Source organism: Saccopteryx leptura, chromosome 5 (assembly GCF_036850995.1).
Source record: "Saccopteryx leptura isolate mSacLep1 chromosome 5, mSacLep1_pri_phased_curated, whole genome shotgun sequence".
Taxonomy (NCBI): Eukaryota; Metazoa; Chordata; class Mammalia; order Chiroptera; family Emballonuridae; genus Saccopteryx; species Saccopteryx leptura.
The window spans coordinates 25,920,813-26,064,991 of NC_089507.1; positions in this window are offsets into that span (position 1 = coordinate 25,920,813).

A 144,179-nucleotide genomic window follows, 5' to 3' on the forward strand; every position below is an offset into this window, starting at 1 on the left:
GTCAGTGGCTTTGTGAGCACTGAGTGTGACTGGGTTTTGGAGCCCAGTGTGTATTTTTACTTGCCCGCCAGGTGCAAGCTAGGATTAAAGACTATGGCCCACCAGTTTTTGGCTCCATGGTTTCTTTACCGACTGTCCGAATCCAATGCGAACCTGCATGGGCCGGGCGGCTGTGATAGTGGCCCTGGCCCCGGCTCCTGGCCTTACATTTGGCGTAGTCTGTGGCAGGATTCGATACAGATCGGCAAGGAGCCTTTGAGTGGTGGAGTAGAGGACTGGCTAGTGTTAGGGTTCCCCATGGCTGTCCTCTTGGGGATCGTAGGCTGGCTGACTTTTACAGCCATGCGTGAGAAAACCGAGCAGCGGGAGGAGCTGGAGCAAACACAGGAGAAACCGATGCTGACCCTGGAGCTGGAGGAAATGCTGGAGGAGGAGGCCAACCAGGTGTTCGAGATTCGCCTGGAAATGGAGCAAATGCTGGAGGAGGATTCAGAGGTTCGTGAGTTGCAGCTTGCCCTGGATGTTGCGGAGAGCCAGCAGCGGCAGGAGGCCGGGGCTGAGGCTGAGGCTGAAGCTGAGGCCGGGTCCGGAGCTGCAAGTTCTGCGGAGCAGAAGGCGGCAGCAGCCCGGGGCTTGAGCCTGGCAGCGGGAGCTGGTGTTTTCAGTTCCTCTTTGGAGGATGAGGAGAATTGGGCTGGAGTTGTGATCTGCAGTCTCCAGAAGATGGAAGCCCAGCTGGAAGGAGCACCTACTGCGGCCCCGGTAGGTCTGCGATTTTGGGACACAGGGCTGGACACGCTCTCCGGAGCAGAGATGGAAATGCTGACTGCCATTGCCATGTGCTCCTCTTTGGGACAATGTAAGACCTGCGAGGACGGCAGGGATGAGGGGGGTGGCTGATGCCCCATGTGCGTGGACTGATTTCCTGGACTACGACCAGAGTGGGCATTGGCTCTTTTGTTGGATGGATTTACGGATTACGGATTTTGGACAATGTGAAATACCCTGATGGGGGTGGGGAGTGGCTTTTCTGGAAGCACTCCCCTTCCCTGGGAAGCTTTTCCCATAGGCCGAGGACATTTTGCGCTTTGGGCAAAGTGCTCAAAGACTGGTGAAGTACCTTTGTAATTGTTGAAACTGTATGATTTTTGCTGTTGTAATTTGTGTAATGTTCTAATTTCCTTGCATAGGGATGCCGGTTATGTAAATTGTGGGTAGTAAAGTGAGCATAGGGGTGGATTGTTGGGCGGATAAAATGTATTATGCTCACTTTGTTAAAGATGCCATCGCCCAGGTGATATTAATGTGTGTTGAGAATCATTGTAGCCTGAGGCTTGGTTTTGGGATTAAGCCTTTCCCACCCTTTTTGCTGTGGGGCGGTACAATCCTATCATGCCTCAGAGGGTGACTTTGTATTAGAGACTTCCCTGTTTTGTATATTGGATTAAGGGTTTGGATTTCTACACTATAAAATGGGGACGGAATGAGAGTTTGGGCTCTTGGTTCCTGAGGTTAGCATGAGAGAGCGGAGAGAGTAGAGCCAGCAGCTAAAGGAGGCCACGTGGAGGAGGCCAGGAGAAGCAGCCAAGATGGCGGAGTGCTGAGTGAGATGCCAGTTTGTGTAGAGTTTGTATCTGGGATAAGGAAGGAGATGGGGAACTGAGGAGAAGAAGGCTGGTGAGCTAGAAACCTTTGATTCTAGGAAACTCGGATAAGTCAGTGGCTTTGTGAGCACTGAGTGTGACTGGGTTTTGGAGCCCAGTGTGTATTTTTACTTGCCCGCCGGGTGCAAGCTAGATTAAAGACTATGGCCCACCAGTTTTTGGCTCCATGGTTTCTTTACCGACTGTCCGAATCCAATGCGAACCTGCATGGGCCGGGCGGCTGTGATAGTGGCCCTGGCCCCGGCTCCTGGCCTTACACCACCAGTTCCAGAGTAATGGTGATTTATAAAGTAGGGAAGTAACTTTACTTTATAAAATTTATAAAGCAGATCATCGGATCACTTACAACAAAATGGTGGGATCTTGATAACATTATACGGAGTGAGATAAGTAAATCAGAAAAAAACAAGAACTGCAGGATTCCATACGTTGGTGAGACATAAAAACGAGACTAAGAGACATGGACAAGAGTGTGGTGGTTGGGGGGGGGGGAAGGAGGGAGAGGGGGAGGGGAGGGGGAGGGGCATAAAGAAAACTAGATAGAAGGTGACGGAGGACAATCTCTCTTTGGGTGATGGATATGCAACAAAATTGAAAGACAAGATAACCTGGACATGTTTTCTTTCAATATATGTACCCTGATTTATTGATGTCACCCCATTAAACTAAAAATTTATTTATAAAAAAAATTAATAAAGCAGAGTTACAGTATGTTAAAGCATATAATAAAAATTACTTACTAAGTACTTATGTCAGATTTTTACTAAGTTTGGCAGGATAAATCTTTATAAAACAACTTACTATAGGTAAATATATCTCTTTATTTATACTTTGGTTGCTCTGTTACCGCCCACCATGAAAGCTGGAATGCCCACAAGTGGGTGGTAGGGACCAGGTTGACTACCACTGTTCTATAGTTCTCCCTGGCCGGATGGCTCAGTGGATAAAGCCTCTACATGACATGCCAGTGATCGTGGGTTCAACCCCCTGCCCCCATTAGAGCACGTATGAGAAACGATCAATGAGTACACAACTAAATGGTACAACTAAGTGGAATGAATTGATGCTTCTCTCTCTCTCTCACTCCCTTCCTCTCTCAAATCAGTGGAAATATATTATGTAGCTCAACAATATAACGTTCCCTCTGGTTGGAAGCTTCAGGAGTGCAGAGCATATGCCTTTCTTCAAAGCCCTTGGAGTCCTGTATGATGGTGTCCAAAGTGGATATAGTAAAGCGTTTATTCACCAGATCAAGTTGTACGATGATGAATATGTCTTTGTACTTTTCTTTAATTTTTTGTCAATCATTTCTCTCAAGTAGAGTTGCGAAGTCCAGATTATTGCTATATTTTCTGAGTGACTCTAACATTTTGATCCTTGATAATCCCAAAATTATCTCAGGCATTTTTTATTGTGATCACTTAGATTACCTTATATTGAGGTCAAGGTGGGTGAACCTCTTGATCTCTGCCAGTTCTCAACAAATCTGCTTAGAGCTGAGAGAGCAAATAGGCAGCATTTTACAGGCCAGTTCCTATCCATCTGCGGTGATGCCCAGATCTGTCCGGAGGATTCTGAGGCATTGAGTGCCACGACCAGTTTGACCAGTTTAAGGGTGAAGGAGAGAGAAGGATGATGCCACGGTGGCTCAGGGTCCGCGCATCTGGCAAATTTAATTTGAAGCCAACTGTTTGACACTAATAAGTGTTACCACTCTCATACGGGGCCTCTAAAAGCCTGAAAGAAATTGCATATTGAAGTATATAGATTTCTATGAGCAAATCCTGGCATTTTGGCAGCTTCCGGCTGGCAGGTGGAAGGGTGGGCAAGAGGCATTACTGGCTTCTTTCAGTTCTTGCCAAAAAGAAGGTTATTAAATTTACCTAATTGTGAGGCTGCTTTTTTATTTTTGGGCAGTTTTCCATATATTTTCACTAAAATCTTTTCTAAAACATGCATGAAACGCCATTTTAAGACAAAAGTTGTGAGTGTATTATATTACTATTATTTTACTACTTAAAGAAAAGGACAATAAATTCAGATGATCATAGAGGTAAAAAGTTTGGTTTTATAACATAAGATTTGTTGTTGTTGTTGTTGTTGGAAGAAAAAAGACCAAAAGGCAATCTATCAAATTTAAAATGTTTCTCATTTAGCTTGGCAATTATCCCCAGCCTGATTCTCTGGAGAGCTCAAACTCATCATACAAGCCAGTTTAAACATGGTTCATCTCAACTGAGGCCAGAAGCAGTCAATCACCGTCCTGTTTCACCTCACCTGCCACCTGCTTATTCCTGGCTGAGAAAGATGCTGCTGTGACCACCGACCAGGTGCGACTTTCTGAAGGGTTTTTAGAATTTTCACATATAGGAAGTGTTTCCAGAATGTTAATTAAAGAAGCAAACTCTCCATTGCATCACTTAGCAGCTAGATTATAAAGTCTTTGAGAATTGGAGAAATACTTTATTTATCTTTACATCTCTGGGATCTAAATCAAATGAGATTGTTCCCCTGTTGAGGGCTACTTGGCCCTGGTATATGCAAGTACCTTCCACCCGTTCATCTCTCTCTCCATCTATCCACCCATCACATTAATCAACAGACATTTATTGAGCATCTATTATTAACAGGCTTCAAGAAAAGAACACATCACTTTTTGTCCTCAGGATGATCACACTCTAGTGTGGAAGAATTATAATATAAATCCTCTATTTCAGTTTTCTATAGATAGATCAGAAGTGCAATTTGTGCCCACCCACTGTTCAAGGGAAAAATTTATTTCAGTATTAAAAATAATATATTTATCTGATTCTAAGACTCACATTTCAGCATTTCTAAAATTAACATATTACTTGAATTGATTTTTTACTTTCTATTTTAAAAGCTTATTTTCAATTATACTTGACATATAATATTATATTAGTTCCAGGTAAACAACAGAGTGATTAGACACATATACTTTACCAAGTGACCCTCTGTTCGGTCGGGTACCCATCTGACACCACACAGTTATTACAATGTTAACTATATTCCTCGGATGTACTTTCCATCCCCACACCTATTTTCTTTTGAAGAGTAAAAAAATCTAAATGTCATTGCTTTATAAAAAAACGTCATTTCAGAGCAGGCTTATCCTGTAAGTTGGTAGTCAAAGTACAAGTAATTTACGGCTGACTCTACAGGGTCCTGCGGTTGAATGATGATTGCCGCGCCATAGGAAGCGCCGAAATCAATGCGAAGGCGAGGCCGGTAAGGAAAGGAGAGCGCGTGCCCTGAGATCAGCTGAAGCGTGAGACTGATGGATGTGCTTCTTGCTTTGGAGAAGGACACCCATTCTATCATTTTCTTTTTCTTAGTAGAAATATCTGTTCCATTCATTAATCTGACAACTGAACACCAGAGACATACTTGAAGATACATCCATCTTTCTCTGGACTCTGCAGAGATACTTTCCCTGGCAGCTGAGAAGTCAGCAATTGTACACTGGTGACATTGGGCCATGAGCAACGACAGTAACAGGGGCAAAGCCAAGCCTGCTGCGCACAGCTTGCAAGCGTCCCCCGGAAAGTACCGGGCTTCATTCACCGGCTGCAGCCTGGGCTCCCAGGGCACTCTGTTCGCCCGCAACCCAGGAAGTCCTCACCTGGATGTGTTGGCATAATAGAGTTGGTAGATAGATGAAAGATTTGGGATATTTTTTTCTCTCTGAGAAAAACATCAAAAGAAAATATGAGGGCCCTAGCCGGTTGGATCAGTGGTAGAGCGTCGACCTGGCATGCAGGAGACCTGGGTTCGATTCCCGGTCAGGGCATACAGGAGAGGTGCCCATCTGCTTCTCCACCCCTCCCCCTCTCCTTCCTCTCTGTCTCTCTCTTCCCCTCCTGCAGCCAAGGCTCCATGGAAGCAAAGTTGGCCTGGTTGCTGAGGATGGCTCCGTGGCCTCTGCCTCAGGCACTAGAATGGTTCTGGTTGCAACAGAGCGACGCCCCGGAGGGGCAGAGCATCGCCCCCTGGTGGGCGTGCCAGGTGGATCCTGGTCAGGCACATGCGGGAGTCTGTCTGACTGCCTCCCCGTTTCCAACTTCAGGAAAAAGAAAGAAAAGAAAATATGAGGTAGTGGCCATCCCTTTTGAGCAGCTGTGTGTTTTTTCCAATGGAGATCATTTCAGTCGTTTATTCATGATTGTTTTTCATTAAATTCATTGTTGGCTACCAACCAGCTCAGAGTCAGCTATATGCTAGATGCTGTGGCTGCAACAACTTGAACAAGTTCCTTTTTCGTGAGAAGCTCTCATTCATTACTTCTTTTATTTATTATTTATATATTTTATTTGAATGTCTACTCAGTGTTAAATACTATGCTAGGGTCTGAGGACATAATTGTAAACAAAAGCAGACAAGGCCAGGTACCTTGTTGTTTTGGAGTTTTTCTTCTAATACGGCTCTGAGAATACTAATAAAATCCACTGGGTTCTCTGTCGGTGGCCTGGGGGTGGCGGAGCAGGACAGCACATTCTATCTGAACCAAAGAGTCAGGGGGAGAAGGAAGGGAGAAGCCTGTGGACCCCAGGGAAGAGGAACTGGAGTTCATCTTTGCCTTACAATACAGGCTGGTAAATAAACTGACTAATCTGATGTATGTTTAAAGCAAAATGAGTCTTAGAAGGTACAATTACAGATTTAACTGATGAAAAATTTACAGAAATAGTAATGAATAGTTTACCCTTCTTTGTCAGTTTAATGTTTTCAAGACACTTTTCCATGTTGAAATGACATAACACAGGACAGAACCAGACAGACTAAAGGGGAAGACAACAGTGACACAGCTGGCTGGGGTTTTTGACATGGAAACCCCCGTCCTACAGACTGTCTTGTTCTCTGACATGTGGCATCCCGAAAAATCTGGGCAGAAGGTTAAAACTTAGGTCCCTTTATTATACCATGCTAGTAGAGGATAAGATATTTTTTTAAAAGAAATTTTTAAAATAGGTTTTAAATAGAAGACACACCAAGAAATTGACATGAGGAAAACCAAACAATGGCTTATTTTCATGGTTGTTTTTCTGATTATTTTTTTCTATCTTAAGAAAAACTGGAAAGTGTGGTGTAAAGTGACTGAAATGAAAACCTTGTATGGGGTTGAAAGGGCAAAATTTGAAATAGGAGGAAAGGCTAGTCCAAGGGCTTTCCTCACTCTCCCCCAAATGCCATCTACAGCGCTGGCCTGTTGCACACGCTAATTATTTCTACCTGGAATAAACCCTTCCCTTCAGACCGCTAGCCAAACGAAATATTTCTCCAGTCTCCCCTTCTTCATGGCTTTTCCAACCATGGTGCTCTTCTCTGAACTCAGTAAGTGTGCCTCGGTCACCCATTTCTCTGTTCAACCACATGCTGCCTTGTGAGTCTGTTCAAGCGTCCAGATAAGCCCAAGATATAGTCACTTATGCTAAGCCCCATATAACTTAAACCAGAATTTAACTCAATTTCCGTGTTTGCCTCTCCCAGGAAAGAAAGACCTGGCCCAACCAATCAGTGCTTGTTTGCTCAGCCCAAATTACCTGGCCCAGATCCGAGACTTGTCATTGCTCCACCCAAGGAAAGTCAGCCCGCTGGACCCCAGCAGCATGAGCCCAGGGGAACTTCCTTGTTCCTGCCCACTTTGGTCTGTAACATTCCCTTGCTTTGTACACCCCTTTGAAGCTCTGTTTTATTTTCTAGACTGGGTGCTTCCTGATTCATGAATTATTGAATAACACCAATCAGATCTTTTAAAATTGTATGATGGTTAGACATTTCCTTTAACATTCCTTAGCCTTTCCAGTTGTTTCTATCTCATATTTTCCCCACTTTATTCGTAAACTTGGGGAATCAGGGATGCCTCTTCCACATACTTCTCTATCCATCATGGGGACTGGGCAGAGAATTAACATCCGAGGCACCCGATGGCCTCAGGGGCTCAGGAAGTACTCCGACATTTGGATCCAGTGGAGTTTGGGGTCAGCTGGAGCAGCAAGCCAACTCGCAGATCCCATCGGGGACTCACACATCTTTTGTCTCATCCTGGCTTCTTTTTTGAATCATTTTTTTTTATTTTGTAATTATTTGTTGAACAATTAAATAAGTGATTGAGTGAATTGTGTGTCTTAACTGGCGGTCTTGTTCTGGCAGATAGGGAATAGTTTGGGTACTTGAGATGAGAAAAATCTCTGGGGAATCTTAGGTCTGAAGGCTTGGAGACATCAAGTAACTTCTCTCGCCTCTTGAGGAGCACACAAAATGTTGTAACTTAGTCTTCGCTCTAGATAATACTTTGTCAGAACAGAGAAGAGTATTGTCTTTCAGTTCCTGCAGCCCCTCCGTCATGTTCCACTCATGTCTTTATTGAGAGGAATATACTCCAAATGAACTAGTTTATTTTCTCTCCTCCAAGGCTATCCTGCATGACCTTTCACTCCAACTTCACTGTCTTAAGCTTTATAATCTTGTAGTTACTAGAAAATTCTAATAACAGTATATCCCCAAACTCGGTTGGTACAAAGTAGAAGTAGCACAGGCACTGCCAAGTTGATAGTATCTTTCTTTAAAATTTCAGAAGGCTTATGAGCCCCTTGATGCCTTTTAGAATAAATATTATGAACATAGCTACATGTCGCTCGGGAAGAAACCTAGTGCTCTAAACCTTTAAATAAAAGCTGAATGCATGGGGATTTGCATTGATCACAGTGTACATGGAAATCTAATGCTTCAGTTTACTGAGATAAGGAATATTTTTTCTCCCAAGATTAATGGAAAAGATACAAACATGAAAACAATGGTTAATGTTTATCAAGTACTTGCATTTTCTAACCCCTTTACATATTTTATCTCTGTTGATTCTCACAAATACCCCAATGAATACTACTTTTTGTTGCCATTATATGGGTAAGAATTGAGATATATAGAAGTTAAGTATGTTCCTGAAAGTCACATAATTAGTAAATTGCAGAGTCAGGACTCAAATCCAATATTCTGACTCTGGAATTCCTGCTCTAAATTCTGGCAGCAGAAACTTTTTCTTTTTTTCTGGCTCGTAAGAGCTGATTACTAAATTTTCAGGAATTTTGTAATACACTTGATATTGTGCTGCTAGCTTGAAATTGGCCATAGTGAGTATATCCATAGAATAATGACTTCCCAAAGTTGTCAATGTCCTAATACCTGGGATTTGTAAATATAGTACTTTACAACGCAAAAGGGACTCGGTAGGTATAATTATGATTAAGGACTTTGGGAGGATTATCCAGGATTATCCAGGTGTATCAATCTAATCACAGGAATCCTTAACAGTGAAGAACCTTCCCCCAACTGTAGTCAGAGAAGTACATGTAAACATAAGACAGAGTCAGAGACACAGTGTGAGAAGGAAGTTGTATGGCAGAGACAGAAATCTAGAGTTTAGTGGGAATCTTTACACTACAGAAAACAGCAAATGGTATAAATTGGCTTTTATATTTTATTTCCTGGAAAGACAGTTTATAACCAGAACATCTCTGTTCTTAAGCAGTATACTATGCAGTATTCTATTTAATAGATGAAGAAATAGAAATATAGAGAAGTTAAGTAATTTATCCAAAAGATAGAATAGAGATTCAATTGTCTTTATAAAAATGCTTGTTGTAGTTGATATATAAGCTTGTTTTTAATGTTTGCAATAACCAGGAAGTTTAATTTACTACTTTAGTGATGTACCATGTATTTAGGATAAATATATTTAAGTAAAATTCTCTATCACAGCACATCTCTTTAGGGTCTCCTGTTTTTCCTGACTACACCTAAGTGCATATCACCATGTTTCTGAGAAATAAGATTACATCTAAGAATATATAGGCCAGGGGTCCCCAAACTACAGCCCACGGGCTGCATGCAGCCCCCTGAGGCCATTTATCCTGCCCCCACTGCACTTCTGGAAGGGGCACCTCTTTCATTGGTGGTCAGTGAGAGGAGCATAGGATGCAGACACAAAGCGTGGCATCGCTCACGTACAGTACTACTTCCGGTGATGTGGGACGCATGCATCATGGCTCTGGAAGTACATCATATCACTTGTTACGGCTAGCAGTGACAAATATGAAACCGGACATTGACCATCTCATTGGACAAAAGAAAGCCCATAGTTCCCATTGAAATACTGGTCAGTTTGTTGATTTAAATTTACTTGTTCTTTATTTTAAATATTGTATTTGTTCCCATTTTGTTTTTTTACTTTAAAATAAGATATGTGCAGTGTGCATAGGAATTTGTTCATAGTTTTTTTTATAGTCCTGCCCTCCAGTGGTCTGAGGGACAGTGAACTGTCCCCTGTGTGAAACGTTTGGGGACCCCTGATATAGGCCATTTAAATAAAATAAAGAATCAATGATTATTCATTCATCTACCCATCCATCCATCTTTCAAACAATAATCCAGTTAACTTCTTCAATTTAACAAGTCCTTATTGATGAGCTACTATAGATATGCTCTGTTCTACATATTCAGTTATTAGTGGAAAAAACAGCAAAAAAAAGAAAACCAAAAACCCCAAAACTACCATGATCTCATAGAGCTCAAGTTCTAATGGAGCAATACACAACAATAACCCCAGGAGCAAAATATTGATAGGGAGGGTAGGGACTTTCACACAACTAGATATTGTCATTTTGGGAGAGTCCATGCCCTTGTAGACTCCTGGCATTTCATTCTGTTCTTACCTCTCATGCTACCCATGCCCCTCTTTTACTTCTTCTCCTGTATACAAAGTGGGTCTCCTTTGGAAAGATATCTTTAAAGGTCCTAGCAAATAACAATAGAGTTCAATAAAGAGCCATTATTGAAGCCACCACTTCAAGAAGCAAGATTAAAGCTATGGGAAAGGCAAAGGATGGTGGGAACATTCAGAAACTAATAATGAAAAGTTTCTGAACCCCAAAAGGAGAGCCCCTAGATAGGAATTGTGCTCATGGGGAGACAGGTCCTGTCAAACGTACAGCGTCCAAACAGGGAGGAAGGAAGCAGAAACACTGTATCTCATACCTTCTGTCATCTGTTTTGCTTGCGACCCCCATCAGCCAGTCCAACCAGAAGCCAACCAGAGCCAGGTATGCAATCTGTGATGGTCAACGCCAGGGTGCAGAGATGGTCATGGACTGGATGTGGATAGCAGGTAAATGGAGAGTTATCAGCATAAAAATAATTCAAATTAGGATGCAAATGAAGAACATATTATTTGTATATTAATAAAGGACTAGCACATAAACTAATCATATAATCACCTAATAGTAAAACTTAAAGTTAAAAAATATTTTTGGCTGATGATGGCTACCCCTTGACCCTGAGATTACTATTGATCTTTTTTTTTTTAAAATTAAATGTATTTGGATGACAATGGTTGATAAGATTATATAGATTCAATTGTACAGTTCTGTGATTCATCATCGGTATATTGCATTGTGTACCTACCACCCAAAGTCATTTTTCATCGTGGTGTCAACCCTGCCACAGACTTTCTGTGTTATTAAAACTCACTGCTGCCTTCAGTCCTTCCCTAACTTCAAGAATTATTCACGTTGGCTCATTTGCTGATTCGAAGTTGCCCTAGTGCTCAGGGAAATAATCAGCTGTACAAGATGAGGAGGTTAGGTTCTCCCAAGTAGACTGGCATTTATCCTCTAATTTATTAGTGCTTATTTGTGTAAAATGAAACCTTGTGATTTAAAGAATGGATCTTTTGAAACACTTTGGGTGAAAGGAAGCCTTCCAGTCCTGTGAACATCGGGTAGCCTTTGGAAAGTCATCCACTGATGTATTTGGTAAAAGAAAAAAAAAAAAAAGGAGTTTTTCCATCATGTACACCTTTAGCCAGCAGATGTCATGCAAAGTCCTGTGCATGTGTTTTTCTTCTTATTGCTGCCAGGAGATGAACAACAGTGGAAGAAGTTCAAGGAAAAATTCTAGTAACACCAAGAATTATTTCTGTCTTCTTTGAGAAAAAAATAGCAAGCTTTTTTTTTTAAATAAAAAAAAATAGCTTATATTTTGATATGTTTGAGGGAAAGGGAAGAATCATATATTTAATATATTGGGGAGGAAAAAAAACACTCAGAGAAGTAATCAGATATTCTCATATTTGGAACATAATCTTAAGAAATAATTATTTTAATTATTTTCCACTGGTTTTCTAGCCCTCGTAGTTTAGAGATTGTTCTGTTTCTTAATGTATGGAGGTCAGATCAGATTAAGAAAGCCTTTCGGATGTGAGGGCAATCTGGCTGTGACATCTGTCACCCCACTGATCACCAGGGTTGATTTGGCTGATCTGGCTGGCTGGGTGGGTGTCCCCTTCCTCCCTCACTGCTCCATGTGCATCCCTCCCGAGGCTGCGCGCTCAGCTCGGTCTAGGAGGACGACCTTCCCCGCTAGAGGAGAGGACCATTCTTTCGGTCAAGGGTATAGGAGTAGCTGCGCTCTCCTGCTAGAACCTCCAAACAAGTCTCAAGAAGGCCCTTCACTGGCATTGATTTTGTTTCTTTGATCAATGGTCTGGGGTGTTTTAAAACTAAATCATATAAATTTATGACACAGTACTCCATCCAGACTGAAGAAATGCTATTATTTTGGTCTAAACCTTCTTATATCTTACTGCAATACATTTTTCATTTCCTGCTGCATGAACACGGGGATGTTTTGATACTGGATCCTACTTTGTTCATTCTGAATAAATAAGACCCCCTGCAGGTATGTTTTGTACATTTTTTTCCCTTTCCTGTCAGCTGCATCATTCACAATCTTTTCATTACCCAGATATTTTCATCAATTTACTATTGTGCACCGTAAATGGCAAAAAGCCTTTGTAGATTCGAGGCTTAGCAAAAGGCTAAGTTGTCCCCCCACCACCTCCATGTTGGCTATGATGCTGAGTATTTGCACCCACTTCACTTGTTTCCTTAAGTTGCTGGAAGCAATTTACACGCCCTTCCTCTTACTCTTTGTTTGTTCAGATGTTGGTTGATTTCGCTTATGCATGGTAGGGGGATTCCTGTTTATGCCTTGGAAGAGTTCCTGTTGTTTGCCTCAGATGTGTAATTTTGTAACAAGGACTTCCTTGATTTGCATACGATTATATAATAAAGCAAACTGGGGCTATGAGGCACTCAGATACTGCCATCAGCATTGAAGAGTCCTCCCAACCCCATCCTTTTTTCTTAATAAGTCTGTTTTCTTTATTTTTTTTTTCATTTTTCCAAAGCTGGAAACAGGGAGGCAGTCAGACAGACTCCCACATGCACCCGACTGGGATCCACCTGGCATGCCCACCAGGGGGCGGTGTTCTGCCCCTCTGGGGCATTGCTCTGTTGCATCCAGAGCCATTCTAGCGCCTGAGGCAGAGGCGACAGAGCCATCCCCAGCGCCCAGGCCACCTTTGCTCCAATGGAGCCTCGGCTGTGGGAGGGGAAGAGAGAGACAGAGAGGAAGGAGAGGGGGAGGGGTGGAGAAGCAGATCAGTGCTTCTCCTGTGTGCCCTGGCTGGGAATCGAACCCGGGACTCCTGCACGCCAGGCGACGCTCTACCGCTGAGCCAACCAGCTAGGGCAGTTTGTTTTCTTAATTCCACACCGTTCTCACTCAAAACCCAGAATTAGGAGCCACGCTGGTTTGCAGCAATTTATTATTATCTTTCTCTTCCAGATCCCTAACAATTTAGTAGACTCACTGGGCTAAATATTGAGTATTGTGGTGCCCCATTCGCCATCTCTTAAATATTTGGGAAAAACACAATGCATCACTATAATCTCATATATGTGATTATGTTTTCACTCAAGCTAATTTGGAACACACAATTTATACCTGGTGGGTTAATAAACCAATTATGGAAGAACAAAGGTTTCATGCTAAGCTGGTAGCAATTGTTGATGTCAAATGTTTAGGATGATAAGTTTTATTTATTTATTTTTTTGCATTATCCAGAACATCAGAGTTACAGACCATTTATGAGTCAGGATTCCTCACAGAAATAGAACCAATAGGATGTATATACAGAGAGATGTATTATAATACTTGACCATGCATTTTTGGAGACTGTTATATCCTAATATCTACATTCACATGGAGGAGACCAGGAGAGTGATGGTATACTTTCAGTCCCGGTACAGAGGACTGACAACTGGAAGACCCAATGGTGTAGGCATGGCCCAAAGGGCTTCAGGCTTGAGACTCAGGAAATGGTGATGTTTCGTTCCAGTCTGAAGGCAGGAAAAAGCCAATGTCCTAGCTAGAAGGCCTTTATACAGGAGGAACTTGCCATTAATCAAAGGTAGCTTTTTTTGTTCTTTTCAGGCCTGAATAGAACAACTGATTGGGTGGGACACAGCCATACTGAGGGCAATCTGCTTTACTCGGTCTTTCAATTTCAATATTAAGCTCATTCTTAAACATCACAGGAACACCCGAATAATGTTTAATCAAATATATGGGCATCCCATGGGTCAGTCAACTTGACACATAAAATAAACTATTTTAGATCATAAGACACTTCATGGCCCTTTGTTCTGTTTCCTCATTGCAAAATAAAGCATTTCTTCTAGAACAGTGGTTTCGCAACTTCAAAATGAACTAGATATCTAAAACATAGATTTATGTTGTATAACTTGAGATGCACTGAATCAGACTTTCTCTTGATGAACTGGGCCCAGGAATGAAGTCATTCTGCAAATTGATGGCTGGGATTCTGCAAGCTATATTTCTCCATCGTCCACTGGTTTCTTACCATTCCATCTAATACTGTACAGTTTACTAGAAGGAGGCTGGAATGTAGAAGGAAGATAGAGGGATTTCTTTGCCATTTGCTTTCTGTTTCTGTCAGCATCTCTCTAGTAATGACCCTTTTTCCCTGAAAGAAATAGTTGATTCTAGCCTTCAGTTTTTGCTGGTTCTTTCAGAACCAGCCTCATTCTGACTCCTGAGAGCCCCTACCTCAGAGTTCTGGGTCCCAGATCTCTGGGCCCTTCATTTGCTCTTCTGAAGCATCCAGGCTGATGAGCAATGGCCCTTCTTCTGAGCAATGAGACCAACCGTTCTGGGACTTCTCTGAACTCCGGAGGTCCCAACACCAGATGAGCAGTGCTCCGTCTTCAGATGTCTGAGCCACAGTTCCATGGCCACTCCTCTCAGCTCCTAGGTTCTGATCATCCCAAGCCCCATTGCATTTGTTTCTCCCAGTGGCAGATGTGGTAGCTGCTTCCTGCTACTACTACTATCCTACTATTTTGCTTGTTGGTTTGTTTTTAAGTGAGAGACAGAGACAGACAGACAAACAGGAAGGAAGAGATATGAGAAGTATCAACTCCTAGTTGCATCACTTTAGTTGTTTATTCATTGTTTTTATTTTTATTTGTTTATTTATTTTATTCATTGTTTTTATATATGTGCCTTGGCCAGAGAGCTCCAACTGAGCCAGTGACCTCTTGTTCAAGCCAGCAACCTTGGGCTCAAGCCAATGAACTTGGGCTTAAGTCAGAGAACATGAGGTAATATCTATGATCTCATGCTCAAGCCAGCGACCCCATGCACAAGCTGGTGAGTCCCCATTCAAGCCAGATGAGCCCACGCTCAAACTGGGGACCTCAGGGTTTCAAACCTGGGTCCTCAGCATCCAAGGTCGATGCTCTATCCATTGAGCCACCTCCTGGTCAGGCTCTATGGATTACTTTTTTTTTTTTTTTGGATTTTTCTGAAGTGAGAAGCTGGGCAGTAGAGAGACAGACTCCTGCATGTACTCAATGGGGATTCACCCGGCATGTCCACCAGGGGGCGATGCTCTGCTCATCTGGGGCGTTGCTCCTCTGCAACTGGAGCCATTCTAACACCTAATGCAGAGGCCATGGAGCCATCCTCAGCATCCTGGCCAACTTTGCTCCAGTGGAGCCTTGGCTATAGGAGGGGAAGAGAGAGATAGAGAGAAAGGAGAGGGAGAAGGGTGGAGAAGCAGATGGGCACTTCTCCTGTGTGCCCTGGCTGGAAATCGAACTTGGGACTTTCACATGCTGGGCTGATGCTCTACCACTGAGCCAACTGGCCAAGGCCTCTACTAGCTAATTTTAACCTTAACATTGCCTTTCTCTGATCTTCAGCACCTGCTTCACCAATTCCACACCAAATGTTCTCTCTCGAACAACTCAGTGCAGTCTGTGTCTCCTGACTGATACCCTCCTGCAGCAATTCCGAGAATGTCTACGTGACGAGCTGTCCATCGCAGAAAGAGCAGGCACAAAGCCCTCAGAGCAGAAACATGCCTGCAATGCTTGAGGGCAAGGAACAGCGAGGAAATGAGAGGCAAGTAGTTAGAGATATCAAAAAGACCAGATTATATATGGCCTTAAAATTTATAGGAAAAAAAAACCAACTTTGGCTTTTGAGTGCTGAAGGAAGCCACTAAAGCCACTCTTCTTTAAGGAGAGGGGTGATCTGATGAGAATTTTGTTTGAAAAGTATTCTTTTTGCTGCTATATTTAAAACATATTTGGAGAAACAAAAACAAAAACAGGGATATCAGTTAGGAGTCAGCTGTAAACCTCTGGTAAGAGATGATTTTTTTTTATCAGGGTAGTGGAGCTGTTATTAACTACAGACTATGAATAAATTTTTATTGTAGAATCAACAAGATTTGCCATAAATTAGATGAAGGAAGTAAAAATTCATCAAAAATGACCTCATGGTTTTGGCCTGTGCAACTGGAGTAATGAAGTGACTATTAACAGACATGGAGATGTCACCGTTCTATTGGTGTCAGGGACAGCCAGCAGGGATTGTTTTCGATATGTTAAACTTCACCAGTGTTTTTTTTTTTAAAAGATTTTAAATATTTATTTTAGAGAATAGAGAGAGAGAGAGAGAGAGAGAGAGGGAGGAGAGGAGAGGGTGGAGGAGCAGGAAGCATCAACCCCCATATGTGCCTTGACCAGGCAAGCCCAGGGTTTTGAACTGGCGACCTCAGCATTCCAGGTCGACGCTTTATCCACTGCGCCACCACAGGTCAGGCCAGTTTCAGGTGTTTATTAGACACCTGAGGTGTTAAGTAGACAGGGTATATGTGGGTCTGAAGTTCAAAGAAGAGGTCCAAGATAGAAATATAAATGTGAGAAACCTTAGAATATAGGTGATATTTAAAAGCCACGCATGTGACTGGATAAAATAATCTAAGGGGTACAGGTAGGATAGAGAAGAGGTGTAGGAATGGTGACACTCAGAGACAGAGTGGATGAGAAGGAACTGTTAAAAAGGACTGAGGACCCAGAAAGGCAGAAGGGTTACTAGGAGAAGGGTTCTCTGGAAGCCAGTGATGGAAAGGTTTCCAGGTGGAGATAGCACAAACTGGCAGAGGTTGCTGAGATGAAGACTGAACAAACACAGTGGCTTTCACAACAAGAAGGTCATTGAGAACAATGATAAAGAACAATTTCTGTGGATGTACAGCTGAAAGTCCATTCAGAGTGAGATGAAGGAAGAACAGAAGTAGATAAATCGTAGTGTAGACAACTTTTTCAAGTTATTTTCTTCCTCCTTTTTTCTTTCTTTTCTCTTTCTCTTTCTTTCTTTCTTTCTTTCTTTCTTTCTTTCTTTCTTTCTTTCTTTCTTTCTTTCTTTCTTTCTTTCTCTCTTTCTCTCTCTCTTTCTTTCTCTTTTCTTTTCTCCTTCCCTTCCTCCCTATTCCCCTCCCTCCTTAATCTGTAATATAAATTGATGAGAGAAATAAGATGGTAACTAAAGTGAAAAGGACGATTGAGAAAGTTTTTAAAAGATGATAGGAAAAAAACCCCCCAGCCTATCTGTGTGTTTCCACTAGAGAGGAAAACTTGATGTACTTAATCTAGGGCATAGGTAGAGAGATTTGCTTTAGATACACAAACAATTTAGCTATAGTATTTTTAAGTCATAAAACATATTATTTCCTCTAATCCAAAATCCACAATTTCTTAACTTTGCCTTCAAGGTTGAGTATGACCTGCCACACTGACCTCCATCCAGACTGACCTCCTTTTTGTGTCTTGAGCATATCAAGATTTTTGTTGCCTCAGGACATTTGCACTTGCTGTTTCCTCTGCTCGGTAAACTATTCTCTTGGGCTTTTATTGGCTTCCTTCTGTCACATATTTTAAGTCTTAGTTACATATTCTTTTTTTCAGAGACTCCCTTCCTGATATCCTTATATAAAGCATGTGCTGTGTAATTACTGCATATCATTATGCTCTGTTTAATAGCACTTATCACAATGTCTAACCATCCAGTAAAAACCTGTTTACTTGCTCATGATCTTTCTCCCCAAACAAAATATAAGTTCTAGCTATATCTTCAACACCGAGAAAGTGTGAGACTCACACAGGTGGCCAAAAAATTATGTCTGTGACATAAATAAATTGATATTAATTTAATAATGAAAACCTCAGTGTCTCAAAGTTCTCCAGACCTCTAGGGTGTTCACTACTTTTAATATGCATGCAACAATAATCTGAGCTTCCTGTTGTATAATTGCAGGAGGTCTACTTCTTTTCCCAAGTGGTTCTGAGATTACTCTGCATGCACCTAGAAAGTCACACGTGCTTGCCACGTCTTCCTCTCCCTTACAGATGATTTCCGGCTGTCTCATCACCACCGTCTCATTCCTGAACACACTTCATTCTGAAACATGGACACAGGCCCCTAATCACAGCTAGAGCAATGCTTTCATGCCTAAGATTTTACTAACTCTTGGGATGGGGATATACATAGTGTTGGTAATGCAATCACATATTAGGCACTTGAGAACTAGATTATATGTATGTTCATATATATATATATATATATATATATATATATATATATATATTCATTTAATGATCCCACCAATTCTATGATATAGGTATTTCTGTTATCCCCATTTTCTATTTCAATTTCCCAAAGACATGTAACTAAGAAGTGATTAACCCAGGATTGCCTCCCAGGCAAGTTTGGCTGTGGAGTTCATTCTTTTAGACAGACAGTAACCGTGACGTAGAAAAGGTTAAAGCTGGCTATCTGATAACCTTCTTCCTTTAATGCATTGGCCATTCTCTTTGAGTTCTCCCACTAGACTAGTCTCTCAGCTGATGACTTATTTCCATATTACTGGGACTTGATTTTCTTTGGGATAAAGTTATTGTTTCTCAACTTTTTATTCACCCTTCCTACTTGCCCTCCGCCAGAGAAAAATCAATATATCTTCATGGCATAAAAAATCTCTGCAAAGACTAATGCAATTCAAAATAAAAAGTCTTCTACATGATTAAATATGCATCAACAGCTTGGTCTGAAGTAGTAGATTCTCATTTCTCCCCTGCCTTACGTGCATGTCTAAAGAGTTACCAAAGAGATCCATATAAGAGCAAATGGAAGATGCTGGCATTCACCCCAGAATTTAGAAATGGTTGTGGCCTTTAAAATGGCATACTTTTATTTCCACTTTAGAGGCAAGACACTGCAAGGGTTACATGAAACAAAAATGGCATTTGCTACTCTTAGGAGCTAACAGAAAAAAGGAAACAGCATGACACGTGACTCTGAATGTTACAAAGTAGCCTCTGAGAGCTGGGAAATACCATTTTGTTCACCAGAAATACACTAGCTACAGAGCACAGGGCAGAAGTAAAAGTCAAAACTGACCTCCATAAACCTTTAAGAGAGCATTTATGTGACGAGTTTTATGGGAAAATGCTATTAAGCAGTGAGGACACAGGCCCCTAACATATTTCTCTAAACATACTTCTCTAGCTGTATTTAGGGTCTGTGTCCTTACTGCTGAGTCTCATGGCTAACCTTAGGATGCAGAGACCTCCTGGTATATTGGAAACCCAAGAGCAAAACTGTCTTCCCTAAACATTTTGAAGGTGGTGTATGCCTAAGTGGGTTGAAGATTAAAAAGAAAATATCCTGTCTCTATGAATATTGTACACCTCAGGACATTACATTTAAAGCAAATATAAGAACAGCAATACAAGCAGCTGCCATTAATTAATCAATTGCTCATATGAAAGTTTACTAAGCAAGGCCAGGAGCTGAGGATCTAGCAATGAACAAAGCAGATAAAAACCCATGCCTTCCTGGAGTTTATGCTTATGAAGTACTTACTCTGTGCCAGACTTTATTGAGTTTTATAGATATTTATTATTGTTATTTTTCATAACAATGTTGAGGTGCTTTCTCTTTTGGAAAACATTGTACAATTATTCCATGAAAAGAGTGAGGCTTAGAATGACTAAGCCACTAATCAGGATTCCAGGCACCAATAATAAGGGAGTTGAGTTGTGGACCCAGGACTGCCTCATTCCGAAGTCTAGAGGTCTGATGCTTGTAAATGCTGATTGTGTTACCTACCTCCTATTAAAGCCATTTGTGTCCTGTGAAGTCCGTGGCCCTCTCCCACTAAACACAGGCTGCCAGTTTGGCTTTGTTTCCTCTGCTCTATCCATAGGTATTTCCACTGCATAATAGATTTAGTCTAAAGGTATATTTGTTGATTCCACTCAAGCATATACATAAACATAGTAGCACCATTAGTGCTTATTATATTCTCATAAGAGCATTTGTAAAACTCCAATTTGTAGGAACCTCACTAATATATCATTATCTAATCCATTCAGTTGTCTAATAAAAGATGTATTCCGATACTCAACTGGCCAGAGGTGTGTGCTAATCAAGACCTGCCGCAGGCAGTGTGAAATTTCAAGCACAAACACGTTCATAGCTTTATCTGAGTTTTAAAGAAACGGAGCATAAACAGGACATTCGCTGTAGAAAAACTGGCTAGGCTGGAAGTTACACTTCCTCTATGTGTCCAAATTAGAGTTGATCTAAAGAACTTGTGTGCATTTGAGATACAGACGCAAAGCCGGGTCCATTATTTTCTGCTTTTGCCGACTCTATATGGTGACAGACATACACAGAGGTGCTTGCTCCGGTCAGGTAATTCCTCCAGAGTCTGGGCCATGCTGACCAACAGTGACCTCAGGTTCGTCCCAGACACTTTGTCCGTGGACTCAATGATTCAGTAGCTACTCAAAGGCTTATCAGAAACTAGCCTTTCATGGTTCTACATCTATGACTGGTATGACATCACTTCTCTAATCGACTGGTTGATGACTCAATCTTGGATCCAACTCCTTCTCTAGACCTGTGTTTTCCAACAATGTGTCAGGTCTACCTCCCAGGATAACTCACTTATTCCAGAACACTCAAACGGACACTTCTCCACTGATAGAACCTAGCTGGCTTCAACAAAAGGTGAATCTTATTTCCAGATAATTGTCTCTATTTCAAAGAGATATCTGCATTCCCCATGTTTACTGAAGCATTATTTACAATAGCTAAAACATGTGTCTATCAATAGATGAATGTATAAAGGAATTCTGAGATATCTATAGATATAGATGACACAGATATAGATAGATATAGATATCTCAGAATGGAGTACTATTCAGCAGTAAATAATGAAGGAATTACTGCCATTTGTGACAACATCAGTGCCCTTGAGGGCATTATGCTAAGTGAAATGAGTCAGACAGAAAAAGATAAATACCATATGGTCCCACTTATATTTGGAATCTAAAAAAGCTAAATTCATAGAAACAGAGAGTTGAATGGTAGTTGCTAGGGGATGGATGGTAGGGAGAATGGGAAGTCTGGTCAAGGGGTATGCACTTCTAGTGTTAAAATGAATAAGTTCTGGGGATACAATATACAGCATAATGACTGTAGTTAACAATATTGTACTATATAGTTGAAAGTTGCTAAGAGAGTAGACCTTAAATGCTGTCAACACACACACACACACACACACACACACACACACACACACACGGTAATTATGAAAAAAAGTCCTATTGGGAAAGTTAATATATCATACATGACTTGGTATTTTAGTGCCTCATACCATTGATTTTAACAAGCAATGGCCTGAAAATGACAATGTGAGGAATGACAAGTCTGCCCCAAATCCTCAAATTTGATTTTGTATGTAACACAAAAGATAAAAAATTACTAACAAATCTTTACTCCTTTTTTTTCCTTAAATTATTGCTGTTAAACATAAAACATTATTTCTTTATAATTAAATCAGCCATGAGTTGTTTATGTAACTGTCTGAGGCTAATAAGTCAAGATATATTGTGGTTCCTAGTAAACTGAGAAAAAAACCATTTATTAGTTATGATTTTAAAAGGGTAAAAACACTGTTGGAGGTCATTCTGAAATATACATTTTGACTCACAGAACTGCATAATTTATATCAATAATTTCTAATGGTACTATTTTTATTTAATGTGTACATTAGCTTTTATGAGCATGTTGGGAAATATTATAAATTGCATTTCCCATATAATAAAGCTGTATTTTATAGTACTTCGCTTTATGCCTTTTAAGTCCATTACCAGATAGGTAGCTGATCCATTTATCTATCATCTATGTATCTATGTATCTATGTATCTATGTATCTATGTATCTATGTATCTATCTATCTATCTATCTATCTATCTATCTATCTATCTATCTATCTATCTATCATCTATCTATCTATCATCTATCATCTTTTCTTCTTTTCCAAGTGTGTGTGGGGGGAGATAGAGAGACAGACTCTAACATGCACTTCGATCAGGATCCACCCAGCAAGCCCTGTCTGGGGCCATTGCTCTGCCCATCTGGGGCCTTGCTCATAACCAAGCTGGTTTTAGTGTCTGAGGTAGAGGTTTGAAGGAGCTGTCCTCAGTGCCCAGGGCCAATGTGCTCAAATCAACTGAGCCATAGCTATGGGAGGAGAAGAGAGAGAGAGAGAGAGAGAGAGAGAGAGAGATAGAGAGAGAGAGAGAGAGTAATAGAGAGGTGGGGGGTAGGGGTAGGGGAAGAGTGGAGAACCAGATGTTCGCTTCTCCTGTGTGCCCCTACTGGGAATCAAACCTAGGACATTCACATATCAGTAGTCGCTCTACCATTGAGCCAACCAGCCAGGGCCTTGTTTATTTTTTAAAATAAACTTTCCATTATCAAACAGTTTGGACTTATGTAAAAGTTGAGAATACAGAGAATTCTTATATAAGTCAGGCCATTTTCCCCCATTATCAACATCTCATATGATGCATTTATTAGAATTAATTAACCAATATGACATGTTAAATAAAACCCATAATTTATTCAGAATTCCTAACTTTTAACCTGATATCACTTTTCTGTTCTTGGGTTTTATCCAAAACACCACAATACATTTTGTGGTCATGTTACCTGAGGCTCCTCTTGGCTGTGACAGGCTCTCAGACTTTCTTTGATTTTGATGAAAGTTTTGGGGAGGTACTGGTCAACAAAATTGGGGAACAAAATTTTTGTTGCATCCACAAAAACACATGTTCTTACCTAATTCGAGTGAGCTGATCTCAAATCTGACATTAGTTTTTCTCTGTAAGCTACAGTTTTTTTTTAATTCAAGATTTTAGGTTTTCATCTTATTGTAAAATTTTCAGCATTTAGATTAACATAATGAAGTAGAATGTCTTCTTGGGCATCATCTTTGTGAAAATATAATAATTTATATAATGCAGTAAATAAACTAATGTACTAAAAGATATGATTGCATCAGAATTTGTCTACAGTTTGAAGTAGAACATATTAAAACACTTATTTTAATCATAAAATTTGTGCAAAACTTATTTAAATTCTATTCAGGCAAAAATTTGCGTTTATAGCTCTTGCGTTTGTGTTCTTATTGAGGACAATCTCGTTTGATGCTCCAGCAGTAGTCTGCTCATCACTAACAGCTCCAAGATTTTCGGGAAACTTATCAAGGTGACTGTTCAGGAAGTGAATCTTAATGCTCATGTTACATCCAATTTCATGGAAAGCCAACAGCAACCGTTGAACCAGAAGTTCATAGTTTTCTGCTTTTTTGTTGCCAAGAAAGTTCCTTGTAACTGCCAAAAAAGACATCGTGCTGCTTTCTCCTTCTTATTTATCTTCCTGGCAAATTCTTTGTCATGTATAAAGGTTCAAATTTGAGGTCCATCGAATACACCTGCTTTTATCTTCTCAAAAGACAAGGCAGAAGACTACTGGCGGCGATGACCATGGGAGGCAGAGGAGAACAGAAGCTCCATCTCCACACATGCTGCAGATGGCTTTTCCAGTCTACCTGAATCATTACCAGCTAGAAGCAGCGGTCATTGGGACTTGGACGTGAGTTGCAAAGTATAGAATTGTGACAATTCCAGTGCCATGCGGACTTTTCCTGGATTTGGACTTTTCCTGGAACCCTGCTCCTTGTGACAGCTCCTAATGAACTGAACTGGGGTTGGGTTGCATTTTTCAGGGATTTGGAATGGTTTTGGTGCCAACTGGACTTGGTGAACATGTTAAGGACACTACTCTTTTATGGATTCTTGTATATTGGCCAAGAGTTTGCTTAAAGGCCTTAATCACTGTAAAAAAAAAATAGAAGACTGGATAAAAAAGATGTGGCACATATACACTATGGTATACTACTCAGCCATAAGAAATGATGACATCGGATCATTTACAACAAAATGGTGAGATCTTGATAACATTATATGGAGTGAAATAAGTAAATCAGAAAAAAACAAGAACTGCATGATTCCATACATTGGTGGGACATAAAAATGAGAATAAGAGACATGGACAAGAGTGTGGTGGTTGGGGGGGGGAAGGGAATGAGGGAGAGGGGAGGGGCACATAGAAAACTAGATAGAAGGTGACAGAAAACAATCTGACTTTGGGTGATGGGTATGCAACATAACTGAATGACAAGATAACCTGGACATGTTTTCTTTGAATATTTGTACCCTGATTTATTGATGTCACCCCCATTAAAATTAATAAATATTTATTTATAAAAAAAAAAGACAAGGCAGGAAAAGCAGAAATAATATGTAGAAAGCATTCACTTTCTCTATTCAAAGCCTGAACAAACTGCTTCATTAAGCCAAGTTTGATGTGAAGTGGGGGAAAAATGATCCTGTCTCGATTAACTACAGGTTCATTCACAATATTTTGCATCCCTACTTCCAGAGCTTCACATTTTGGCCACTCCTTCTGTGTCTACTGTTTCTCCTGAGCTCAGCTGTCCCACAAACACAGAAAGCAAGGATACTTCATGAAACCTCTCTGTTGTCCTAGCAGGAAATTTACCGTTTTACGATCCACACAAATGATCCACTTATGCTCCTCATACTTCAGAAAGTCGAGGACAATTTTTATGTCATTGTAATCTTCTCACAGATGAGTTGAATAACCAGTTGGAACAGCTGCATAAACATTACTGTTGTGTAGGAGAACACATTTCAGACTCCATTTAGAGTTGTCAAGAAATAGCCGCCATTCTGTTGGACTGTAAGTGGTAACACCTAGCTGGCTGAGAAGAATACTGATATCATGACAGTAAAGAAAGTGTTTGTCTTTAGAAAAAAGTCCACAAAAATTTGTTCACGCTTCCTGAAATGGGGTACTTTAGCTGACCGGTGAAATACATTCTTTTCTTGAAGCCTGGAGGCTAATAACTCAGCTGCTTTCTTTGATAGGCCTAAATCTCTTACTAAGTCATTCAATTCGGTTTGGCTAAACTGGGGAGGGGTTAATGACTGCTTGGCATCAGAAGAAGACCCTTCAGATTCTACAACCATTTCCTCATGCATCTTATCAAAATACACTTGATCACCATGTTCACTTTCTTCATCCTTAGAAGAAATAAAACCATTGAAAACTGGAACCGGGAGTGTCTCAGAGTGTGGGATAGGTCGTATTGCTGAAGGAATATTAGGATATGCAATCATATGCCATTTTTTCTTGCTGATGCCCTTTGTATGAATCAGACAGAAATAACAAGTCACTACTGTGGTCCTTAGGTTTATGCCAAACCATGGGAATACCAAAAGGCATTCCTTTGCATTTTCCTTTTGTTCAGTCACAAAGCATTTCCTCACAATTATGACACACAATATGAGGAGCCCAATTCTTGTCTTGATCTCCAGGGGGAACTTGAAAATAGGCAATATATGCACATGTCACAAATGATAAAATATTGCACCTTTGACGTTGAAGTGTGTAACAGCCACATATATAACAGATGGTGTCAGGAGTATTCTTATATTTATGCCTACTCGAATAAGCCATGATTCAATCTTAAAACAAAATAAGAGGGTGTTTTATCAGATAATTTTTTACATTTAAAAACAACTACAATTATGTAAAAGTGATGTTTGTAAAACATTAATTGCCTTGTGGTTATGTTCAATCCAAGAGTCGTTGCCCTTTAACTCCAATTTAAAAACCAATGCATGTCATTAACTGTAACAAAAGAAATTAAAATTGCATAAAAACTAGAGCATGCACCAAAAAATGGATTTCAGATTTGAAATCAGTAATGCAGATATATATAGAATAAGTCCTAAAACCTCATGCAACAGAAAATGAAAAAAAAAATTGTTCCTCAGTGTATTTTGTAGAATGTTCCATAACGAGGTATATTTCTCATGATTAGACTGGGCTTCGGGGTTTTCGTGAAGAAAGCTGCAGAGGTAAATTGCTCTTTCAGCATATCTAATTAGGGGTACATACTATCAACACTAGCCATCACTGTCAATGCTAACCCTGACCTGGCTGAGATAGTGTTTTTCTGGTCTCTTTACTGTAAAGTTACTTGTTCTTTCCTCTTTCCACATTCTATTATTTGAAAGGAAGTTGTTATATTAGTTTCCGAAGGCTGCCGTAACTGGCTATTTTAAACATAAAAAAAATTTGTCTCAGCATTCGGAAGTCAAGAAAGTCAGAGATGAAGATGTTGGTAGGGTGGGCTTCGCCTGAGGGTGAGGAGGGGGAATCCGCTCCATGCCTCTCTCTCGGCTTCTGGTAGGTTGCCGACATCTTTGGAGTTTTTTGGTTTATACATGCATCGCCCGGATCTCTGCCTTCATGGATGCCTGGTATTCCTTTCTGTGTCCAAATTTCTGATTTATAAGGACACCAGTCTCACTGGATTAGGGGCCACGCTACTCCAGTATGGCTTTATCTTAACTGATTACATCTGCAATGATGCTACTCCTTAATAAAGTCAAATCCAGAGGTACTGGGAGCTAGGACTTCATATAAAGTTTGCAGGGGGCACAATTCAATCTTTAATGGCTGCTATGCTAACCCTGACCTGGCTGAGATAGTGTTTTTCTGGTCTTTTCACTGTAAAGTTACTTGTTCTTTCCTCTTTCCACATTCTATTATTTGAAAGGAAGTTGTTATATTAGTTCCCCACTTAAAGAGTGGGGAACTATTGTCTACCTGATTTATTGATATTGATATGATATGATATGACATGATATGATATGATATGATATGATATGATATGATATGATATGAACTCACTGGTACTTACTTTATGCTTTGGGTTAAAATTCAATGCTACTTTATTTTGTTGTTTAGCTTTGGTCATTTAGAGCTCTTTCATTTGGCTCTTACGTCCCTTTAAAATATTCTCGTCAACATAGTTTTTATTTTTTAAAAACAATATTTTAGCAGTTCCTTTCTTTCTGACATCACACAATGCTCCAGTCTTACCTTGAATAATTCCTGCCCAGTATTAATATCAACCCTTTCTTCAAGGATCCAAGGAGCCTTGGCACTATTCTAGAGAATGGCATTAGCAACTAAGATCAGGGCACTGTTTCTAGGCTCTCTCAGCTGACAAAGTGAGGAAATATATGTGTACATACCATCCTGTGTATATACATATATCTGCATGTATTTCCATGTGTCAACGTTTGAATCTATCTTAAGCTAACTCAGTTCACGTTAATGTCTCCAACCTAATCCACTACCACATGAGCCATTCTAGCCTTGTTCCCTTGCTTATCTGTAATCTCCCACTGCACAGCGGGAAACCTGGCCCCTGCCACTCACCGTGTATTCACCTTAACTGTTCAATTCGAGTATAAATTTATAGCTTGTTTTCATTATTTTTTTTAAAAAGTTATTTTATTTTACTTATTGATTTTTGGAGGAAGGAGAGAAAGAAGGAGAATGAGAAAGAGGGGGGAGAAGCAGGAAGCATCTACTTGTAGTAGTTGCTTCCTATATGTGCCTTGATCAGGAAAGCCCAGGGATTTGAACCGGTGACCTCAGCGTTCCAGGTCAATGCTGTATCCACTGTACCACCACAAGTCAGGCTCATTGGCTTTTAATCTATAGAATTATTAAAGTATAAATATTTAGAATCAAATAATAAATATTTAAATATTCAAATACTGCACAAAGTAATGATTTACATTTCCTAAAAATAAGCTGTAGACTAAATTGATAAAATATAATATCTTTTCTGGATCATTGTTAATAAGAACAGTACCATTACTAAAGTATAATTTATTGTTTCTTCCAAAAATTATTTAGATTTTATATATTCAGTTTTAGAGAGAGAGGAGAGAAAGAGAGAGAAAGAGAAGGGGGGAGGAGCAGGAAGCATCAACTCACATATGTTCCTTGACCAGGCAAACCCAGGGTTTCGAACCTGCGACCTCAGCGTTCCAGGTTGATGCTTTATCCACTGTGCGACCACAGGTCAGGCAGAACTTTCTGTTTAATGAAATATGTTAAGATATGCATTAGTTATTAGACCAATTAGAATAATTGATACAGACATCAACTTTATGTTTCCTTAGAGTAGTAAATTATATATGAAGTTTATATAATCCCCCCATATATATATGTATATATATTCTCTCTCTCTACATGTATGTATTCATAACCTCTATGTAAATACATACTGATACTCAAAACATCCAAAAATTTTATTATGGACATTTCAGAAATAGTGAAAGATTTATTGAGTTAAGGTGACCTAAAATAGAAATTAGATATAAAGGTAAAAGCTGAAAGATATTTTTAATATAGTAAATGTCTGATTAGAGAAAGGGAAAGGAGATCCTGGTCTCAGAGGTTTATATTGGTAAAGTTACAACCATCTCAAACATATCAAAATGGAAAGGTTTCTGTGTTCATCATGTGCTATTGTATTTTCTCTGCCCTTTATATAATAAACTTGTATAGACTGACCTGTGGTGGAGCAGTAGGCAGAGCATTGACCTGGAATGCTGAGGTCACCAGTTCAAAACCTTGGGCTTGCCCAGACAAGGCACATAGGAGAATCAACTATTATGAGTTGATGCTTCCTGCTCCTCCTCCAGCCCTTTCTCTCTCTTTCTCTCTCACTCCTCTGTCTAAAATCAATCAATAAAATATATTTTTTTAAAAAGGCAAATGCTTATTTCTCATTTAAAAAAAGAAAAAAAAAAAAGGCCCTGGCTGAATAGCTCGGTTGGTTAGAGCATTGTCCCAAAGCACAGAGGTGGCTGGTTCGATTCCCAGTCGGGGCACATACAGGAACAGATGTATGTTCCCGTCTCTCTCTCCCTTTCTCTTTCTCTAAAATCAATAAAAATAAGCATAAAAACAAAAAAATTATATAATAAATATGGTATAGCATCTATCAATAGTGTTTTTCTTTCTCTTTTCCTTTAAGTTACAAATTTAGTTATAATTACAAAATCCTGCTTGCTGCAAGGCAAAGAAAAACATTGAGTAAGTATGGGGAAAGCACCGGAAATTGCGTTATAAACAAGTGCAGTAATATACAAAATGCATAAATTCTCCACACTGGTTGTCTACAGATTTGGATTGAAATTTATCATCAGTCAGTGTTTCTGAGACAACTTTTTGGCACTGCTTTGGAGTCTCTGAGCCTCAGCTGTCTCTCGTCCTGGCTGCCACTGAGGGGGCCAGCTCAGCGTGGACTTGTCCTGACCTCACACAGGTACACCATGACAGCCCTGGACCTGAGCCCGCACCCTCACCTCCCACCCTGCGGCTCCTCTTGCTGTTGATCTGGGACCATTACTGTACAATCTCATCACTGTCATTGTTAAAGGAACAAGGTGGTCTTTCCCTTTTCAAACTTTCATCCCCGATGCCATTTTCCCTGCTACTGCTCTTTTCTTAGGAAACTCTTATGCTTCTGTCTATTTATTGTGTAATGGGGCAAGCACCAGACACCGGACGGGGTCCTATCACATGTGCGCCTCTGGGTCTTCCAGTGAGAGAATATGGTAATTCATGATGACATTAACAGAGTTGGTGTTAACATTGTTTAAAGCTTCTTCATCTTAAGAGTTGGACATGAGTCCTGGCCAGGTAACTCAGTTGATTAGAGCATCGTCCCAATGCACCAAGGTTGTGCGTTTGACCCTTCAGTCAGGGCACATACAAGAATCAACCAATGAATGCATAAATAAGTGGAACAACAAATCAGTGTTGCTCTCTCTCTCTCTCTTCCCCTTCTGTTCTCTCTCTCTAAAGTCAATTAATTGAAATGATTTTTTTTTAAAAAGCTGTGAAGAACAACATCTACATTGGCAGAAAACCTGGTTATCCTTGGATGGTCAAGGGACAAGAGATTGAATTTTTTGTTTAGGCTCACCGAGATCTCCTAGGGGGAAAAATCTGCAGATTGCGTGTAAATGACAACCCAAGCTCAGTGCTATGTGGGCCGGTGTCCTTGAGGGAAGGGCCTTTATGAAGGCCTCCACTTCTGATCCCGTCACATGGAACCCCTTGGCTTTGTCTCATTTGTAACTGACTGACTGCTTTTAGAAAGCTTATTTCCCGCTCGGCTTTCTTGGCAACACCCTGATGCAGCAGGAGAGACTGTTAGTGTGCACTGGAGAACAAAATAACAAAAGGAGTTCATTAAGACTTCCTCCAAAACCATCCCCAGAGAAAGTCAGGCTGTGAAACAATGATGCTTCTTCCTCTCCAGTAGGGGACTTTATAAGCTGGATTCCTGGGAAATTCAATTAAAATGTGCATCTCTCCTGTTTCCTGAAAAATTTAATTTGCATCTTGACTTGCTACTGCTGTGACTGAGATTTTCAAACCAAGTATTAAAAATGACCTTGTCAGCTCCAACAGCTTTATGCTGGGAGCTAAACATTTCATAAATCCTCTTTCATTTTGAAGTCTATTGAGATACATTTCTAAGTGTAGTGTCCTAAACTGTTATTAGGTAAATCTGACAATGAATTTTTAAATTAATCTTTCTCCACTCACGTACTAATCCATTTTATTTCCTGTCTGTATTTTTTTATCTTCATACCGCGTTCACGATTTCAGAATCAAACACAAGCCGTTGTATTGTTTGAATAATCTCAGGAGTGTTGTTGTCTGATACCTCATGAACTTGCTTTTTTCTTTTATATTTCTGAACTATTTTAGATTTCTTTAACGATCAATGAAAAAAATCAAAATTCATTAAACATGCATTTAAATGGAGAAATTATGACATTATTATTCCTTAACAAAATGTTCAAATTTGAAATTAAAAATGTTGTTTTTGGTAAAAAATGTGCATACCAATTGGCTATTATTTGTGATGTCCTCTGTTAAAATTGGAATTATTTTTACTTGAGAATAGGAGGATAAAAACCTCACATGAAATGCCCGGATGTGACTGTGGGGAGCTGATCTTCGGCATGACTAGATCCTGGGACTCCCGTTTCTCTGTCATCTCTTCTGTTTCAGTGGTTTACAAGACGACCATCAGAAGCCCTTCAGCCATCTTTCAAGTTTACCAGCATCAGTGGAAAGGTAGTCTTTCTAACTAATTCTTGAAGAAAATCACACAAGAAGGCATATTTGTCTGGCTTGGGTCACATGATCATTACTGACCTAATTACAGGGATCAAGGCTGGTTTGGCTAGACTTGAGTCAGGGGAATATTCCTATAGCTCCATAAAAAGCCCATGAAATAACTTTTCCCAGTAAAGAGGAGTTTGGTCACCAGAGAGAGGAATGGGGAAGCAATACTGAAAAGACAAAAATAATGGTACTCACTACCTTCTATTAACTCTTCCGTTCCAGACTCTCTCCTCACACCTGACCTTAGATTATGTTCTCCTAGATTACAGAATTTGTATGTTGCCTTGTAATTATTTTTATATGTCTTTCTTTCATCAAACTCCGAACATCCTAAGATAGGATGCCAATATTATTATTAGGTTTTGAAATGTTGCATTATTTCGTTTTTGGAGTCTAATCTAGTATTTGGCACTTTTGCAATTCTTTGATCTTCTTCTGCTGCCCTCAGAAGTCCTTTCTTTTTATATCATTTTCTAATTTTTCTTTTCATTTTATCCAGTTCTCAAATCAGTTTCCCAGGAAGCCAAATGAAAGGAAAAGTCTAAATTTGATAATATATTTTATTAACAACAGTCACTTTCATGTTTGAGAGAGAATGAGCTCTTAGGTCTATCAGAAAAGAAGCAAAGAACATAACAAATTTATTTGTCTTATTCAGGAAACTCACAAAATACACTCAAATCCCCTGATTCCACATTCCCTCAGCTTCATGGGGGCACTGTAACTGTGCAGAAGCATCATTTCTTTACGCTGACCTTTTCTCACTTCTTCCCATTTGATTCAATCTGGCCGCATTCAGCAGCCTGACTCCCTCTGCCTTGCAGGTCTACTCCCTTAATCATTAAGCCCTAGGACAATGAGGCAGAGTTTCAGGCAAACTAGAGATAACATCTAGGCTTCAGTTGTGTTTTAGCTCTGAGCACAGAAAAGTGGAATGACCCCACCGCTGCCAGTCTTGTGAAACGGGACAGAGTGACGCTCCGTGGACATCAGGACCAGACGCAATGATTAGTCACCACCTACACTAGCACCAGCCAAACAACAGAGAAAGGGACCCTAACCATGACCCTAACCCCTTAGTCCCTCTATCATCCACCTCCCTGAAGCCACCTGGGAGCCATGTTTTTGAACACGGGCTCACCTGTGACTCTGGGCGTGGCATCATTTCCTTAATAAACCTTTACTTTCTTGGCTGCGACCCCCTGTTTGTGTTTGATTGGGCTTTGATGTGTGTAGGCAAATAAACCCCTTGAGTTTGGTAATAGTCCCTTGGCTTCTTGTTGACTTTACTCTAATCTCCAGTGCCTTTGGGATTACTAACTGCCATTCTTACTTACAATGAAACTAATTCTGATTGTGCAGTGTTATAATGTATCTCTTGTTCTGGACTTTTGGCGTATTTTCTATTGTATTGACTGTTTATGAGTCACATGTACCATTATTTAACTTATTACAGGTCCAAAGTTGGTCTCATACCAATTAAACCCAACCTACCAGGTCTTGTCCTAACGTCTTCCAGCTCTCAGCTGGCCTCAGGGCTGTTGGAAGGATGAGCTTGATGCAGATCAGGTGTCAGATGAGCTGATACATCCCAGATCACCAGAAGGGGGAAAAAGCGCTATAGCTTCCTTGTGCAGACCAAACCCTTTTCCTGGTTTGGCTCCTCTGCCTTCAGTTGTTTCTTTTTGTTGTCTGTATTTCTGGTGTCACATCAATGACACCGTTGCCAAGACTAATGTCATGAAGCTCTTCTTCATGTTTTCTTTTAGGAGTTTGAAAGTTTCAGGTCTTACGTGTAAGTCTTCAGACCCCTTTGAGGTTGGCTTGTTCGTTTTTTGTATGATGTACCATGCAGGCCCAATTTGTCTGACAGTGGGGACTCTAGTTTTCCCAGCACCATTTCTTGAAGAGACTCTCTGTCCTTTTTTTTATGTATATTCTTGACACTGTTGTCAAAGATCAGTTGTGGCTTGTTCTTTCTCAGGATTAATTTAATTATTCCTGGTCCTTTGTCGTTCCATATGAAATTTCAATTTTTTTTATTTTTGTGAAAAATGTCACTGGGATTTTGATTGGAGCTACTTGAAATCTATACATTGCTTTGGGTAGTATGAATGTTTTAATCTTAAATCTTACAATCCATTAGCATGGGATTTATTTCCATTTGTTTGTGTCGTAACTCTGACCAGACTTAGGCTGTTTTGAACTATCATTTTTGAATGAAATTTAAACAAGCTCAGTGATAGAGACCTTATTTCTTTAATTTATTGCTGTGTTCCCCAGGACATACAGCATTGCTTGGCCCATACTAGGCGCTCAATAAATGCTTTTTAAACAAGTGAGATATGTATCAAATAATAAAATGGCTGAGCATTAAGGAACACATTGATGAGCCAGTGGTGCCCTCTGGTGACCAAATGTCATCACTGTAGCCTTTTTCTTAAACCATGTGATGGGCCTTTGACCTTCTCTAGTAGTTCATAGTATAATGCAGTTGGGAGTTGCTCTAAGGAGGTGCCTTAAAAAAACACTAGTGCAATAGGAGTAGTGTAAGAGTAATATCTATTTTTAAAAATTTATTGATTTTAGCGAGAGAAGGTGAGAGAGACAGAAACATTGTTCTGTTCCTAATGTGCTCTGACTGGGGATCAAACCAGCAACCTCTGCACTTTGGGATGATGCTCTCAACCAAGCTATCTGGCCAGGATTAAGAGTAATAGCTTATAGATAGATACATCACTTTACAGTTGTCCAAAGTTTGGGGGCACATAGAGATGGTTTTCCATTAAAACAGAACCCATACACACACACACACACACACACACACACACACACACATACACGTGTGTGTGTGTGTGTGTGTGTGAATGATTTTGGTATATTCAAGAAAGAGTAAAAAAGCTAGTGCAGCTAAGAGCAGAGTGAGTGATAAAGAAAGAAGTTGTAGATAGCTTTAGGAAGCTTGAGCTTTATTTATTTCTAATCAAAACCAGTGCTTAGCCTGACTGGTGGTAGCACAGTGGATACCTGGGATGCTGTGGTCCCAGATTTGAAACCCCAAGTTTCCCAGATTGACCACAGGGTCACCAGCTTAAGTCGGAGATAATAGACACGATCCCAAAGGTTGCTGGCTTGAGCCCAAGGTCACTGGCTTGAGCAAAGGGGTCACTGTCTTTGGCTTGAGCCCCTGGGGCAAGGCATGTATGAGAAACAATTAATGAACAACTGAAGTAATGTATCTCTCTCTTCCCTCTATTGTTCCCATCCTGTCTCTCTCTCTTAGAACAAACAAACAAAGAAACAGAGGTTATTTACTAGTGCAAGAGATGTTACAAAAATATCTTCATTAATTAAGTGAGGAATGCCCAAGACTTGTGAATTGGTTAGAAATCCTATATACACACTGGCCTTCCCATGAATAGCAAGATCATCAGGCTGTTAGGTTCGGATGGTATTTAAATTTTTATTCCCAAAGAATCTAGCATTCAGTCACTAATTTGAGAGAATACAGTTGTCCATAGCTTACAAGTAGATGAGAAGATTGCTGTTTCTAGTGCATCCTCATGTTTTCTTTTAGAGAAACTTCATGCCAAGCATAGCCAATGCTTCTGAAAGGACAGAGAGCCGAGATTCTATTGAGCTTAAGGGAACAGGTAAGATGATTGCCTTAGTTTCTGTTTGCTAATAAACACTTGTATGTGTACAGAATTTATTCTAATAATTGCTTTTGATACCTGACAGGCCTCTGGAAGAAAGCTCTTAGCATTCAGCTACCTATAAAGATTTATGCTATGATATAAAAATAAAGCCAGCAATTATGAAGAGCCATAGGGGCTTAGATCAATTCCCAAATTATATATATTTCACTGATATTCTTGGATATCCCTTTCAAATTGATGAGTTTGACTCCACCTTCTGCCTTGTGTACACCATAGTGAAACTGTGTAGGAACAATAACATCATAAGACATGATTGTGTGATAGACAGAGCTCTGCTATGAAAATCAAAATACAAGAATTCTAGTCTCAATTCTACCATTACTTGGTTGTTTACGTTAATAGGTTATTTTTTCTTTCTGGACCTCTCTTTATATTGATCTTGAACTTCTAGCCTCTAAAACTTGTAAAAGTAAATTTATGCTGTTTAAGCCACCTAGACTGTGGTATTGTTATGCCTGCCCTAGCAGACTAACACAGAAACATTACATAAGATGTATCATCTGGGAAATCAAGTCATTCTAATAGAAAAATCTGCATAATTCAGAGTCAGAAATGTAGCTAAATACTGTAAGAAATTGCTTTAGGGATTTTATTTTGCAAAGGTTCAAAATTCTCCTTTTTAAAAATAGAGGCAATTGTACCTAATTTATTGGATTATTTTGAGGATTAAATCATTAAACAAGATGATAATTGAAGGAAGTGACTTGTAAACTGTAATCATATAAATATCCTGGTCCACCCAACCCATCCTGGGAATCTTCTGTTTCAGAGAGACAAAAGCTCTATCTCCTTACAGACATGAGCTCAGATCTCATCAGACCGTTCCTGGGCAGGAAGCCCCACCCAAGTCTTTCAGACTGAGAGTACAAAGGCTCTAAATGCACATAAACAATTGCCTTCCACAACTTTTTTGAAGTCAAGTTTATGAAAACTTTCCTTTCAACCAATGATTCTAAGGAGGCAACTCTATATAAGACAGCTTTTCCATTCAGTTTTTTCCCAACCTTATGAAAAATAGTTGACACATGTAATTGTATATATTTAAAGTCTATAGTGTGATGATTGAATATATATATATGGAACGGTTGCCAAGTTCAAGGTAACTAAATTTATCACCTCACACAGTTTACCTTTTTTTTGTGGTGAGAACATTTAAGATCTACTCTCAGCAATTTTCAAGTATATGACAGTATTATTAAATGTAGTCACCTTGCTGTACATTATGTACTCTCAGTTTTTGATGGAGATGATGAAGAGAAAAGCACAGGAATCACCTAAAGTATTAGTTTAGGAAAAATCTTTACTTATTTAATAACTCATGAATAATAAATTAGTAGGTCCTCTGTGTTAATTCCTATGCAACATCCTCTATTTTTTTTTTTTTTTTTTTGTGGCAGACAGAGTCAGAGAGAGGGACAGATAGGGACAGACAGACAGGAAGGGAGAGAGATGCGAAACATCAATTCTTCGTTGTGGTTCCTTAGTTGTTCATTGATTGCTTTCTCATATGTGCCTTGACTGTGGGGCTACAGCAGACCGAGTGACTCCTTGCTCAAGCCAGCAACCTTGGTCTTAAGCTGGTGAGCCTTGCTCAAACCAGATGAGCCCACACTCAAGCTGCCGACCTCCGCATCTCGAACCTGGGTCCTCCACATCCCAGTTCAATGCTCTATCCACTGCACCACTGCCTGGTCAGGCAACATCTTCTTTCTATTTTTAAATTATGTATTCTTTGAAATATTATTCAGTCCTCATTATACTTTTAACAGATTTTTGTCCAGTGTGGTTTAATTAGGAATCTGTTTTTATTACTAAAAAGTTGAGATAAATATGTGTTCAGAACACAAATGACTTTCTCCAGGGTCTTTGCTGAATAGAGGTCACCCTGTTTTGCACCAAAGATTCTAAAATTGTTGGTTGACTGGTTAGTCATTTCTTTTCTAATGAAAAGAGACAGTGTAGAGATTTCCTGGAAAATGAGTTGATGGGAACAGGGATAGTGGTTTAAAAGCTTTCTGTTTAACAATTTAGAACATGACAGAGACCAAACAAGATTGCAGAACAAAATGAATTGATATGAAATATGTTTTAAAAGGCCTCACAGTATGCCTTTAACATAATTGACTACACCCTGGAAATAGCCCATGCTAACACAGAAACTGAACATCAAACTGTGTAAAACTGGGTTATCCCTGTGCTATTACAGAAATAGGGCAAAGTGTCTCCCCTTTTATTTTTAAATCAATGTGCCTTCTATTACATTAACCAATAGTCACTGTGTACTTTTTATTCACCCAAAATTCAGAATCCAGAATATCATAAAGAATAACTAGTGGCTTTGATGTAATAGAAGATGATGGAGCTACTGGGACTTAAAAAATTTATCTTCTCTCCAGGTATACTGCCCATCTTTTCAGGAAAAGAAAAACCACCTTCAGAAGCTGTACTGATTTAAAACCACCATCTAAGAACTGTTACATGTGTTACATCATCGGTTTCTGATGGTTCACAAGCAGGTGGAATGGGCCAAACGCAAAAGGACAATGAAGAAGGAAAAGGGATTTAATTATGTTGTTGCCTAAGTAAAGTACAAAGAACAACCTTCAGTCTAAATACATCTACTGTCATTTAAATAGAAAAGCTTTCCGTCATATATTATTATTTTTAATTGCAAAAGTAGAACCTGCTCTATATTTTAAAAATATAGAAGCATATGTTGGTCTTTTGATGTGTCCCTTTGGCTAGGCTATAGTCTCCAGTTATCCATCAAACATTAATCTAGGTGTTGCTCTGATGCTATTTTGTAGATGTGATTAAAGTCCATAATCAGTTAATTTTAAGTAAAGGAGATTGTTCTAGGAGTGGGTTAGATTCATTCTGTGGAAAAACCTTATAAGCAAAGCTTAGGCTTAAAATGAATTCTACCTGCATATTGCAACTTTAGCAGGTGCCTAAGAGCTCCAGGTTGCCCTTCTTAATATGAGGTCCAACAGATTTTGGACTTGCTTTATCAGACCTCACAATTGCACAAACCAATTTCTTCCCACACATCTAGTATTACACATCTCTTACTGTTTTTGCTTATTTGGGTGAGCCCTAGCTGATACAGATTTTGGTGAGGTGAGAACAGAATTTGCGGGATATATTTTCTGAGTTGGTTCTGGGTTTTCTGGAATTGGTTCTCCAGTTGATAGATTTAAAGGTACTAAAGACTCTATTGTCAGTGGTCAAGGGAGCACTGATAGTCAGTCCATGGCTTGATTTGACAACAGAGATATGCAAAATATTACAGCTGAATGCTCCTAATCAAATACCAATAAAAGCGAGATTCTTTTTAACCGTACACCGTATTTTTTGCTCCATAAGACACACCTGACCATAAGATGCACCTAGGGTTTTAAGGAGGAAACGAAGAAAAAAAATATTCTGAACCAAATGGTGTGTTAAAATATTTAATAAAATATACCACAATAAGCCCTGGCCGGTTGGCTCAGCGGTAGAGCGTCGGCCTAGCGTGCGGAGGACCCGGGTTCGATTCCCGGCCAGGGCACACAGGAGAAGCGCCCATTTGCTTCTCCACCCCTCCGCCGCGCTTTCCTCTCTGTCTCTCTCTTCCCCTCCCGCAGCCGAGGCTCCATTGGAGCAAAGATGGCCCGGGCGCTGGGGATGGCTCTGTGGCCTCTGCCCCAGGCGCTAGAGTGGCTCTGGTCGCAATATGGCGATGCCCAGGATGGGCAGAGCATCGCCCCCTGGTGGGCAGAGCGTCGCCCCCTGGTGGGCGTGCCGGGTGGATCCCGGTCGGGCGCATGCGGGAGTCTGTCTGACTGTCTCTCCCTGTTTCCAGCTTCAGAAAAATGAAAAAAAAAATATATACCACAATAATATTTCAACAATGTAAACTCAACAGCAGTATTAACAACCATTAGCACTGTTATTAACAAATGAGAAGAGACTTTAATGTTCAAATACTCTTCTAGTTGTCTGGGAACCCCAGGAACTCATCATTGCTAGTGTCAGATACCAATCACTGGTATCACTTCTTTGCTATTTTTATACATGATACCATCTCAGTGCTATCTCAGGCATTGCTAATGCCCCTCCCTTATCTGCCAGCCAGCCAGCCAGTGAAATGCAATTAGGCAGGCAACAAGTGATGCCAGCATTTCATACAGAGCTCCAGCAGCTGCAGTGCAGCCCTCCCCCGTTGCAGTGCGCCTCTCACGTCTGCCCTCGATGATGCCAGGTGAATGCGCCCACACAGCGTCACCCGTCTGTCGTCCTGCACTGTGTACAACTGTGGAAACTGGAACCAGGAGATCACTCAGCAGATGCTGGGGTTCCTCACGCCACCATGGCAGGTATGATTATGTTCCTGCTGGCGCTCATTCTACATATGTTTACTGGAGCAGCACAACAACAAAAAAATGAATATTTGCTCCATAAGATGCATGGGCATTTTCCCCTCCACTTTTGAGGGGGGGGGGGGAAGGTGCGTCTTATGGAGCAAAAAATACCGTATTTGTTATAGTAGGACATTTATGTCACACTAATTAGTATAATGGGATTAATTGTTTGCCTTACCTGTTCTGGAAAAAGTGGAGAAAAATAAGAATGAATTCAGGCCTTGAAATACCAACATGAGCCCTGCATAATTCACTTTAAAGCTTTCTTATCTTCCCCAAAAGAAACTCCTGTCTGCTGGAGTTACAGGGCTATAATTTCTGAAAACCAAACCCAGAGTCTCATCCTATGATTGACCAAATTACAATGCAAATTGATTTTCCTCCCAGGGTGTCTGTTAAAGTGAAGGCACTTATTGGGAAGAAATGAGATCCTTAAAATTAGAATGGAGCCATGCAGGTAGCTCCTGATAAAGCTGGGGATATTGAGCACCTAAATTCTGCCAAGTCTTTTTTTTGGCCAGGAAAAGCCATCCTTTCATCTTTGCCTATAAAAATCATAAAGGCCCCCCTGAGGCAGTCGCCTGACAAGGCCTTCTGATTCTCCTAAGGATGCACTGCTTACTATCCCTCCCTGTTTGACCCCAAACCTACCATTAGACTCCATTCACAGAGGGCTGCAAAGGTTGAGGTAGAGCTTTTAACTCACAAGGAGGTGCACTAGACATCAAAAGAACTGTATTTTTTTTTGTCCAATTTATACGGAAAGAAATCATGGCAATGTGTGTGTGAGACTGGATCTTGGGGTAATGGTATAAGAATATATAGAATTAGGTCACATTTACTGATATGGGGTTAATTATGAGAGATTCTGGATTCAACTTTTAGCTTGAGAGGATGGAGTAGGCTTTAACATTGGGTTGATTGACTGAAATGTAGACTCAGGAACTGCTTATACTAAAGAAAATTAAAATGCCAGCTATCTTTTTAATTTTTTTTTTTTGTATTTTTCTGAAGTGAGAACCGGGGGGAGGCAGTCAAACAGACTCCCGCATGCGCCAGACTGGGATCTACCTGGCATGCCCACCAGGGGGTGATGCTCGGACCATCTGGGGCGTTGCTCTGCTGTAGCTGGAGCCATTCTAGTGCTTGAGGCAGAGGCCATGGCATCATCCTCAGCGCCTGGGCCAGCTTTGCTCCAATGGAGCCTTGGCTGTGGGAGGGGAAGAGATAGAGAGAAAGGAGAGAGGGAAGGGTGGAGAAGCAGATGGGTGCTTCTTCTCTGTGTCCTGACTGGGAATCCAACCTGGGACTTCCACATGCCGGGCTGATGCTCTACCGCTGAGCCAACCGGCCAGGGCCCAGCTATACTGTAGAATCAAGTATCCAAAGGGTTCAGAATGTTAGAGTGTTTTTATCAGGTAAGTCCCTGATTGGGCATCTTCCCCCATGCTCTGCGTGCTCGTACCTCCTTTCTTTCCTAGTATAAAATGGGTTATTATTACAGTGGTACCTTGAGATATGAACAGACCAACATACAAATTTTTTAAAATACGAGCTGCAACTCGGTCCATATTTTTGTTTGAGATCCAAGCAAAATTCCGAGACACAAGTTGTGATTTGGGAAGCTGCTACTAGTTGGTGCACTGGCACATGGGTCCAGTATCGGCAGTTGATATATGAGTTGACTGACTTACGAGTTGACTGACTTACAAGCTTGGTTACAGAATGAATTAAATTCGTATCTCAAGGTACCACTGTATATATAAAATTATTATATATATATAATATTATATATATATAAAATTATATATAATATAAAATTATTATAAGTCAATTAAATGTATGGCAAAATCACTTTCAAAATCAAATGATATAGCTAGTTTAAGTCTTTGTATGTGAGCATGAGTATTATTTTAGATCTGGAAAGTTTATAAGCATGGATATATTAATGACACATTGCTTATGTATCTGGTAGCGGTCACTGAGAGGATGCAACAGCTGGTTGATTTGCAAGTAGGACACAGGCAGTCAGAAGCCCCTCCCCCTCCCCTGTCCTTGGAATGTGTTCTGCCCACTGTCCCCATAGGGGGAGCTGTTCCAAGGATGCAGCCTTGAGAGAGCAATGTGTTGTTGAGACCATTCAGACCTAATGCACGACTGAAGCCAGGTCAGGCCTCTGTACAGATGTTTAAGATTCTGGCAGGTGGATGTAAATTCTCTGTTCTTGCAGCCACTTAAGACAACACTTGTCTTAAGTTCCCTTGTGTATTAAACCAGTCACCTATCACTCTGAAGTAGTCTGTCTCTTCTTTGCTCTGTCCTTTCCCTCTGGATATGGGGGTGGGGCAGTTTCCAAATCAATGATATTATTAACTCTAGAAGGCTACTTCCTCTTCCAATTTAAGTATATTTTTTTCAAAAATTCTGTATTTGATAACCAAGGGATTTCAAGTTGTTCTTGAGTTAACAAAACAATAATAAATAACATCTCAAGAATGTCTCACAAACTCCTTTTACCCTCCTTTTATGAACTAACCTTTAAGGTTATCCAGTGGATATCTGAGAAACACCAAAAACAGTTTTGGTTTAAAAGGCATAATAATTTTATTTTTTCTGAATATGGGGTCGGAATCAGGAAAGGCATCATTAAAAAGTATTGATCAAAAGATATTTGGTGTGTTGGCTTTTTCATTAGTCAGAATAGCTTATTTAAAATGTGCCAAATTTAACATAATACACATTGAAAATTCTAGTTCTCCTTGGAGTACAGAATTCTTATTGCTCACTTAACATGACCTGGGGGCAGGGCAAGGATGGCAGGAAAGCACAGAAGTGGACTCACGAGAATCAAAAATCTTCCAAAATAAGGAGTAAACAGTGTCTGAGCAAAATGTATGGATGCTAAATAATAATTCTTTTTTTCCTTATATGGAAAACTAATTTTATAATCTAAGGTCACAATTTTTGTTTACCTAGCAGTTCTCACCTTTTCGTTATGTGTAAGACTTCTTTTCCTTTTTGATATGTTATAATATCATAGATTGAAACATAAAAGTCATTTTGCAAAGTTTTACTTTTTTGCCTTAAAATATAATTAAACTGGATCTTATTTAAGACAATGTATACATAAAATTAATTTTAATAATTTGATTTAAACTTTGTAAAATACAAATGCACATATATATATACGCAGAATATTAGACTGCTCATGAAAATTAGGGGATATTTCAAAATGAATATAAAGCAATAAGATATCCCCTAATTTTTGTGAGCAGAATATATATATGTTTACATTTACATATGTGCAAGACCTAATACTATACAGCAACTCTGTGTATTTGCTCTCTCTGATTCAGACAAACTGGTTTCCATAGAAATTTTCAGGGTTTTTTTGGTAATAAAATTTTTTACTAATGACTTTCAAGTACTTAAAGTCTGTTGGAGGCCTTAGAAAGTAAATTAGAGTCATTCTTTAAAAAAAATACAGTCACTGTTGATATTAAAAAATTTCATAAGAATAAAGCACTTTTTAGAATTTATGCAAATGATTTGAGTAAGATAGCTTCCTAGATTCACATAATTTATAGCACTATCTATCTGAGGTTGCAAGATCAATTTGTTTTAGAAAAACTTTGGTTATTATAAATCAGTTTGTTTAAACACATTTTTATTTTTATAATTAAAAATATATGTGACATCAGTGTTAATTCATCTGACCAGAAAATTCAGAATAGGAAGCTTAGACAGTTTCAGTTATTAGGCTTTCTATAAAGAAATTAAGTGAAGTCTTGGATAAATTGGAATATTTTCTAGTATTTTTTTATATTGTATTATTTTACATTCTGATCAAATCAGAGAGAAAGCATATTATCCAACCAGTATTATTTCAAATAATTTACCTTGATTAAATGTATTAATTAAATTTCCCCCTTTTTAGTGATATATATCAATTATTAAAACTTGTTAAATAACTTAAAAGCAATGACTATCTTCATAGTCCTTATTTTGAAGCCTCACAAAGTCAAGAAACTAATTCAAATCAAAAGGCCATCATTAATATCACATAAATATTCCCCCCTTAAATAATGAGCATATTTAAAGCTTTAAAAGTCATCTTTCCCTTTAGACATTTTTCAGTTACCATGTCTTAAATTTACATAAGCCCTTATTTAATCTCTATAAACCAATTAGCACAGAAATTCTTATTAGTTTTAAGAGACCCTAAAAGCTGATTTACTATTTTTCACCTCTTTTATGTCAGATTTATTTATTTATTTATTTATTTATTTTTATTTTTATTTTTTTTTGTATTTTTCTGAAGCTGGAAACGGGGAGAGACAGTCAGACAGACTCCCGCATGTGCCCGACCGGGATCCACCCGGCACGCCCACCAGGGGCGACGCTCTGCCCACCAGAAGGCGATGCTCTGCCCCTTCGGGGCGTCGCTCTGTCGTGACCAGAGCCACTCTAGCGCCTGGAGCAGAGGCCAAGGAGCCATCCCCAGCGCCCGGGCCATCTTTGCTCCAATGGAGCCTTGGCTGCGGGAGGGGAAGAGAGAGACAGAGAGGAAGGAGGAGGTGGGGGTGGAGAAGCAAATGGGCGCGTCTCCTATGTGCCCTGGCCGGGAATCGAACCCGGGTCCCCCGCACGCCAGGCCGCCGCTCTACCGCTGAGCCAACCGGCCAGGGCCTATGTCAGATTTATTTGTGTGGGATATTTCCAGAGTAGAAACATGGCATATTTCACTACCAACTGACAGGGTTGACCATTGTAAAACAAGAACATTGTATCCCATTTTGTTCTAGAAGTCCACAGAGCTATAAATCTTGGTTAGAATAAAAACTTCCTCAATGTGAACACTATAATTCTAAATTATCTTTAGTGAAGTACCATCATTTAACCAGTTAGACAGAGGAATTGGAGTTACAATGTGAGAAAAATACAAAATCGTAGTCATTTCCGGAGGAGGTTGAGGCTTAGGTGGGGAGGAACTCACACAGACAAGGGAAGGAAGTGGCATGGTCAGATACGGTCTGTGCCTTACGTACATGCGCAAAGCTCGTGAACACACACGTAACCTCCTCCACTGACTGGTTGCACTTGATGAACCCACACTGATACATCATAATCACTTAAAGTCCATAGCTGACAGTAGGGTTCACTCGGTCTTTTTTTTTTTTTTTTTTTCTTGTGGGAGAGACAGAGAGAGTCAGAGAGAGGGACAGATAGGGACAGACAGACAGGAAGGGAGAGAGATGAGAAGCACCATACATTAATTTTTCATTGCGACACCTTAGTTGTTCATTAATTGATTTCTCATATGTGCTTTGACTTGGGGCTACAGCAGACTGAGTGACCCCTTGCTCGAGCCAGTGACCTTGGGCTCAAGCTCGTGAGCCTTGCTCAAACTAGATGAGCCTGTGGTCAAGCTGGTGACCTCGGGGTCTTGAACCTGGGTCCTCTTCATCCCAGTCCGGCGCTCTATCCACTGCGCTACCTCCTGGTCAGGCATTCCTGGTCTTATATAGTCGATGGGTTTGGACAAATGTATACTGACATGCACCCATCATTATAATATCACGTTGAGCATGTCACTGTCCTAAAAATCCTCTGTGCTCTACTTACTCAGCCTTCCCCAGAGAAGTCATTTTTATTCTGGAGTGATGAGATAATTTTTTTAAAATTGCAAAAATAGGAGTTATAATGAGTTAGCCTTTGTTCCTCTATAGATCTGGCAAATGTTAGAGCATTTCCTGACTCAATCATTAGGTAATTATGTGAACTGAACAACCTTCTAGTACCTGTTCTGTCTGATAGCAGAGCCTTGTGCTATCTTTATTATAAAACCAAATGATCTTTGGATTTTACCCTCTAATGCCTAATCCTTTACCATCTAAATAATCAAAGAATTCTGTTTTTTCTATTGCTTAAGTCAGTGATGGGCAATCTTTTAGCCTGGTGTGTCGAAATTCACCAAAAAAACTGAGCATAACTTGGGTGGTGTCACTTCGAGAAAAAAACCATAGTTTCGCAATACTTATAGTTTAAATAACAAAAATGTATAATTGTAATATATAACTGTATTTAATAAACCAAAAACTAATTATTTAACTTACCTGCTTAGTGACTTATTTGTTCATCTGTCAGTCGGTTTCTTTTGTTGGTCTTGATATTATATTTAACTTGTGTGTGGTGCCGTGAACTAAGATAAATGAGGGAGAGGAGTAATTCTTTAACTAATCTGCCTATTAGTGACTTTTTGTTGCTGAATTTCATTGGCTAAATCTTCAATTGAAGGTTGGTATTTTGTACACTTCAAGCCCAAGCAAACGCTACTAACTTCATCTGTCAATCTGTTTCTTTTGTTGGTTTTGATATTATTTAACGCTGAGAATAAGGTCTCACAAAAGTAGAGAAAAAAATTGTGAGTAAAGCCATTCCTATATTTTTCAGGGTGCTAAAAGTGTCTGGTAATCAGTTCCAGGCACTCCAAATTTCCTGTTCGTAGTGGCACTCCTATTGACTCTCTAAGAGGCACCTTTCCAGATTCTCAAGCTTTGACCTCAAGTCAACAAACACCTGATCCCAGATGCTGTCTTGAAATTCTGCAAGTTGCACCTTATGTAAATTAAGATGGCTGCTGCTATTTCTAATGGCAGGAAATGGCACCCATAGCACAGGCCCTCGCCTCTCCCAGCCTCCCCCTCACTTATCTCAGTAATGATGGTCAATTAGAAATCCACGACACCCCAGAACAGTAGATTGGATGATGGTTGCTGTGGTTATGTGGTTGCTGGTAATGGCGATCACAGGGCCCCCAGAGATGCGTCCCCCATGGCATTCCACTGCTCCCTGCTCCACCGGCCGGAAGTGAGGTAAAAAATCCCCTAATGGCCTAACCGGAAGTCCCAGAACTAGATGCTCTATGCCAGAGGTCCGTTGTTTTGCTGTTTTGGCCTATAGCCCTCCGGCACAGAGTGTCTACACTACAGCAAATGTTTTATCCTCAGCTACTGGCCGTGCAGGAGCCGAGGATGAAATGTCCTTCTTGGCATGCGGCCCCATACTTCTCTAATTTGTGGCCGCATGCGGCTGTGTATCATCAAAAATGCTATGCATGTCAGTGCTGTCACACGTGCATAGGTTTGCCATCACTGTTTTAGGTAAAAAAAGCCTGGAGATATTTTTGACTTTTTTTTTCTCACACAAAACATTTCAATCCATCTGGGGAACCTCTTGGATCTACTTTTAAAACATATTCATCAGCCCTGGATAGGTAGCTCAGTTGGTTAAAGCATGGTCTCTGTATGCCAGGGTTGCAGGCAGAGGCAGATGATCAGTTGAGGCCCCCGATCCAGAGGAAAATATTGGGTCTCTTAAAAAAAAAGAGACAGGGAAAATAAAAATACATGTTAACCATATTTTCAAATAAATAAAAAATATTATGTACTATTAATGTTAAAAATGCACATATGAAACCAAACTTGGTGTCATTAGAAAAAAGTGTAAAGTTGGGGTTTTGTGGGACCCTTCAGAAGTCGGGGCCCAGGGTGCATGCCTGGTGCGTCTGGTGTGCCCACCGTTAAATCTGTCTTTGGTTGCAGGTTCTATCCCTGGTCAGGGCACATACAAGAATCAATCAATGAGTACATAAATAAGTGGAACAACAAATTGATGTCTCTCTCTTTCTCCCTAAAATTAATACATAAAAATTAAAAATATTTGTATTCATTTCACCATTTTTCTCCACTTCCACTGCAATCTATTATCTTAGTCCAAGTTGTCATCAAATGATGCATAGGTTATTACAATGGATCCCTAAATGGAATCTCAGAAGTCAAACCACCTCCCACCCTATTCTAAGTACAGAAGATAAAACAAGAGATCATTTGGTATAAAAAAAAAGAAGAAGAAAATTTATGATCAAACAGCCTAGTAATTTTTTTTTTGTATTTTTCTGAAGTTGGAAACTGGGAGGCAGTCAGACAGACTCCCGCGTATGGCAGACCGGGATCCACCTGGCATGCCCACCAGGGGGCGATGCTCAGCCCATCTGGGGCATTGCTCTGTTGCAACCAGGGCCATTCTAGCGCCTGAGGCAGAGGCCATGGAGCCATTCTCAGCTCCCGGGCCAACCCTGCTCCAATGGAGCCTTGGCTGCAGGAGGGGAAGAGAGAGACAGAGAGGAAGGAGAGGGGGAGGGGTGGAGAAGCAGATGGGCGCTTTTCCTGTGTGCCCTGGCGGGAATCGAACCTGGGACTCCTGCACGCCAGGCCAATGCTCTACCACTGAGCCAACCGGCCAGGGCTCAGCCTAGTAAATTTTTTTACGTCACTGAAAAGTAAGAAATCCTTATCACCTTGATGACTTGATCCTAGATGTTTCTCTCGTCTCCTGCCCCCCCTCCCCCCAGGCCGCCGGTTCCCTCTGGGCATTGCTGCTCCTGGGCTTCCCAGCATGCTCCTCCCTTATATCACCGCACCACCTGCCTTTGTTTCCCCTTCCCTCCCCAATCCTCAAAGGCCTTATAAAAATAGTAATAAACAAGTGGAATTCTATACACGGCACAAATTATTTCACTTTAAATATAAAGATATGAGATAGTGACCTTCTCAGAAAACGAAAACTCTTTGAGTATTCGTGATCAGAAGTTGAGTCAAGGAGAACTTTGGAAGGAAAATGATTTTTAGACCGAGCTCTGAGATGCAGGAAGAAAGAGCAAGCAAGGGGAAGGGTTAGTATGTGTGAAAATCTGAGTAAGAACCAATTGTACAAAACAAGGGAAAAAATGTCTTTCGATGTTTCAAATACGTATGTAGAAACTTAAAATACCCAACACATGCTAGTTGGAAGAGGCTTACAACAGTTTATATATTCAGAGATTCTTGCATTATCCAAAAAGAGATAAAAGAAAAAATGTATATAAAAAATTAGAAAAAGGAACAGCAGATTATCTCAATAAAATATAAAGAAAAATTATAGATATAAGAAAAGAAAAAAAATAAGAAAAGGTACAAATAACCAGGATCAGTTGCTTGTAAATGGTATATCTTTCAAATGCAAATAAAATAAAAAATTTAAATTAAAATGAACACATTTCTAGAGGAAAAAAACTTACCAAAATTGATAGAAGAAAGAGAAAATATGGAAACTGGGAAGAATTAACTCACTGGTTTCCTATATTCTCCTAGATTTTACCTTTTTAATTCCTTTGTGCATTGGCAAATCTCCAATGCACTGGAACACATGTTAAAAAAATATCTAGTCTAGCTTTTATTGTTTTTATCAATAGGAGGGTTTGTCTTGATTACCTACTGTGCATTAGCTAAAGCCAAACTCCCATTATATTTCTTTCTAAGAGTGTTACTTGGTCTGTGTGTTTAGAACATAATGCTAATTTTTTTACTTTATCATAATGATACAAAATTTCCATGAAAATAAACTTAGTGAGTAACATGTAAGTCAATTTAAATAAAAATATCAAGTAAATAGTATGTACAGAAGTTAGATAAAAATGGTACAGGCATTAAAAATATGCCAGGATTGAAGTCTGTGAAAGACAAAAGCGAAATAATTTATATTAAATGAATAGTACAGTGTCTTCTAAGTTTTTCGTGCTCAGCGATGTCTGCCTCCGTTAACACTGTTATCGGCATTGGTAGGATCTCTGTCCATAGATTCAATTTCCATAAAAAGAGAATTCTTAGTTCCTACGCACAAGCTTCTGTGTGGTTCATATTTTGCTCTTTTATTCTTTCAGAAAACATTTATTTCACATCACCATGTGCCAGAATGTTTGTAATATGTTGGTGATTTGGTGTCTGATGTTAAGGTGCTCAAAGCCTGCTTGATGAGATAGAAAAATGAGCCAATTCCTTTAGCGTCCTGAATCCAACACAGTAATGGACAGAGCGGAAGCAGCACAGTATTGATGTAATTTAACATTCTTTGGGGGTGGGAAGGTGGGGAAACTGGGGGTGCAGAAATGACTAATAATCTGCCAAGTTTGGCAGAAGGAAAGTGAAGAGGATCCCATGCGAGTCAGGGAGAGCATTTCTAGGAAAGAAGAGAGTGGAGTAAATGCACGGAGGTGTGAAGCACCGTGGTTTGAATGGGTAACTGGAAAGAGTGGATTATCACTAACATAATAATTGAGAGGAGGAAGTAGCAAGATAACAGTAGACCTCCTTTATCTGCAGTTTCACTTTTCACGGTTTCCGTTAGCTGTGATCAACTGTGGTCTGAACGTATTAAATAGAACATTCCAGAAATAAATAATTCCTAAGATTTAAATTTTGTGCTGTTCTGAGTAGAGTGGTGAAATCTCGTGTCATCCCACTCTGTCCCACACGGATACGAATCTTCCATTTGTCAAGCCTATGCCCTCTGTATAGCGACCTGCCCGCTAGTCACGGAGTGGCCTTCCCAGGTGCTTGACCCACGGTGGCTGCACCACAGTGCTGTGTTCACCTTTATTTGACTTATCAGTGGCCCCAAACTGCAAGAAAAGAATAGTGACACTGGTAGTTCAGAGAAGCTATAAGGTGCTTTCTTTAAGTGGAAAGGTGAAAGTTCTTGACTTAAAGCATTTCATCATCTCACATTGTCACAAGAAAAAAAAAGGGTATGATTCAATAAATATTTGGAGAGAAAGGGAGAGGGGAAGAGACTTTTATTACAGTATATAGTTTTAATTATTCCATTATTAGTTGTTTATCTCTTACTGTGCCTAATTTGTAAGTTTGGTACACATGTATAGGAAAAAACATAGTATAATATATAGCTATAGGGTTCAGTACTGTCCACCGTTTAGAATATCCACTGGGGGTCTTGGAACATATACCCCAAGGGTAAAGGGGGACTGACTGCTTTAACTTATTTAGAGAGAAAAGCAGAAGTGAGATCACAAAGGAATACAAAGAGCTCTGACTATCCTCTGTAGTCGACAGAGAACCCCTGATGAGGTTTAAGCAGAACACTGACATCATATTTTTCCTTTGCAAGATCATGATGGCAAAACAAGAACAGATGATTTGGACATCAGGGTAAGGGTCAGGCACTGAACAACGGGTCATCATACAATACAATATGTCATGAAATTATAGAACGTATTTTCCCCGGAGCTGTATCTTTGATTAGAGTTACAAGAATAGATAATTCTTTAAGATTTCAACATACACAAATCTTGTTCATAGCAATGTTTTGGGGGCTACATTACAAGACAAGAAATTAGATTTCTGCGTTGCTGACTACAATTAGTAGCCATCACAAACGTGGAGATTAAGCAACATACTACTGAAGAAGCAATGGGTCAATAAAGAAACCAAGATAAATAAATACTTAAATAAATAAATAAATAAATAAATAAATAAATAAATAAATAAATAAATAATATCTTGAAGTTTATGGAATGTACATTATAAACATGTACATTAAACTCTTTCTTAGAACAAAAAGGTCTTAGCTTTTTTGTTTGTTTGTTTGTTTCCATAAGAAATCACAAAACAACTCACTTTTTGGATGGCAATTATTCCTATATTCAAAAGGTAGCCTGACCAGGTGGTGACGCAGTGGATAGAGCGTCGGACTGGGATGCGGAGGACCCAGGTTCGAGACCCTGAGGTCACCAGCTTGGCGCAGGCTTATCTGGTTTGAGCAAAGCTCACCAGCTTGGACCCAAGGTCGCTGGCTCAAGCAAGGGGTTACTCAGTCTGCTGTAGCCGCACGGTCAAGGCACATATGAGAAAGCAATCAATGAACAACTAAGATGTTGCAACAAAAAACTGATGATTGATGCTTCTCATCTCTCTCCATTCCTGTGTGTCTGTCCCTATCTATCCCTCTCTCTGTCTATGTAAAAAAAAAAAAAAAATGGTAGAAGGCACATTCAGAGTCAAGTTGGTTTTTGCATGTCTACTGCAATGGGCAAAATCTGTCAGAGCTAGCTGCCCTGTGAGCATGCGCATCTGTGATGCTGTGCAGGGAACTCTTAAAACTCACTGTTGCTACAAGTTATATTTAATAACAGCATAGATGTTGGCCTTAATTTGCTGGATATCATTTTGTTTCAACCTTTTCATAACAGTTATAAACTAACTGGGAGTGGTAAAGAGATAAGGAAAATGATAAGAATTTATTTTGTATATTATTATAATGGAAAAAAAAACCCCTTCTTTACTGACTTCTCAACTCTCATTATGTATATTTAAGCCTATTTATTCATCATTTTGATGAAATGAGAAGTTTTAAAACAGTGTCTTTCACAGGCTACGCACTCTAAATTGTCGCTGTTAAATACTGGGCTGCTTCTTTTCTCCTTAAATTAAATCTGAATAAATTTGACTAGTACTAATAGAATTCTAGCTCAATATTGTTCTTTCTATTTATGTCAATGACAATAAACTATGAAAAGGGATGTAAGAGTACTAATTTACTAAAAATGTGTTCTAATTTTTATTAAAAATAATATTTAGTTACCAACAAGTAATTTAATTTTTAATGTATTTTGTTAACTTGGGTTTTGAAAAAATGTTTTTAAAGTATATATTTAAAATAGTATCTAATGAAGATGTGTAAATACACTAAGATAGGCAAACTTTAAAAAATGTGAATAGCCCTGGCCGGTTGGCTCAGCGGTAGAGCGTCGGCCTGGCGTGCCGGGGACCCGGGTTCGATTCCCGGCCAGGGCACACAGGAGAAGGGCCCATTTGCTTCTCCACCCCCACCCCCTCCTTCCTTTCTGTCTCTCTCTTCCCCTCCAGCAGCCGAGGCTCCATTGGAGCAAAGATGGCCCGGGCGCTGGGGATGGCTCCTTGGCCTCTGCCCCAGGCGCTAGAGTGGCTCTGGTCGTCGCAAAGCGATGCCCCGGAGGGGCAGAGCATCGCCCCCTGGTGGGCAGAGCGTTGCCCCTGGTGGGCGTGCCGGGTGGATCCCCGTCGGGTGCATGCGGGAGTCTGTCGGACTGTCTCTCCCCGTTTCCAGCTTCAGAAAAGAAAAAAAAAAAATGTGAATAAAAGCATGAAATTTTAATTCAATTATGCTATTTTAAAAATTATTTCAAACAATGCTCACTAGAATGAATGCCTAAAACATTAAGTACTGATTTATCTGCTGAAAAAATATTATTTAAGCTCATTGCCATTCACTGATATCTAGAGCTCTCAAATGTTTCTTTTAAGCATTTCATCATTGTTTATTGAGGGGGTAGAATGTGCCAACCTTCTCACTCTACCACTGGAAGTTCCACAGCTCCTGTTCATTAAGGCCAAGAAGACAACGGATAGTTTTTTGTTTTTGAATTCCTCCCCTAGTCGTGAATGCTGGGTCAGACGGGACCAGTTTGGGCTACTGTGAATAACCAGAGAAGAAGTTTTATGGGCTGAAACCTGGACAGGAAAATGGAGTAGGTCTGGTTTCAGTGAAGTTTCAGAAGTACCATCAATGGAACTGGGTTACTGGATACGAAATGTGAATAAGAGAAGAACAAATGTTACCTTTAGATTTCTAGGCTATGTAATTCCATAATCATTGGTCTGTTCATTTAAAAATATTTATATATTTTCTGCTTTGTTTTAGGCACTATGCTAAGAATCAGGGATTCAGTGATTAACAAAATGATGCTGTTTGTACTTCAGCTTCCATCTGTCAGTGGTGTGTGTTTACATGTCGGCTCTGACTCCTGGCAATCCTGGGAATGAGTGATGTTCACAATACCCTGTTCTCAACAGCTCTGCTCAGCTCCTGTGGACTCATGCCTATGGTTTCTTTTATGGAGTCAATCCATCCCTATTTAGTCTTTCTCTTTTTCTACTGCCTCCTATGTTCCCAGTATTATTGTCTTTTCAAAAGACTCCTGCCTTCTCAGGATGTGCTTGAAATAGAACAGCTTTAGTTTTGTTGTTTTTGCCTCCAGCGATGTTTCAGACACTATTTGCTCTAGGATCCACTGTCAGTGGTGCCATAAAATACACCTGGGTGGCTGATAAATTGTAATTATTTTGTTGAGGTAATTCACTGGCCAGCTTTCATTAGAAATCTTCATAAACCTCAAGGTACCCAGGTATAAAGTATGCAAAAAGAGCAAGATTGTAAGAGATGGTAATGCTTGCTTATTTCCACACGGGGGCACTTTTTAACTCAGAAACTCAATTCTCTGCACTTGCCCAACCTCACTGTTACTTGGGAACAGAATGGTTGTGGATATTTGCATTAATCCCCAATATATTTAAACATTTTTTTTTCTTTTTGAAAAAAACAATAAACACCTTTTTCTCAACATCATTGGCAGAAATGTCCCCTATTTTTCTTATAATTCTAGAAGTACTGTACAAAAACTATTTTGGCATTTGTTCAGTGTTTCCCTTTTCCACTTGCCAATTGTTTAGAAAATCTAGAAAGGTAACTAAGAGTTGGCATTCATTTAAGAACTTGAATTTCTTCCATGACCCAAAATGATTGCAGTTAATAGACAACTTTTGAGGAAAATGTACATTAAATATGAAAAAATTTGAGTGTTATTTTGGCAAATGCAAAGAATTCTCTAATATTGAATCTAAATTAGATAAGAGGAACACACTATCTTTAGACTCTGGCAAAATTGTAGGCTTTCTCTTTCAAAATAATTGTCATGAAATGGTTGCTTTTCATTAATTACATTTATGTATTCATTTCCAGCCATAATGTGGAGGGGAAAAAATCATCTACTTGACTGATACAAAAAAAAATCTTCATTACCCTTTTATCCATTCTAGAGATAAAGTGTGTCTTATTATTTTGTAATCACTCTGATTTGATAACTGTCAGTGCTATTGATCTCTTTTTTACATATTAATTGATGGATATTTACTTGCAACTATACCTACTGAGATTTCTACAACTTAGCAACCTATTCTTTTCTGTAGCTAATCTTTTAAATGTAATATATATATATATATATATTTTAAGTTTTAAAAATACAGTTACAATTCCATCCATCTCTTTCTTCTGAATTTGGAGATTGGAAAACAGAAAAAAAAAAGGGAGAATTTTTGTCTCGTTTGAGGCTCTTACCTTATATGCCTTTTTAGAATTTTGGGTGAATTTTAGAAGTTATAGAAAGTGACTGTATCAAGTTCATAGTTTCTCAGTCAACTATGACAAACAGGGTTTAGTAGTTTTTTCATATCATATCTGTCACCACATTTTTTCTATCCTCATGCTACTTTTATCTCATTATTTATTTTTATTATATTTTTACATAATAATATATATTACAGCTATTTTTAATTTTTAATCTGGCTTCTCTAATTTCCTAATAGATAATAAACACTTTGATGTCAAGCACTATTATCCTGCTTTATTAGAAGTACCAAACTTTTATGATACATTCAGACTCATAAGATACTCTAGATTTTATGTGATTTAGAAAACACTCTTGGAAACTATATATTGACTTGTGTGAATCTGAACTGATGGCCCTCCATTCGTGAAGGACAACTGTCGCATGGAATCTCCTACCCACCACTGTTGTCTGAAGATTCTCTTTGCTTCCATGATGTATCCTCTCTTTTCCATATCTCATGTCTTCCACTGAGTTTCCTCCATCGTTTTTGTAGGGCTTTCTCCAAGAGCTTACCACAATAGGTACATGGGAGTTCAACTCTAGAATTTGCATGTCTTAAACATGTCTTTAGTTTGTCCAAAGGATGATTAAGAATTCTCTTTAACTTTTATTGTTCTTGCTTTGCAGCTAAACTTTCTCTTTTCTCCATCAAAGCTTATATGATATTCTCTTGACATAAATTCTTTTTACATTGTCACTAGCGTCTTGAGTTAACTCTGTTTTTCTTCTATGTTTTAGACATTTTATGGGTTCCTTCAAATCGAAAATTCATACTCTTCAGTTCTTAGAAATAATTTTGATTTTTTTTTTATGATTTCATGCTCTTCTTTTTCTGTTCTTTATTTCTAATACCCCCTTACTGATGTTTCTAGATTTGTTCTCTAAATCTTTTTTTCTACTTTATGGTAGGTTTTTCCTTAATTTTCTATTGAATCTTTCTCTTCTAACATTATATTTTTAATATTTATGTCTTACTTTGTTTTATAAATATATACTTTTTATTGTATTCTGTTCTCTTTCATGGGTACAATAACTTTCCTTATTTCTCTCAGGATATTAATGGGAGTTTTGTTGTTTCTTTTCACATTTTAAAAATTATTTTCTCCCAGGTTAGTATCTATTTGTTTGTTTCCTTATGATAGCTTTATCTGTTTGTTCTGTTCTTACATCCTATATTAAAATTTTTCCTTGTCTATTTAATGACTCTTGCTTGTCTGCTTATCTTTAAAGAAAGGCACTAAAGTCTGGTTGGAAATTTTGAGCATCTAGGGAGCTTCTCACATTTTGCCTTCAGTTGAAAGTGATCTGCCTGGGATGTTATAGTATAAACAATAATAGTGTCAATTGTTTTATACACTGTCAGGAGTTAAACTAAGCTGCTCCCAAGTATTGCTGCCTCAGATTCATTTTTTTTTTTTGGCCACGTGGCCTGCAAGGACCTTAAGCAAACACTAGCCCCTTCATGCAAGCACATGCAGTAGGCAGCAGCCTGTAGAGTCACAAACAAATGTAACTTCTGTAACAGCTCTCGTGACAGCAGTCTCCCCTGCCCCTTGATGCCTTCTTAGATCAGATCTCTGTAAGGCGTTATTTGGGTTAGACTTGACCCATCTAGCCCAAGCCCAGGAGTCCCAAAGCACTGCAGCCACAGACCCTACACATTCCTACTAAAGAGATGTGTCCTAGGTCCTGCCTCTCTGTGCATTCTGCCTACACCTTTCCCATATGGCCCCTACAGATGTACTGGGTACTTTTCCAGCTGTGAGTAATAAAATTCTGTATTTCAATTTCTTTTTTGGTTTGTTGTTGAACTGTGGTTCACCATCTGGCAGCCTATGCTCGACTTCACAAATATTAATTTAATGAAGTTGTAACATACACACATACATGTTCATTTATCACATTTGTGCCTTTACTTAAAAACTGGAATCATATAGTTCCAGGACTTGTAATTATAGTAACATTGTAAGAATTTTGTAACATTGTTTATATATTAGGAAATATGATAGTTAAGGGGTTCATAATATTTATGGCAGGAACTGAATATATGTACTTTAATAGGAGAATCAGGTACAGAGAGAGACACAGCCACCACCTGGAGCATCCTTCTGACCTCTTCTCTGACCACACTTGTCATTCTAACAAGATTTTCTCCAGTCATTGCCTAGAGATGTCATCAACGCCCCATAGCGTTTCTACCCATTTATAGCAATCAGAACTAAGTCAGGTGTCCTGCATTGGGTTCAAAGAATACAGTGGGGGTAGAAACAAACAACAAAAACAGGTTCTGAGATCAGAAAGTGGAGAAATAAGAAATTGCTATAATATATAACTTACAGCTTATTGGGATGGGGCATGGAAATAAAGAGTATGAATAATTTGAGGGAATTAGAAGCAATTTCTTTTAAAAAAAATAAGTTTTAAAATTATTTTTGGCATTTTAGGGTACTGAGTAAGAACATAGGGTAGGAGCCAAACAGACTGGGTTCCAATATAACTCTGTCATTTTTTAGTTACTTGATGTTGCACAATTTACCTGACCTCTAAGACCCTGTTTCCTGAAGTATTAAGTAAAACTTAAAATTAATTTATAAGATTACTGTGAAAATTAAGAGATAATGAATTTAAGTTTGCTAGCATAATGCCTACCCAGTACAAGTATTTAATTGATAAATATTAATTTTTATGATTATAGATGAATAAATACATGCTTATTACATAAAACTGGGAAGAATACAGAAAAATATAAAGGAGAAAGGCATGATACAATCCAAAGATAGCCACATATCATTAATCTATACACATAAATAATTAGCTTTTCCCTTTGGTTGGTCAGTCTTCAGGGAAGGACTTCCCAGGTCTTCGAAGAGATGGGTTGGCAGAGTTCTAGGAACCTAGTTGGACAACAACAGAGAGTGCCAGCATTCAATAGGCAATTGTTTATTTTCACCTCTTTTCTTCCAGGATGGGAATCCTGCTTGTACCTGTGACTAGGGTCCTTCATTTCACAGTACCTTTAGTATCTTAATTTTACCTTCTCTGCAAAATAAAATTCTAGTCTGCCAGAAGGGGATCAGCCATCACTCAGTTACACAGAATGAAAGATTTCTAAATGGGATACAATTGATTTTAAATCAGATTTACTCAGAGCTTTGACCAGAATCTTAGAAAACATTAAGGAATCGCTCAAGAATACCCATGATTGGACTTGTATCAACTCTTTTTTTCCCATCAGCACATCTATAACTGAACCCCTGACTTCACGTCTCTGCCAGATTGCCCATGCAGTCAATTTTACTAAGTCACCCATATTTTTTTTATTCTGGGCAATTTCCCATAAAACTGTTACCCCTCAAACAAAACAAAACAAGCAAACAAATGCATGATTTACTTTATTTCAGGGTCCTGTTTTCAGCAAGATAATTAATGAATGTAATAAATGACTTTATATTTTCATTATGGTTATTATTGCTTAGATATTGTTCATAATAGGAGGGTATTCAGGTATAAGGATACAGGTAGCTAACAGGTGCATAAAAACTGCTTAATATCATTAATCATGAGGGAAATGCAAATCAAAACCACAATAAGATGTCACCTCATACCTTTAGAATGGCTATTATCCCAAATACCAGAAATAATAAGTGGAGGTGAGGATGTGAAGAAAAGGGAACTCTTGCACACTGTTGGTGGGAATGTAAATTGGTGCAGCCACTATGGAAAATAAAGGATAGTAAAAAAAAAAAAAAATTATAAAGGCTCCTGCATATGGAGCAAAAGCAATTACTGTATTTTGTCATGCTTACAATCTTTAAAGTTAAGGTATTATTAAAGTGTACTCAGCAAACATTTTAAGGTCAATTAAAAAAAAACTTTTAAGGGGGGTAGTCATATCCTGGAACTCCTACGGGTCTACCATATCATGCTTCTTACTTAAAAAAAAAAATTACATTTCTTTTGAATGCTGATGAACAGGAGACACCAAATCTTTTTCACCTGCAAACTACTACCTTCTTTATTAGATCCAGCTAATAACACTGTTTTGTCTTTTTCCAAATAGCTCCAGATATATGGAAAAGATTTATATAGGCGGATGGGGATCCTCAAACCCCTCAGCGAGATCTTCTGAGCATGGCTTTTAAGATACCTAGAGGCAGAAAAAGCCCAATAGAGATCAGGGGAACTACCAGCTTTTAGGATACACCCTTAAAGGCTCCAACACCCCAAAGGGGTCTCATAGGATGCCATCTGGGTCCTGCTTCAATAGTGGAAAGGAAGGTCATTAAGCTAAAGCCTGCCAGGCTTATATGCCTCTGCTGCGAGGAAACAGGGACACTGGAAGGTAGGCTTCCCCCTTGCTCCTCTAAGGGAGGGTTCAGTCTCTTCCAGCCCTGCTCCAGCCACCTATGACCTAACCTTGCCCAGAAATCTGGGGTTTGCCACTGAAGGCTGAAGGTGCCCAGGGCCGTCGGCCCCATCTATGACACTGTGGACGAGCCTAGGGTATTTCTTCCAAGAAGCAGGTAAACTGATCTCATTTGCACAAGGGCCACTTAATTATGTTTTGCCTGAATAGTCAGGTTTTTTATTCTTCCCTCAAAGATCTCTGTTGTGGGTGTTGATAGTCCTATTTTCTGCTGCTTTGCTTAATATATAGTGTTTCCTTTATCCCTCCTACCTCAATGCCCCACTCATATTTCAGGCTGGGACCTACTCCTAATTTAGAGCTCTCTTTCCCCCTTTTGCCAACTTCTATTATGAATCTACCTTTGCCACCCAGCTTAGTGTATCCCAAGATTCTCTTTACCATGACACAGTCGCAGAGCTTCAGGGAAAAGCAACCTGGTCTCATCTCTCCAGGCAGAGGAGAACAGAAGCTCCATATCCATGCATGCTACAAATGGCTTTTCCAGTCTACCTGAATCATTACCAGCTAGAAGCAGCGGTCACTGGGACTTGGACATGAGCTGCAAAGTATAGAATGGTGACAACAATTCCAGTGCCATGAGGACTTTTCCTGGATGTGGACTTTTCCTGGACTCCTGCTCCCTGTGACTGCTCCTAACAGACTGAACTGGGGTTGGGTTGCATTTTTCAGGAATTTGGCATGGTGATGGGGCCAACTTGGACTTGGTGAACATGTTAAGGACACTACTCTTTTATGGATTCTTGCTGTATTGGCCAAGAGTTTGCTTAAAGGCTTTTAATCACTGTAAAAAAAAATAGAAGACTGGATAAAGAAGATGGGGCACATATACACCATGGTATACTATTCAGCTAGAAGAAATGATGACATTGATCACTTACAGCAGAATGGTGGAATCTTGATAACATTATGCAGAGTGAAATAAGTGAATCAGAAAAAAGCAAGAACTGCAGGATTCCATACATTGGTGAAACATAAAAACAAGACTAAGAGACATGGACAGGAGTGGGGTGGTTATGGGGGTGGGGGGAGGGGAGGAAGAAGAGGGGGAGGGGGAGGGGTACAAAGAAAACTGGATGGAGGGTGGCGGAGGACGATCTCTCTTTGGGTGATGGGTATGCAACAGAACTAAATGACAAGATAACCTGGAAATGTTTTCTTTGAATATATGTACCCTGATTTATTGATGTCACCCCATTAAAATAAAAATTTATTTATTAAAAAAATTATAGTAGAAATACCATATGATCCAGCAATCCCACTCCTGGGAATGTATCTGAAGAAAATAAAAATACAAATTCAAGAAGATATCTACACCCCCACATTCACTGCAGCACTATGTAAAATAGCTGAGTTAGGAAAACAACCTAAGAGTCCATCTATGGGCCAATGGAAAAATAAGATGGGGTATACATTTCCAGTGGAATATTTTTCAGTCATAAAATAAATGAAATCGTGCCATTTGTCACAATATGACTAGATCTGAAGGCATTATGCAAAGTGAAATAAGTCAGACAGAGAAAGATAAATACCAGTTGATGTTAGATAAGAAATCTGAAAACAAAACAAAAAACAAAACCAAGCTTATAGATACAGAACAGATGGCTTGTTGCCAGAGGCAAGGTGTGGTATGTGGGAGAATTGGGTGAAGGGGCTCAAAAGGTAAAAAAAACAACAAAACAAAACCAAAAAACCCTTCAGTGTTTAGAGGAGGGAAAAGGGTAGCAAAGTCACCACAGTTCGGAAGAGCCTCTTCCGCAGAGGCAGGGCCATCTGCTCAGTCCAAACCCTTAGGCTCCCCTGGGAACACATTCTCAGTGTTTCCGCGTTGTTGCTTCAGCAGAAAAGTGACCCAGGAGTATTAATCAAGGTTCAAATTTGGGGGAGCTCCTGGGGACATTTTCTTAGGAAGCACCTGGAATTGTGTACTGATAGGATCCTCCCAATCCTCCCATCTGCCAGGCAGTGAGGCTCCTACGGGGAGAGAAACCAGCATAAGGAATATTTAGAATGCAAAGTTATTTGCTTTCAGTTAGCAGTTAAGCGCTAAAAGCCTAACAGCCTATTCTGCTTCTACTGAATAGACTACGCCTTCAAAGTAATCCATTATTGCAGTGCCTCCCCTTGCTGATCTATGTTCATTTAAAGGGTATGAATAAAAGAAAGAATTTCCCGTAGTTTATTTTCCTCTCATCATAGAAAACTGGTTTGTTCAAGCCCACAAATTATATTTTCAGGGCCCAGGGAAAAGGTACAAATAGAGAATTATATACCATATATGTAAAAAATAAAAAAGTCATCAAACTAATCAACAGTTAAGTATATGTTCTAGCATCCTTCTTGAACATCTATCCTAACATGACAACCTGAAAGTCCATGTTTGAATTGAGTAGCTAGGAATCCTAGGCTGGAAGCCTGTCTCATCCTCTTTCCAGCCCCGTTGAGCCCTGTGAGTTACCTTGAACATGAGCCCGTGGCAGTGTTAGCCTGCGCGTGTGAGCTCTGTCCACCCAGGAAAACAGCACACATTGACCACTCCGTTGGGCTAGAGATGCACACATTGGTGGTGCTGTCAGCTCTGGGGAAGAAGCCGACACTGGACTTTTATGTAGGTGTGACAGTATTTGAGCAGGGAATTCCAGGTTCCTAGGTATCCAGAGAACAGTCCAGAAAAGGGAATGGTGAAAGCTTTCGGTGACCCTCCCCTCGACTCCACAAATATTCAGCCAGCGGGACAGGGCAGAGACAGAGGTTGAACAAACATGGTAGAATTGAGGACATAGCACCCAGACCTCCCAGGAAGGAAAGATTTGCTTTTCCTGCTGCTGGGGAGGCTCTCAACCCTCCCAGCAATGGTCTTACCTACAGACAGACAGCTAGCCCAAGGCCATGCCCTTCCTGGGAGCCACATCTAACAACTGACTAAGGTGGGAATATAGAGTCCTGCCATTTTGCTCCCACAGAAGGCAACAGTGATTTAAACTCCTAAGTGTCCCTTGAGTTCAGCCAAGGCTCTCATGGAACCTGAATTTCAACTTGGCGGTGTCTCTGCCCAGTCCTGTTCTAGTTCCTTCCCTCCCATAGGGCTTTCACTGGAAGACCGCCGGCACTGAGGTCTGTCCCAGAGATTGTTTTTCAGAGAGCCCAGCCTGCCCTTCCCGACCTGGCAAGACCTCTTAAAGTCCAGAGCAGGGCAGGGCCCGGTTTGTCTGCGCCCCAGGTTGGTATCAGCCATTGTCCTAGTGTTAAGCAGCATGCATAAGAATCACCAGGTGAGGTGTTTGAATATTTGGGCACCATGAGCTCACATCCCAGAGATCTTCATTTGCAGATTTGGAATGTTGCTGATTAGTCTGGATTTTGAACAGCTATCCCACATGATTCTGATCCAGGTGGTTAATTAGATTCAACTTGAGTGATTTTTCACTGCGATAAACACACTCTTTCTGAAGTCCAATACCAGGATATGAAAGGAGTCAAGAATCTTTTTTCCTGTTGTTCCTTGAATCAGGGAGGAACATAGCAGCTTATTGTTTAATACGTAATAGAAAGTAATGCAGTATGAAACATAGGGAGGAAAAAAAACAGCGCCATAATTAGCAAAATAAAAATACCTTGCTCTGTCTGCGTTAACAAGGTTGGGGCATTGCCCCCATTACTCTGTTAACGTTTGTGAAGTTTCCGCCTTGGCCCTACCTATCAATTTTTCTGCTATTTTCTCTACAGTACTCATCCTTCCCGGCTACACCCTATATTTTACTTATTTAATTGCTATTGTCTGTCTTTACCCCTGCAAGTTAAGCTTTATGAAGACATAAAGGGCAGGTAGTTCATTTGTGTCTAAAGTCAGCAGAAAGACAGGGGTATGTTTCTATTTGGTTTAATGTTGTGTTTTCAGAATCTGATGCAGTGTCCAACATATAGTAAGTGTTCAGTGAGTATTTGCTGAAGGAGTGACTGGGTTAAATTCACAATGGAACACAGAAAAGACACAAGGATATTGAGTGTATTCCATTGTGAATTTAAGTCTTAAAACGTCCACTCTCATGGTGAAGAAGGCATTTCAGAGCTAAGCATTCCAAACCATTCCCAGAAAAGAGCCCAGGACTTATTCAAGGAATTGTAGGAGATTTGTACTTTCAGCATTTGCATAGCGTATACAACAGCAAACAAGAAGAGAAGTAACCAGATATAAAAATCCGTATTTGATAAATATCTGCACTTTAATGACCGAGCTTTAGGCCAAGGTATACGAGGCTGACTCAACACACACAGCCAGACCCAAAGAAGAGTGAAGAACAGCAGTAGACACAAGTGAGAGCCGATAAAGAGAAAATGAATAGACCCAGAACAGAAAATATTGCTTAACCACCACGGCTCTAGGTTTTACCAACTCCTTAGTGAAGAAAGATTGCGAATAGGCTCTAATTCAATTTGAATATTATTTTGTAGTCTATTTAAAACAGATTTAGACTAAGGTTAATGGTTTCCTGAATTGGATGTGGTTTATTTGATAGTTGTGATTGTAGTAATCTTCAATGAATCATCTTCCCATTAAGGACAATATCTGGATCAGACAAGCAGTTTGTCTCTTGAGTGAGCAGAATGACAAGCAGAACCAGATTCAGAGTGAATGCTTGAATATGGATTTCTACATCTGTGGATGAGGCATCCATTAGAAAAAAAAAGTTAAAATAATGATAACATTCACATTGGTAAATGTTACTAAACTTAATGTTTTGATAATTAATGTTTTAATACTAATTAATAAATAAGTAAGCTAGCCAGTCTATGGAGGGAAGAAAACTGTAGTTATCAAAATTATTATGGAAAATATTATTACCCCACATAAATTAACACAAGTAAGACCTAACTGTTTCTATGTAAACATAAGAATTATATATAGTGTATGCATGCATTAATATACATTCACTTAAAAATATGTATATTTTAAGTGGCATGCTATCTAGACACTCCCAACCTTATTTTCTCTTAAGATTTTACTAGTTGATTTTGAAGAGTATAGTATTTTCATACAATTGTTTGACTTTTATTAATATCTTTTCTAAGTAAACAATAGTTATTGTGCATCAAGAAACACAATAATCTAGTCATATTCTTAAATTATTTAGTATTAGCTTTAGGTGTACACCATAGTGGTTGGACATACTGTAATATACTTTACAAAGTGTTTCCCCTGATGTTCCTAGCTCCACCTGGCACCATACACAGTTTATTACAATATTACCGACTATATTTCCTAGGCTAAACTGACATGTTGTCATTTTTTAAATTGGTTGAAGAAAGTCCATCTTCATATGACATTAAAAGTGACATAAGAGAAAATTTTATAGAACATGAGTTAATAACAACAGAGCTATGTTTAGAGCATTCTGCAAGCATTTTTCAGAAAATGGAAAACCGCAGTTATCTCTTCATTTGGTGAATTTTCTCTTACATTTCCAGCTTTCAAACAGTTACATAATTCTTTTTCCAGGGTGCTGCATTGTTCATGAATTCTGATAGTGAATTTGTTTGGGGTTTTTTTGGCTACAAGCAAAAGTATACATAAGAGTTGCTCAAGAGGTCTGGAAATTCAGTCCAAATTTGTTATAACATATCAGTGATTTTAGAGCTGACTCTTCGAGCTTTGCAATGTCTATTGGACTGAATATTTTCAGTTCAATCAGTTTATTTTCTTTCCTGAGTGGTTGATGGCCATGTTGTAATTATTTTTAAATATTTAGAATGTCATCTCTTAATGGCATCAAGGAGCAGAGTCCTATCTCTCCTCTAGACTGTTCATTTCAGTGTGGCTATGATCATTATGGAAACTCCAGATACCAGAATTATATTCAAGGAAGAAAAAGAAGAAAGGATGGCCCATTTTCAGCAAAACAATAAAATTCTTCCCAGAAACCACGGACTTCCCCGTACCTCTCACCGGGCAGAACTCATGGCCTCCCCTCATTGCAAAGAAGGTTAAGAAATATGCATTTATGTCATTTTCTCTTCCCTAGAGTAGAGGAAGGCATGGAAGAAGAGGTTGAATATGAATATTGAGTGAGCTCACTAATAATATCTGTCACAGAATTATAGATAAGCACTTAAAAGTATACAAATGAGTTGTTGAAGTGATAAATTTCTGTTCTTTCTCGAGTCCTTAGGGTTGAGGAAAGGACGAGAAAGAACAGAGATACCCAGTGAGTGAGAGCACGAAGTCTGAATGAACCTCACTGTCCTTACGCCTTGACGGAGCTACTTCTGATCCCATCGCACAACTTAATGTTGATTAAATTTGTTTTTATTTACTTGGGATTTGAATTCTATAATTACAATCGAGTGTACTTAAGTAATTCTCCCAAAGCATCTTTTAAATTAATTCACTTCTCTGGCGAGGTGTTGTTAGGTAATTTAATTTTACTTAGTCTTCATTAGATACATAAAGAGCTGTAAGAATGCTCTCATGAGAAAAGGGAAAAAAGGAGAGAAAAGGAAAACTAGCATTTTCTGGCTGCCTAGAATGTAACAGACCCTGTTACCTAGGCCGTTTCATTTAATCCACACAAAAGCCTACCAGAAACAGGTGATACTGTCCCAAATCTAAAGGTGAGGAAACTGAGGCTTAAAAACATTAATTACTCAAGATCACATTAATAGTAAGTGGCAAAGGAAGGACCTGATCTCCTTTCTTGCTTTTATTATAGATAGAAACCCTCTTGATTTTACCTTTGCATTCCTCCCACTCAGCAGAGTATCCAGCTCCCAGTGAACACTTAAATGTTTATTCAGTGAATGAGATTAAATTCTGTCTGACTCATAAACCCATCTTGTTTATACTGTGACCTGTTCCATTTCCCAAGAAGTTTCCATTAGTTAGGTTCTCTAATTTTCTAATACTCTGTGTAAGATCAAAGTTTTAGATGTTTGAGGAACACTAGTAAATTCAGAGCCAGATTTCAATCATTTACGATCAACTGATCTTAGGTCAGTTACTTAAAAATCTTTTTGACTACTCATTATTTTGCCTTTTACAAATAGTAACTAACATATATAATGCTTTCTAAGGCTAAGGATTATTCTAAGCCTTTACACAAATCAAGCCACTTAATCGTTACAATATCACCGTGAAAGGTATGTGGCTATTATCTCTGTTTCACGAATGTAAAAAACTTATTGCCCCAAAAGTTTGCTTAATAAACCATCCAAAAATTCAATGCCGTAAATGAATAGTAATACATTTCTTTGTCTAGGTAGGTCAATTGAGGAATAGCTAATTGTGGCTGGGTTGGGCTGGGAGGTTCTCTGAATGTGCTGATCGCCAAGGACAGCCCTAAAGGACAAAAATGCACTTACCAAGACCAATAAGGCTGAGTTTGAAGACAAAGAGAAGGCGGGAAGGATAGTTCAGGCCAGAAAATTTCACATAAGAAGTGAAGAAGATGTTAGGGAAAAATGGAAATATCAGGGAGGAGGAAGTACTTTCATATGACTAGAGGATGGAGAATGGAGGTGCACTGTCACGTGGTGGCTGCTGGCCACAGGCTGTTCTGCGCTTTGGATTTTTCAAAGACTTATGAGAAAAAGAAAGTGAAATACCTCAAGAATACTTTTAAATTGACTGCATGTGCAAATGATAATATTTTTAATACAATGGGTTAAATCAGGCATCCCCAAGCTATGGCCCGTGGGCCACATGCGGCCCCCTGAGGCCATTTATCCGCCCCATCGCACTTCCAGAAAGGGCACCTCTTTCATTGGTGGTCAGTGAGAGGAGCACTGTATGTAGCGGCCCTCCAACGGTCTGAGGGACAGTGAACTGGCCCCCTGTGTAAAAAGTTTGGGGACCCCTGGAATAAAATGTGTTACAATTAATTGTATCTTTCTTTTTACTTTGTTGATGCAAATAGGAAATTTTAAATTGTGTATGTGACTGCATTTGTGTTTTTGTTGTATTTCTATTGGGCATGACCGGTAGTAAGGTAAAAAGTGATAAAGAGATGTTGGGGAGATAATGGACAAGAGGGAAAACTACATAACTGTAGGATTTGAAGACAACAGCTTCTTCCAGTTTAGAGGACTTAAGTTTCTCACCCCACAGTACCCACCATTTCAGACACTAAATCCATTGCTTCCTTTCTTCTGGGAGTATACAACAGACATCTCTAATGTGCCCACAAACCAGTCTGTCAGCTAGAACTATTGAGAAAGGTCCATAGGACTTTGTCTCTCCTCCAGCCTCCATACATCCATGTGTTGCTTTGGCCAAACTCCTCGCTGTCATGGCCCATAAGAAGGACACCAAAGCCTACATTAAGGTCGCCAACATGGAAACTTTAGGTTTTTGTCACCAACACTAGATCTCCCTTCCTTCACAGATCCTACCTAACTTCACTTCAGGACATCCACCCTTTCCCAGTTTCCAGTCAGAAGGCTCAAGAAGGATGTGGCTCTTGCCCTGCTGCTTTTAGATATGGACACTGATTGGCTTAGAGGTAACTGTGGCCCAAGTTTTGCCCACAAGATTGGTTCACAAATGGGCATGTGACCCAATCAGAGCCAGGGAGACACTGGGAAATGTTTACTGTAGCTTCTGGGGAAAAAATCCCCCACAATTAAGCCTCCTTGTTCTTTTGTGGAAAATACCAGGAGAGACTTTTCCTTGTTGCTGGTTGTACAACAAGAACTTTTCCTTGGCTGCTGCCAGTCGTGCTGCAGCAATGAGAGAAGACCCCGCCTGAGTGAGGCCCAAGCAGGACTGAGGAACCCAGGGTGGAGCTGGCCCGGCCTACCCTGGCTCAGGCACTTCCCCAAGCCTACACGCTCCTGAGTCACGTCAGCCACACTCCGAGAAGCACTTTGTCTTAGCTCCTCCCAGGTACTGCCAAAGCAAGGACACCTGTGGACCCTGTGGACCTGAGCAAGGGTAGGTCCTGAGCACAGAAGAAGGGAAGGACATTTTTCTTGATGCCACATTTTGTCACTGTTTTTTTCCAAAGTAGTTGTGTTTGAGCCCAGAGTTTCACACAGTCACTACAAATGAGTCCTGAGAGAGCAGACGGAATTCGGACTCTTCTTCCACTCCGCTTCCTCATCTTTAACGATAAAGTCGGTCCCTAACATGTGTCACCCTTTTCTCAGTTGTGCAGCAAATACCATATTTCTCCATGTGTAAGACGTACCGTTTTTCAAACAATTTGGGTCTAAAGGCTGGGTGCATCTTATACAGTGGTTGTAGATTATTTTACTTGCATTTCCCACTTTTTCGCGCTTGTTTTTATGCTCATTGTTGATGACAGTGATTTGTCCTTAGACACAGATGAGGACAAGCTAATGGATGGGAGTTTTGACAGTGATAAGGAATTGTATGAATTTTATGATGAATAAAACTTGAGTTCAATAACTTTATATAATACATTTTTTTCCCAAATTTCAGGACGCCAAATTAAGGTGCGTCTTATATATGGGGGCGCCTTATACATGGGAAAATATGGTAAATTCATGAACAAACCAGAGGTATGCAGGAAAAGCACTGTTTCCTTGGGCAGTAGCCTGACCAAAAATGTCCTGATGCACACGACTGTTCATATGATTAAATTGCTGTACACATCTGTACATTGTCTAGTTCTTTACAGTTTCAACCAGACTTTTTAAGTTGTCAGATATGACTTCATTATTTTACAGATATAAAACCAAATATCTAAAAGGTTAAGTGTGACTTTTCTATTGAAACAATAATCTACTAGCTAGTCTCATGTTCTAACCCCGGCCTCGTAACTGAAGAATATGTAAAACATCAAATATTAGGTGCCCAAGGAACTAGTAAATTTGCCTGTACAACATGTAATTATGAAAGAAACTTTACATCACAATTATGAACTGATATTACTTAGAGTCCTGTGCTATGCCCAATGTCAGGAAGATATTGCAACGAGGATACACCTCTGTCATTCTCCTCATCTTTTCTGCATTTAGGCTTGATAGTAAAACCATACTTTCCATGCTGAAGTATTCCAGAAAAATGACCCTATATTATGATTATTTCATATTTTTTGATTTTTAGAGGAACCCACACAAAATAATTTATAAACTTACTATGTGTTGATTTTACACTTGGTAATTATAATCATGAATCAAAATATTTTATGCAAAAGTTGATGCAGTAGAAGAAGAATACTGATGGCCATTACACTTATTATTAAAAAGTTATTCCTCAAAAATCAGAAAACACTTGTGACACTTCTCGAAGTATATATCTTAGGTTCTTGGTGCACTGATTTGGTAGAGAATCCATGAAAGGTTTTCAGGTAGTTGTGCACTGAGCTTTAGTTGAATCACATATACTGCTTACATGAAGCTACCCATGTCTATGTTCCCCTACCTCCACCCCAGTACGTGTACTTATCAAAGTGCCTACCCAGGATTCGGCACTCAGTAAGGACTCTGTGTATCACCTGAGAGTAATTCAACATGCCCGTGCATTTAGAAATGGTTCTTTCCTTAAAATTTGTTCATACCAGAATAAATATGATTGGTGTATGATTGATAAGACAGGTAAACCATATTTTTTCCTAGAATTTGATGTTTTGATATAATTTTTAAGATACATCAAGGTTAAACTTAAGAAAAAATATTAGTAGTAATACTAGGAGTTCACTCTAGCATACTAACAATTTTGAACAGGAGATGATGATGAATCTTTTCCTTATATTCTTACTTAGCATTCATATTCTGCCAGCCCTGAGCATTACGAGGTTTATTATTTTATTTTTTACAGTGCAATTCTGGTGTCAGAATGTTTGGAAATCGGTTTGAATTGGCAAAAAAAATATTGCTGGCTGGCCTACTTTAAATTCTTTTACCTAGTCACACTTACCGTCTAGAAATAGCAGAAGAGATTTAATAGATGAGCCTTTTAAAGCATTTCCTCAGGATATAGCAGCTCAGCGGTGCTGAGGCCCTAGGAAAAAGAGCTATTCAAGGAGAGAAGGGGCTCTTTCAGTACAAGACAGGGGAAGGGAAAAGTAACAAGCTGATGGAGGTAATGGGCCAAACCACTAGGGACGGACCAAGGAGAAAGAGAATTCCTTATGGCATAAACATGTGAAAATAGAACAATTGCATTCTAACATTTGTAGAAAGGGAAAAATAATAAGGATGTGTTTCAACAAGAATAAGTGATAAATTTAGATCTTTCTTATTTCTCTTTTGCCAAGTCTTAAGGCAAAATTATTAACAATAGATGAAGTCTACACGGCTAGAAGAAAACTACTACAAGCAGCTCTTTGTAAAGAGTTGTCAGTATCCATTTTAAAAGGAAGGAATGTGTCTTTCAATTTTGTCACCCACTGTGCTCAGCTGAGGATTTGCTTCAGTGCCTTCAAAACATAATTTGATGAATGAGTAAACAGTTAAAGCCGCTGTGCCTTGGGGCAGAGATGGGTGATAGTTTAGCACTGTCTAAGGAAGCTGTACACTTGAACACCAGCTAGAATTCTTATTTTCAAAACAGAACTGTATTTGCTTGGACGGGGTAATACCCAGCAGCCCGCACTCTCCCTGGTGAGGGCGAGTGTGACATTCGCCACAAGTGAGGGGTGACCTTTCCATCCCATGGAACTAAAACAAGCTCAACAGTTCATGGCAGAATTGGTATTATGTTCTTTAGAAAGACTAGCTTCTGGCACATTTCTGCCTTTAGTTTGTCTAGAGACTGTGGGGGAACAAAACAGAGTTGGCACAAGTATTAATATCAGATGATAACATTTGTCAGGCTAGATCCCACTCAGGCATTTTCTGGTCAATGACCTGACCCAAAATGAGTCAAAATATCCCAGTTAACAGGATTTATTGAACACCTATTTTTCACCATTAAAATAAAACAAAACGACAACATAAAAACTGACTTAAGGAGTTTATATAATCCAGCAACGAATATACACCTTAAAAGAAAATTACACTTCTTTTAAGTAAAAACCATTATGCAAACATGGAGACTTCTATAAAAGAAAAAAAAAGTGGGGTGGGGATGAGATGTCATCTTTAATATTAAATTCAAAATGAAATTAAACCACTATTATTAGTTTGTCACAAGACAGCTCCTTTCTGCCTTTCTCCTAAATTTTCCAGGATATTAAAAAACTATTTTTTTAGACTACATCAACAACACTAGTCATTTTACTCTGGAAATTCAGAATTACAGAAGTAATCACACCTGGCCATATAATTTTTTTTAAGTTAAGTGCTTTGTCTCTCATTTATTCATTGGACAAACATTTGAGTGTCAACCAAATTTTAACATGTGACTATAATGGAGTCACTGATTTCAAGATATTCATAATGTTGTGGGGAGACACACAGAAAACATATAATTATAGTGAATACAGTAAGTTTGATAACAAAGGTAGGGATAGAATATTAGGAGACAATGAATAAAGAAAGAGAGAGAGAGACTGAGAAGATCAATGAAAACTTTGCTGGAAGAGAAAATTAGCAAGCTAAGTATTAAAGGGAGAAATTAGTAAGCTAGGTATTAAATGGAGAGTAAGGGTTTAAAAATTTGATCTCAAGGAAGTACAACATTTCAAAGGAATGAAGATAAGATATAGCCAAATTGGTAAAGACAACTCAAGGTATTCAAGACACAAGGTGCGAGGTAGAATGAAGGCAGAGGTGAAGCTGGAGACAACAGCAGCAGTCAAGGTCATGCTTTGGCCAAGAGTCCAAGGAAGGAGGGGTGTCAGGGTTCCAACTGTATATTTATTAAAAATATGTAAAATTTAAAAAAATTAAAATTACCAAGTATTTGTGGAATTTTTTAGCACTTGATGAGAGTGTCAAATGGTATAACCACTTTGGAAAATTGTCAGTTTCTAATATTATAAACACATAACTATTTTATAACTCAGAAATTCCAATGCCGTCTTTTGCAAGATAAGTGAGTTTTTTCCCACACACACACACAAGACTACACAAAATATTCATAGCAATGTTATTCATAATTGCCCCAAACTTGAAACAGCCTTACTCTCCATTAACAGAAGAATGAATGAAGTATTATATTGTTGCTATAACAAATTATCAAAAATTTAGTGAATCAGAACATAAATTTGTTCTCTTACAATTCTGGAGGTCAGAAGTTCAAAATGAGTCTTTTGGGGCTAAAATCAAGACATCAGTAAGACTGGTTCCTTCTGGAGGCTCCAGAAAAGAATTATGTTGTAGAGGCTGTGACATGCTTGGCTCCTATTTCATTTTAATCTCTGTTTCCATCACCACATCAATTTGTACCTTATTTTTACCTTCTGCTTCCCTTTTATAAGGATCCTTGCAATTACATTGGACCTACCAGGATAATGCAGAATATTCTTCCATCTCAAGATCCTTAACTTGATCACACCTGCAAGGTCTCCATTGAATGTAAGGTAAGATATTACAGGTTGCAGGTATTAAGGCACAGACATCATTAGAAGGCCATTATTCAGCCTAATGCACACTTGTTTATCATTTCTTCTTATGATGGAATATTACTCATCAATCAAAAAGAACAAATTATCTATATATACACCAAAATGTTAATGAATTATAGATATAATGTTGAGCAAAAAGAAGGTGGTCATAAAAAGGTATATAGTGCATAATTCCAAACTAACCTGTAGTTACAGAAGTCAGAATAGTTGTTTCCTCTGGTGGTGATAGTAACTAGAGAGAGGACTTGGAAAGTTTATGGAGTGATAGAAATATTCTATATCATGGTCTCATGTGTGACAAAACATTGCATTTTATTGTACAGGTGTGGACAAAACTAGGTGTACAATTGTGAGTATGCAAAGCAGAGTTCATATAGCTACTGTACTAATCATAACCTGTGTGTCTTTTATATACAAACACCTGTAAACCTATTTGCCCAGCCCTGTACATAATAAAACATTTTAAATATAATCATTTTCTTTTGAGTACTGTGGTTCTTCACTTTCTTCTATTTTAACGTTTTAAAAGACCGTGTTTAATACTGATCTCTTTTCTCTGGTTTTCACAAACTCACATTTGTTATTTCTCTCATGATTCCAATTTTAGCTCAAGGCACTCACTTCCCCTGGTTTCTCAGGAGGAATGACTCTGAATCCTCTATCACCTTCTGTGTAATGGTTCTCAAATCACCCACAAGCTCCATCATTTGCTAGGACATGCAAGACTTTGAAAAGCATTATACTCACAGTTATGGGTTTTATAACAGTGAAGTGATATAGACTAAAATAAGCAAAGGGAAAATGTGCTTGAGTGAGAGAAAACTTCCAAATTTCCTCCCCCCGTGAAGTAGCAGAGGACACACTTAATTGTCCCAACAATGTGTGACAACATTATGTGAAGAGTTGTTAACTATGGTGTCCAAGGTCTTTAAATGGGGGTCAGTTATGTTCGTGCATGAAGCTTACTAAGACTTTATCACCAACCCCCCATACACACACAACTTCAGCAAAAATATAAAGCCTCAGGCATATGGAAACACTCTTCTCAGAAGAGACAGAATATTCTAAGGGCTCAAAGATAATCTAGGAGTTGGCCAAGGGCCAGTCCATCAGACATGCCTTCTTTGGAATGTGAAGAGTTTGAGAAAGCCAGGCCTGATATATGATCCTGTACTGCTCATCCTTATTTTGAATCAAGAAGAGTGAATTTTGCCTTTGATATATCGCTTAGAGTCTGCTTCTCTTCTAGAATTTATTGGTCCTATGTTCCTCCCAGCCCTGTCTTCAATCATCTCGTTCATCCTCACAGCAATCAGATGAGCTCTTCTCCCACCATTTTCTCACTCACTCAAATACATCTTCCTTATTCTGTCAGAGTAATTTCTCTAAATATCACATTTGATGTCACTGCTCTTCTTAAAAGTATATTGTTGACAATAACTTAATGTCCATTACCTATACAGTATCATGTGCCTTCTTTAAAAACCACAATAATGTATAACTCTACACATTAAATTGGAGAGATATATTTAATATAGTTATAAGCAGAAAAAACACACTGAAGGTTGCTAGTGGAAAGCATGGGAAATATAGTCAATAATATTGTAATAACTACGCATAGTACCAGGTGGATACTGAAATATTGAGGGGGGAATACTTTGTAAAGTATATAATTGCCGCCTGACCTGTGGTGGCGCAGTGGATAAAGCGTCGACCTGGAAATGCTGAGGTCGCCGGTTCAAAACCCTGCTGGTCAAAGCACATATGGGAGTTGATGCTTCCAGCTCCTCCCCCTTCTCTCTCTCTGTTTCTCTCTCTCCCTCTCTCTCTCTTCTGTAAAAAAAAATGAATAAATAAAAAAAATTTAAAAAAAAGTATATAATTGCCTAACCGTTATTTTGTACACCTGAAACTAATACAAAATAATATTGAATATAAACTGTAATTAAAAAAGAAAACATGGCTCTGGCCTGTTGGCTCAGTGATAGAGAGTTGGCCTGGCATGTGTAAGTCCTGGGTTCAATTCCCAATCAGGGCACACAGGAGAAGTGCTCATCTGCTTCTCTACCCCTTCCCCTCTCACTTCTCTCTCTCTTTTCCCCTCCTGCAGTCATGGCTTGATTGGAACAAGTTGGTCCCAGGCACTGAGGATGGCTCCATGGCCTCTGCCTCAGGTGCTAAGAAGAGCTCGGTTGCTGAGCAACTGAGCAATGCCCCAGATGGGCAAAGCATTGCCCCCTAGTGGGCTTGTGGGGTGAATCATAGTCAGGGCACGTGCAGGAGTCTGTCTCTGCCTTCTCTTCTCTCATTGAATTAAAAAAAATAAAAATAAAAATACTACATGTATTATATTCTTGTGTGTGTATGTGTGTGTTTTAATATGGAAATGCAAAGTTGCCTATAGATATTACCAGTAGTATTTGTGGGTGCTACAGAAAATTGATAATTTTATTTTCCTAGTTATATCTTCTGAATGTTCTGATTCTTGTAAATGAGCATGTGGTAATTTAAAACAAAACATAACCAAATTATTAAACATAGCTGTGGCTTTCCAGTCACACAAAGATTGAGATTGAACATCTCATTGTGGATTAAAGGGCTTCATTTACAAAGTGGCCCTATCTGACTTCTACTTTCTCTTTTCCTGAAACTTTAAACCATGAACTCTGTCCCATAGTCATATTGAACTTATTGTAATTCCCTGAATACCTCCACTTGGTCAGGCCTGGATGTCGCTACATGCTCACTTGCGTGCTAGAAATAGCTGTCTCTTCTATATCTGGAAACTGCATCTCTTTCAAGAAGCAGATTAAACATTACTTCCTCTGTGAATATTGTTCCAATGTTACAGGTAGAATTAAGGCTCTTCCCCCTGGTGACCCCACAGCATTTTGTCACCAATGTGCTTTGTAAAATATAGTCTGTAAAATTTCACGGTTTATTGTCTGTTTTCCTCCACTAGATCTTGAGTCTTTAAATTCAAGAACACTCTTGAATGCATGTGTTCCTGTCAAGGGCTTTCCACAGTGCCCGGCTCAACTGTGCTCTTAACACTTTTTGAAAAGTTATGAATAAATAATTTCTTTTCATGGAGAAAAAAAAAGAGTAGTAAATTATAGACATGTAAAACTCAATTGCCATATTTTCTACCAACTATTATAGTTTGTGAAATTTTACTTTTTCTTCTGCCAAAAAATGTTCTTCCTTCTGTTCAGAAAACAAGATTCAGTAGGTTATGCAGATTTGATTTCTGCCTTTAGATGGTAGTGTTACTTAAAATGTTTGGTTCAGTGTTTTTGCCATCCAATTTCTGTGCAGTTATTGATAGACAAGGATAAATAAAGTACCAATGAGAAATAATATATAATTTCTTGTTGTATTTTTACTTGGTTTATGTTACTGGATAAAACTATCCAGTGTTGTTCATGTCTCCTATTTTTTCCTACCATTCAAGTAAAGATAATTGGTCAAAATTTCTAGGAAAGGCCATCCACATAAATATCCTAGTTATATACTCAGAATTCCAAACCAGGGCTTTGGTTATGTCAAAGAGTCTGACAGAGAACATTCATCTCTATGATTGGATGTTCAAATTTTCTGTCATCATTTATCTTTGAGCAAACAAAACCTGAGAAATATGTGATGGTGATTGCCAAAGCTATTGTGCTTTCATAAACCAGTCAACTTTCTATAAGTTTTATTTTAGATATTTTGATGAGGCAGTGAACATAGCAGATGTACTTCATAACACAAAGTTCATAATAGTAACATCTTCCTGGATTTTACTTGTAATAAAATTGGTTTTCTTAAATGCCCTTTTTGTTTTCAATATATAGTATTCTCCTTTATCTCTCTGAAGAAAGTAAGTACATGTGTTTTAAAAACCTGCCTGATTGTCCTGGCTGGATAGCTCAGTTGGTTAGAGCATTGTCCTCAAGTACAGAGATTGCTGGTTCAATCCTCGGTCAGGGTAACATACAGAAACAAATGGATGTTCTTGTTTCTCTCTCTTCCTCTCTCACTAAAATCAATGAAAACAAATTAAAAAATAAAAACCTAATTATTCCATCAATTTCTTTACTTAGCAATTGTTTCTTTCCCTTGTTGAATATGTTGTCTCTCTTTTGTGATGTTGGCTTTCTTTCATTTCTGATGACCATTATTGTAGCAGTCGTAATTCTTAGACTCCTTTCTTAGTTTGTGCTTTACTTGATGAACATGTGTTGGGACAAGCTTTTCACCCTTACAGTGAACTTGGGAGATTACTGACACATACTCTTTGGGATATTCAGTTTTTTGTGCTTCCTGTTGATCAGAATGTCTTCGTCAGTTTAAGTGCTTGTGACAACTGTTCTACCTGTAGGCAGTGAATACTAATTTTGTGGCTTGAGTTCTATGGAGGGGGGAATGTACAGGGGTGAATTGCCCGTGTTTTTCCTTCTTAGCAGCATGACTAACTTTCTTATTAGTGACTTCTGGTGCACTTTGGCTCCCAGATTCCACCGCAAGCAAACCAGCACTAACGGTCAGTGTTGTTTCTCTACATTTGCAGACAAATTATGAGGTTATAGTATGTACTTAGCCTTTCATCTTCAAATCTGATTTATTTTCAGTTTATCAATTTACTTTTTGTTTTTAATAAACCAGTATTGTATTTTTTTCCAACTCACAAATTAATTTACTATACATTTTATATATTTATTTTATTGGCATTTCTTCAATGCCATATGAGAAAAGATCCCATCACATTCTTATTTGGTAATAAAAATATTTATAGTTTCACTTTATTTTATTACTCCAGGTACAATTTTTGTTTACTCTTACAGTTTTTGATATGTGAAGTTTTAATTCTCATAACTTTTATTTTTTATTTTTTTATTTTTAATGAGAGACAGAAACAGAGGCAGAGGCAGAGAGAGGGACAGATATGGACAGACAGACAGGAATGGAGAGAGATGAAAAGCATCAATTCTTTGCTGCAGCACCTTAGTTGTTCATTGACTGCTTTCTCATATGTGCCTTGACCGGGGGACTACAGCAGAGTGTGTGACCCCTTGCTCAAGCCAGCAATCTTGGGCTTCAGCCAGTGACTTTGGGCTTTAAGCCAACAAACTTTGGATCAAGCCAGTGACCATGTCTATGATTCCATGCTCAAGCCAGCAACCCTGCACTCCAGCTGGTGAGCCTGTGCTCAAGCGAACAAATTTGGGGTTTCAAACCTGGGTCCTCAGTGTTCCAGGCTGATGCTCTATCTACTGCAATACTGTCTGGTCAGGCAACTTTGATATTTTAATGTAATCATTTTATTCCTTTTTGACCAATTATTTAGGAGAATATTTAAATCCTTAGTGGTTGAAGTTATTGTTTCGCTTTCTTGTCACTAATATAAGGTTTTACTGAGGTAGGATCTGAGAATGTTATTAGTGCTTTTCAAATTGTATTTATGGGCAGGTAAAAAAATAAATGTATTATATATATATTACACATAGTGCTAAAATTAATAAGCTTTATTATTATTATTATTATTATTATTACTTGGTACTTTACATCTTACCTATTTATGCCTACTAACTCTATAAGAATTAAGAAGTTAAGTTTCAGATCTTTGTGTATATGTGTGTATATATATATATTTCCATATGTATGAGTTGAATGTAAAATGGATAATTTTACTTTCTTAAAATCTGTATTTTTATAGAAAATATAAAACATGTAGTCATACTTATAAAAGTGTTTGAACTTTTCAATATTTCACATTAGGTGTGCCTGCTTTATAGAATGTTTCTGTTATTTCAAGCCTTATAATAAAATTATTGAAAAGCTCTAGTTGGGTGTGACATCAGAGAAATGGCACCATGAGGGGGGCTCCTGATACCTCTTTCCAAAATTTCAACAAATTCAACAACTAGAGACAGAAAAACAATCTCAGGAGCATCTAAAATACACATACATCAAAAACACTGTTATTAACAAAACCACCCACAGATGCCACTAAGGAAAAAGAAATCAAATATCATGGATACAAAAGACAGAGATGTAACACAGATAGATAAGGAAAAATCTATAGAAAAAAATTTCAATAGATTGAAAACCTTGGAGTTAAATGACAGAATTTAAAATAGAAATCCTAAAAATACTCAGGGATATACAAAAAAGCACAGAAAGGCAATTTAGGGAGCTCAAAAAACAATTCAGAGAACAGAAAGAATATATTACTAAGGAAATTAAAACTATGAAAATGAATCAAACAGAGATGAAAAACTCAATTCATGAACTGAAAAATGAGATAACAAGCTTAGCTAATAGAACAGGCCAAATAGAAGAAAGAATTAGTGACATAGAAGACAGGCAACTAGAGGCACAACAGAGAGAAGAGAAGAAAGACTCACTAATTAAAAAAAAATGAGAAAGCCCTACAGGATTTATCTGACTCCATCAAAAAGAACAACATAAGAATCATAGGTTAATCAGATGGAGAAGACAGAGCAAATGGAATGGAGAACATATTCAAACAAATAATAGATGAGAACTTCCCAAGCCTGTGGAAAGAACTAAAGCCTTGAATTCAAGAAGCAAACAGAACACCGAGTTATCTTAACCAGAACAAACCTACTTCAAGGTACATCATAATGAAATTGGCACAAACCAATGACAAAAAAAAAATTCTCAAGGCAGCCAGGGGAAAAAAAGAATACAACATATAAAGAAAGGCCTATTAGATTATCATCAGATTTCTCAGCACAAATTCTATAAGCTAGAAGAGAGTGGACCCCAATATTTAAAGTTTTGAAAGAGAGAAACTTTCAGCCAAGAATACTATACCCATCAAAGTTATCCTTCAAATATGAAGGAGAAATAAAAACATTCACAGATACAGAAAAGATGAGGGAATTTATTACCAGAAAACCCCCACTTCAGGAAATACTGAAGGGGCTTTTTCTACCAGATACAAAGAACAAAACAAAACAAAACCACAAGTAAAAGCTCCATCAAGAACACAATAGGCCCTGGCTGGTTGGCTCAGCGGTAGAGCATCGGCCTGGCGTGCGGGGGACCCGGGTTTGATTCCCAGCCAGGGAACACAGGAGAGGCGCCCATTTGCTTCTCCACCCCCCCTCCTTCCTCTCTGTCTCTCTCTTCCCCTCCTGCAGCCGGGGCTCCATTGGAGCAAGGATGGCCCGGGCGCTGGGGATGGCTCCTTGGCCTCTGCCCCAGGCGCTGGAGTGACTCTGGTTGCGGCAGAGCGATGCTCCGGAGGGGCAGAGCATCACCCCCTGGTGGGCAGAGCGTCGCCCCTGGTGGGCGTGCCAGGTGGATCCCAGTCGGGTGCATGCGGGAGTCTGTCTGACTATCTCTCCCTGTTTCCAGCTTCGGAAAAATATATAAAAAAACAAACAAACACAATAAAATCAAATTTAATCTGTGACAACAAAAACAAAAAAGGGGAGAGGACGAAAATTAACAGAAGCAAAGGAGTATAGACTGCAGAAGCACTGATGAGATAGTATACTACAATGAACATGATAGGTACACTTTCCATTACTTAATTGTGACCACCCATGAATAAACCACCACAGAAGCACATGACTTGAAAAAAGAAGTAACAGAAAAAAGAAGTATGGATTACAACCAAACTAAAATAAGTGATAGAAAATAAAAGAGAAGAATCAAACAAGATACAAAACTAACAGAAAGCAATATATAAAATGGCAATAGGAAACCCTCAAGTGTCAAAATTACACTAAATATAAATGGATTGAACTTAAAAAGACACATAGTATCAGAATGGATTAAAAAAGAAAATCCAACTGTATGCTGCCTACAAGAAACACATCTAAGCTACAAGGATAAAAACAAATTCAAAGTGAAAGGCTGGAAAACAATACTCCAAGCAAATAACATCCAAAAAAAAGCAGGTGTAGCAATACTCATATCTAACAATGCTAACTGCAAGATAGCAAAAGTAATCAGAGACAAAAACGGTCATTTCATAATGATTAAGGGGACACTGAATCAAGAAGACATAACACTTCTTAATATATATGCACCAAACCAAGAGGCAACAAAATATATAAGACAGCTACTGACTGACCTAAAAACAAAAACTGACAAAAATACAATCATACTTGGAGACCTCAATACACTGCTGACGGCTCTAGATTGTTCATCCAAACAGAAAATGAATAAATATCAGCCTTAAACAAAACACTAGAACAATTGGATGTAATAGACATCCACAGGACATTTCATCCCAAAGTGCTAGAGTATACATTTTTCTCTAGTGTATATGGAATATTCTCAAGAATTGACCATATGTTGGGCCACAAAAATAACATCAACAAATTCAGAAAGATTGAGATTATACCAAGCATATTCTCTAATCATAATGCCTTGAAATTAGACTTCAACTGCTAAGAAGAGGTAAACAAACCCACAAAAATGTGGAAACTAAACAACATACTTTTAAAAAATGAGTGGGTCAAAGAAGAAAAAACAGAGATCAAAAGTTACATACAGACAAATGAAAATAACAATACAACATATCAGAATCTCTGGGATGCAGCAAAAGCAGTAATAAGAGAGAAGTTCATATAACTACAGGCCTATATGAACAAACAAGAGAGAGTCCAAGTAAACCACTTAACTTCACATCTTAAGGAACTAGAAAAAGAAAAACAAAGGCAACCCAAAACTAGCAGAAGAAAGGAAATAATAAAAATCAGAGCAAAAATAAACAAAACAGAGAACAGAAAAACTATAGAAAACATTAATAAAACAAAGAGCTGGTTCTTTGAAAAAGATCAACAAAATTGACAAACCCTTAGCAAGACTCACTAAGGAAAAAAGAGAAGGGATTCAAATAAACAAAAACAAAAATAGAAGAGGAGAAATCACCACAGATGTCATAGATATACAAAGAATTATTGTAGAATACTATGAAAAACTATATGCTACCAAATTTAATAATCTAGAAGAAATAGATAAATTCCTAGAACAATACAATCTTCCTAGACTGAATCATAATGAAGCAGAAAGCCTAAACAGACCCATAAGAAGCAAGGAAATAGAAACAACTATCAAAAACTTCCCCAAAAATAAAGGTCCAGGGCCAGACGGCTATACTAGTGAATTCTATAAAACATTCAAAGAAGACTTCGTTTCTATTTTACTCAAAGTCTTCCAAAAAAATGAAGAAGCAATACTTCCAAACACATTTTATGAGTCCAACTTAACCCGCATACCGAAACCTGGCAAAGACAACACAAAAAAAGAAAACTACAGGCCAATAATCTTAATGAATATTGGTGCTAAAATACCTAAACAAAATACTAGCAAACCAAATACAACAACACATTAAAAAAATATATCATGATCAACTGGAATTCATCTCAGAATCACAAGGATGGTTCAACATACATAAAACAGTTAACATAATACACCATATCAACAAAACAAAGAACAAAAACCACATGATCCTATCAATAGATGCATAAAAGGCATTTGATAAAATACAATACAATTTTTTACGTTTAAAACACTCAACAAAATGGGTATAGAAGGAAAATATCTCAACATAATAAAGGTCATTTATGATAAACCATCAGCTAACATCATATTAAATGGCATAAAACTGAGGGCTTTTCCCCTTAAGTCAGGAACAAGACAAGGTTGTCCACTCTCTTCAATCTTATTTAACATAGTGCTGGAAGTTCTAGCCAGAGCAATCATACAAGAAAAAGAAATAAAAGGCATTCATATTGTAAAAGAAGAAGTAAATGTTTCACTTTTTGCAGATGATATGATCCTATACATCGAAAACCCCAAAGACTCCACAAAAAGACTACTAGAAACAATAAACCAATACAGTAAGGTTGCAGGATACAAAATTAATATACAAAAGTCCATTGCCTTCCTATATGCCAACAATGAAACATCAGAAAACGAACTAAAAAAAACCATTCCTCTTCATGGTTGCAACAACAACAACAAAAAAAATCTAGGAATAAACATAACAAAGAATGTAAAGGACCTATATAATGAAAACTACAAAGCATTGTTAAGGGAAATCGAAAAAGATATAATGAAATAGGAAAATTATTCCTTGTTCTTGGATAGGAAGAATAAATATAGTCAAAATGACTATATTACCTAAAGTGATATACAAATTCAATGCAATTCCCATGAAAATTCCAATGGCATTTTAAAGAAATGAAACAAAAAATCATCAGATTTATATGGAACTATAAAAAACCCCAAATAGCCAAAGCAATCCTAAGGATAAAGAATGAAGCTGGGGCATTACAATATCTGACTTCAAATTATATTATAGAGCCATGACAATCAAAACAGCATGGTATTGGCAGAAAAATAGACACTCAGACCATTGAAACAGAGTAGAAAGCCCAGAAATAAAACCACATATATGTGGGTAAGTAATTTTCGATAAAGGGGCCAACAACACACAATGGAGAAAAGAAAGTCTCTTTAACAAATGGTGCTGGGAAAACTGGAAAGCCACATACAAAAGAATGAAACTTGAATACAGTTTGTCCTCTTGTACTAAAATTAATTCAAAATGGATCAAAGACCTAAATATAAGACCTGACACAATAAATTACATATAAGAAAACATATATACTAAACTCATGGACCTTGGTTATAAAGAGCATTTTATGAATTTGACTCAAACAGCAAGGGAAGTGAAGGCAAAGATAAATGAATGGGACCACATCAGACTAAGAAGCTTTGCACAGCAAGAGAAACTGACAACAAAACAAATAAATAGCCAACTAAATAGGAGATGATATTTTCAAACAACAGCTCAGATAAGGGCCTAATGTCCAAAATATACAAAGAACTCATAAAACCCAACAATAAACAAACAATCCAATAAAAAAAAATGGGAAGAGGACATGAACAGACATGTCTCCCAGGAAGAAATACAAATGGCCAACAAATATATGAAAAGATGCTCATCCTCATTAGCTATTAGAGAAATGCAAATCAAAACTACAATGAGATACCACCTACACCTGTTAGATGAGCTATTATTAACAAGACAGGTAATAACAAGTGTTGGAGAGGCTGTGGAGAAAAAGGAACCCTCATCCACTGTTGGTGGGAATGTAAAGTAGTACAACCATTATGGAAGAAAGTATGGTGGTTCCTCAAAAAATTTAAAATACAGTGTGTCCGTAAAGTCATGGTACACTTTTGTCTGGTCACAGGAAAGCATCAAAAGACGATAAATATGTAAAATCTGCACCAAATAAAAGGAAAACTCTCCCAGTTTCATACCTATTTAGTGTAGTTTGATGTGGGCTCACGCACAGATTTTTTAGGGCTCCTTAGATAGCTATCCTGTATAGCCTCTACAGACTTGTCACTGACTGGTGGCCTACCAGAACGGGGTTTCTCCACCAAACTGTCAGTTTCCGTCAACTGCTTATTCCATCGAGTAATATTATTCCTATGTGGTGATGCTTTGTTATATACACGCCGATATTCACGTGGCACTTTGGTCATGGATTGGATTTGAATTTAGCGAGCCACAGCACACACTGAACTTTCCTCTGTACCGTCCACATCTCGACTGCCATGGCCGTGGGCTGCTCCACTGTATACACGGTATACACATGCTGCCACATCATCCTACAACTGGGAGGGTTTTTCTTTTATTTGGTGCAGATTTCACATTTCTATCGTCTTTTGTTGCTTTGCTGTGACCGGTCAAAAGTGCACCATGACTTTATGGACAAACAGGCGTCCCCAAACTACAGCCCGCGGGCCGCATGTGGCCCCCTGAGCCATTTATCCGGCCCCCCGCCGCACTCCCAGAAGGGGCACCTCTTTCATTGGTGGTCAGTGAGAGGAGCACTGTATGTGGTGGCCCTCCAATGGTCTGAGGGACAGTGAACTGGCCCCCTGTGTAAAAAGTTTGGGAACCTCTGCTAGAACTACCATATAACTCAGCAATCCCTCTACTGGGTATATACCCCCCAAATTCAAAAATGTTGGTACAAAAAGACACATGCAGCCTCATGTTCATTTCAGCATTGTTCACAGTGGCCAAGACATGGAAACAACCAAAAATCCCTTCAATAGATGACTAGATAAAGAAGATGTCGCACATATACACTATGGAATACTACTCAGCCATAAGAAATGATGACATCGGATTATTTACAACAACATGGATGGATCTTGATAACATTATATTGAGTGAAATAAGTAAATTAGAAAAAACTAAGAACTATATGATTCCATACATAGGTGGGACATAAAAATGAGACTCAGAGACATGGACAAGAGTGTGGTGGTTACGGGGGGGAAGAAGAGAGGGAGGGGCACAAAGAAAACCAGACAATTTGACTTTGGGTGATGGGTATGCAACATAATCAAATGTCAGAATAACCTGGAGATGTTTTCTCTGAACATTTGTACCCTGATTTATCAATATCACCTCATCAAAATTAATAAAAAAAAAAGAAAGAAAAGCTCTAGTTGAGACATGTTGGAAGATAATTGTGTTGTCAGTTTTTTAAATTTTAAATTAACAGTTCATATTTTAATAATAGGTGACAAAAAAATATATCTAAAAAATTCTGTTAACAGAAGTAAACCAGAACAAGAAATAGAGAACAGTTTATAAATATTTTGTTTGCTTTCTGTTTTTAATTTTATTATATTGATTGTAGTGAGAAAGGAAGGGAGCGAGGGAGAGAGAGACAGGAACATTGATCTGCTCCTGTATGTGCCCTGAAGAACTGAACTGGCAACCTCTGTGCTTTGGGCAGATACTCTAACCAACTGAGTCATTCGGCCAGGGCTTGTTTGCTTTTTAATATAATTTTCAGGACAATGGAATTTTATTTTATTATTTGGGTTCCCAGGATATGTGCTGATCTAGCCTAGATTACATAAGGAAATAATGTGTTTGTGAGCCAATCTCAAAATGAGCTTTTACATTTATGCTGTATTTTTACGTTCATTTGCCAGACTCGCCTTCTGCCCTTTCTCATGCTGGACCTGACCTCTGCCCATCCTGTGTCTGTTTCCCATTCCTCCTGTGTTCTCTCCTGAGTAAGTAGCTGCAGGTCTTCCTCCTTTCCCCGACTATTCCTTCCTCCTGCCAGCTTGAGCATATTCATACACTTGTTCCGTGCTAGATACTGTTCTCAGTGTTTTACATACATTAAGGCAGCAATTTTCAACCAGTGCGCAGCAAGACATTTTAAAGCATGCAGTATCTGTTTATTTAGTCAGGGCCACTGACTTCTTTTCCTTTAGACTGCCAAATAAAAATAAAAAAAAGACAACAGGCAGCACAATAATAGCCATCTGGCGTGAATGAATAAAAAATATACCTTTTTTTTTGTCAGATAGGCAAAAAGTATATGATATATATATATATATATATATATATTGGTGTGCTGCAGAATTTCAGTAATTAGTTTATGTGTGCCATGAAATGAAAAAGGTTAAAAGTTGTGCCATTAACTCATCCACTCCTCAAAGCAACTTCAAATTAGATGGGATTGCTATACCTACTTTAAAGATGAGGAAGCTGAGACTAAGGTAAATTTAGTAAATTTCCAAATCACGACCCAGGTGGTAAGTGGAAGAGCCATATTCAGAAGTCATGCTGCCCAGTATAGACTCTGACTCTGTTGTCAGGAGACTTCCCTCAAAGTCCCGCCCACCAGGGTTCTTTCAGTTTCCTGGCTCCCCACTGCAGGTTGTTCTGCAAAACCACTCAGTGAACCTAAACCTTAAAATGGGTGTGGTGCTTGCTGAGTGACAGTTTGGGGCTGCTGGGTTGTTTCAGTATTACATTTAGTTTTTAAGTCTACTATGTGAGTTAGGTATTATTTGCTCATCAACAAATGAAAATATGCAAATACATAGAAATTATTAATTTGCTTAACATTCTATAACTTACAAATGTTGCATTAGGGGCTGACTTCAAACTTTCAACCTCTGTAAAACAAACAAACAAACAAACAAACAAACAAAAAACCCCAGACCATTCACATAAAGCAATTCCTTCTCCTTTTTCACTAACATTAAAATGTGTAACTGCTTGAAAGTTTTCCTTCTTGACTGATTTACTGTAAAGCTGTTAGCTATTTGATCTAACTTCATGCTTTCTGTACTTTTCACTTCCTTATAAGGCTAACATATCTATGTTTTCTATCTTACAGACTTAATGATTTATTAAGTCATCAAGTATTTATTTGTTTGAGAATACAAACAAATATATTGGACTGAGCAATGAGAATATAATGTGACCACGAGAGATGTGGCCCTTGCCCTCGCAACTAGTGGTGGGACTATCAACTAATATAAGTGGATTTTTACCACGCACAATAATCGGCCCAGTTCCAAACAGTTTTTATACTACTCCCACTCACTTTCCCTTCTTTTATTTCATTCATCTTCAGTGTATATTTTCATTGCCTCTATTTTCTGTAAATTATTTACTGTAGCCCACAAATACGCCCAGGTCTCCCTGTATCAGGAAGATAAACATATGCAACTTTCTCAATTCTGCTATCGTGCTGAGCTTTTCTTCTCTCTTTCTTTCTTTACATCATCAAATATTCTCTAGAAAAGACTAATGACCTTCACTTTTTTATCATTCATTCAGTTTTGCATCTTCTGAAGATTTGACTTCTATCACATCTATGCTATGGACACTTCAGGCTGACTCTGCATTTTGGCAGGATCCTGAAAACAGGTTCCTTTTTATGAATGTCTGTGTGACATGTGTTTGCCAGAGTATAGGTCCCACCGTACAGTTTATATCTCCCAGGGATGAACTATACGTCCTTTCTTCAGGTCATTAGAAGTTCGCTATTGTTTGCTCATTTGTTTGCATCTTTTGCTATCAAAGCTCTAGAGCAGGGGTCTCAAATTCAACTCAGCATGTGGGCCGCAGAGCAAGATCACAGCTATTTGGCGGGCCGCACTAGGTTTACAAAAGGCAACTGTTATGCAACACTTTTCAGTGTCACAAAACGACCAGAAACTGTAGTTCGCATCACAACTGCTGTTAACTAAGCTAATATCTAGCTAGGATGCTAGAGAAATAAAAAATACAAGTAGGCCCCTAGGCTTACTTAACTTTATCCAAAATATTTTGAACTTCGTGGATTAGTCTGCGGGCCGCACAAAATTGTTCGGCGGGCCGCGAGTTTGAGACCCCTGCCTAGAGTCAAATGCGCTCATTCAATGTTATAACTAATGCATCCCCTGTCTCACTTAATTTTTCACTCTCAATTTTTTACTATATAGTTATTATTACCTTCTTAGCTTCCTTTCAATGTTTTTTAAATTTAAAATTTTATTTTTTATATGTCTTCATGTATACTATGTGCTTTTCAGCCACGTCTTAGCCCCCAAGAGAAGCAGCCTTGGGAGACTTTCCCTACCTACCTCCCCGCACCCTCCAGTGTAGTCCAAGGCCTTAGTTACATCCTGTCTCTAGCGGGCCTCAGCAGCTACTTGATCCAGGCAGGACAAGAAGCTTGGTGTTGGGAGCAGAGGGAAAGAAAACCAAGTAATAACCAGTTTATCATGTTTCCAGAATCCCCTCCATCAGGAAAATTATAATCTCTGTTACATATAGATTTAAACAAGCATTTATTGGGGGCAAAACTAGCTAGTTTGTCCTACTAGCTAGTTTATGCATATTGTCACACTTAATTCTCTGAATAATTAGGTGTGTATTTTCCTTTTACAACTGAGAAAACCAAGGTTTAGAGAAATTAAATAATTTGTTTAATAACACACCTGTGGAGTGGTATCACAGACACACTGACCCTCAAATCTTTCTGGTCGATTTCTATGACTTAGCCTCCATGCTATTTCACTTCCCTGTTTGTGAAGGAAGTGAAAATAGAAAAAAATTACTGAGTAGATTAGTAAAAGAATGAAATGTGACCTCTCCTAAGCCATTGCATTTTTATCACATACTTGAATGACCGACTGTTCTTTAGTCACCATCCTCCTGATCTCTCTAGTTACTGACATTATTGACCACCTACAGTTGCCTTTGGCTCCTCCTTCACTTCCCCCATCTAGAAACCAAATTCTTTAGATTTAATGGCCTTATTCCCTATATTCATCTGCCTAACATCTTTCCATAAATTGTGCCTTACGTTGTATCCACGTATACGACTGCAATATCTTCTCGACTCTTTCTAGTCTCAGCTTTCAAAAACCAAACGCTTATGTTATGTTGACAGGTTAGTCTTCCTGTTTCCTGGATAGCTTCACTTACACTACTTATATGATAAAAATTGTTGTTGATTCTGTTTTCTGTGGAATAAAGTTGAACCTCATTCCCTGGAATGTAAGTTTCTTCATGATCTGACTACCCTTCATGATCCATTTCTCTGTTCACTTCCTTGGGAAGAAAAGTAATTTTTCTATCATCTTTTTCAGTTTTTATCTGAGATCTCTGCAGTAAAAGACAGATTAACGAGAGAAAAACAGGTTTGTTAACATGTACACTTCACTTATACATGGGAGACAGCTAGGGAAAAATGAGTAACTCAAAGGGGTGGCTTAGAATTCAAGTTTAAATATCAACTTAATAAAGAAAGGAGAGGGAGGATGTAGGCATCTGAGAGGAAAGTTAATGATTTTTAGAAAAGATGAATGAGCCATTAGATGTATAGATAGAAGATATAATAATTTGCAACAGAGCTTGTCTGGGTGTGATATCAACTTCTACTCTCCCTCCATGCTTGATGAACCTCCCAGGGACAGGATTTATGACAACTCAGTTCCTTGTCAAAGACCTGTGTAGGCAGATTAGGGGAGTTCAGAGAAAGCCTCTCTCTGCACTTGCTGTTTCTCAAGAACCTACAGCTCAAAATAATCTATGTTAAAGTGGCATATTTGGGGATGGAATAGTGCTAGCCTTCATGCCTAATACAACTACTCATTCCTCAACAAATAGGTCCTGTGGTTTTTCTACCCTTCTGCCTTTTCTTGTTCTGTTTGTTTACGTCCATTCACCCATATGTCTCCATCAAGGCCCAGTTCTCAAATGTTACATTATTCAAGAAGGACTTGTTGTCTTCTTACCTGTCCGTTCAGCAAACTGTGGTCCTATCAATTTGTCCTGGTGTTGATAGGTGAATGGCTTATTGCTTTCCTTTATAAAGGATAGTGTATATGCATGAAAATCACATACATCATGTGAAAATAAAAATTATGGACTCAGACACAATTGTAAATCCTTGCTTTCTGCACGCTCAGTTCTGCTCAAGGAAATTTGTGTTTCCTTGATAACAAAAATTATACAGATTAAAAATAGCTTGTTCAAGTAAACACAATCTAGGGAAAAAAGGAAAGAAATATAGTTTCTTTGTATACCTTGTTACATAAAATTGTCTATATAGATACACTTTTTTAAAGATTTTATTTATTAATTATAGAGAGAGGAGAGAAAAAAGCAAGGTGGGAGAAGCAGGAAGCATCAACTAATAGCGGCTTCTCCTGCCTTGACTGGTCAAGCCCTGGGTTTACCCATTATGCTACCACAGGTCAGGGTCATCATATATTTTTGATTGAACAGATTAGCGTAAGTAGATATCTTTATACAAAATTATTTGCCGCACCCATGATCAAACATTAACTAGGATTCACCTCAGAAAATGCAGGTGATTTGAAGTATACTCTGTTATACTCTTATTCAGTGAGAACGTTAAAAATAAATATAAAGCAGCCACAGACTAAAGTCATTCCTTCGCATTTGGGAATATGAAGGATGGTCTCACACTGTAATGCTAAAAACGTCTTGAGGTGATTTGGAAACACTCAGAGTTTATAAGCACAATGGGTTTTCTTCATTTTGTATTTAATAGAATTCCTTAGTTTTCGAATGCCTTTGCTTTTATCTATTTATGAAATAGTTTGAGGAGGTAGTGAGGTATTATCAATTACCTAGTTAAAATGGGAAAATGCAATTCCAAACTTATTAAAATTCTTTCAAGTCAGCATTCGAATGAACACAGGTCCCTAACAGTGTCTTATTCAACCCATTTGACTACAGTCTCGATCAGTGCATATTCTTTTTCTTTTTTGTGTGTGTGTGACAGAGACAGAGAGAGGGATAGATAGGAACAGACAGGAAGGGAGAGAGATGAGAAGCATCAGTTCTTTGTTGCGACACCTTAGTTGTTCATTGATTGATTTCTCATATGTGCCTTGACCATGGGGCTATAGCAGATCGAGTGACCCCTTGCTCAAGCCAGTGACCTTGGGTCCAAGCTGGTGAACCTTGCTCAAACCAGATGAGCCTGCGCTCAAGCTGATGACCTCGAGGTTTTGAACCGGGGTCTTCCACATCCCAGTCCAGTGCTCTATCCACTGCGCCACCGCCTGGTCAGGCATCAGTGCATATTCTTATAAATAGTGGTCGTAGTTTTTATGTCACTGTAAGATCTGTTCAAAAAACAAAAAGATACTTATTCAAAAGTTTCAGAGGATTTAAGATGAAAAAGTTATCTGAGTTGAAAAGTGAATATAACGAAAAGTAAAATTCTTAATTTTTAATATTTAATTTGACTTCTAATTTTTAAGTCAATTTCACATTAACAAATATGTTAATTTAAAGATTTTAACAATATTTTTTAAAAAATTCTTCAGAAATAAATTTTTGTTCATTAACAATTTTGTCTTTAAAGGTCCTAAAACAGTAGAAAACTGAACAGAAAGGCAACAAGAAAAATGGGCTTCTCCTTCTGTTGTATCAGAGAGGAATCTATAATGAAATGTCCCTTAAATATGTCTTGACATATAAGTGTATTATCAAAACTTTTCCAGTATCATTGATATAAGAATTAGAAGTCTACCTTAATTCCCAATGTGAACTTCAGCTTATTTTTAAAGCAAATGTATTGTTTTCCATTTATAAAGGTTACATGAGAGTCTATGTTAGGTATAGTAAGACATAAAATAAATTTTTTTTTGCCATAGTACACACTTAGTCTTCCACAAGGAAATCATCTCTGTATTCTAGAACCTTCTTATATCTTGTAATGCCAATGGCCAAGGCCAGGCAGGTCCACATGGGATCTGGGTAGATGGTAGAGGAACTACGGAGTCAGAAAGTGTTGGGCCATTTTTATTTAACAGAGTCTTGCAAGGGTGGACAAGCAAACAGTCAGGGAAAACTACTACTCCTGGCAGCAGGCCAACAGCAAAATAGCCCCTCACAGTGGCGAGCAGGCAATCCACAATCTGCCATCCGCCCTGAGGGCGAGCACCCGTTGTCTTACATGGACTATACACACGTGGCACTGCCACGTCCTCATGCACTAAGTAGGCAAAGTACAAGCGAGCGAGCCTAACACAGCTGTTTTCCCAACATACCTAATGTCCAGTTGGAATTTGATTCAAGTCGGCACTCAGACCGGAAAGTTACTGAGCAGACCAATACCGCGGATTTTGTTTATGGATTCTTAAAAATAAATATTAGCTCATGACAACTGAGATCTCTGGAAGTTGAGGATAATTTACATGCTTAGAAGGAATAAACTCTGAATACCAAATATAACTCTGACACCTTCTATGCATTGGCATCTCAGATGTGTAGTGTAGAAACAATATCTTTGCCCTGGCCGGTTGGCTCAGTGGTAGAGCGTCGGCCTGGCGCGCGGGAGTCCCGGGTTCGATTCCCGGCCAGGGCACACAGGAGAAGCGCCCATCTGCTTCTCCACCCCTCCCCCTCTCCTTCCTCTCTGTCTCTCTCTTCCCCTCCCGCAGCGAGGCTCCATTGGAGCAAGGATGGCCTGGGCACTGGGGATGGCTCCTTGGCCTCTGCCCCAGGTGCTAGAGTGGCTCTGGTCACGACAGAGCCACGTCCCGGAGGGGCAGAGCATGGCCCCCTGGTGGGCCTGCCGGTGGATCCTGGTCGGGCGCATGTGGGAGTCTGTCTCTCCCCATTTCCAGCTTCAGAAAAATACAAAAATAAAATAAAATTAAATTAAAAAATTAAAAAAAAGAAACAATATCTTTGTGTTTCTGTATAGTTACACAATTTTTAAAAAATTCTTTTATTTTAAGATTTTATTCATTTTAGAGAGGAGAGACAGAGAAAAAAAAGAGAAGGTGGGGAGGAGCAGGAAGCATCAACCCCCAAAATATGCCTTGACTAAGCAAGCCCAGGGTTTTGAACCAGCCACCTCAGAGTTCCAGGTCGATGCTTTATCCACTGCGCCACCACAGGTCAGGATACATAATTTTTTTATTACACTGACATTTTACTAAAACTTTGGATCCTGGACTAAAATCAAGCCCTGGAAAGTAATTCCCAACATAGATAGTTCAAATTCAAGAGGGAAGTACTAACTCAGGGGCTACATGTTTACATTTAAAGGGGTAATGAGGTGTAGAAGATTGGAGACATCTCTGAGTTGTAACATTGAGGGCCTTGGGTTTATCTGGTCTTTTGAGGAATTAATTCAAATTCTGAAAGGTTAGAATAGGAATACAGGATCCTTTCCATATTTCCCCAAGGAACTTCATACTATCCCCAGGATAGTATGAAGCTAGGAAAATTCCTTAGCAAGCAGAATGGGGAAACAGACAAACTGCTGAACAAACTGGTCAAGCAATTTACAGCCAAATACTGAAGGTCACCTCCCTAGAGATAACATCTAGGCATTAGTTGTAGTTTAGTTCCAGGCCCAGAAAAACAGCAAAACCAGGTGGGCAAGCAAGGAACAGCTGCAGTGACTGATAACCCCCTGCCCGGGTACTAACCTGTCAGCAGGAACCACGACCTCAAAAGGGCACACCTGGAAAAGCTGATGACTTTTCCATTGAGATCCTCCCCTAAACTCCCGGCCATTAAACCCCTCCAAACAAAGGACTCAGTGCTAGATCTCCCTCCAGGGAACACACCTGCACCTTCCCTCCCCCCTTTCCCTTTTCTTCCCCCACATGTGTGCATCTCCTAAAATCCAAGGGTCCCCAGGAGACTTGCAACCAGGGAGCAGTGGGCAGCGGCAGCTCCTCCCAGGCTCACCCTCTGAACCTGTCTCCAGGGTCCCCTTTTCCCTGACTTGCCCATGAGCCAGAGCAGCCCTGCGTAGGCTCAGTTCTTTCCTTTAGCATTTTTAGAGAACCGGAGCAGGCCTGTCTAGTCCTCTCCTGTTGCTTCCTCAAGGCCTTTCCTTGTTTCACTGTCTCTAGCTTTAATAAACATATCCTCAAATCACCCGGACTCATGTTGTGAGATTTTTCCTGCACAAATTCAAGAACACACATACTTCCATCAGGCCTGAGGCAGATCCGAAGTGCCAGGTCCCCTTTCTGGTAACAGAATAAAGTTTTTCCTTTCTTATATTTTTCTTTTTAGTGCAAAAGAGAAAATACTTCTTCTCCCTATATATGAATATTTAGATCAATTTTTTCAACATTTCTGCACACATAGAACTTTTGACCTGACTTTATTATACTTCCCCAGGAGTAAATATTATACTGTGAGGAACCACATGGCTATTATTTGCTTTAAAGTAAATAATGATAATCTTTTTATGTCTCAAAAACCTTGTATGCTCATTCAGGACAAAAATAATACATAGGAAAACCTAAATGGGATATAATCTTAAATACATACATTTTCCCCCATGAACTACAATCCATAAATGCAGACATTTCCCATGAGAGAAACTCTATGGGTAGGGCAGATCAGAGGGAAAGCATTAAATATATTGTTAACTTTTATATAATTGATAATATCAGTATTTGGATGATATCCCTTTCTTCTCCATGTTACCATAGAATCCCCCATTATACATATCACTTCCTACAGTTACTTACATGCCATAATAATATATAGCATTGCTTTGGTAATTCATTTTGGCCCCATGTCTTTTCTCCATCGAGCTAGACTATGACATCTGTGTTTTCAATGTCAAGTAAGAAAGCTGAAACAAAGAAAGGTTAAATTTAAAAGGAGGGCATTAAAAAAAAATCCTGGTATTGAGTACCAAAATCTACAGCCGTAAGGATCTAAGACCATAGTGTCTAAAACCATAGACAACAGATTTGAGACTACTTAAGAGAGAGCTACTTTTCCCATCCTTCCTTTCCTTTATCTATATAAACAAAGATTATTACCTCTAGGCTAAAAATGAGAATTCATAGATAGCAAGCAAGGCCTTAGAATTTCCTCTGTCACTGGAGACCCCTCCAATGGGATAGATTTGGGGTAATGGAATGCCAGGTAGGTTAAGGGCTTGACAAGAGAAAGCTTGTACTTTGCCTCCCTGGGTGGATCTGAGAAGACAGCCAGCTTCTCAGCAGTATTACTGGAAACGTACAGTCCAGGCAGCTTCATTGGGTAGGCTCATAGAGTCTCCACCGTTCTAGAGTAGTCGTGCTAAATGTCTGCGAGTGAAGAGCATCTTGAACAAAGAGCCCTGGGGACCAAGAAGCTTGAGGTAGGGTCAAGTGGATGCATTAATAATCTGCCTCTACCAATCACCAGGTGGGATAGGATGCCTCACTAGGTGACAATGAGGAGAGAGGACAACCAAGAATCCATTATGTGACAACACGATACTGTTGACATAGGTAGGTATCTAGATACTGATGGGGAAGAGAGCAAAGGGAATTAGACATTATATTTTTTAAAACTTGGAAAGCTTGCTTCAGTAAGAAACTGCAACATCTCATTTATTGTAATTTGCTAGAAGGCTAAAACATGTACAGGCTAATTATCTCATTGTGCCCTCAGAATCTATCCTGCCATTGAGCCCTTGGCCCTGAGCCTGTAAGAAAAGAACAAGTTTTTCCAGCCCCCCACCTCCCAAGGTAAAACCAATTCACACCCAAACTATGGGGAAGTTGTTCCTGTGAGTCCTGCTTTAAGGTGAGCAGTGGAAGCCAGATGGCGGCCATAGAGGCCTGTCGCTCTAGCTTAGAAGTCAGATCTGATTGGTTAGTGGGAAGAATTGATGCAAGCCCACAAATATTAAAGAAACTGATTGATTAGTTTAAGGAAAGCTAGTCCTTCCCAGCCCAAAATATAAACATGGGCCTAACAGAGATCTGGCCCTTCTCTCTGCCTTCCTGCTGAGAGAAATGTGTTAGACCCGTTGTAGCCATGTGCATGGGCTGGCAGCCCAACGGTCTCCCCAGTACAGGCTTTGAGTAGCTCCTGGACTGGACTGAGCTTTGATACGAGCTAAACCATGGCACAGGATATCTGGACTTCTGTTTTTTATACTGGGCATATTGAAGACTAGACTGGACTTTTTCCTTAGCGAGACAGAAAGGAATGAGGCACTGGGAACTTATGAAACACTTTCTGTTTCAACTCCTAATAAATCTTACTGAAAAAGCCAAATCTTCTCCAAGTATGAGTTTTACAAAATGCTTTTTTACCACACTGTACACAAACCCCTCAGAACTGGTTTCAGAACCAAAATGAGCACTACAGACATCACTGCTAACTTAAATACCATTCTAGGAAAAGACAAGGCAAAATGATAAAGAGGATTATTCTGAATCAGCCAAAGTTAATGGAATTGGCTTAGATTTCTTTTCATGGTAAACAAGGTCTCAAGTCAGAAAGTTATCTGAATAAAAGAAAAAGTAATAAAAGTTATTATATAATTATTATTATTATACTCCAAGCCTATGGTCTGAATATCAGACCATACTACATTTGCACAATATATCTTCCCCATTAGACTATAATCTCATACCCAGAAAGGCTTATTCACTTGTTATTATTCTTTCCTTTCCCTCCAAGGAATCTACTTCTTAAATGAATGAATAAGAGAGACGAAGAAAGCCTGCGCACTGGGAAACTGGCCGGTGTGGTAGCTAATGCATGTTTCTGTAGTACACTTCTTTTCTGTCATTATATTCCATGAAACTTAGGTTTGGTTTTGTCTTCACATTTCCCCAAATATGTAGTGTTAGCCTGACTCTGTCGTGCTGTTTGTATTTAAAAATCTTAATGATAATAACACCATAAGCTGCTTTCCCAAGAAAACAAAACCTTCTCTTCAGGAAATATTTCTATAGTCAATAGTGTTCAGTTCCCTCATCCACTGCGGTAAAAATCTGGAAAGAAACTCAAACAATTGTGTTTTATGTAATACTTCCTTACTGTGTCAATTTAAGTTGGAATCCTGGAACGGTTTAAAAGTTCATTTTGGCTTCCATATGTCATTTTTTTTTTGGGGGGGGGGGGCATGTTACAGGAGTAGATTCTCCTGTGCCTCCTTAGTAAGTAGCAATGATTCTCTGAGGATCACCATGGATACCCACTACACGTGGGTAAGCTATGGGGTATGTGGAGGGAGGGCAGGGGCACACACAGCACCTACAACAAGATAGAGGGTAAATGGCCTCAGGCACCTTTGAATAATGGGAGAAAAGTAAATGACTTTGGAACGGCAAGTCATTTCACAAATACAGTATCAATTTCCACATACAGCCCAGTAGTACTGTTGTCATTTTGTTGAATGCATTACTTGCTTCACAATATTTCTCAATAGAAATTTTTATCAGACCTAAGATTGAAAGTAGAGAAAAATAATCACTTCTTTCATGAAATCAAAAGTGGAGAAAATCCTTTTGCTTTTTGGAAGGAAAATTAGCTATTTCTGACTCATTCTAGATAATAAATAAAAGTGTGAATATAAATTGATTGAAAATCAGTAAAGCCAAAATGGCTTGTTTCAATCACTGCTATTGAATCAATCAAGGTTAATCACATCTCAACCAGCAGACGTGAAAAGGACCAGAAATGGCCTACTGTGAAGAAGACCAAATTCAAAATCCTCCTACCTCTCAAACCAAATCAAGGTGAACAATTTTTATCCCTCTAATGGATTTTGGGTCTGATTGGGGGATCAAATCATGACAAGGTTGCTGAGGTGGTAAAGTGGACAGCTGATGTACTTAGAATTTCAACTACAACAAGGCACAATCTTCAGATTATTCATGTTAGAAAAACGTACTCACGGGTCAAGTCTGTCAATAGAGGATTCCCTAATGGGGAATATTCTTTTGTACCTAATGAAGGAAAAGAAAACAATACATGTTGTTAGAAAGAGATTTCTTTTACTAAGAAGTTAGATATTTTTAAGAAATCTAAGATTATCAATCTATCCCCAACCTTTTTCCAGGTTATAATACCTAAATAGTATAATTGTAGCTTTTCCTAATCACAGTTTAAATGATGGATTCATTTTTGGATCTTTAAATGTGGTTGGGCTTTCCGAGTACCACCTCTAGATCAATTTTAACTCCTGACTCAGGATGTATTGAGGACCCTCTGTCGGCTCCTGTCCACATGCTGCTTCCTGCAGCTGGCCCTGTGAACATCTGTTCCATGCCCTTGATGAACATCTTCTATTTCCTGAATTGACTCATCTGTTTAGACTCTCTTGGCTTTCTGTACCGTTTTGCATGTTTTATAGACTCCTTTGGATTTGTCATTCAATAAATCACTACTGACAGTCTGCTGTGCTCTGGGCATTGAGTCAGGCACTGTGTCCCTCACAGATGTGGCTGTATACAGTACGGTTCTCAAGGAGACCTTTCTAGACAAGGCAAAAGAGTGGAATTTAAATATTTGACTTTTAAATCTTCAGGCTTTCCATGATATTCTGTCTTTCTTCTGTGTGCTTTTGTCTCTTAAGGTGTAGCCTGTTATCTGGCCCAACTTCAAATGTCAGGCATGCCAGGAAGTTTTCTTAGATGACAGCTTAGTATTAAAAGAATTCTCTCTCCTGCTATGACCAGTTGGTATCTCTCCAACACTATTTAATGTACATATAGTGTGTAGTAGTTTGGGGCTACACCTCATATCCCCTAATAGAGAGTGGCTTATTTGGAAACAAAGATAAACTCTCAATATTTTTTTTGTTTCATCCATAATGCTTAGCAGAGTACATGATATCAGCATTATCATTATTTACTATTCAGTTGAGTAGTAAGAGTTTATTGTTGTGACTAATTAGTTTGTCCACATCTTTGCAAACAAATTCAATTTTAATTTCCTCAGCATTCAATGTTCACTCTCACTGCAGCTGTGGGAAAATGCAGTGGCCCAAGAAATCCAGTTAGGACAGTAAATCAGGTCAGAAACTTGGAGAGTGGTCAGATGGCCCTAAATTAATTTGGAAGGTTTAGAGGCTATATGGTGTGGTGTCAAAGTCATTGAAATGGTGGCCAGGGGACCTGGCTGGCAATATTGCTTCTGCTGATAATTAGCTGCATCATTATTGACCAGCTGCATATTCTGAGATGGCTTTAATTTTTTAAATTCACACAGTAACTACTTTTTACTTTTTATATGCCAGGCACTATTCTAGGTACCTAAGACAAAAAAAGTATAAGGCACTATATCTTTTAATAAAGGAGTTTAATGTATAATATATACTAACTAGAAAGCCCGGTGGTCATACAAAATGACCGCTGTTCTAGATATTATAAATTGTAATTAAAATGATTTGTGCAAAGGTGTCTGCTAATTCAAACTGAATTACCCAGGGCAGGCGGCGAGGACACCCCTTTGCTTACTGCCCCATGGGGTTTCCCCCTTCTACTTGTTTAATTGCTTAAAGTAGAGTGCAATGAAGGAAACCACTGGCGGTACATTTCTTAAGAGCCACCGCTAGCTCAATAAATAAAGGTGATTTAAATAATAAAATGTTAATTCACATGTCAAAGATCTCTTTGTACACAACATTTCTTGTGTAGATCTTTCCATCATTTTTAAGCTCGACTTGCAGAGGACCATCAATTATTTTTAATTTTATGTCCGTTCTTTCACGAACTCTTGAACAGGCAACATAAAGTTGACCATGTCCAAATGCAGGCTCAGGTAAAAAAATGCCAACACGCTTAAGCGTTGGCCCTGAGATTTATTGATGGTCATAGCAAAGGCAAGTTTTACAGGAAATTGTCTATGTCTCAATTGAAACGGCAACCCTGTTTGAGATGGAGCCAAATCAATTCTTGGAATGTTATGTATTTCACCTTTAGAGGAGCCAGTCAAAGACTTAGCTATTATGACATTATTTTTCAATTGGAGAACCTCTAGTCTTGTACCATTGCAAAGCCCCCTTCTGGTGTTAGGATTTCTTAACAGCATAATAATTGCTCCAATCTTTAACCTCAATTTGTGAGGTGGCATGCCAGAAGGCGGGACTATTTGAATGCCGTGGCAACTTCACCCCATTGGCTAGTACAGTTACGCAAGCAACCAATAAGCTATTGGCGACAAACAGACACTTAAGCCGCATATAACAAAGATTACCAAATGTATACTATTTACCCATAATCACCACTAAGTAAGTTGCCAGCATTGATAGTAGTTTGTGCAAAGTCCAGTGGAAACAGCCTTAAGGTGGTGAAGGCTCTACAGAGAGCACGTGTACAAGTTCGGGACATTTCCCTGAAGAGCAGGGGCGGCGGTAGTACCCCTTGGGCCCTGGGCGCAGCATGTGGAGATGCAGACCCGTCGAAGCTGGATGAGCTGAGCGGTGACTGCACGTTTTAAAGAATTGTGTGAACCACAGACATGATGGCAGGGAGTGCAAAATGGGCCGCAGGAGCCCAGTGAAGGAGACTCTGTGTCCTGCTGAGAAGTGTGGACATTTTCTTCCAGATTATTGGATTTCCAACAGTGCTTTTTGGATTCCTGACGTTTTTTTTAGAGGACGTCCAGGACTGCCAATAACATGGGGATGTGAGGCAGAGGGAGAGGAGGGCTGGAAGTGAAGTTGCTCATTTATTTCAACCATTTTAGCTCCTCTTTGATCTGTTTTTATTTTGGGTCCTGCAGAGATTGTGCTTGACAACCAATCTTATTTCTGAAACTAAAAAGGATGAGAAAGCTCTGCAGTAAAATCTGAGAGCTACGGGGTGGAGTCTAAGGTTGGGTTGGATTATTGGGCTGTGGTACCGCACCTGAGCCTGCGGGGGTGGGTGGGGCTGGGAGGCCGCTCACAGGCTGGCACAGGCGGCACCTGAGCCTGCGGGGGTGGGCTGGGGCAGGGAGGCCGCCCACAGGCTGGCACAGGTGGCACCTGAGCCTGCGGGGGTGGGCTGGGGCAGGGAGGCCGCCCACAGGCTGGCACAGGCGGCACCTGAGCCTGCGGGGGTGGGTGGGGCCGGGAGTCCGCTCACAGGCTGGCACAGGCGGCACCTGAGCCTGCGGGGGTGGGTGGGGCAGGGAGGCTGCTCACAGGCTGGCACAGGTGGCACCTGAGCCTGCGGGGTGGGCTGGGGCAGGGAGGCCGCTCACAGGCTGGCACAGGCGGCACTTGAGCCTGCCGGGGTGGATGGGGGCAGGGAGGCCGCTCACAGGCTGGCACAGGCGGCACTTGAGCCTGCGGGGTGGGTGGGGCCGGGAGGCCGCTCACAGGCTGGCACAGGCGGCACCTGAGCCCGCGGGGGTGGGTGGGGGCAGGGAGGCCGCTCACAGGCTGGCACAGGCGGCACTTGAGCCTGCGGGGTGGGCTGGGGCAGGGAGGCCGCTCACAGGCTGGCACAGGCGGCACTTGAGCCTGCGGGGTGGGTGGGGCCGGGAGGCCGCTCACAGGCTGGCACAGGCGGCACCTGAGCCCGCGGGGGTGGGCGGGGGCAGGGAGGCCGCTCACAGGCTGGCACAGGCGGCACTTGAGCCTGCGGGGGTGGGCGGGGGCAGGGAGGCCGCTCACAGGCTGGCACAGGCGGGACCTGAGCCTGCGGGGTGGGCTGGGGCAGGGAGGCCGCTCACAGGCTGGCACAGGCGGGACCTGAGCCCGCGGGGGTGGGCGGGGGCAGGGAGGCCGCTCACAGGCTGGCACAGGCCCCTGGGAGAGGCGATGAGGGCCCGAGGTAAAGGAGACCAGAGGCACTGGCTGCAAAGGGAGCCATGGATGATAGGAAACTGAAGTAGTAGTAAAATGGAGTCGGGCCGGATAATCACCACTTGTTAACACGTGAGGAGCTCTGCTCAGACTCACCTTTGCTTTCAGCATTTGTTCTTCCTCTGTTCAGCCATGTCCACACACCATTAATGTCTCTTGATCGCTGACCAGGCCCTCTTCTCAGCAATGCGGCTGTCCACTCGTTACCATATACAGCTAAACGGTGGTTCACAGAGAGGTGAGTCGTCTGGCTAATTCTCACCCACCAGCCCATGTCGATTCGTTCCCTAAGGGACTTGAGCTCTCACAACATGAATATCAAAAACGTTGCTTTCTCTCCAACACAAGTTGAGGCCAATCGACAATATTAAGCCTAGTTTCCCAGTTGCTTAGAGCAGAATTGTGTCAGTTTGGGGGGATACATTGGTCCTACTTGTTTGTCAAGTTGAGTCCTTCACTTACCATTCTGAAGCAATTTAACAGCTTAATGGAGAGTCTGAAAAGATTATAAAAAATGATTCTTCTACCTTCCAAATTCTTCTACCTTTTACCTTTTCTTGTCTTTGGTTTCACACTTTATTTGCAATTATACTTATATCCAATAATAATAATAATAATAATAATAATAACAATAAAAACCATTAACATAGGTTTCTGTGACTAACAGAATCTCCAGGCTGTAGGGATAGAGCATCATTTAATTGATCCTACAAAAATCTCTTTGGGCTTCATAGTCTCTATTTGCTATTTTTCTAGTTCTCAGTCTATGTGGATATAATTTTTTCTTTTGCTCATACATTTGAGCTGTAATTCTAAGACTATTTTCATAAGTTCATTCAAAACATTAAATTAGTTCTTTAGGATTTGCCTCTTCTAAGAAAACGTGCTAAAAATTCTGATAAAGTAGATAATCTGGCGAACTGCATTCTGTTTCAATGAAGTTTATTAGTATTCATAAAATATTTATTGAATTTATAATGAGAGATATTACATTTAGACATTTCGGAGTTAAGTCTTGGTTATGAACATGAATACAATGTGAAGGTTACAGAATTCTTGTATCACAAATGTTTTCCTCCAGCATTCTTCATACTGTGATACATTTTCTTCTTGAATTTAGCAGTGATGAAAAGTGTGCAGTCAGCTAGATTGTTGCATCCCTTTTATTTACCTGGATGCAGGTTTTTTTCTTAGAACTCTAACAATGAAAGACAGGAAAGCAGGGTAGGTCTCTATGTTAAGTCTGCTTCATTTGGCTTGCTTTGTGCATGATGATAAGTTTTCATCTGTAGACTAGTGTATTTTGCTTTAATAATCATTTCTGTTTAACTTACTCTGGTTTTTCTCTTTGGGCATGGCCATCATCCAGATAAAGTATTATTTTATTGCCATTCACAGACTAGTTTTTATTTTTAAATTAATTGAAGGTTTTTGGCAACTGTGAAGGGAGCAACTCTATCAGCACTATATTTTAAACAGTATTTGTGTCTCTGTGTCACATTTGGTAACTTTTATAATATTTCAATCATTTTCATTCTTATTATATTTGTGTGGTGATCTGTGATCAGCAATCTTTGATGCTACTATTGTAATTGTTTTGGGGTGTCACAAACCACGGACATATAAGCCAGCAAACTTAATAATTGTTTGTGTGGTCTGGCTCCACCAACTGTCTGCTTCCTCTCTTCAGGCCTCTCTATTCCCTGAGACACAACAGTGTTGAAATTAGTCCAATTAATAATCCTACAAAGGCCTCTAAGTAAAAGGAAGAGTCACGTCACTTTAAATCAAAAGCTAGCAATGATTAAGCTTAGTGAGGAAGGCATGTCAAAAGCTGAGACAGCTGAAAGCTGGGTCTCTTGGGCCAAACGGTTAACCACATTGTGAATGCAATAAAGAAGTTCTTGAAGGAAATTAGAAGGGCTACTCCAGTGAACAAACACACAAGTGATAAGAAAGTAAAACAGCCTTCCTGCTGATACAGAGCAAGTTTTAGTGGACTGGATAGAAGATAAAAGCAGCCGCAACACTCCCTGAAAGTAAAACCTAATCCAGAGCAAGGCCCTAACTTCCTTCAATTCCCTGGAGTCTGAGAAAGGTAAGGATCTGCAGAAGAAAAGACTGAAGCTAGCCGAGGTTGGTTCGTGAAGTTTAAGGAAAGGAGCCATCTCTATAACTTAAAAGTGCAAGGTGAAGCAGCAAGTGCTGAGGTAGAAGCTGCAGTCAGTTATCCAGAAGATCTAGCTAAGATAAGTGGTGAAGGTGGCTGCAGTCAACAACAGGTTTCCAATGCAGATGGAGCTGTGTACTGGAAGAAGATGCCATCTAAGACTTTCAAGGCTAGAGAGGAGAAGTCGATGCCTGGCTTCAAAAAACAAGCTGACTCTCTTGTTAGGGGCTAATGTAACTGGTGACTTTAAGGTGAAGCCAATGTTCATTTACCATCCAACAATCCTAGGGCTCTTAAGAATTATGCTAAATCTACTTAGCCTGTGCTTTATAAACAGCACAACAAAGCCTGAATGACAACACATGCTTGTAGCAAAGAAATTTAACATTGTTTTTAGAGCCACATGTGGTTCTAAACAAATATTTAAAACGTTTTAAGACAATTACAAATAGAAGAGAATAAACAGACCTAAAGAAAGATACAACTAGTACATTTCATTCAAGGTGATGAAATTTTGACACCAGTAGACAGTGACAAATTATGCACATGTAATGTAATAGTTAGATCAATTACTATGAAAACAACACAAAAAGACACTTATAAGTACTCCAGAAAAATCAATACAGAATTCTAAAAATTAGAATCCCATAGGAAGGCAGGAAAAAAAGAAAATAGAAAAGTGAAAAGCAGAGAGAACAAATGGCAAACAAACAAAAAAAAATTGGTAGACTTAAGTTCTAATATAATAATTATTTAAGTATAAATAGTGTAAATACATCAGTTAAAAGACAAAGATTGGCAGAGTGGATCAAAAGCATGACCCAAATAGGTAATATTTAAAAAGACTGACTTTACATACAACAGCATAGGGAGTTTGAAAGTAAAAGGAAAGGAGGAAAATATTCTAGCAAGCTTTAATCAAAAGAAAACAGTAGTTACATTAATATCAAATAAACTAGACTTTAGAGCAAATAAAGCTACCAGAGACAGAGACCCTACATAATAACTGCCTCACTCCACAGAGAAGACAGTAATCTTTTGTGTATATGAACCAAACAACAGAGCTTCAAAATACATGAAGCAAAAATTGGTAGAACTGAAAGGAGAAATAGTCAAATCTACAAATATAGTGGGATTATTTTAACATCCATCTCTCAAAACTGATAGAATGGTATAGGAAATTAACAAGTATCTATAAGAACTTAATATCATCATATAATAAGCATTACACAACAATAGTAGAATACACCTTTTTTTTTCCTGAAGCTGGAAATGGGGAGGCAGTCAGACAGACTCCCACATGCGCCCGACCAGGATCCACCGGGCACGCCCACCAGGGGGTGATGCTCTGCCCATCTGGGGCATGGCTCTGTTGTGACCAGAGCCACTCTAGCGCCTGGGGCAGAGGCCATGGAGCCATCCCCAGTGCCCGGCCAACTTTGCTCCAGTGGAGCCTCGGCTGCAGGAGGGGAAGAGAGAGACAGAGAAGAAGGAGAGGGGGAGGGGTGGAGAAGCAGATGGGTGCCTCTCCTGTGTGCCCTGGCCAGGAATCGAACTCGGGACTTCCGCACGCCAGGCCAACGCTCTACCACTGAGCCAACCGGCCAGGGCCGAATACACCTTTTTTGAGAACCCATGAAGCATATATACCAAGATAGAATATATGTTAGGCTATTAAAAAACTTAAAAAATTTAAAGGATTTTAATTATACAGATGTGTGTTCATAATAAACTCATATAATAATAACAAAAAGATAACAAAAATCTACAATCAAAAACTAAACAACACACTTCTAAATAACTCATCAATAAATGAAAGAAGATGTCTTAAGGGAAATCACAAAATACACCAAATTGACTGAAAGATGAAAACACAACGTATCTGTGGGATGCGGCTAAAGCAGTGTTGAGAAATTTACACACTAAATGCCTACAATGAAACAGACAACACAGAAATAGATCCACTCAAATTCAGCCAACCTAATTTTTGATAAGCTTTCAAATGAAATTTAATTGAGGAAGAATAGCTTTTTGAAAAATGGTGCCGAAACAGTCGCTTATCTGTAGGCAAGAATTGTATATTATGTAATATAAAATTTAACTCAACACAAATCACAAACTTAACTTTCATAAAGCTATGAAACTTTTAGAAGATAACATATAAGAAAAATTTTAGATCCTTTTGACAAGAAAATAGTTCTTAGACTTAACATGGAAAGTATAAGCCATAAAAAATATTTCTAAACTTTTGAAAAATCAGTTGGTTATAATTGTATGGGTCTATTTCTGGGTTCACTACTCTGTTTCATTGATTTATGTCTCTGTATCTCTAACAATACCACACCATCTTGTTTAATGTAGCTATATAATAAGTCTTGAAACTGGGTAGTCTGATTCCTCCTAATTTATTCTCTTTTTACAAAAAAAAATTTTTTTTTCTCCATGAAAGACCCTTTTAAGGGAATGAAAACGTGAGTTAGAGACTGAGAAATAATATTTATTTACAAAGGACTAATATCCATAATATATAAAGATTTTTCTAACCTCAACAGTAAAAAATCAAATAATCCATTAAAAATAGATATGTCGGCCCTGGCCAGTTGGCTCAGTGGTAGAGCGTCAGCCTGGCATGCAGGAGTCCCGGGTTCGATTCCCGGCCAGGGCACACAGGAGAAGCGCCCATCTGCTTCTCCAACCCCTCCCCCTCTCCTTCCTCTCTGTCTCTCTCTTCCTCTCCAGCAGCCAAGGCTCCATTGGAGCAGAGTTTGCCCAAGCACTGAGGATGGCTCTGTGGCCTCTGCCTCAGGTGCTGGAATGGCTCTGATTTGCAGCAGAGCAACACCCCAGATGTGCAGAGCATTGCCCCCTGGTGGGCATGCCGGGTGGTCCCGGTCGGGTGCATGCGGGAGTCTGTCTGACTGCCTCCCTGTTTCCAACTTCAGAAAAATACAAAATAAATAAATAAATAAATAAATAAAAAATAGGTATGTCATGACAAGAAATATTGAAGAGGATAAATAGATGGAAAATAGCACATGTAAATATGTTCGTATCATCAGCTGTAAAACTGTTATATTCTCACTATCAGAATGCCTAAAATAAAAATAGTGATGAGACCAAAAGCCGGTGAGGATTTGTAGGACCTGAGTCACTCCACATTATAAACGGGAATGCAAATGTACTTTCTCTGTAAAACAGTTTGGCAATTTCTCAATAAACTGAACATATAACCATTTCCTACCTTAACAATTACAATCTTGGGCATCTATCCCAGAGAAATGGAAGACTTATGTTCACACAAAAACCTTTACACAAATGTTCACAGTAGTTTTATTTTTAATATTTTGAACGGGAGGCAATTTAGATGTCCTTCAGCAGGAGAAAGTTTAACAAACTGTAGTATATCCATATGGAATACTACTTAGCAAAAGATAACAAAAAACTATGTTTATATATATGACAATATGAATGAACAGAGAATTATCCTGAGTGAAAACAGAGAATCTATTCTGAGTATATAACAAAAGGTTATATACTGTATGATTATTTATTTATTTATTTATTTATTTATTTATTTATTTATTTATTTATCTGTCTATCTTCTTTTCCAAGTGAGAGGAGGGAAGATAGAGAAACAGACTTCTGCATGCACCCTGACCAGGATCCACCCAGCAACCCCAATCTGGGCTGATGCTATGCCCATTTGGGACCATGCTTGCAACTGAGCTTTTTTTTTCTTTTAACACCTGAGGTTGAGGCTCCACAGAGCCATCTCAGCACCCGGGGCCAATGTGCTTATTTCAGTTGAGCACAGCTGCAGGGGGAGAAGAGAGAGAGAGAAAGGGGAGAGGAAGGGTGGAGAAGCAGATGGTCGCTTCTCCTGTGTGTTCTGAGTGGGAATTGAACCCAGGACATGCACACACTGGGCCGACACTCTCTTCACTGAGACAACTGACCAGGGCCTGTAATGATTCCATATATATACACTTAAAATGACAAAATTATAAGAATTCAAAACAGATTAGTGGTTTTCAGTTGCTAAGGATGTGGAAGGGATGTAAGAGGGAAGAGATTGTAGCTATAAAAAGGCAGGATGAACAATGACGGTGGTTATGGGATCACTCTGTATTTTGACAACATCAACGTCAATGTCAATATCCTGGTTGTATTGTACTATAGTTTTATAAGACATTACCATTGGGTACAAGACATAGGACACACAGCATCTTTGTATTATTTCTTACAACTGTATGTAGATCTATAGCCATCTCAAAAAATAATTAAAAAGAGTTTACCAGTCACCAGTTGCATGCCATAAATACATTTTATACACAATTTGTTACTGATTTAAGAAAAGATTTATGAAATTTAAAAGATGTAACTTAGTTTAGATAACTTTATATCTCTTTCATAAATTAGAAGCTTTTTAAATAAGCCTGTGAAAATATTCCTTCTTCTTCCCACTCACCAAAAAAATGAGGGTGAACTGCAGATAATCCAATTTTTCAAACTTTCTTTTTTTACAGAGACAGAGAGAGAGTCAGAGAGATAGATAGGGACAGACAGACAGGAACGGAGAGAGATGAGAAGCATCAATCATTAGTTTTTTTTGTGACACCTTAGTTGTTCATTGATTGCTTTCTCATATGTGCCTTGACTGTGGGGCTGCAGCAGACCGAGTAACCCCTTGCTCAAGCCAGCAACCTTGGGTCCAAGCTGGTGATCTTTGCTCAAACCAGATGAGCCCACGCTCAAGCTGGCGACCTCGGGGTCTCGAACCTGGGTCCTCCGCATCCCAGTCCAACACTCTATCCACTGCACCACCGCCTGGTCAGGCTCAAACATATTTTTAAAATTAAAAATTTTAAAGTAATGTGTTGCCAGACAACTTAAGCCAAGTTAGTCTTCACAACTCCTATGCTATTTTTGGTAATGACAAGCCCTCAAAACCTTATCACCAGGCATAATAAAAAAAAGTGTAAAAGAAACTCCTGGTAAAAAATATTGTTTTAACAATGCCATGTTATATAACAAAACATAAAATGATCTTAACATGATTGTAATACATGATATATATATACAATATAATATGACATAAGATAACACTGTTTTATACATGTAATACAATTTGCCAACTACTGCAAATATTGCCCAGGTTGACCAAGGGACCCTTATTTGATCTTAATCTGGAGGTCAGGAAGGAGTTCTAGCAATTCTCAATTATCCTCAGAGATTAGTAGATAATACAACAGAGGCCCACAATCCTTTCTCTGCCTTTCCAAGATCTTAAACATTCTGAAAACAAAACAAAAACAAAAACAAAAAAAAATTGAAATTTACTTGGGAAACCAAAAAAGGGTTTATAATTCGCTGGTAAAAGCTGATCTGTCCTTTATTGTTTTGGCAGCAAAGCCGGATTTGAGCTAATATTAAGACAATCAATAACCTTCATTTTCCAGTTAACGGGAACAGCCATACGTTTTGCTGCCAGAGGCTGCTCCTGGGTTTGATTTTGGCATCGCTGCCCTGGGCCCCTCAGCAGATACAGTGTAACTGATGATGTGTAAACATTATCATCTCTTCCAAACTTGAGATTTGTTTCATTCTGAATGACATTTAATTTAAGAGGTATTAGAAAATCTAATTGTGGTCCATTATAAAGTTATTCTAGCTCTTTGTGTATTTTATATAAAACAGTCTATTTTAACTGGAATTACATTAAAACTGTCATAGCCTGGTACATAGTAAAATCATTCTGTTCCCTGCTCCCACCTAGATGTACTCTACTTTTTCTAGGAAGAGTGATTTTCTAATTGCAAACACAGTTGTAGAGAAATTCTTTATCTAGCGTTCCTGAATTTTATGGTTTTCAAAAGAACATTTGGAAATACAGGGGTCCTTCGGTAACGACAGTCTTGACATAATGGCATTTCGAGTTTACAACACTCCCATAAAAACTAAAAAATTGAGACATGAGTGTTTCAGCATACGCCATTAGCATCATATATACTTTACACTCATTTTTTGTCATTTTGTCTGTTACTACAGTACAGTGCACAGTAGAGTATATTTATTTCCTTTTCCTTGTTCTGTGGCTTAATTGTGTTTTTATGTTCTAGATTAAAATTTTACAACTGTGTTGTAAATGATTTAGGCTCGGGTGTGTTTTGACTTACACCAAAATTCGGGTTACATCACTGTCATAGGAACGGAACTGTGTTGTAACCTGAGGAAACCCTGTAATTTGAAACTTACCCATAATCTATTTAAGGTCATGTCTGATCAACCATGTGGTGCATTTTTGGAATAGATATGAGTCTACTATGTAACCAGCACTGTACAAGTATTAGAAAAAAAAGATCTTCATGATCCCATTTTGGGTGCTTTAATTTACATATCCTACTCTATAAAGTGAAGGATAAATATAACGTCCTTGAGAGAAACCCTAACAGATAAGGAAGAATTCTGGTGATAGGTGTATCTGTGCAGCTGCCTGTGTCCATATAAATATAAGACAGTTCTTAGTCTCCCAAGACTTGAACCAGTTCTACACCTTCTTATTAGGAAGAAAGGTACCTAGTATTTAATAGTTGTTTAATATGCTTTATTATTTTAATGAATGAATAGATATATATATTCTAATAAAAGACCTTGCCTATAAATAGCTATAAAACAGCCTTTTACCTAGAGAGCTAGCAGATCATTAGACAACTGGATGCAATAGCTTTCAGGTCAGACCTCTGAGGGAGAGTGCAGCAGCCTGAGCAATGCTTTGATACCATACACCAGGGGTCGGGAACCTCTGGCTCGCGAGCCAGATGTGGCTCTTTTGATGGCTGCATCTGGCTCGCAGACAAATCTTTAATAAAAAAAATAATAATGTTAAAAATATAAAACATTCTCATTGTAATCCATTCATTTCCTACCGCTCATGTTCATGGTTGTGGGTGGCTAGAGCCAATCACAGCTGTCCTCCAGGACAACACCAAATTTTTATTGGATAATGCATAACATACATGGGTCATTGTGAGGTCAGAGAGTAAACTTTCCTCCTTTTAATCAAGTAGTCACCTAGCTGATTGCAGAAACTTTTTGATGAAGAAGATGGCTAAAAGAAAAAAAGATGAGGAATATCATACTTTTTAGCAGGAATGGACAGAGGAATTTGCCTTTGTGGAGAGAGCAGGTTCTGCAGTGTGTCTAATATGCAATGATAAAATTGCATCAATGAGAGGGTCAAATATAAAGCGGCACTTCGACACAGGCCATACTACATTTGCATCGAAATATCCAGCGGGGGACAGCAGGAAGAAAGCATGTCAAGAGCTACTGTGCAGAGTGCAAGCTAGTCAGCAGCAACTCTGTGTTTGGACCCAACAAGGTGACTGGAATTCGGCTAGCTTTGCTGGTGCTTTAGCAATTGTGAGAAATGGAAAGTCATTCACAGATGGGGAGTATGCCAAAACATTCATGCTTGATGTTGCCAATGAACTTTTTGATGACTTTTCAGATAAAGACAAGATAATCAAATGAATAAAAGACATGCCTCTGTTGGCAAGAACTGTTCATGATCGTACCATCATGATGGCAAATCAAATTGAGGCAACACAAGTGAAGGACATAAATGCAGCACCATTCTTTTCTCTCACTTTAGATGAGTCAACAGACGTAAGCCATTTATCCCAGTTCAGCATGGTTACAAGATATGCTGTCGGTGACACACTATGTGAGGAAAGTCTTGCTGTTTTGTTTATGAAAGAGACAATAAGAGGGGAGGATTTATTCAAGTCTTTCACTGAGTTCGCTAAAAAAAAAATCTACCGATGGATAAACTTATTTCGGTGTGTACTGATGGTGCTCTGTGCATGGTGGGGAAAAACAGAGGATTCGTAGTGCTTCTTCATGAACATGAAAAGAGATCCACCCTAAGTTTTCACTGCATCCTACATCAGGAGGCACTTTGTGCTCAGATGTGTGGTGAGCAGCTTGGTGAGGTGATGTTGCTGGTTATTTGGGTGGTCAACTTTATTGTTGCCCGAGCTTTAAATGATCGCCAGTTTAAAACACTGTCGGATGAAGTTGGTCTGCTTCTGCATAGCAATGTGGTTGTCAAGAGGGAAGGTGCTCAGCTGTTTCGTGGCTTGTCTGAGCAAAATCTGGACATTTCTTGAAATGAAAAATGTCAAGCTTCCCGAGTTAGCTAACACTGAGTGGCTCCTGAAGTTCTACTATCTCGTGGACATGACTGAACATCTGATCCAGCTCAATGTGAAAATGCAAGGCATTGGAAATACAGTCTTATCCCTTCAACAAGTAGTGTTCCCATTGAAAACAAGCTGAAACTCTTCATCATCAACATTGAAACAGGTCGTTTACTACACTTTGAAAAACTGGGAGAGTTTAAAGATGCATGCACAGCAAGTGACCCTGCTCAACATCTTGATTTGCAGCAGCTCGCGGGCTTCATATCTAATCTCCTGCAGTCATTGAAAGTGCACTTTGGAGAATTTCGTGAGTGCACTCGTCTTTTTAAGTTCATCACCCATCCACACGAGAGTGCAGTGTACAGCGCCAACCTGAGTTACATCCCCGGTGTCTCCGTCAGAGATTTTGAGCTACAAGCTGCTGACCTGAAGGTCTCAGAAATGTGGGTGAATAAGTTCAAGTCACTGAATGAAGATTTGGAAAGACTTGCATGACAGCAAACAGAGTTGGCAAGCAAACACAAGTGGGAGAAATGAAAAAACTTCAACCCGCGGACCAGCTGATTGTCAAAACTTGGAACGCGCTTCCCATCACATACCACACACTGCAGCCTGTGAGTATTGCTGTACTGACTTGTTTGGCTCTATGTATGCATGTGAGCAGTCTTTCTCACATCTAAAGAACATTAAGACCAACCTACAATCACGTTTAACGATGGAAGTCTCAATGCCTGCATGAAACTTAACCTCACCACGTATCAACCAGACTACAAAGCCATCAGCAAAACCATGCAGCACCAGAAGTCACATTAATGGTAAAAAGTACTTTATTCATCATTGGCGAGCAACAGTATAACAACGTTATTAAAAAGAATTCAGAGACTTATTATACTTTCAAAGTGTTGGTCTTACATAAAATGCACACATTTACTTGTTTTTAGTGTTAAACATATTGTATGGCTCTCATGGAATTACATTTTAAAATATGTGGCATTCATGGCTCTCTCAGCCAAAAAGGTTCCTGACCCCTGCATATACCAAAAAAGAAAAGATAATGGGGGGTGGGGGGTGGGGTGGGGAGACAAGTGCTGCTGTCCTGCAGGAAAGGATTGATGTACAGTAAGAGGCAGCTCTGATTATATATGACATGTCCATGTCCCATCTCTGACCCTGCAATTCTAAAAGGAAAAGTAGCTTTACCTAGGATCCCCCCCCCCAGGAAAATTTAAACAACTTTTATTGGGTTTATTTATCTTAGTATCACTGAGGTTTCTCAGGCATATTTGGGAAGAGGCATACCTCAAAAAAGAGATAAAGGGATCTTCTAGAGAGTTCTATTCAACACATGGCACAATTTGTAACATCCCACCATACTATAATCTGTAATACATTGAGAAACAATTTTGGGCTTTGAATCACCTATGTATACATTTTCTTTCTGTATTTTATGATAATAATGTTAAATATTTTTGTTTATATTTCTTAGTCACATTAAATGGTAAACTCTTATTGGAAGGAAAAATGTCTTATTTGCCTTTCCATTTAAATAACTCATAGTGATATTAACCCTTAATGGGAATAAATTTATTTTATTGATAAAACAATGAAATAATAGTTTTATATTTACAAGGATAAAAAATAAGTTATTTTAATGGCCCTGGTCAGTTGGTTCAGAGGTAGAGCATCCACCTGGTGTGTGAATATCCTAGGTTCGCTTCCTGGTCAGGGCACACAGGAGAAGTGACCATTAGCTTTTCCACCCCTCCTTCTCTCTATCACTCTCTTCCTTCCTGCAGCCATGGCTTGGTTGGAGCAAGTTGGCCCTGAACCCTGAGGATGGCTCCATGGGCTCTGTCTCAGGCACTAAAACAGCTCTGTTGCAGAACAATGGAGTAACTGCCCCAGATGGGTGAAGCATCGCCACCTAGTGGACGTGTTGAGTGCAGTCACAGTGCATGCAGGAGTCTATCACCCTGCCTCCCCGATTCTCACTTAAGGAAAAAAATAAATAAATAAATAAATGAACAAACAAACATAAATAATTTTAATTAAATCGTGTGTGGAAAAAGACACTGATCTAGTTATTATTGAATACATGGTCTTGGATAAAGTGCTAGATTTGGTACTTGTTTATCAATCACGGAACCTTTGGCAAGTCATATCACTTCGGATCACCTTTTTTTCAAGAGTAGAGGAGTTCCTAATTTTTCACTCCTGTTTTGTAGGAACTTATTTTACATTCTTCTCCTTATCTGCCCTTATAGTTAAGGTGAATATATCAAAATAGCCTTAAAACTGGAGCGCTTTTGAAAATAAAAGGGAGAAGGACAAGCACTAACCTGGATGTGACAACTGAAGAAAAGGCAGAAATCAAGACTCCCGTGTCATAACTCTACTTATAGTCGATCCTGTGACTCAAGGCAGCTCTCTTTGCCTAAATATAGGGAAAAAAGAAGTGGAGTTTAGAAGACTCCTTTCTTACTATAGTATGGCTTTGAAAACTATTATTTCCCTGTACACTCAGAGGTCGGACTATAAACTTCAAACTAAGTAAAAAACTTTGGTCTAGGCAGGAGCCAACATTTCCCTGAAGCAATAAGCGTCTTTGATGGGATTGGGAGTGGGGGCAGGAGGAGATAATGGTTGTGAGGCTGGCATTATAGCAAAAGGAAACAAAATGCCATTTGCTACTTAAGAAACATTTTCCCTTTAAATCTAGTAAATGACTGAAACAAAAGTTGAAAACAATTTTCAGGTATCTATTTTGTGGACTAAAGGGTTGACCTGTGGTATACATTTCATTTTTCATCTTATTTATAATTTATATTACATGTTTATCACACTCATGTTGCAATTTTGAAAGATAGAATAGTTCATTTAATTACCCATGTACAAGTTAATTGTGCTATAAAGATGTTGCCTTAACACCTGAGGTGCCATCCAAATACATTTGATCCACATGAAACAAAAGGTTCTGTTATATCAATTTTTTGAAAGTAGATAATCAAATAATCAATTCCCCATGTTATATTCTGAATTCATGTTATTGAGAAATGTATTATCAAGTGGTTTGATTCCCCTTCTATTAATAACAACAGTAGGACAGGGAGGGACATAATCCTCTTTTGATTATACCCAAAAGAAAACCTCTAGAATTCCCAGCAGAAGGGAAGGCCATAGCTCATTTTAAGAATTATTTACAGCTCCCTAGAGATAGGGGTACTTTACCAAATTAAGTGGCAAGCAGTTTTTATTTTTATTGTAATAGTTTTTGTCACTTATAAGGTCATATCATTAATTTCCAGATATATATAGATTGGTAAAAATACAAACTCATTGAATTTTTTTTTTTGGCTTTTCTATTTCCGTAAAAATACAATTTTGATAGAAAGAGCATTGACTCTGTAGATCACTTTGGGCAATATGGACATTTTAATAATACTAAGTTTTCCCATCTATGAACATGGATGTCTTTTAACTTTTTGGTTTTTTCTTGTTTAACTTCTATCATTAATATTTTATAGTTTTCAGTATATAAGTCTTTTACCTTCTTAAGTTTATTCCTAGGTACTTTTTTCTTTTGGTTTGGTATTGTTGGTGGGAATATAAAATAGTGCAGCCAATATGGAAAAACAGTATGGAGGTTCATCAAAACTAGAATAGCAAACTCACGTGTGGGTATTGATTTAAAAGATTCGAAATCAGTGTCACAAATAGATATTAGCACTCCTGTGTTCACTGCAGCACTGTTTACAATAGCCAAGATGTATAAACAACCTAAATGTCCAACAGATGAATCCATAAAGATGATGTAGCATATACATCCGATGGCATCCTGGGTAGCCATGAATTTATTATGCTAAGTTAAATAAGCCAGTCACAGAAAGTCAGATACTGCATGATTTCACTTCTATAATGTATTTAAAATACTCAAGTTCATAGAATCTAAGAGTGAAATATTGGTTGCCAGGGGCTGGAAGAGGGGTAGATATCAGGTTTTTAATCAATGTAATGATACTGTGTTGTCAGCTTGTTTAGTCAACAATAATGCTTAGTCATCTTGTTTGACTGAAAACCATGTCCATTCATTAGAAACTTGCCCCTTACCCCTCCCCTAGCACCTGGCAACCAATATTTCACGCTTTGATTCTATGAATTTGAGTATCTTAGATACTTTATATAAAATTTGTTAACAGGGTAGATCTCATGTTAAGTACTCTTACCACCATGAATTTAAAAAAAATAAAAATGAATATAAAATGTTTAAAAATGAGTAAACTCTAAATTGTGAAGTATTGAAGAAGTGCATCAGAATTAAAGAGTAGCCTGACCAGGTGGTGGTGCAGTGGATAGAGCATCGGACTGGGATGCAGGAGAACCCAGGTTCGAGACCCTGGGGTCGCCAGCTTGACCGTGGTCATGGCACATATGAGAAAGCAATCAATGAACAGCTAAGGTGTTGCAACGAAAAACTGATGATTGATGCTTCTTATCTCTCTCTGTTCCTGTCTGTCTGTCCCTATCTATCCCTCTATCTGATTGTCTCTCTGTCCCTGTTAAAAAAAAAAGAATTAAAGAGTGCCAAAGCAGAGAGACAGAGGCCAAAATAATAATTAAATATACTTTGATGATTAATAATAACTAGGTTATTAAACAATGTTTAAAAAAGCATTTGGCATTTGGAAAGATTAAAAACATTAATGGCAAGCAGTAAAATGTACAATTAAAAGCAGTTCAAAGCCCAATGCACAATTATTTCTTTTTTTTATAAGCAAAGTGAATTAGATTTTCAAAAGGTCAAAACAACTGTTAAAGAGAAAAAAAGCAAATGTTAATAGGAGAGAAAGTCAAGAGGGCAATCATCTGGGAGCTACCCTGACAAGGCAAAGGTTATGAACAACATCCAGCTTCCATTTGGACACCTCACTCTTGGGTAGAATGTCTAAGTCATGAACATGTAGAGTCTTGAGCTTACACACTCCAGGGAGACAGGAAAGATTGGAATGGAGGCTAAAGTTAAGGGCGTGTTTAACAGGGTAAGGATGTATTAAATTAAAAATTCCACAGGTTTAAATGGAAGGAAAATTTGGCAAAAGAAAATCCCAAATTGAAATTTTAGTCACCAGTTTTCTCTATGAAATTCAGGAGAAGATGAACCATACCATCAGCCTATAAAGATGGTCATAAATGTGTCCTCCCCGTGCATACACGCATGCCATCATCCATTAGAAGCAAAGGAAGTTGACATAAAGCTACAGCAGAAGAAACTCCTATCTCCCATGCAATTATGAAGCTACACTTGCAAAGGAAATTTGAATCATAAAACTAACTAAGTCCACTAGTAATGAATGTAAGAAAAGCAACAGTGTTTAATTTAAAATATAATAGCACATATCAAATTGGAATAAAGTTCCCCAAGATAGTTCTCACACACACGGTGACAAATTTTCAGACCTGACGGAATGTTTATGATCCCCAAAGCATAGGAAACACTGGCAAAATGTAGACTTAATTTTGATTGTGGATGCTAATAATACTTTTTAAAATAGTGATTTGCATTCATAGTAGTTCTATATGGCTATGAAGACAGATTGTCAAGAATTGAATGGAAAATCTAAGCAACAGAATTTGGGTGGTTCCTAAGAACGTTAAAGCTAAGATATATGCTGTATTAAACTAATTCACGCACATAAAGAATTGATGCACATAAAGCTAGAAACCAAAGGCTGTGACTTGACAAGGTCACTGACTAAATCGATGCAAACAGTATTCTGCTCAATTCCAGAGGGCACTATTTGAATAAACTACGAAGTAAATGGTGCCCTCTACAGTAGTGCTCTGCAAAACTTTACCAAGGAAAAAAAAAGCAGAACTTCTCTAAGGAACCATTTATCCCAGGCCTCTTTAACCAGGAACTACTAAATATTACATTTAATTTTTACTTTAAAAATATAATGGCTTAGTCCAGCAGTTCTCAACCTGTGGGTCGCGACCCCGGCAGGGTCGCCTAAAGCCATCGGAAAATACATAATGCATATCAGGTATTTACATTCCGAATCATAACTATAGCAAAATTACAGTTATGAAGTAGCCACCAAAATTATTTTTTGGTTTGGGGTCACCACAACATGAGGAACTGTATTGCGGGGTCATGGCATTAGAAAGGTTGAGAACCACTGGCTTAGACAAATGTATTAAATTCAAGATAGCCCAAACCCAAGCTATCTCCCGGCCATTTTAACAAGTATTCCCGGGGCCTCGGTTATGTTCAGGACGAAGTTCCCTCACTTCACTCCATGAGGCACACCTTGCCACAGTGGTCTAACCTCAGCTTCTGATGTGGTCAATGGGATGCCCTCTCTACTCTCTTTAACCATGACTATCACTCTGTTTCCATCTCATGTCCAGGGCAGAAACTCAGTGGATGGGAATTTTCCTATCTGCACAGCCACATTGAAAATAGGTTTGACTTTGACAAGGTGGAAGGTGAATAAATAATGAAATGGAACTACAATAAGCCACCCAAAAACTACCAATAAGGCCAGATCCATCTTTGGGTCTCTTGCTGCAACAGTTTTTTGGTTTATATCTGTAGATAAAGCACAGAGCGCATTCCTAGCAGCTGTGGCTGATGCAATGCTGTGAGAACACTCCAGCTCCTGAAACCCTCCTAGGTACACCCAGGAAGGAGCTCGCCAGCTGTAAAGAAGGAACTCAGCACCAGCTAGGCAGCTCCCTGATCTTTTCAGCCATTGGCTGTGAAGGACACGCTGTAACACCCTATAGACTGAACCCATGTATATAAGCTAGTTTACTTCCTGAATAAAGTGGATCTGCGTCACTGAACCTGGTCTCCGGAGTCAGGTCTCCACATCTTCGTTGTCCTCACCCCCGGTGGGCCTTGTCCACATATATCAGCTCTGTGTAGTTTAAGGAAGACCCCATTATCCTTCCTTTGACATCTAGAATCACTTATAATTTGGAAGAATTTCTCTGTTTTCATCTTCTGTTTCAACCAGACTCAGAGAATAAGTCCCCCCCCCCCCACCCTAGCTTTTAAAAAAGGGGGTCTTATTTGGTCACAGTCAGTGACAGTGGAAACATCAACTATTTTAGGGAAAAAAACACACCAACCTAATTCACAGGGATGTGCTCTAGCCTCATAGCCCCTAAAGACAATAAAAAATAGTTCAACAGAGGTACATTGGGAAATATGTCAGTCTTACCCATTGTCTCTTGATTCAAGTTTGCATGTTTGTAATCATGTTTGTTTTGCATTATGCAAAAATGTACTAAACAATGACAGTAACTTTTTATATCTTCATGTATATTTGTACTACTGAGTATACTATATAAATAAGATTAAGTTGAAAAGTAAAAGGCAAATTGGCCAAATTAAGGCCCATTTAGTTCAGGAGTCTGTAAAGACCTAATAGCTTTGGTATCCTATTTACATACCTGTAAGGTTTAGGGGAAGTATTATGTAGGCACAGTAAATAGAAAATATAAGAGAATTGAATTTGATCTTTAGGCACTGTCATCTATATAGTAAAAATCATATATGAGTTTTCCATTCTTTAAATTCAATTATCTAGGATGAATTTGTTTTTTCTCTGAAATGACAACTCATGAAGATTCTGTAATGTTATTTCTAAAATGATATCCTCTATACTTAGCATGATATTTGGCACCCACTGTTTATTAAATGAACACATGTGATGTGAAATACTTCTTTAAAAATTATGAATATAATTGAAGTATCATAATGTAGGGTATGAGGAATTCTGATGGATTTCTTTTATGGTGATAATCTCAAACATGACTTTGAAAGATTTAAGGAAATACTTATTAAGATTATGTTTTTAATTTGTTCTAAACTCTTCTTTAATAACGTCTTTATATTCACTTGGAGTCTCTGCTGTTAGACACTAAGTAACTGTGTTTGGGTAAAGATGATAGTTGAACATAAGCACAGAAAAGCTTTTGTGGCACCTTGTGACCATACAGTAAAATCTGCCTCCACTCTCAATGTCAAAAGTATGGCTCTTCTGAGTGGGTAGTATTTTTTTCATATCTCTTAAAAGGATAACATTATAGTTTCATCATTATGCCTACGTGTCTGCCATATTAGATTCTGAACTTCTTATAGTTAAGTAGTTGTCTTCTTTCTTCTTTGCTTTAATAGTGTCAAGGGTGAAGTTAGCATATAAAAGATGATTAGCTGATGTTTGTAGAAAGCAAAAATGAATGAATAAGTGAATGAATGAATGGATGGATGGGATGGGATGGATGGATGGAATCTTAATGAGGCAAAAAAATATAACAAATTTAAAAAGGAGAGATATATTCAATTTTCAAGCAAGAGATTAAGGAACAAAATTCTTTATCTTCTAACCTTTCATTCTTTCACTCCAAAGTACCACCAACCTATTTCCAACAATTTAAATTTTTCACTGACCTGTGGTGGTGCAGTGGATGAAGCATTGATCTGGAATGCTGAGGTTGCTGGTTCAAAACCCTGGGCTTGCCTGGTCAAGACACATACAGGAAGCAACTATGAGTTGATGCTTCCTGCTCCTTCTCTTTTCTCTCTATATCCTTCTCTCTCTAAAATGGATAAGTAAAATCTTTTAAATAGAAAAAAAAATTCAACCTGACATTAGTTCCAGTTTTCCTTTTCTAAAAGATTTTTTATGGAGTAATAATGGTTTTCAAGTGGATGGACTGAACTGATAGCTTTTACAAAAAAGAACACATAGATTTTTTTCCTATTGCAGGCATTAAGGACTTTGCAGAACTCATACAAAAAGAACATAATAATGACTCTAAGCTTCTGCTTTTGTTTGTGAAATCCATATTTATATAAAGTGCTTGCTAGGAGAGCTTGAAGGGCTAAGAAGCATTAAAAGCTAATACATGTAACCTTCACATGAGTCTTTCCCTAAGAATCCTTTCTTCCACACTGATATTGAAAATGAAATTGCAATAAGAAAGATAACTGCTAAGATTTCAATTTCAGAAGTAAAGTTACGTATTCCTAGATTTAATCACATCATTTTAGGACCATATGGTACCTGAAGAGTATGGATAGAGATTAGCTAAAGAATTGCTCCTTGGAATATTGGAGAGCATATTTTGGTAGTTTTTGCCATAAACGTCCTCAATGATATAGGATGCACACCAAGCCCTTATACCTATAAAATTCCTGAGTTTTCCTGACCAGGCGGTAGTTCAGTGGATAGAGCATCAGACTGGGATGCCGAGGACTCAGGTTCGAAACCCTGAGGTCGCCAGCTTGAGCACGAGCTCATCTGGGTTGAGCAAAAAAAGCTCACCAGCTCGGACCTAAGGTCACTGAGCAGGGGGGTCACTCGGTCTGCTGAAGCCCCCCGGTCAAGGCACATATGAGAGAGCAATCAATGAATAACTAAGGTGTCGCAACGAGAAACTGATGATTGATGCTTCTCATCTCTCTACATTCCGTTCCTGTCTATCTGTCCCTATCTATCCCTCTCTGACTCTCTCTCTGTCCCTGTAAAAAAAAAAAATTTCTAAGTTTTATACTGATTAGGTAACATGACATTTTTATGAATGAATGAAGTATATTACTTGATATTAAATGTAAAACTTCTACAGTGGTTTAAGAAAAGAACAGCAGGTAAATTTGCAAAGTGAAAAGGACTATATATAGAAATCATGTTTAAGAGGCTGGTGTCATCTGTCAAGCCAGGACTTTAGACAAGAAGCGAAACTGACAATGCCCACATGGCAGGGGTGGGCATCTACACCAGTCTTCTCACTTTGTTCTCAAGGTGACTGTCTCTAGCTACTGCCTTTACCCCAGTGAAGACTCACACTACTATTGATGTATAGTTTCTTTAACCCATTTCATGTATGTTCTCTTAGGACCTAAGATTCGCCAAAGATAAACCATGTCTAGTATAAATGGGGAGACAAATCCTTCTCTAACCTCTTTTTTTTAAAATTTTTAAAATATTTTATTTATTGATTTTGAGAGAGAGAGAGAGAGAGAGAGAGAGAGAAGGGGGAGGAGCAGGAAGCATCAACTCCCATATGTGCCTTGACCAGGCAAGCCCAAGGTTTCAAACCGGCAACCTCAGTGTTCCAGGTCGACGCTTTATCCCACTGTGCCACCACAGGTCAGGCTCTCTAACCTCTTTGAAATCTATCCTCTGTCAAGAAGACATGGAAGCAGTGCTTCTTGTGACCGATTGGACGATTATTCAGTGAAAGCGATGCCGGTGAGTTCTTCTTAAGGACCCTTCCTCAGGGCTCAGTTAGCAGACTGTAGTGACTCATCAGGGTTCCCATCTCTGAGACAAAGGCTGTGCAGCTCTATGAATTTCCTTCCCTCTCCTTTCACCCAGCACTTCCTCCTTCACCTAATGGTCATTCACTTGGGTCTAGACTTATGCAATCTTCCCAATGCTTGTGGTAAGGTTTGGGTTTCACTTTCACTATTTACAGACTGACCTACTAAATATAGTCTGGGCTACTTGACAAGAAACTAACACTTTACCTGGGAGAAATAAGTATACCAGAGCTAGTGTAACAGTATGGTGGTTTTATTTCTTCATACCTGTGTCTAAAAATGCAATCTTCTTTGTGTTTTCCAGATAGAAGCCTTCTGGTTGAATGTACATAAATCTATATCAAGCAACCTTTGATATAAAAGTTTTGTGGTTTAACTGTTAATGTTTCAAGTGTTTAATCTTTCATACATTTTTAAAAAAATTTTATAATTGAATTACAGAAGTATTTACTAGAAGGAAAAATAAATCTAGTAATTTGGAAAGAAAAGCTTAGGTCAAGTGCTTGGTTCCCAGTTGGAAGATCTGTCAAGTTGACATACTAGTGAGATAAACTGGCATGAGACCTGTCCTAAGGGGTCCTCAGTGTCCTACTGCCAGTTATATTACATATCACTTTTTTGGCCCTTTTTGATCAAACAATTATTTTGAGACTCACTTGTTTCATTTATAAAATATGGTATTAAACTAGCATTATCTGACATGCACAATTACCAGAAATCATTAAGGTCACCACAGATTAACATAAAATGCTACAAGAATCTGAGATTTTGATTACTTCTCAGTTCTCTGAGTGATAAAAAACATTTTAATTGACACATTATGGAATATGCTTAGCATTCTCCTCATATCAACTGTCTCTCCTAATTATTTTCAGTAGAGTACTGTGGTTAATACTTGGTCTGTGGGATCAGATACTATTTATTAGAGTAAAAGCTTTATTATTTCCAATGTCATCCCAATAAATTCAATAACAGTTTTTAAACATAAATTTAAAAATTAAGAAAGAATAAAAGCTTTATCACTTAAAAACTGTGTAACTGAGCAATTTTCCTACTGCATTTGTGTTTCAGTTTCAATACATGTAAAATGGTATAATAATAAAGAGATTCTAGGGAATAGTGCCTGGTGAACATTAAGTGGTCAACTGAGGTTAGCTGTTAGTACCAGGCCACTATGTTTTTGTCCTGTAATCCTGCCCAAGACAAGTTAACCAACTGAGCTGTTGACGTCTGAATAATTTGGATAATTCAAATCTCTCTCCGTCTGCTTTCTCTCACATCCATATATACACACACACATACACATACATGCTAAAAAATTTCATCTGAGAGGAAAGAAGCTGAAAGGTCAGAGCTGACGTATGTCCACAGAATTCTCATTGGAAGTTTGAAATCCTGCTGTTAAGGTCTCTGGAGCCCCCACTATAAGAGGAACTTGGTGTAATGTTTTTCCTCTGCTTCAGTGGATTCCCCCAGTATGATACAAATAAGTTCTATTTGGGGGATTGTATCTAAGCTAGCTCAGTGAAGTTGTATGTGTTACTTAACTGATTCAATAATGAATAGTTCATGGTACAACTCAGTTCCTGCTTTTAAAGCTTTTACAAGAAGAGATTTGAAGGTAGCAAGATCATTATTGTCAGGAAGATTCTTTGAGAACGTCAAAAATGATATTTAATAATCTATCAAGGGATTAAACAAAACAGGCATCAAAATCCAGGTATAAAGATAAATAATAATATTTTATTGAGTATTTGAAAATCTCAAAGAGATAGCAATTAAAAGTTTTCATCAGCCCTGGACAGTTGGCTCAGTGGTAGAGCGTCGGCCTGGCGTGCAGGAGTCCCAGGTTCAATTCCCGGCCAGGGCACACAGGAGAAGCGCCCATCTGTTTCTCCACCCCTCCCCCTCTCCTTCTTCTCTGTCTCTCTCTTCCCCTCCTGCAGTCAAGGCTCCATTGGAGCAAAAGTTGGCCCGGGCGCTAAGGATGGCTCTTTGGCCTCTGCCTCAGGCACTAGAATGGCTCTGGTTGCAATAGAGTGACGCCCCAGATGGGCAGAGCATCGCCCCCTGGTGGGCGTGCCAGGTGGATCCCAGTCGGGCTCATGCAGGAGTCTGTCTGACTGCCTCCTCGTTTCCAACTTCAGAAAAATACAAAAAAAAAAAAAGTTTTCATCACAAGAAAATATTGTAACTCTGTATTGTGAGACATCTTAACTACACTTATTATGGTGACCATTTCTCAATAGAAATATTGAATCATTATGGTGTACATCTGAAACTAATATGACATTATTAATTATATCTCAATAAGAAAGAAAAAATGATAAAACTTACAATCTGGCACTACTGATTATAGGAGGAAATTTTTTTATATCCCAACACTTAGGACATGACTACCTTATGGTTAAATACTATAATTAGTATAATAACTTCAACTCACTATTAAAAAATTATTCTAAGTCATTATCCAAAAGCTTCATTTTTTTTTGAGAATATTTGTTTAACTAATACTGAGTAAATATTGGATGCCAGGAACTGTTCTAGCAATGAGAACTAGCAGCAAATGTTCTAGTGCATTTAAGAAATACATATAGTTACCCATAATATATCTAATAAGGGGTTAATATCCAAAATATATAAAGACTCATATAGCTCAATATAAAAGAAAAACAATCAATCCAATTAAAAAATGGGCAGAGGTCCTGAATAGACTCGTCTCCAAAGAAGACATACAGATAGCCAACAGACACATGAAAAGATGTTCACATCACTAATCATCAGGGAAATGCAAATCAAAACCACTATGAGATAACACCTCACACTGGTTAGGATGTCTGCTATAAAAAAGACAGGAGGCCCTGGCCGGTTGGCTCAGTGGTAGAGCGTCGGCCTGGCGTGCAGAAGTCCCGAGTTCAATTCCCGGCCAGGGCACACAGGAGAAGCGCCCATCTGCTTTTCCACCCCTCCCCCTCTCCTTCCTCTCTGTCTTTCTCTTCCCCTCCCACAGCCGAGGCTCCACTGGAGCAAAGATGGCCCAGGTGCTGGGGATGGCTCTGTGGCCTCTGCCTCAGGTGCGAGAATGGCTCTGGATGCAACAGAGTGACGCCCCCTGGTGGGCGTGCCGGGTGGATCCCGGTCGGGCGCATGCGGGAGTCTGTCTGACTGTCTCTCCCCGTTTCCGGCTACAGAAAAATACAGAAAAAAAAAAAAAATAAGACAAGAGATAACATGCTGGAGCGGATGTCGAGAAAAAAGAAACCCTTGTACACTGTTGGTGAGAGTGTAAATTATTGTAGCCACTATGTAAAGCAGTATGGACAGTCCTCAAAAAACTATAAATAGAACTATCATATAACCCAGCTATTTCACTTCTGGGTATTTATTCAAAAATAAAAATAAAAACATAAAATCAAAAAGATATATGCACTTCTATGTTTATCGCAGCATTATTTACAATAGATAGGATATGAAAACAACCTAGGGTCCATTGAGAAATGAGTAAATGAAGATGTGGTGTATGTATACAATGAACTATTACTCAGATATAACAAGAATAAAATCTTGTCATTTGTGACAACACGGATATACCTAGAGAGTATTATGCTAAGTGGAGTAAGTCAGACAGAGAAAGAAATATATAATATGATTTCACTTACATGGGAAATCTAAAGACCCAAACAATGAACTAACAAAACAAAATAGAAACAAACTCATAGACACACAAAACAAACTGATGGTTGCCAGAGGGAACGGGCATTGGGGGAAGGGCAGAAAAGGGGAAGGCGATTAAGAAATACAAACTTCCAGTTGGAAAATAAACCACAGGATGTAATGTACAACACAGGGAATGTAGTCAATAATATCATAGCAACTATGTACAGTAACATGCTTACTAAACATATTGTGGCCATCACTTTGTAAGTTATATAAATATTGAGTCACTATGCTATATACCTTAAACTAATATACTATTATCTGTCAACTATAATTGAAAAATTTTAAAAATGAATGTAAATAAAATGTTAAAGTGACAAGCTCTGCCTCCATAAATTCTGTAATTTTACTTAGAACACATTTTTCATCGCTGTTTGCTTACTGAAATCTGACCCATTTTTTAGTGTTCTGTCATAAAATGCCATGCGACGCTCTCTCCTTACTTCTTCCCCCAGTAATAACTTTGACGGCAGAACGTATGTCCACAGCATAGGTGAGGGCACGGAACAAGAGATAAGTGAGCAGACTTCGAGGTCAGGCAAACACGACCCCAAATCCTGGCTCTGCTGCTCATCCGTTGTGAGAATTGCGGCAAACAAATTACATTTTCCAATCTTTTTTTTTCTCACCTGTAAAGATGGGCTTATATTAGTTTTCAGCTGATGCTCTAAGAAAGTACTACAAACTTAGTGATTTAAAACAACACATACTATTTTAACAACTCTAGAGGTCAGGAGTCTAACATGAGTCTTACAGTAAAAAGATAAAGGTGTGCAAAGAGCTGAGTTTCTTCTGGAGGCTGTAGGAGAGGCGTCGTTTGCTTGCTTTGTCCAGTTTCTAGCAGCCACCTGCATTCCTGGACTTATCATCTACCTTTCCTTCAAAGCTCATCAGTCCAAACCCTGTTCCTATTTTCATGTTTCAGTTTTGGACTTTGACCTTCCCTATTATAAGTATCCTTATGATCACATTTGGGGCCACTTTGATAGCCAAGAATAATCTTCCCAATTTAAAATCCTTAGTTTAGTCACATTAACAATGATCCTTTTTTGATGTGTAAGGTAACATATTCACAGGTTTGGGCAATTATAACGGGGTCGTCTTTGAGAGCTATTATTCTGCCCCCCATTAGTATAATATAGGTTATCATAGTATTGTTTCTTAGGTCTGTTATAAAAATTAACAAGATAATTCACAAAAAATTTCTTACAAAGTATGTATTCAACTAATATTACTATTTCTAAATTTTTACTTATTCATTTTAGTGAGAGAGAAAGGGGAGAGAGGAAGAGAGGAAGAATGGGAGAGGGAGAGAAGGAGGGAGAGAGAGAAACAGGAATATCAAGCTGTTCCTGTATCTGGCTGGACCAGGGATCAAGCTGGCAAACTTAGCACTTCTGGATGATGCTCCAACCAACCAAGCCATCCAGCCAGGGCTAATATTACTATTTTTAAGAATCAGCATTTTATTTTATACCATAAGAGATTATTATATTTAATTTGCTTTAGTGTTATCTAGTGACTATTAGTCATTCCTCTTGAATGTCACTCAAGACATTCAAACACTCTTTCAGTATTTGGAGAATTCCTCTCTTTGTAAATTGCCACTATGGAAGCCTGATATTGGTATTTCTGGACTCTTCTTCAGCTACGGTAAAGACACATGGGCTCTGCCAATCAGATGGCTCTGTGTTGCATTTTGAATGAGACAATACTAAAATCAAAATCAAGTCTCTATATGGGAACCACATCAGCAATGGTGATGGAAGCCCCACCCAGTTTCCAGAGCAGCATTTAAAGAGGTTCAGATAGCCTGCTTAAAACAAATCTGTCTCTTCTTTTTCCTTCATCACTACAAATGCAAGCATTTTTCCTTGTCTATGCTATTAAATTACTTTCTTTCTGAGGACAGAGGTTCCACATTTTCATCTGCATCTTCTGTATACCCTAAAGAACGATTGTATAGACTATGTGTAGAAAGCAAACAATGAAGCTAGAAAATGAGTTTTATGAAGTTGTATCCTCTATTGGCACAAAAAAAATCCACTTTTAGACAGCAGTATCAGAATATGACCAAGTAAAAACCATGACAAACACACAATCATCAACAAATACGCAAAGCTGAGTGAAACTTGATGATTTCTGGTCTTGCAGAAATGAGTTCCAGAGTGATGAGGTAAAGAGGTTTCAGAAAAGAACATACTTTAGTATTAAGACGTGCAGTTCTCTAAAGGAGGCCTTCTTTCTTTGTGGCAACCACAAAGAGAATCTGTGTCTGCCCTGGTGGATGCAGCGGAGGTAACCTGGAGTGCTTTGCACAAATGGGTCCGTCTACTTGTGTTATTCTGAGAAACAATCAGCGAAGTGTCGATTCTCATGATGTTACAAGGTAAGCGTCGCAAGCTATTGATTTGGGATGGTTCAAATTGTACAAAACGAAAGCAAGATATTTTTTTCCACTTTCACTAGAGCAAAAATTTTTTAAAAATGTCACTCTAGTTGAAATCACCAAACTGCCTACTTCCTACTTCACTGAATAACATAAAAGTTTTAAAAATAGATTTGGTAGAATGTCTTCTCAGGTTTTTAACTTACAGAACTGAGAAAATTCTGATATTATGTGTCTTTTATAAAAACCACATCATTCAGATCGTCCTTGCTCTGGTCAACAAACCTGTATTCACCTCAGAAGAAAGGGAGAGAGTAGTATTTGCAATGATTAGAAGACAATATGTAACAGACTTGCTTAGAAATATTATTTAAACTTGAAGATAAAAGACCTTTTTTGGGGGGAATAATGTTTTAATTTTGCCTTGACTAGACCATGTAAAATGTACTTCATTGATCTACTATTAGGCCTCAAGTTATACCTATAAATAGACATCTGAAATTACCTTTAAATATCAACCTTTTTCATGCAAATCAAAACGGCAATGAGATACCACCTCACACCTGTTCGATTAGCTGTTATTAGCAAGTCAGGTAACAGCAAATGTTGGAGAGGCTGTGGAGAAAAAGGAACCCTCATACACTGTTGGTGGGAATGTAAAGTAGTACAACCATTATGGAAGAAAGTATGGTGGTTCCTCAAAAAACTGAAAATAGAACTACCTTATGACCCAGCAATCCCTCTACTGGGTATATATCCCAAAAACTCAGAAACATTGATACGTAAAGACACATGCAGCCCCATGTTTATTGCAGCATTGTTCACAGTGGCCAGGACATGGAAACAACCAAAAAGCCCGTCAATAGATGACTGGATAAAGAAGATGTGGCACATATACACTATGGAATACTACTCAGCCATAAGAAATGATGACATCGGAACATTTACAGCAAAATGGTGGGATCTTGATAACATGATACGAAGCGAAATAAGTAAATCAGAAAAAAACAGGAACTGTATTATTCCATACGTAGGTGGGACATAATAGTGAAACTAAGAGACATTGATAAGAGTGTGGTGGTTACGGGGGGGAGGGGGGAATGGGAGAGGGATAGGGGGTGGGGAGGGGCACAAAGAAAGCAAGATAGAAGGTGACAGAGGACAATCTGACTTTGGGTGGTGGGTATGCAACATAATTGAACGACAAGATAACCTGGACTTGTTATCTTTGAATATATGTATCCTGATTTATTGATGTCACCCCATTAAAAAAATAAAATTATATATATAAAAAAAAATATATATCAACCTTTTTCTTTTTTTTTTTTTCCATTTTTCTGAAGCTGGAAACTGGGAGAGACAGTCAGACAGACTCCCGCATGCGCCCGACCGGGATCCACCCGGCACGCCCACCAGGGGCGATGCTCTGCCCACCAGGGGGCGATGCTCTGCCCATCCTGGGCATCGCCATGTTGCGACCAGAGCCACTCTAGCGCCTGAGGCAGAGGCCACAGAGCCATCCCCAGCGCCCGGGCCATCTTTGCTCCAATGGAGCCTCGGCTGCGGGAGGGGAAGAGAGAGACAGAGAGGAAAGCGCAGCGGAGGGGTGGAGAAGCAAATGGGCGCTTCTCCTGTGTGCCCTGGCCGGGAATCGAACCCGGGTCCTCCGCACGCTAGGCCGACGCTCTACCGCTGAGCCAACCGGCCAGGGCTCAACCTTTTTCTTAACGAGAGTGTTGAGTCAAATGCTCTCAAAGAAGTGACTTCATTAATGTCCTCATTCTGTTGTTTTCATTTTTTGTCTGTACTTTTACCATCTTCTTTCCCTATTGTCTTCTATTTCTGTACATTAGAGGAGGAAGGCAGAAAGTGGTGAGGACTTTTGCATTGACCTGTACTCAGTAATTTCTGTTTCTAATGTGTAGGCTTTACTCAAATCCTTGTATAAATCTGAACAACTATCCGATAGAGGCTTTATGAAAGGACTGTATGCATGTCTACATGAGAGCTGAGGCACTCACACCCTTCTGAGAATGTGAAAATATAACTGTCACCTCGGGGTTATTTGCATGCCTGACTCTGGAGCGAATGGCTGAAAAAAGAAGTTGATTATGGGAGATGAGGCATTAGAATTACTTTCCCCCTTCCTCTTCCTCTTTTCTCAACCAGAAATTAGGTAATGTGTAAAGTAGAGGAAATAGAATGCATGATGGGGCACGTGGCCCTATTGTGCATGAAGTCAAAGAACTGAGGGTTGCCCACATCGATAGGGCTAAGTTAGAATGTTAGACACACCACTTCCTGGTTAAAAAAACCTAGAATGATTACTATCACTTTCTGTGCCTCATTTTTAATTTCTGTAAATGAGAATGGTAACAGTAACTATATTTTAGGTTAATCAATGATTACTTAAAAATTTTATAAATATATGGAAGATTGTATCATCTTGCCAAAGAAGTAAAAATACTAAAATGTGAGCAAATGAGGTTTGAATAATGCCTGTGTATCTTCTATTTAAGTAACCTCGGTTTGTTCTAGACCATTTTTAATAAAAGCAAGGCCATGAGGCTCATTGCATTAGTAAGGAAAGGGCGGCATCATTATAGAGCGCAGAGCAGAGAAGTATACCTCATGGAGAAATACTCAGTTATCACAAAGAAGAATGTGAAAGGCTTTCCTCCACTGATTAGATACCCACTGAGAGATGAATACTGTGGTTAAGAAAAAATAGAACTAGCTGGACAGCTTGGTCATCCCTATATGCAAAGGTTGCTGTTTTTTTGTTTGCTTGTTTTTTAATTTTTCTGAAGCTGGAAACAGGGAGAGACAGTCAGACAGACTCCCGCATGCATCCAACCGGGATCCACCCAGCACGCCCACCAGGGGACCGACGCTCTGCCCACCAGGGGGCGATGCTCTGCCCCTCCGGGGCGTCACTCTGTTGTGACAAGAGCCACTCTAGCGCCTGGGGCAGAGGCCAAGGAGCCATCCCCAGCGCCCGGGCCATCTTTGCTCCAATGGAGCCTCGCTGCGGGAGGGGAAGAGAGAGACAGAGAGGAAGGAGAGGGGGAGGGGTGGAGAAGTAGATGGGTGCTTCTCCTGTGTGCCCTGGCCGGGAATCAAACCCGGGACTTCTGTACGCCAGGCCGACGCTCTACCGCTGAGCCAACCGGCCAGGGCCAAAAGGTTGCTGTTTTGATACAGGTCAGAGCACATTCAGGAACAGATTGATGTTCCTGTCTCTCTCTTCCTCTCTCTCCCATTTTCTCTTTCTAAAATCAATAAATAAATTTAAAAAAAAAAAAAAAGAAAAGAAAAAAGATACTACTTAGCTAGTGTCTCTTTTTGAGCAGAAGGTTGGAATTCCCGGAGGTGTATTACAATCAAAAGTATCAAAGAATGATCCTTATATGTTGGAGAAGGGGCAAAACCCAGGATAAGAGAATAGATACTCATGTATTTATTTATTTAATGGGAACTTTTCCCGGGGAAATGCAAATGCCTTAAAGAAACCACATGGTCAGCATGGCATCCTATGTAAAGAGACACAGGGAAGTACATTAAAAAAAGGCTGAGGGAGCTTTCCATATAGATGTCGAGCCCCAACCTCCTCAGAGCCTACATGGAATGGAGGGTATCCCAGAGTTCCTGAGTGCTCACAAGGGGGCACAGGATGTGGCAGAGCATGCTGGCTGGAAAACTTGTCAGAAATAACCATGACGGGGGTGGGGGATAAAGTGACCTTGAAGTAGAGGGCTTTAAGGTAGATTTTCCAATCCTGGGATTGCAGGAGAGTCACTGACATCAGCTAGGGCAAAGGTGGGTGTCTAGCTAGTGGGGGATGGCTAATCTCCCTGAAAACCAGCCATCACGTTTTGCCTTTATTAAAAAGTATGAGAAACCATGAGTTGAACAATCCATGAACATTCCAGCAGAAAAGAAATTGAGAATTGGCCCTGGGTGGTTGGCTCTGTGGTAGAGCGTCAACTCAGTGTGTGGCTGTCCCAGGTTTGATTCCTGGTCAGGGCATGCAGGAGAAGCAAGCAACCATCTGCTTCTCCACCCTTCCTTCATCTCTCTCTCTCTCTTTCTCCTCCCCCCCAACCCCTGCAGTCATGGCTCAATTGGTTAGAGCAAGTTGGCCTCTGGCACTGAGGATGGCTCCCAGGCCTTTTCCTCAGGCACTAAGGTATGGTTCAGTTGCTGAGCAATGGAGAAATGGTCCCAGATGGGCAGAGCCTTATTCCCCAGTGGACTTGCTGGGTGGATCCTGGTTGGGGTGCATACTGGAGTCTGTCTCTCAGCCTCCCTTCCTTTCACTAAAAGAAAGAAAAAAAAATTGAGAATCGATGTCAAATCACAGGACATGTTGGATGAGTCCTATTAGGCAAAGGAAGATAAAAACACAGATGTCAGCCCAGTTCCCCAATGCTGTGAGATTGTGCATACTTTTTCCTATACCCAGGCATGAACTTGGAAATGAGAACAGGATAGAGCAGCCCTTTAAGTGAGAAAAGTGCACTTGATGAGGACTTTACATTTTGAAAGGAATAAATATGTATCTGAGGCTTTTAAAAGGCATACGATAGAGTGTCTTTAATTAGAAATTGTGTGTCTTCATTAGAAAATTTGAGGTCTACAGCAAAAGAAGATAAGTGATGCAAAGTCAAGAAAATCACCTTGTTTCTGGTTTACATCATTCACATTGAGGCTACTATAACTATTAAATGTTTTTAAAAGTGCACCATGTGGGGCCCTGGCCAGGGAGCTCTGTGTTAGAGCATTGTTCCTATATGTAAAGGTTACGGGTTCAATCCTGGTCAGGGCACATACAAGAATCAACCAATGAATGTGTAAATAAGTGGAACAACAAATTGATGCCTCTCTCTCTCTCCTTTCCTCTCTCACTGAAATCAATCAATAACTTATTTCTTTAAGTGCTCTATATGGGGAGAGGGGTCTGTTGGTTTGGGTACTTAGAGTGTGGCAGAGTGGCCCAGAGGCACCTGGAGGGCGTTGCGCTGCACTGGCTGACATCGGTGATCACCCGGAGAAGGAACAAGAATGGCTGTGTGCCTCATGGGGAGTCTCCATGGTATTGATGGGGATAATGGAGTTTTTTGGTGGTATCTACCACACAAAGATCAGGACTACACCTCCTCTAGCAAAAAAGTAAAGATTTCAAAACCATCAAAGACTTCTGTGGTGACAGGGCACAATAGACACTGACTGGGAGTCAGTCCACAGCTTCGTTCTGGCTATTTCTTGGAGAAAGTAGGCAAGCAAGGATCTAAGAGCTTTCTTTCAGTTGATTTATTATCTCACTTTTCCCTATTCTTGACTTGGTTAATATCTTTAACACATATTTCCATTTTTCTTCCCAATATAATATTAACAGATTCAATTAAGCAAACTTGGAATTTAATAAATAGAAAACAGTAAAAACACCTAATATAATGCATTACCCTCATTACATAAATGTCATTTTGCATAGTTCAGATCATAATTTTAATAATTTTTAAACCCTTTTAAAATCTCATTTCATTTATTATATTTTGAACATTTTGTCTCTTTCATTTCATTTTCTTTTAGGGTTTACCTTTGAAATGAGTTTTTAGGAATCACTGAAAGGCAAGCTATTCAGAGCACTTCAGTACTTGGCTTTTCTCTAGAATTTCAGAATCGTCTAAACAGCTGAGAACATGATGATTTAAAAATATGTGCTTCATGTGAGTTTGGGCCAGACACCAAGGGTGGATTAACATGCAAGGTTTATATCAAGAGATAGAATTTTGTAAAAGTAGGGAGGAATCTGGCAAAAAAGGCTTGGAAAACCATCTGATCAAGATGCTGGTCTGACATTGGAGGGGGTGAGAAGTTTGGGAGACGTGTCCTTGACTGCTAAAGAAGGGAGTCCTCAAGTCATCAGAAGGAACTGAGTCTGCCTTAGTCTTCTTGCCTATCCCTAGCCTCCCCTCAAATTGGCTGGTAGTAACCCCATGACAGGTCTGGCCTCTGGGCAACCAGATGGTAGATTTCAAATCTCAGCATTGGAGCCTGTGGTCAATTATGATATTGTATTTTGGTCTTCCAGGGTCCTTCTTATGAGTGACACCTGTTTGTTTGTTTTTTATAGCCAGAAAAAGAGCATTTAAAGTTTTCTCACAGATATCTTTGGAAATGGGGAGGCAGTCAGACAGACTCCTGCATGCACCCAACCAGGATCCACCCCACCAGGGGGCGATGCTCTGCCCATCCGGGGCATTGCTCTGTTGCAACCAGAGCCATTCTAGCGCCAGAGGCAGAGGCCACAGAGCCTTCCTCAGCGCCCAGGCAAACTGCTCCAATGGAGCCTTGGCTGCGGGAGGGGAAGAGAGAGACAGAGAGGAAGGAGAGGGGGAGGGGTGGAGAAGCAGATGGGCGCTTCTCCTGTGTGCCCTGGCCAGGAATCAAACCTGGGACTCCCGCATGCCAGGCCGACGCTCTACCACTGAGCCAACCAGCCAGGGCCTCAATTTATCTTTGGGTGAAACTTCCCTCGATAGATGATTAGATAAAGAAGATATGGTACAAACATACCATGGAATACTACTCAGCCATAAGAAAAGATGAAATACTGCCATTTGCAACCATATGGATGGATCTTGAGAATATCATGTTAAGTTAAATAAGCCGGACAGAAAAAGTCGCTGAAAATACAATTTCACTCATAAGTGGAATATGAAACTGAGAGCAAAAGATGGATAAACATGACAAAAACAAACAAAACTCATAGACACAGACAATAGTGTGGTAGTGAGCAGAGGGGTAGTATAAGGCAGAGGGGTCCAATGTGTGGTGATGAAAGCAGATTGGATTTGGAATGGTGGGCACACAATGTAATATACAGATGAAGTATCATAGGATTGTACTCTTGAAGCCTGGATAATTTTATTAACTAATGTCACCTCAAGAAAGTTAATAAATAAATAAATATATAACTTCCTTTACTTTAGGAAGATCATGAAAAAGAAATCTTTATTGTTGGATGAAGCCACGATTTAAAAATATAATATTTAGTACAGTGAAAATATTTAAAGTTAGGTCAAGGCTTGTTTTAAATTCAAGATCGTTAGAAAGGTGCGTGTGAAGCTCGATTCTAACCTTCTCTCTTCATTTGCACATTTCAAAACTGGGTGTACATTTTTGAATGCTCCCGATCACCTTTGCTTTTCTTCTACAACTTAATCTCAGACCTCACCATCTGTTCCTACGTAGTTTCTCTGCGTTGGGGCAGCTTTTCTCCCCTGCGGTCTCGGGTGCTGCTTGTGTGCAAGTGTGATTGTAGCTCTTACCTGAAAGCTCTGTTCTGGGGTCTGTAAGATCTGTTCGGTGTTTCCTCTGTGGTTGACATAATTGCTAAACCATCCAGTGCTATGAAGCGAAGCTTCTGAAATTCTGCTGCCAAAAGGCATTACACACACTGCATTCCTTTGGGTCGGGGTGATTTGCTGCTCTTTTTTTAAAAGGAATTTTCTAGTGGAAATAATTTTGTAAAACTGGAGAAAAGGCATTTAAATTTCTCAGGAATTTGTGTTTATAGGAGTAGTAGCACCAACTTATCTTTGGACCGAATCTTCTTTATTTAGAGAAGTCATTAAAAGAAATAATAGCTAAGGGGAGGTGGAAAATGGTAGGGTGGATAGATGGTGATGGAAGGAGACTTGACTTGGGGTGGTGAACACACAATCCAACATCCTGGTGATGTGCTGTAGAATTGGGTAGCTAAAACCTGTATAATTTTATTAACCAGTATCACTCCAATAAATTTAATAAAAAAAGAAAGAGTGTCTTATTGTTCTTAAAAAGAATATATAAAGTCAAGACTAACCTGGAAGCAGATGGTTTAGACTAAAAATACTGAGGGTTTGCTTTAGACATTTAAATAGGACATAGTTTAAAATTTTAAAAATATATATTTCTCTGACTATATATTGAGACATAACTCTGTATGAATTTTGTTCTTTATTTTTTGTTGATGTGGCTGTTTTAACTCAATTATTCTCTCAAAGTGATTTTGTAAACAGAATATTTCTGGGACATGTGTAGGCCTGATGTTTCATGCCTCATGTTACAGCAAGTACTGGGGAAAACAGCTGAACCAGAATGCTGACGCCTTATTCATGATGCTTTTATTTAAGTGAATCACTCAGACTTTAAGAATTGCTCTGTCATTGGCTGTGATTTTCTTCTCTCAGTCACTTTTCTGTTTCCAAAGAAAGAAGTATATATTTCCTACTGTCAATCACTCTGCCGTGGGAAAGCAAGTGACTCTTGTAAACTGGGAAATAATATTTTCCCTCTGGTTCCAGGTCCAGAATGGATCTCAGTTAAGATGTAGGTTTCTGGGGATCAACATGGGTAGGGATTGAGCTAATTTCCAGCCACTGGAAGTCTCAAAATACACCTTTTTCATTGAAGGAGTACACTTTCCCCAAAATTATACTCTCTTATTTTCAATTTTTGGTAAAGTACCATGTGTAGAAGGCTGTTTAGCAAGGAAGAAAATAAATCACACAATTTTTATTCTCAATGAACCAGGCTCCTAATTTTCTCATTTTAAATTATTCTGATAGCCGCAAGAGTTTGAATCCTAGCTTTGACAATAAAGAATGTAGTGTGTGTGTGTAATATCTAAGTGTGCTAATATTTCAGATATGTAGAATTTGCTTCGGTGTGCTAAGTTTAGGTTTATTGACCCTTCAACTTACACTTTTTTCTTTTAAATCTTGATATTTTGATACAAACTGGACAGATTAGACTTTCAAAGAAGGTTGGCAGTTGAGAGTACTAAAATAACAGAAATTATACAATAGAATCTCTATTATAAATGCTGGATCTGAAGGAATGTGCTAACATTTACCTTTCCGTATCACCTTTTACAGAATTCACTTTCACAGACACGATTAAACTGAGATAATCAAGAAAGTTGATGGAATGAGTGTGGCAAGCTTGGGGTGGCACTGGATCCTACTGACTGCAGTATAGTGCTTCTCAACCAAGGAGGGTTTGCCCCCTAGGAGAGTTTTGGCAATGTCTGGAGACATTTTTGATTGACACAACTGGATTAGAAGAGTGTTACTATTGGGATGTACTGAGTAGAAGTGTGGGGTGCTCCTAAACTGTACAGGAGAGCGCTGTACATCTCCCCACAGTGACAGCAATAGCACCAGTAGTTGAAAAACCCTGTTTAGTGTGGCATGTCTTCTTACAGAAGGGCGAAACAGGGAAGCATGTCTAAGTGCTGAGGAACATGCAAAGTGTTCCTAAATATACACACAATCGAGGAGGGTGGGCCGGGAAGCCTGGTGGGAATGTCCTGCTTTCCATTTGTTTATATATTTTACAAAGTTGTTTTCCAAAAAATTAATATAGTAGTACAGTAAGTGCTTACTTAATGTCATCAACAAGTTCTTGGAAACTGTGTCTTTAAGCAACAGACATATAATAAAACAAATTCTGCAATATGCTAATTGATAGAAACAAGATTTAAGTTCCTACTGCATACATCTGATCACAAAAATATCACTACATTTCTAAATAAAGACCTAAAACTCTTTATATATATATATATATATAATGAAGGAGAGAGAAAGACAGAAAGACAAGAAGGGAGAGAGATGAAAAGCATCAACTCATAAACTCTTTAAATAGTAAACACTGAAATAAACGTGAACTCTGTACACTTAAGAAAGATTAGTAAAAACAAGATGATGATTTTCCAACCCACCTATCCCAGTATCCGGGTTGCAGGCAGCTGGAGACTTTCCCAGCAGCTCAGCGCACAAGGCCGGACCCACCCTGGACGGGAGGGCCTTCTATTACAGGGCTACTCACAATACAATTTTTTATAGTCCTGTTAAGATTTATCCATTAGCTTGCCTCTCTCAAAAATAAACTCATTTAAATTAAATTTAAAGATTTGATATACATTCAATAAGAATTGTGGCAAAATAGTTGAAGAGCCTGAGATCATCTTATATTTTTTGAATGCAAACAAAAAATATTGTATTTTCCTAATGAAAAGAGATTTTTATCAAAGAGAAAATGGTTTAATTAACTGCCATTGCTGAATCACAATAGATTATTTTATTTTTAAGATGCAACAATAGTCGATTTTATTTTCTCTGAGGACTGTGACCCTGTATAGATTGGTGATCGTGGTCATGTATCTGCAGTTCCCAAAACCTGGCTAATTCAATTAAAAGATAGTCCTGTCAGTGACAACTTCAGTCAATGTGGCTATCTGACAAGCTGGAATGATATCCAGATGACTGAAACTTTTATTAAATTGCCTGATTTGTTTTGGCATTTTGATGACACAGTCTATATTTACAATTTTCTTCTAAGATGATTTCTTATATTTAGTTTCTAATCATCGAGTCCAGAGTGATAAATTACAATTATGTTAAAGTAATAGCATGCAAGCTGACATTGATTACATTTATTTATCTACTCTGAATTAGGAAAGGCAATCTGTTTTCATTCACTTTTCAGTGATGGAGTTGCCATTTGATCTTAATCATTATGTCTGAGATGATTAAGTACTAAGGGAATCATTAGCCTTGTTTTTGGCCAAATCATTTAAAAAATTTAGTACCCATGTTAATCTGTGCCAAATACTGATTATTCTATATAACAACTATTATGAAATCATTTATTTAGTGCTAATTATGTACCAGTCATTGATCAAATTGTTTTCAATATATTGTTATTAAATTCTTACAATAATTTATTTAGAATGAAAAAAATCACTATTTTATAATCAAGAGAACTAAAGCACAAGTGCTTAAAAAATATCCCCAACCTCAAAATACAAGTAAATAGTAAAGCTTGGGGAATTATGGTATAAATGAGTGAGTCTAGGCTAATACCTTTTAGAAACTTTCAGGATAATAAGAGTTTGAGATGTTACTTGTCAATTTCATCGTTACCTTTTACACTACCAGAATTTGGATTCATGAATAAAAGTGCTGGTCAAACTCTGCCACTTACAGTCTTCACTCTGAAAAAGTCTGTTAAAGTTTCTAAAATCTATTTCCTGATTTTGTTGAAAAGGCAACAAAAGCAAAAATAACAAGTGGGACTAAATCAAACTTAAAAGTTGCTGCACAGCACAGGAAACAATCAATAAAATGAAAAGGCAACCCACTGAATGAGATATTTGTCAATTTATATCTGATAAGAAGTCAACATCCAAAATATATAAAGAACTCATGCAACTGAATATAAAAAAAACCCATCTGATGAAAATATATATATAAGTAGAAGGTCTAAATAGACGTTTTTCCAAAGAAGACATACATATGGCCAATAGATACGTGAAAGGATGCTCAACATTACTAATCATCAGGGAAAAACAAATAAAAAATACAGGGAAATATTATTGCACACCTGTGAGAATGGCTGTTATAAAAAAGACAAGGAATAACAAATGTTGGTGAGGATGTAGAGGAAAGGGAACACTTGTGGTCTGTTGATGGGAGTGTAAATTATTAAAGCCATTATGGGAAACAGCATGGAGGTTCCTTGAAAAATTAAAAGTTAAACTACCATATGGCCCTGGCCAGTTGGCTCAGTGGTGGAGCATTGGCCCAGCATGTGGAAGTCCTAGGTTCAATTCCTGGCCAAGGCACACAGGAGAAGCACCCATCTGCTTCTCTACCCTTCCCCCTCTCCTTTCTCTCTGACTTTCTCTTCTCCTCCCTCAGCATAGGCTCCATTGGAGCAGAGTTGGCCCAGGCACTGAGAATGGCTCCGTGGCCTCCACCTCAGGTGCTAGAATGGCTCTGGCTGCAGTGGAGCATCGGCCCAGATGGGCTAAACATTGCTCCCTAGTGGGCATGCCAGGTGGAACCCAGGTGGGAGCATGTGGGAGATTGTCTAACTGCCTCCCTGCTTCTGGCTTTGGAAAAATACAAAAAATAAAAAATAAACTACCATATGATACAATTCCAAGAACTCTTAGATATTATCGGGAGAAAACAAAAACACTAACTCAGCCTTATATACAGTAGCCAATACGGGATGAGGCGAAGTAGGCTTACAGTTGTAACAAACCTTCTTTTGCCTCATCCTGTATATGGAAACAACCTAAGGCCCATCAATGGCTGAATAGACCATACAGAATATTACTCAGCCATAAAAAACATAAAATCTGCTTTTTGCAACAACGGGGATGAACCTAGAGAGTATTCTGCTAAGTAAAATAAATAAGTCAGACACTGAAAAATACGCTTTGATCTTACTTACGTGTAGAATCTAAACAAAAAAAAACAAGCACATAAATGTAGAGAACATATTAGTGATTGCCAGGGGTGTGAGGTAGAGGGTGAGTAAAATCAGTGAAGGAAGCCAAAAGGTATAAAATTCCAGTTAGAAAATAAATAAGTCATGGGATGTAATGTACAGCATGATGTCTATTGTTACTAATAACCAAATATTGTTACTAATAATCAAGTGCATGTTTGAAAATTGCTAAGAGAGTAGATGTTACAAAACTCAGTATCATAAAAAATTTTATAACTATGTAGGGTGACAGACGCTGACTAGACTTATTGTGGTGATCATTCCTCATTACATTAGAAATACTAAATCAGACATTATACCACAGGTGTTACCTAGTCTAATACACTCACTAACGTTGAGTCCCAACAAGAGGTTGCCCAAGTTATGTTTTAGAATATTGCTAATTACCTAGAAGTTATTCTTTATATTACATCGAATTCTGTTTCTTAGAAACTTTCATCCTTTAAGTTTACTGTGCCTCTTGGAGCTACACATTCTAAGTGTAATTTCTGTTTTGGATCATAGTACATGAAATACTTGAAAGTTGGTTTTTGTTTCCTACTTAAAACTCTCCTCTGCAGCCAAGCATATCCAGTTCATTCAGTGACATTTAAAAAGATATGATGTGAGCCCATTCCCTCCTGTTCACTCCCTTCTCAGTGTCCTCCCGGTTGCTAGTGGTATGTATTTTAATATTTTGGTGTCCGGTGATAATGAAAATTGTCTGGTTATAGTGGATCAGAGTAAGATTATTTTATGTCTGTCTCCTGGAAATATTTCTAATGTTAGAATATCTCTATAGAGAGTAATGCTTAACCTTGGCCACCATCACTTAAAATATTTTTTGAGATGAAATACTGGGATTTTATTATTCTTTTGACTAATACAGGGGTCCCCAAACTTTTTACACAGGGGGCCAGTTCACTGTCCCTCAGACCGTTGGAGGGCCGGACTATAGAAAAAATGTGGGGTGCCACAGCCGCAGACGGGATGTGCGTCATATGACACGCCTCCAGAGCCGTGATGCGTGCATCCTGCGTCACCGGAAGTAGTACTGTACGTGAGCGGCACTGCGCTTTGCGGCGCCGCCACTTACTCCAGGAGCACAGGATGCATCCGTGTGCTGTGCTGTGCTCCTCTCACTGACCACCAATGAAAGAGGTGCCCCTTCCGGAAGTGCGGTGGGGGCCGGATAAATGGCCTCAGGGGGCCATAGTTTGGGAACCCCTGGGCTAATATATTGAGAAGAGCTATATTTCTATTACTATAGAGATTTTAAATGAAAATTTTAAGTCACTTGGGATAATAAATTACTTGAATGACAGGTCAGCACTTCTATTTTTAAGATACCCTAATAACATGAAGAGAAATAAAGAAGAAAAGTCCTGTGGATTCCAATCAAACATGCTGTCAACCAGTTTCAATTCAATGCCTCCCATGTAGTCAGCAATGTATCAAACAATGAGCACAGATAAAAATGAGGCATAAGACAAATTCCTGTTCTCAACATTGCCACAGGTATAGGGGAGCACATGGAGAGAAACGAAAGGATCTGAAATAGAACATAGTATAACTTTGACGCTACTAAGTGTGTGAAGCATCCTCGGATACATGCTGATCACTCAGGTTAGCAACTAATACGACCACCTACTTAATGCCAGTCACTATCTTTGTGTTCTCAGGAATGTCACCCAATAACTAAAAAGATATTCATAATACAGTATGATGGGTAGAGTAAAAGATGGCATTAACAGGAATCAAAATCATAGTAAATAAAAGCCACTGATAGCTTTTATTTAAATACATTATTTTTCAACTTGAATATTAAATTTGTATTTAATTGAGACTCCTTATCTCCTGTGGTCTTTTATAATTAATTAAAAGAGAGTTTTAGAAGTTCCCTAATGTTCCTCTTATCTAAATATTTTATATCTACATAACTCCTTTAATTCACTGCTGTTAAGCATGTTCTTAAATTTTACTGAGGCATCTTTGACTAATTTGGTATGTTCGCTCATTCTAGTGACTCTGGATTGCAGTTTGTGTTGTTGTTTTTGTTCTGTAATAAAAGCTCCCTGAAGTTACCTTTTTCTCATGACTCTTTTGTAAGGAAAGCATTTACATTTGATTAAAATTATGTCCTATTTGTTCCCGGTACAAACCTGTCTCCAGTCACATTTGACAGAAAATTTGAGCTTAAATATCCCATTTTCTTAATAATGTTTTTAGTTTTCATTGATTGTCATCAAACAGTTAACAAACTTGGTAACACTGGAATCCCATAAAAGAAGATGATGAGTAACATATATTTCCTTTGGGTTTAGCTAATTGGGAGGCTACTGCCTATAATTCAAGGGCCACCGATATATGTCAAGAGCAGTTTTCTACAAATATTAATCAAAAAAAAAGTATTTGCAGTCAATACTAATTAAGTACTATCCATCAAATATTAGCTAAATATCAGTAAAATTCTGACTCAATAAAATATAAGAAATAATTATATTATTAAAGTATAAATATTATTTGAGAGCTATACCTTTTTTAAAAAACTCCATTGCTCTGTGACACAGAAAGGTGTGTCTTCCTATTGATTTTAATTTTTCAATGTATTAGTTACTATTGTGTAATAAATTACAACAAATGTACTGGCTTGAAAGAACAAATGTTTCTTATCTCATGGTTTCTGTCAGTCAACAATCTAAGAGTAGTCCAGCTGGGTGACTCTGGCTCCGGATCTCTCTTAGCTTGCAGCCAAGCTCTTAGCCAGGTCTGTGGTCAACTCAAACTGGATTATAAGGTTTACCTCCTAGTTATTCACATAGCTGTTAGCAATTCTCAAAAGATTCCAAGCTTATGCACATGGTGCTGGCAGGCTTGCCATTTGGCTTTTTCTTTGGCTGCTTGAGAGTCCTCACCACATGGCTGTCAGCTCCCCCTCTCTAGAACTCCCTCAGGATGTGGCAGCTGGCTTCCCCCAGAGCATGGAATTTGGAACAGAGAGTGAGAGAACACAGTGAAGGCAGCTCACAGTCTTTACAAACCAAGGTCCACAGTGACATCCTGTAAAGTCTGCTGTCTTTTGTTCCTCAGGAGTGAGCTACTCAGTGTGGCTCAGAGAGTGATAACTCTACTCAGTGTAGCTCACATTCAAACAGAGAGGAACTGAGCTCACTTATGGAGTAGAGGTGTATCAAAGAACCTGTAAATGTGTTTTAAAACAGCCATATTTGATTATTAACTATAACTTGGGAAATCTCTGAACTCTCCCCCCCTACCCCCACACACAGGTTTCATAGATCTAACTATATAAAAGGATTACATTATTGAAAATTGTTCCCGAAGTAAGAAATCTATTTGGAATTCTTAGAAGAATCTACTCCACAATATGAGTAGAAAGTCATAAAAAAGTGATATATATTTTTTTCTTATTGCTGGCAACTGTCATTGTTTCAGAGTTTCTCTCCAATTTTTCCTAAATCTAAGACTTTGATTTTTTTTTTAGGCCATTTCTTTTAACACATTTAGAAAATCAAGACTGCAAGTTTCAGAGAAAGTAGCAGTGGCCATGTCTTTCTTTAGTTTGGTTTCTTGCTTCCTCAAATC